Raw genomic sequence first — 144,179 nt, forward strand, 5'->3', positions numbered from 1 at the left:
AATATTTATAAAACTTAAAATCAGTTGAGCACCTACCTATTAAATGTTTCGTAGCTGATGTGTAGTTCTACCCTCTGCAAAACAGAGGAGAGCTGCTTTAAGAAGAAACCGCTCTATCCTCTGCAGGTAAGGGAGAACTGGTCCACAAAAAAAAAAAAAAGTCATTTCTTTTAACCCCATACTGATACGCGGGCAATATCACCCACATCATCCAGAGGCATACATTTTTAACCTATGGTTCAACTTTTAACTAAAGTAATTTCGGACAAGATATTTAAATTAATGTCATGGCTGAAGTTTTATAAAGTGAAAATATCAGATATATGTTTTAGTTTTAAAGTAATGCACTAATTTTTAAGGTTTTAGTGTGGATATATGCTGTGCCCAGCAGTGCATTATGGGTAGGATAGGGTAATCTCAGTACGTTCACGACATGAGATCTCGCACCGCGGCGACCTCTCTGAAGTTTTGAGGGATTTGAAACATCAATAGGGCGAATAGCCAACATTTATGTGTCAAGACAATATTGACAATATACAGTGAGGAAAATAAGTATTTGAACACCCTGCAAGTTTGCCAGTTCTCCCACTTAGAAATCATGGAGGGATCTAAAATGTTCATTTTAGGTGCATGTCCACTGTGAGAGACAATCTAAAAAAAAAAATCCGGGAGCACAATGTATGATTTTTTAAACTTTATTTGTATGTTACTGCTGCAAATAAGTATTTGAACACCTGTGAAAATCAATGTTAATATTTGGTACAGTAGCCTTTGTTTGCAGTTACAGAGGTCATACGTTTCCTGTAGTTTTTCACCAGGTTTGCACACACTGCAGCAGGGATTTTGGTCCATTCCTCCATACAGATCTTCTCTAGATCTTTCAGGTTTGGAGTTTCAGCTCCCTCCAAAGATTTTCTATTGAGTTCAGATCTGGAGACCGGCCAGACCACTCCAGGACCTTGAAATGCTTCTTATGGAGCACCTCCTTAGTTGCCCTGGCTGTGTGTTTGGGGTCATTGTCATGCTGGATGACCCAGCCGTGACCCATCTTCAATGCTCTTACTGAGGGAAGGAGGTTGTTTGCCAAAATCTGGCAATACATGACCCCATCCATCCTCCCTTCAATACAGTGCAGTCATCCTGTCCCCTTTGCAGAAGAGCACCCCCAGAGTATGATGTTTCCACCCCCATGCTTCACGGTTGGGATGGTTTTCTTGGGGTTGTTCTCATCCTCTAAATATGGTAAGTGGAGTTGATTCCAAAAAGCTCTTTTCTGGTCTCATCTGACCACAAGACTTCTCCCATGCCTCCTCTGGATCATCTAGATGGTCAGTGGTGAACTTGAAACGGGCCTGGACATGTGCTGGCTTGAGCAGGGGGACCTTGCTGCCCTGCAGGATTTTAAATCATGACAGCATCATGTGTTACTAATATAATCTTTGTGATTGTGGTCCCAGCTCTCTTCAGGTCATTGACCAGGTCCTCCTGTGTAGTTCTGAGCTTTCTCAGAATCATCCTTACCCCACAAAGTGATATCTTGCATGGAATCCTAGGCTGAGGGAGATTGACAGTCATCTTGTGTTTCTTACACTTTCTAATAAATAATCATAACAGTTGTTGTCTTCTACCAAGCTGCTTGCCTGTTGTCCTGTAGTCCATCTCAGCGGTGTGCAGGTCTACAGTTTTGTCCCTGGTGTCCTTAGACAGCTCTTTGGTCTTGGCTATGGTGGACAGGTTGGAGTGTGATTGGTCGAGTGTGTGAACAGGTGTCTTTTATACAGGTAACAAGTTCAAACAGGTGCAATTAATACAGGTAAAGAGTGCAGAATAAGAGGGCTTCTTAAAGAAAAATTAGGTCTGTGTGAGCCAGAATTCTTGCTGGTTGGTAGGGGATCAAATACTTATTTGCAGCAGTACAGAGAAATAAATTAATAAAAAAAAAATATACATTGTGAAATCCGTTTTTTTTTTTTTTTTTTTTTTTTTTTTTGATTATGTCTCTCACAGTGGACATGCACCTGAGATGAAAATTTCAGACCCCTCCATGATTTCTAAGTGGGAGAACTTGCAAAACTGCAGGGTGTTCAAATACTTATTTTCCTCACTGTAATAAAACGTGTGCACAATATAAAAACGTGCGCACAACATCATAAAACGTGTGCACAATATAATAAAATGAGCGCAAAACATTTTGTGATGACACTTCCAGGGTTCCATAAAAATGCCTGTTTTTACAAATTAAAAAATGGAATATTTTACAAAAGCACATTTATCTGTAAACACCAAGACACGACATCACATTAATGTGTGGTTTACATAATGAATGACAGCCAATCAGTGTTTAGCAGAAGAGGCACATTTTACCCAGAATCCTTTGCGATCTGTTTTTTACAAAACTTCAGAATTAGTGCATTATTCAACATTAAAAGATATATGTTAGATTTTAACTTTGTACAAATGACAGAATTGACATTAATGGAGTTATTCTATCAGTATTCATTTTATTCATACACCAAACCATAAGTCAGCATTGCTTTATTTCCAAGACCTCCGCCTGACCGGAACGTTGTGATTGGGTAGAGAGCTGGGCTTTGCGAGCTTCCTGCAGGGGCCAAGATGTTCAAAGACAGAAGTGCGGGCTCATTGTTTGGGTCTGTTGTTGCTTTTGATGCTACCAGAAGCGATCGTGGTGTTAAAAGTCAAATTCGGTTTGTTAGTAGTTGCAAATGTACCAGAGATAATACTGGAATTTATCGGTTATCTGTAACTTCCGATACATTTTTGGGTGGTTTATCATTTTATCTTTATCAAAGATAACTTTTCAGTTATCTGATTATCTGTTATCAAAGTTAATTTTTTGGTTATCTGTGCCCACCACTGCTTGACCTATGTGTTTGGAGGCTTATAGCACGTAAATGCAAATAGTCATCATTTATCCAAATGATCTGCAGGATCTGTTCATTCATTTTTGTCCATTCAAACTGACCGTGTCTGTGTGTGTGTGTGTGTGTGTGTGTGTATTATAAACACACACACAAAATTGACAACAAGCTGATGTGCACACACATCTACAAGCCAATCAATGTCAAGTATGGGAAGGCACTTTCACGGTGCATGCTCACGCTTGTGGTTCATGTTATCTTTCTTATATGGTTCCTGCTTGTGTTCTTGTTTTATTTGTTATATTCCTCTTTGTCTCCAGATTCTTCTTTCTACATTGTTCATTCCTCTCCTTTTGATTCCCCTTTGGGTTTTACCCTGACACCCTCTCTGTCTGCTTTGGCCGTCTTCACTTCTTGTTCACGTTTCCTGGGTGTATTTGTTCTTGTGACCTTCTTTGTGTCTTTGTTTTTGTGCGCTCTAGACTCATTACATACAAACTAAAGTGTTTCAACCATTTTTTTATTTTATTTTTTAATAATTATGTCTCAAAATTTTAAAATACTTCATAAGATCGACCCCCTCTCTCCCAAAAGGCTTTATAATACAGAAATGTTGAACTTCTGAAAAGTTTGTTCATAATCTCAACACTTGTTTGGGCCTCCTTTTGTATGAATTACTGCATCATGGAGCTCTTATGGGAGCCCAGGTTGCATTGATTGCATCCTTCATCTTGTCTTTTTTGTTGGTCATCTGGTGTCTCTCATCTTCTTCTTGACAATACTCCAGAGAGAATCAAAGAGGTATTGTCTATAGGGGCAGTCAAGTACAGTAACACAATAATCACTAAGCCAGTTACTCGTAGTTTTGGTGTTGTGGGCAAGTGCCAAGTCCTGCTGGAAAATAAAATCAGCATCTCCATAAAGATTTTCAGCAAATGGAAGCATGAAGTGCTCTAAAACCTTCTGGTAGACAAAATCCAGTGGACCAACACCAGCACGTCCCATCCTGCAGTACTTACAAAGGACACCAGGGGGCCGCGTACTACACACCTGGTTGTGAAAAATGTGCCTTTCCCTTTAAAGCCCAGCAGTGCTTATGTCTTGCCGGTAGAGGGCAGTGCGCAGCCTGACCCGCAGTCAGCCGTACTGTACCGGCGGGGGGGGGAGGACGGAGCTTACTAACCTAATAAATGTCGAGTTCCCCTGCAGTCCGTGGCCTTGGCCGTGTCGGACATACCGATAGTGGACTGAAAGACACTGCGTGGCGAGGTTTCGCGCCCTTTAAATGTCGAGAGAGACGGTAAGAAAGCTGCTTTCAGTGCGACGCATTTGTTCTTTTTTTCCTTCTTCTTCACGTGCCGCTTTACCGGCATCTTCTTCTTCTTTACGGGTTGTGTTCATGTGTTCGGACTTCTCGTCGGGTCTCCGTTCTGTTCGTGTTTGCTTTGAGTGTTTCGAGCGTCACTTCATTGTAGTTGCACAGCAGTGAGTTCTGGTTTCAGGGGACACGGAGGGACAAGGTGAGCGCTGTCCTCAGCTCAACCCGGCCTGCGCTCCCGAAGCGCCCCTCAGAGGGACGTCTGAAGTCCAACACGGCTGCCAACTCACAAAATACTGCTCTGTCCTCATCTGGTCTTTAACCTTACTTAAGGAGTGCCTCTGCTAAATGGAGACAATGTCCTTTTTAATCAAATCTGTCAAACTGATCAGCAGACGCTACTGTCGTGGAACTAGTGTTTTATAAACAGTTTAGGTTAGAATTAATACTTCTTTGTACACAAAAACCACAAGTTGAGAAATATGGCATAAAATGTGAGGTTTTAATTTAAGGTTTGGAAATTTGGGCGTCCTCATTCAATGAATTTTGATGTCCTTTCCAGCTGGTATGCACATTTATATCAAATTATATTGCTTGCATTTTTTTTCTGTAGAGAGATTCAAAGCTTTACTTGTCATATGCACAGTAAAGAAACATGTTTCCCTGTGCAATGAAATTCTTACTTTGCTGCCCACACTGGATGTCCAAATATATAAATAACTAAGTATAAATATCTAAATATAAGTTGGGGGGGGGGTGAAATAACATAAAATAAGCATGCTGGTAAGAACAGTAGAATATAACAAGCAATGTAATAAAAATGTAATAATGTAATAAAAAAATATACACTGTAAGAAGGGAAATAAAAATATGCTTGTGTGATGGCCTACATGATATGTACATGATAGTGCATCAGTGTGCAACATTCAGTTTTGTGCAACATTCAGCAGTAAATGGTTTTGTGCAATTTAGTGCCAATGGATTCAAGTTAACAGAGGGATGGCGTTAAGTCTATTGGTTTGATTCTTTCAGTACTTGTAGTCAATGCTTTGAAGCAGTTTGTAAAATGAAAACCATGTTCCTGAAAAGAACCCTTTATTTAAAATAATGGTAACCGGTTAATGCCATTATTTTTAGGTTTTTTGTTGTTGTTGTTTTGTTTGTGTTTTTCATTCTTGAAAAGATTTCCCTTTACAATGACCCGTAAGGATGTCACACTCCATTAATGCTCCACACCCCAACAGTTGGTGACAGGAATGCACCGTGTTGTTTGCAAACCACCAATAAACTCAACAGAAGAAGAAGACGGTTCAGTTGTTGGAGGGACAAAGCGCTGCTGTCCCATGTTTCACCTTAAAAATGCACCCTGAGCAGACAAACATCGATGTACTTCTTTAAAAACAATGCATATATTCGGGTCATTATTATGCTTCTTTTTTTGTCTTGGTGGATCAAATGGGATTTATTTTCTTCGCAAGCAGAACGCTAAAGATACGGAGGATGTCTCATTTTGAGAAAAAATGTTTTTGATTGGTTTTAGTTTGTTGTCTGTATTGCAACATATTGGAAAGAGGTGTCATTTGATTTAAAACGTCAATTCGCTTTGAAGTTAGTGATTCCAGAATGATCTATCTTTCCAACTTCAACAAAGAGCCACAGCAAATCCCACAACATACACACACAGAGCAGAGGATATTATTTATTTATTTATTTAATTTTTTTCCTTTACATGATGGACAGTAACTTCAGTTTACAAACCTGCGAACTGGGAGATATTAATGGTCCAGTCCACGCCAGAGAACCACATCGTGGGCTGCCCCACAATAAAGGCACATTAATGACGAATGAATAAAAACTGTCTGGTGTGAAACGGCGGATGATTCTCACTTCTGCCCTCGACAATAGAAGCGACTTTTAATCAGCAGGAAGATGTATTACGATGGACATCTTTAAATGGCTTTGACAGATGTTGAAGAATAAATTGTTGACTCCCTGCTTCTGAATCAGGAGCAGAGAGTCCACAATCAATGTAAAGTAATGATCATTTTCTTGCTACACACCCTCGAAAACAATAGACTAATTGCAGCGTAATGTTTTCAAGCAGCAGCGTAACGGGCCATTATGGTGTTAATGCTAGCAAGAACCCTTGTCTTTGATGAAGGTTGATGAATAAATTGTCAAATTAAAAAAAAAAACATTGTGAGGTGATGCCACAATATAACGGTGCTATGGTTGAACTACGTTCGGCAGCGACCCGTGCAGTCTATGATAGCGACCGTAGCAACATCATAGATCATGTGGGGGCTTCCCCCGACTTGTGCAAGAGGTGCTGGGAAACACGCAGCGACAGCCAGTCATGGTAGAGAGGTACGATGGTAACGTCATTTGGCTGCTCGTTCATGCAGAATAATCCATGTTGGCAGAAAATACTCAAAAGCAGCTTATTTCTGTATGAATCTAATGTTTCTCATATATTTTATAAACATTAGGGGGAAATAAAACACTTCTAAATCTAATAATGTTTTTGAAACCAGATAACACCTCTGAAGTGATTTACAAGACACCTTAAGAATGTTAGCATGCACACTCCCTGTATGCGCATCACGCAGTGTCAAAAGTAACTTCAAAACCTCATGCACACTCACATATCCTCCTGTAGGTAGCGTTAACAGCATAATAAAATATTCCTCATGGAATTCTGCCAGGTAAGTATATTCTCTTCATTAAAATGAGCTGTAATTTTGCAACAGATTTAAAAAATAAACTAAAATTATAATGCTTGGAATTCAGTAGACACTAAATTTTGTTAGTTTTGTGAAATTTGAAAGGCCGTACAACATTAATAGATGTGGATGCAACAGTCTCTGACATGAGGGCTTTTATGGATCTCTGCTTTTATTATTATTTTTTTTCCCCCTTAAAAACAAGAGGTGCACAAATTCTTACCTTTGTCTATAAATTAAACTTAATAGAGGGCCACGGTCCAAAAATATTTTCCTTGTGTGGATTAGACATAATTTCAACTAAATGTGTTGTGTTTTATAGAAAATTTACATTTTAAATCTAAAATGAAGTATCAAGCAAATTAAATAGCAGTGATTTTATTATGTTAACAGTAATTTATTAATTCCAGAGAGCTTGTCAATTGCCAAGGTGGGATAAAGTAAAGAGAAAAAAAAAATTATGTTGTGTATATAGGTTTACCAGGAATAAATTATTCAAATTTACCAACACCAGGACAAAATGTAATTTCTTTCCATTGTGAGCACAAAGTAACAACATAATTCCTCTTGCTTAATGTTTCATACTCAGTTCCCCCCACATTGTCAGGAAGCAGAGTTGAAAATTGTTTACCTCCAAGGCCAGATGCACACAAACGCAATCAGCCTTCCCCTTCCCCGTCTGCCGCTCAGTCTCACTGAGCAAGCCAATGCAAATGATCAGATAGGGGGCGTGGATTGGATGTAGCATTAGATGTAACATTGCTTGCCTGACTACAAGAACTCCACTGATATTGATTCCAGAAGGTCAATGATCAAGAACTTCAGTTATTTTTTTTAAACACAAAAGTAGCTTGACTATCAATATTTACCATAAGCTGAGCATTAATGTGTAGTTGACCTTTTTTGTTTTGTTTTGAGTCGCTCTTCAGTGTCTACAAACTTGATTATCTCTATTCATGATACGTGGTGACAGTTATTATCTTGCTGAAAAGGTGCATCATATGCCCCATTTTACTGTCAGATATGTTTGGGATTTCATGTTAAACATCCTCAGAGTCCCTCAGTTCCGTGTCTCTGTGTGCAAACTCCTTTGGTGGAAGCCTTCAGGCAAATACTTTCCCTCAAGGCTTCATTTAATTAAAACAAACATTAACATTAATTAAAACAAACATTTAAAAAGTCTCCTATTTCACACATTTAATTATTGATTCATCCATGGTATTTTAACAACTTATGAGTAATTAATGCTGCCTTCTGCCAGTGAAGTTGCCTTAATTTTCCCACTTTCAACAAAGAAGTGACTCTCCAAACAACATTATGGGCCCCTTCACATATAGTGCAAATTTGGTCGATTTGTGCATAAAGTGCGCATGAAGTAGGAATCCTGTGCAAAACCTGTAAAATCGCAGCAGCCTCGTACACCTGTTGCTACAACTATTTGTGCACACGAGCGGCTAAAAGACAGAGCGTGCGCTGTGCGAGCCCATCAGACTCTCTTGCGGCAGGTGTCTGCCAAATTCCAGGTGACACACGAACATCTAACGCTGCTCACATGGCACTTAGAAAATGTGTGGCCATTCGCACTATTAGTACACAAAGATGTCTGTGTGCATTCCACTGGCAGAAGGCAGCATGGTTATTCACAGGTTTGCCAAAATACCATGGATAGAACAATAATTAAATGTCTGAAATAGATGGGTTTTTAAAAATTATGTGGTTATTTGCTGACACATGAACACACATAGTCGTGATGGAGATCGTGTGTAACGAAGCACAAGGAGCATAGCTGCAAGCGACTGATTTAATTTCATTTGGTGCTTACGGCCATTAACACGTGCAAAATCCTTATTTACATACTGCTTCTACATCATTTGTCCCATTAGTCTTCAGAAATCATCTGTAAAATTGTGTCCACCAGAACGTGCAAAAGTTTGGATTGCGCATACAATTTAGCACTGGTTATTTGGGATCTTAGTAAATCAGGCCTTTAGACTTCTCCGAAAGCCAAAGTTCTACTCATCAATGAAATCAGGCAGTGGAGATTGCCTACAATAAAAACCTGCAGATTGTTGGTTTTTCATGACTGCCAGCTTTAGAAAAAAGCTATAGCGAGTAGGTTCTCTTGATTGCAAAAATGGGTTTCCAGAATTTTTCTGACTGCAGTGTAATATCTTATTCCAAAAACTGACCTTTCTTTGTCTATTTATGAAAGAAGTACTGAAAATATATGTTATAACACTATAAAAACCAAAAGAATATAGAAGTAAAACTAATTTAACTGCAGTGTAGAAATATGACTTAAGTCAGTCACACCTTTTTCAGCGTTTTTGCTAGTCGTACCAGTTGTTGTTTTTTGATGACTGAATCTTGATCTTTATGAAACCCTTCAGAAATATTAGTTGTTGATGGTCTTACCTAATTGTTTTAAATGCAAAAATTTTATTCAAACAGTCCAGATTTATAAGCCAATAAATCTAACATCGGACACAACAAACAAAATGGCTGATTTTCTTTTTGCCATTTCTGAGTATGTTTTATTAAGCCCAAACATTATTATAGTTGTGATATTTGGTAATATTGTATATTTTATTAAATTTCCTGTCAAAAATATCATCTCTCCAACTGTTCGTAAGGAAGTGACAGTGAAATAAATACTGAAAAGCCACAGTACGTGGAAAGATAAGTGCTGTAAATACACACAAAGGCGTAATCTCTCGACCTGCAGACTTGGCCCTGATTTTGTGTCTGTCCCCGACAACCATCTCTAACTCAGAGGTCTTGCTTCCGAGGTTGAGGATTATTGTACAGTGAGTGGTGAGGGTGAAACATACATACACACACACACACGGTAGTTGGTGCAAAAGCTCTATTAATACAATAACATGTTTTTGAGTGGTGAGGGTGAAACATACATACACACACACACACGGTAGTTGGTGCAAAAGCTCTATTAAGACAATAACATGTTTTTGGAGGGTGGTATGCATTCACGCCCAGTCGCCCAAAATGACAGATGGGCGAATATCTGTCATTTTGGGCGACTGGGCGTGAACGTCGGGCATGACAACAGCATGTTATTTGCATTATTATCACTTTTTACTGAGATACACAACATGTAACGCGTACATAAAAGTTGGCTCACTTAACTTTTGTTGTGTCGGCTGGCGCACGGTGCTGCTCTCCAAATTCGGCAGTGTGTCATCAAGCTGGCTGCTTTAGCTGCTGTCATTATCGTACTATCCATGAGAAAATCATCCGGGAATATCCATATTGGGACCAAAACACACTTCTCGCCTTTTCATCTGCGGACAGTTTTTTTCCCCCCCCCCTCTGCGGACAGTTCTTGGACTGCGCGCGCGCTAATGACGTCATTTGTTTACACACAGTGGGCGGGTATAGCCAGGTAGCGTCAACGTAAATCTACGATACTAGTCTAGCAACGCCCCGGTAAAGTGATAATATGCAACAACATAACTGTACAGTGTGGTAACATCAAACTTTGTGAGGTGGTAGTTGGGTTGATTGTGGGGGCGTTGACTGTAACAACACACCCTACTGAATTGTAACGGTAGACTTTCCAGGTGATAATTGACATGGCTGGCTATTTGTAACCCAGGTGTTGGCAAATACTCTTGTGTTAATTTGGTTAAGCTGTTTACACGAAAGCTTTGTACTGTGTGACAGAAAGGTTTATCGGGATTTGCAGCACTTTTCAAGAACTGAACAAGTCTCATAACCAAAACATTTGTTCATATTATTTTCTACAGCAACATTGGGGCTGGGAATTATAACTGGAACATGTAATGTAGTGAATATGAACAACAGACATAGCTTTGCAGAATTAAACGTTGCCTTAATTTTCCCACTTTTATCAAAGAAGTCCCTCTCCAAACAATATTAAGGTTGGAATGCGTGATACTGGACTGACTCGATGTTATCGCCTTGCACCAAAATCCTCCCTTCTTGCAAGTGACCAGCCTTCCAGACATGTCCTGGCTGAATTTATGACTCCTCCGGAAACTTCAGCAAACAGTCCCTATGGATCAAAGAAACTTGTTGAAACAGTCACCATCAGTTCAACCTGAATTTATTTCACAGTTTGATGAAATGTATCAGAGAACACCCAGACACCAACAGACACTCCGACAGATTAATATCAGTGAAAAGATGGATGTCGAGCAATTTCCTACTTTAAACTCTTATAAAACTGAAATGATGATTCTTTGTCCAGTAAGATATCAGCATCAATTTGACCAGCCTAACGCTTAGCCTAGGCTCGTGTATCATACATCACACTGACAAAGTGAGGAACCTTGGTGTAATTTTTGATCCTATGTTGTCCTTTGACCTCCACATTAGACATACGAGGTCTGTCCAAAAAGTATCGTACCTTTTTATTTTTTGCAAAAACCATATGGATTTGAATCACGTGTGATTGCATCAGCCAAGCTTGAACCTTCGTGCGCATGCGTGAGTTTTTTCACGCCTGTCGGTTGCGTCATTCACCTGTGAGCAGGCTTTGTGTGAGCAGTGGTCCACCCCTCTTGTCGGATTTTTATTGCGAATAAATGTCTGAACGATTTGGAGCTTTGCTGCATCAAATTTTTCCAGAAACTGTGAGAGACCTCCAGGTGGACAACATTCGGAAAATTTAGATGGCTTTTAGCGACGATTTTATGGGGATTACACAGATTAAGGAGTGCTCCAGCCGGTTTAAAGACCGCCCACAGCGTCTGAGAGCGCGGCGCGCTCCGAGCGCCGATCGACAGGCTTAAACCCCACTCAAACAACCAGATCATTTCCAACGTGAAGGCTTTGTTGATCCGGGACGTCGTCTAACTTTCACAAAAAAGGCAGAAGGCATGGACATCAGCACTTTTTCGGCACATTCTACTGTTCCAGGAGTTTTTTTTCATGGAAAGAGAAGCGGAGGATTGCGCCACCATGCCACCTCATAGCGCGGGACAAAACCCCCTCCGTGTTGGTCTCACAGGACGGCTTTCAGATGGCTCAGACGGCTTCCAGTTGCTTTTTCAGTCGTGTGAGTATCCGAGAAATTGTGCATGAGCTGGACATGCCCCAACATGTCCTGTGAGGGTTCATCATGGTGTTGCTTTGAGCCATGCGGCTCTGCCGCGACGCACAGAGTTCCTCCGCTCCTCTGTCCATGACAAAAACTCCTGTACAGAGGAATGTGCCGTTCATTTCTAAACTGGACGCTGTCTTGATGCGGTATGTCGTCTGACTAGCACAGGAATTGCGGAAGACGTGGACATCAGCACTTTTTCGGCACATTGAGACAGACGTGCAGAGGAACTCCGTGTGTCACGGTACATTGCTGTCATGGTTAAAATCCTGCAAGCAAGCAAGGTCCCCCTGCTCAAGTCAGCAAATGTCCAGGCCCGTTTGAAGTTCACCAGTGACCATCTGATGATCCAAAGGAGACATGGAAGAAGGTCATGTGGTCAGATGAGACCAGAATAGAGCTTTTTGGAATCAACTCCATTTACCATGCTTAGAGGATGAGAACAACCCCAAGAAAACCATCCCAACCGTGAAGCCTGGGGGTGGAAACATCATACTACAGGAACGTTTGACCTCTGTGATTGCAAACAAAGGCTACTGTACCAAATATTAACATTGATTTTCACAGGTGTTCAAATACTTATTTGCAGCAGTAACATACGAGGGCTGTCCGTAAAGTATAGGTCCTTTTATTTTTTTCAACAACTATTATGGATTTCATTCATATGTTTTTTACGTCAGACATGCTTGCACCCTCGTGCGCATGCGTGAGTTTTTCCATGCCTGTCGGTGACGTCATTCGCCTGTGAGCACTCCTTGTGGGAGGAGTCGTCCAGCCCCTCGTCAGAATTCCTTTGTCTGAGAAGTTGCTGAGAGACTGGCGCTTTGTTTGATCAAAATTTTTCTAAACCTGTGAGACACATCGAAGTGGACATGGTTCGAAAAATTAAGCTGGTTTTCAGTGAAAATTTTAACAGCTGATGAGAGATTTTGAGGTGATTCTGTCGCTTTAAGGACTTTTCACGGTGCGAGACGTCGCGCTGCGCTCTCAGGCAGCGTTATCAGCCTGTTTCAAGCTTAAAACCTCCACATTTCAGGCTCTATTGATCCAGGATGTTGTGAGAGAACAGAGACGTTTCAGAAGAAGTCGGTTTCAGCATTTTATCCGGATATTCCACTGTTAAAGGAGATTTTTTTAATGAAAGACGTGCGGACGGGTCCGCGCGTCGGAAAAACACCTCCGTGTTGATAACCATTTGTAAAATCCAGGCGGCTTTTGATGGCTTTCAGTGGAGTGAGTATATGAGAAATTGTTTATCAGCTGGAGATGTTCCAACTTGTCCTCAAGGCTTCCAACAGAGGTGTTTTTCCTGTGACGGAGCGTTGCGGCGGCTGCGAGCCGACGCTGCAATCCGCCGCACGTCTTTCATTAAAAAAATCTCCTTTAACAGTGGAATATCCGGATAAAATGCTGAAACCGACTTCTTCTGAAACTTCTCTGTTCTCTCACGATGTCCTGGATCAATAAAGCCTGAAATGTGGAGGTTTTAAGCTTGAAACAGGCTGATGACGCCGCCTGAGAGCGCTGCGCGACGTCTCGCACCGTGAAAAGTCCTTAAAGCGACAGAATCACCTCAAAATCTCTCATCAGCTGTTAAAATTTTCACTGAAGACCAGCTTAATTTTTCGAACCATGTCCACTTCAATGTGTCTCACAGGTTTAGAAAAAATTTTGATCAAACAAAGCGCCAGTCTCTCAGCAACTTCTCAGACAAAGGAATTCCGACGAGGGGCTGGACGACTCCTCCCACAAGGAGTGCTCACAGGCGAATGACGTCACCGACAGGCGTGGAAAAACTCACGCATGCGCACGAGGGTTCAAGCATGTCTGACGTAAAAACATATGAATGAAATCCATATAGTTTTAGAAAAAAGTAAAAAGGACCTATACTTTACAGACAGCCCTCGTACAAATAAATTATTAAATCATACATTGTGATTTCCGGATTTATTTTTTTTTTAGATTATGTCTCTCACAGTGGACATGCACCTAAGATGAAAATTTCACACCCCTCCATGATTTCTAAGTGGGAGAACTTGCAAAACCGCAGCATGTTCAAATACTTATTTTCCTCACTGTATGTACATACATACATGTAATCCACATGTATTCTTTCAAAGTAATCCTACCCAACCTTGTCCCTACTTAGCTGACCTAATTTAACCCTACGTACCGGCCTGGGCTCTGCGTTCTCAGGGTGCATGACTACTTTCTATTCCTAGGGTGAATAAAAAGTCTGTGGGTCATAGAGCTTTCTTTTATCGTGCCCCTGTTCTGTGGAATGATCTCCCTGCATCAATAAAACAGTCAGATTCTGTAGAGACTTTCAAGTCCAGGTGCACTTATTTTCCCTTTCTATGCTTTTTACCCTTTTAAATTTATTTTATTAGGAAACAAGTGGGCCACGGCCTCAACTTTATCTAAAGTCTGGGTCTTTTAGTGAAGCTTAGGGCTAGTGGCCGGTGATCGCCTTAGTATTTCTTCTGTTTTTCTTGTTGCTTAATGCTGATAAATAATACTGTATTTGTTGTCTTTCTGATGCCTGATTCTGTTTTTTCTCTCTGTTTGAGGTGCGGCTCCATCCAGAGATGGGAGTGGTGTCTTCTTCTGCAACCCTACTGTCCTGTGTATGGGCAAAATTTCCTGTATATTTGTTTTGTCAATTATGTCGGTAGCATGGCCCAAGCAGAGGGTCACCCCTTTGAGTCTGGTCTTCTTTAGGTTTCTTCATCAAATCATCAGAGTTTTTCCTTACCACTGTCGCCTTTTTGCTTGTTCTAGGGGTTGGTAAGGTTAGACCTTACTTGTGTGAAGCACCTTGAGGCAACTTTGTTGTGATTTTGCACTATATAAATTAATTAAATTAAATAAATTTACTTTTTCTCTGTTTGATTTGTTTGTACCAGTATCTCATATAGACTTTGGTGTACATTTGACCTCTGTTTTGTCAAAACTGCTTGTGAACAACAGGAGTTGTGAGCATGAATCTCCATGTAGAAATGAAATTGCATCTGTTGTTATTTTCAGCTGTGAGTTGCTCCGGACAGGTGTCAGCGGTGAGCCACCGCAGCAGCTGACTGCTGTGTCATAGCTACTCACAGCTGGTGAACACATATCATGCCGTGAACAACATCACCTCTCAATACGCCACTGTGATACGCATGTGTCGGCATGCTGTCCTCACATGGTAATAAATAAAAACAGATCACCTTTGCAACGCATTCAGCAGTGAGTGCCTCAGTGCTAGGGTTGGGTATCGAGAACTGGTTCCTTTCAGGTATCGTTAGAAATGATTCGATCCACCGACATCAATAACCTTTTGCTTAACGATTCCCTTATCGGTCCTTGGGGCGGGGGTGTTTGTCAGGAAAATGCTCATTTCTCTACATTGATTACGGATCTGCAGCGGGTCTGTAATCAACTTTTCTGCAGCGCGGCTTTGCTTTGAACCGTGAACCAATCGAAGCAGTGATTTGCAGATCAAAGCAGTGCTTCAGTCTACTGATTCGTGGATTCATTGTTTTATTTCTTTCGCTTTATTCTAATTTTTCCCCGCTAAAACCCTTTAGAGCATATGTCTGTGAGTAATATTTAATATTTTTATGTTAAACCAACCTGTTATGGTCTTCTCAAACAGTTGATGTATTTTATAACTTAAAAACGGGACCGACGATAGCGTGTTAGCTTGTCTATGGCGTTTTCAGTGTTAAAGTTAGCATTAAGCTGTTCGCATCTCAGCACGTTTGTGTTGATTTGTTTTCTGTATAATTAATGGCTCAGCATTCGTTGTCGTAAAAGAGTCTAATTGTAATTTTTTTTATTTTTTTTTATTCATATATTAATAATAATAGCAACAACAGTAATAGTCTACATAATAGACAATAAATGTCAATAATAATAGACTAATAATGTTACAATACAATTTTAGAGAAAGACAAAAAGAACCTAATGAAACAAAACAACAGAAAAGATAAAACCATCTAACAATGAAAATAAATAAATACATATAGAAATAAATAAGTGTTTCCTGTGAACACCTAGTGACTCTTACACCTCCACTTCATCCCTGTTTTAAGTTTAATGACAGTTTGTTTCAGTCAAACCATATTTTCAATTTGTTAATTTCTTCACCTTTCTTTCACCACTTTCATCCCTGAATATGTGAATCGTGAGTCACTCCTCCATTCTGTTCACACAGCTCCAAATGCTGTGCGGCTCTCTCTCGAGTCAAGTTAGAACGATAGAGTTCAGTCAGAATTAATAAACTGAAAGCGAAATGCCGTTTAAATCAAATGACACCTCTTTCCAAACATTGTAATACAAACAAACTGCAATCAATCAAAATGTTTTTTTCCTCCCAAAACGAGATGTCCTGCGCTGACGTGCAGCAGCCGGCTGAGCTCAGCTCAGAGGTGTGGAGAGACATTCATGCCAAAATGTCTGAAAGAAAATGCTTTTGACAAAAACTACAGATTTTATTTATTTATATTTATGTCCAGAGATCAAGGATCCAGTGACCAATTTAAAATGTTGTTGACATAGAAAACCTGTAAAGCCTACTTTTAGTACACAGAAAATTCACAAGGGGTATCGATAAGGGAATCGATAAGGAATCGGATCGATAAGCGGAATCGATAATGGCATTGATATTGATAAAATCTTATCAATAATCATCCCTACTCAGTGCGCACTGGACACCATCAGCCAGGCTGCCCCATGTGAAAATACCCATCTGATCATGTGAACGGACAGCAAGCCAAATGACATGTCCACCACACGAGTGATAGTCCACATGACGCGGTGTCCTTCGGTGCACTGCGCACTGGACACCGGCTGATATGTTCATGATATCAGCATTCATTCATGTCAGTTCTTTAATTCCTTGTTTACGTCCATGGCCATGGTTCATGAAGATGAAGGAAACAAAAGGACGATAATTCTTGTATTATCTGTTCTTTATAACAGGAATTAAATATTTTAACAGACAAAATGAAATCCATTTGTTTCATCATTTCCAACACAGACTGTCAAGTCATCAGAGATTACTTACAAGTCATTGCCTGTAATATGATTGTCTTACATTTAAACAGTACATTCATTGTTCTTATTGTTCTGTGCTTTCACTCATTATTTTGTCCTTACACATTTTATGTACATTTGTACATGTTCCCGCTGCTGTGTGAGCATGATGTGGTAACACACCTCTCACGTGCTCGCACTGTGTTCGTGCGCGCGCAGATGCCTGTGTACGAGACCGTTGCCATGGTATCGTACACGGCTGTCTGACCCTGTGTCCCTCCTGACGGTGGCTGGAATTTTTCACAGTTTGCTAAATCTTTTTTTTGTTTTGTTTTGTTTTCTGGCTTTTTCAGACGGTTTTTGCGTCATTCGCCCAACTTCGTGTTATGTGTGAAGTTGGCAATTATCAATGTAAAGCTTTGTGTCTGAACTCTTCTTTGGATCTGTTAAACCCACGTTTTTTTTCTGGTGGACAGACGGATATTGTGATAAATTCCCACTCAGCCCTGAAATCACACCGTCTTAATGGACCATCTGTAAAGTCATGATGGGTATGGTGCTCCTCTAATTTGTGTTCAGAATGTGCCCTCTCTACTCTGACAAGCTTTTTTCACCAGCAATTAATGGTTGTTCTGATAACCTGGATAAATGAATCAGTGGTTTGGTTGGAGAACATGTAACTTGAATTAACATTACTCTGATTATTTAGAGGTTATCATGAGGATGTTCTTGTTCTTAACCCAAAGATCGAGAGCACCTGGGAAGGATGCCTCAAGCATCTGCTGGTTTTGCATGTGGTCCGTTCCAATAATTTTTTGACTGGTTGTCCTCTAAACAGTCTTATGGTACCAAATCCCAGTTACTCCTGCTGAATTGTCCTTGAGCAAGACACTGACCCCATATTGCTGCATTAATTTGTATGTGGTTGTGCAGATGGTCCCCAACCAATGGAAATCTCCCAGCGGGGTCATTGGCAAGACGCCAGCAACTATAAAAAGTTTCACCCTGTTCAAAGGCCGCATGAGGGTGGAGACAGATCTGGTGCTATGGTGTTATCTGCAGGGGGAGGTGGTGACTCTCCACTGGTCATACACCCTCCTTAAGCCACCCATCCATCCATTTCCTTAAGTACAAGAGTAATTAAATACACTTATAATGCAATTCTTTAATCCTGCTTTTTTATGAAAATGTGTTAAAATGGAGATGATTGAGAAGCATTTGGTGAGAAATGACAGTAGCCTCCAACACTGGGACTATATTCCAGAACCAGAATATTTGTTTGCATTACTGGCAAAGGCTGGTCTTTTCTCTGTTGTCCCAGCCAGTTTGGCAGGCAACCAGCTGTCACAGAGGATTCTTTTGCATTCTGACAAGCATAATTGTGATAAAATACCGATAACAGCGTGTAGTATGCATCTGTCACTGTTGCTGATGGGGGAGGGAACTGTTTTTCCTTTGCATTCAGTATGATGCATATTGTAGGAAATGTATGTCTCCCCCCCACTCTTAATTCTCTTCACATGCTCTCTCATCTGTATTCTTTCACTTGCTTTCTTGAATAAGATCAATTTCCATGTATCTTTATTTACTGGTTAATTATCATCTTTGCATACATATAATTTGTATACCTGGGAGTCTCCAGTTCATTTGTTAAGGAAAAAACAAGTGCTTGTGTGAATTTGTCTGTTTGTCCCCTTTTCAGTGTAAAACCATCAATAAGTAGTGCTAAAAGGCTCAGAGTTGGCCAACACAAGGCGTTTTGTTTTCAGAACAAAAGGAAATGTGTGCATGTTGCCGTTCATATCAATACTTGGGTTTTACCCTTGGACATCTCTTTGGCTGTAATGGTTTGTTCACCACACTCTTTAAAGATAAAAATAAGTGTTGATAGTACTGGCTGCCATCATAAACACGGCAGTGGAAGGCCTGTCTGTGTTCGTATAGTAAATGGGTGTGATTATAGCCGACACATGAGCAGCTTGCACAGATGGAGGACTGTTCAGGGGGACTTTGTGTGTGTCTGCGAATGTGTAGATGTTGCACATTCAGACAGAGGATGCCAAAAAATTGATTATCCACCCAATGGCGTTTCATATTAAATCGCTTTTGTAGATGTTGGATACTGTGTGTCAGGTTGCTTCACTTGAGACCCTTTTCTTCATTGATTAATAAATTAATTGCCAATTATTTTGGCAGTTGATGAGTCATTGGTTTCTTTACTTCTGTTGATGCTGAACTGAATATTTTCTGGTTGTGGACAAAACGCGACATTTGAGCACGTATTCTTGACCTTTGCGAAAAACTGATCAATATTTTTTGCTGTTTTCTGATATTTTATGGACCAAGCAACTAATTGATTAATACAGAAAGCAATCAACCGATTAAGCATATTTTGCTTTTGTTTGTGGTTTTGTTCTGAACATCATCAGGGTGTCTTTTTATTCACTGTACTTTGGAAATTGCTCTTATGAAGGCAAAAAAATTGAAATTTTTGCCAGATTTGGGTATAAAGAATCTTAATTCATTGTTTGATTATCCTTGTAATTTTAATTTATTTGTGTGTGTGTGTGTGTGTGTGTTCATAATTTAATTAAATAGTTTTTCATTTCCTTTCTGGTATTGACATAACCACAGGTTCTGATATGGCATTAAACCATAATTTGCAACTCCTGCTGCTTCGAAGTGCAATGCAAATTTTGTTTGTATTTCAGGATTGGTTTTTCTATTATTTAGCTTTTGGCAGTAATATAGTGCTGTGCTCCAAGTCTAACCTGACTTTGTATTTTGTCTTCCCAGGTACCATCATTGAAGAAAGCATCTTGTATATGCTAAGAGGCAAAAACAAAGGATGCCTTTTTCTATATGGACAGTATCACAGGAACAGTGGAGAGCTGCCACCAGCAGCAAAGAGATGAGATAGAAAAAAACACTCATGATTGATATGAGTAATGAAGCATTTTTAACTTCTGCTGCCCTCTTCTTCTGATCCATTTGAAGAATTGTCTTCTTTCTACCTCCCAGAGAAATAGAAGAAGGGAAACATCAGTTAAGTCTGCCTTCTCCAAACAGAGGTGGCAGGCTGCGACACCGTCTTTTTCCCACCAGTAATTCTGTCCTTTCATCAATACTAAAGAAGATTGTCCTTACTTCTGTTCAAACGAAACTAAGAACAATAATTCACATCTGAACTCAAGCAACCTCTGGTGGCCAACGACTTAACCACTTCCATTACGTCACTGTGACATCATTTCCCACAGAGGACAAAACTTTGTTTTACTATTCCAACTAGAACTGATGAAGCTTTTCTGTGTTGTTTCCTTTCATTCTATTCTCCATGCAACAGTTTTTCTTTTACCTCAGGGATTTTGTCCTGCTGCCTACCTCATGTTTTCTGCCAGGACAACCAGTTCAGTGACAGGAGCACGACGTGCAAACCTTCTGTGAATCCCTTTACTGCCCCCTAAGCTCTCACTCCATCCACAATAACCAACAAGGACTTTGGACCTTGTACACCCTGCCAACATTGGCTTCTTCACCGCCTACGTTGCACTGACCTACACCTGTACCTTGGACCTATGGCTAGTTGCTAATAGGAAGAATGTGTTGTATAAAAAGAATCAGAGCTGCATAAGCTAACCTCATCTTTTTTGATAATAACCTTGCAGACAACAATATACCTCAGCAGACATAACTCCCAGACAATAAGTCTGGGACAAATAAAAGGAATGTTTTAAGCAACAGCAGTCAGCAGCCTGGAGCTACCATCTACTGAGCAGAAAACTGAATTCACCTTCTGTCTGCCTTAGACACAGCAGTTCAGCAACAATAGCCAGGAAAGCCTCCGGAGTGACAGGGAGAGAGACTCCACACTGTCTGACAGCCGTCTTGAATGTAATTCAGGCATAAATCAGCCATTACGGAAGAGGCCTGCAGAGATCACAGAAGATCAACAGAACCTCCAGTGTATTGAGCTTCTGTTCACCTTGTGAAGCCTCCAGAGATGTAAAATTACCCACAGTGCAGTAGAAGTTCTTCTCATCAGTTTTCCATGAATATCTTTGTGGTTGATGTAATGTGTAAGAGCTACAAACATTCCAGAGTAAGAAAAATTGACACAGAAAAGCCACACAACAATGAGGAGAAAAGAGGAAAAAGCCTAAAGTCTACACAGTGGTGAGTTCATGCCTCAGTTTTTCTGTTTATTAGCACATTTTCTTTTACCTCAGCTTTCTTTTCAATAAGTGCAAAGAATCTTGGTGGCTTTACAGACAGATCGCAAATAAATTGAAGTAGTGGAGCTACATAAAGCTTGCATTTTTCTCTACTTGTCAAAATTCTCATCTTTTTGCTCTTATGTTCATGAATAAAATGTAATTTCTTGGAGTTTTTATTACTTGATATCGCCAACTGACATTTAAATGGCATTTCCATCTTATTACATGGTATACAGCAGAAGAAGATACAAGATTAAGCAGCGATTAAAGGTGCAGTGTTGCAGTAAAGGTCATTACCAGAATTCCAGTGATCAAGAAGTAATTACATCTTTGAAGAAGAAGAAAAACAGCACTACATGGCTACACGCATCTAAAGTTTTCTCACCCAAACAGAATTTCCTGCAAAAAGCCATGTATCAGCAAATACTCTTCCAATACCACTGGGTACAAAAAGCTGCCTATAAAATCAATTTGCCTCTCTGTCAGGAAAGTATTGGATCTATTCTCATTTGAAATATAATGAGGTTAAACATCCAAACTGTAACGCGAAAGGTGTCATTTTATTCTGATAGAATTTTCACATGGAATATACACCAACAACCCTCGGAAAAGGCACAATTAAATGTACAAAAAAAACAAACCCTTGCCATTGTGGTCGGAAGTTCACATACACTCATCATGGGCATGAATGCTGTGGCAGTTTTGGGCTTTTAATGATGTCTTTGAACTGTTCTCTTGTCAGGGTGGAATGATTATACAGTATACATCATGAATGACTCGTTAAAAAAAAAAGAATAATTTGGATTTGAATTTGAATTGAATTTTTTTTTTTTTTTTTTTTGGATCCTCTCTAACCCACACGGGGTCCATATTATATATACAGGCTCAAATGTATGCATTATAGCTATCGTAGTGAAAATCACGACTGCTGTTCAGTGTCTGAATGCTGCAACTGCAGAGCTGTGACTCATGGGATATGCATTATAATCAAAGCTGGTGATTCTATCTGTATTTATAGATTTTGTTGTAGGTTTATATCTTACGAATCAACATGAGGTGTGACAGTTTGATCAGTCAAATGAATCATAAAAAAAAAAAAAAATCCTAACTGAACTGTAAAAGTCGCATCCAGAAATGATCACACAAAAAGGCAGTTGTCTGAAGGGATTGTTGCTATCCAGGACTCAACCATAGTTTTAGGGTGCTTTCATATATACCTTATCTGATCCAGAACATTGGACTTTGCAGTTTGGTCTGGACCAAAACAGCAGGGGTGAAAGCTGCCTCATACCATGATCCAGATCATGAACTAAAATTTGGTCTGACTAAAATCGGTGCTGATCATACTCAACCATGATCTTGTGTATTTGCAATGTCAAAACACTTCTTGGATAGTTCAGACTTTCAAACAAATAACAGGAAGTTGGCAGGGTATTGTCACCCATTTAGCAATAGCAGAATGAAAGAAATGGACAATTTATTTCCCTATGAAAACTGGCTGACTGCGTTGCTGTCTGCCTTTTCTCCTCGTTAAACACACAAAAAAAAGTGTGTGTTGCTGTGATAAGAGGTTGACCTATTGAGATCAGTGACTAGATTTGACCTCAGTGGTGGACACAGTTCCGATAATCCGATAATTATCGAAGATAATGTTTTCATTATTGGATTTTCTTTTTAGATAACTTTAAAAACCATTATCGGACTAATTATCTTGCAATAACTTTTTCTCCGATAATTTTTAGACCAATAACGTGGTAAAGTTGAACAGCTACAAATATTTATAAAACTTAAAATCAGTTGAGCACCTACCTATTAAATGTTTCGTAGCTGATGTGTAGTTCTACCCTCTGCAAAACAGAGGAGAGCTGCTTTAAGAAGAAACCGCTCTATCCTCTGCAGGTAAGGGAGAACTGGTCCACAAAAAAAAAAAAGTCATTTCTTTTAACCCCATACTGATACGCGGGCAATATCACCCACATCATCCAGAGGCATACATTTTTAACCTATGGTTCAACTTTTAACTAAAGTAATTTCGGACAAGATATTTAAATTAATGTCATGGCTGAAGTTTTATAAAGTGAAAATATCAGATATATGTTTTAGTTTTAAAGTAATGCACTAATTTTAAGGTTTTAGTGTGGATATATGCTGTGCCCAGCAGTGCATTATGGGTAGGATAGGGTAATCTCAGTACGTTCACGACATGAGATCTCGCACCGCGGCGACCTCTCTGAAGTTTTGAGGGATTTGAAACATCAATAGGGCGAATAGCCAACATTTATGTGTCAAGACAATATTGACAATATACAGTGAGGAAAATAAGTATTTGAACACCCTGCAAGTTTGCCAGTTCTCCCACTTAGAAATCATGGAGGGATCTAAAATGTTCATTTTAGGTGCATGTCCACTGTGAGAGACAATCTAAAAAAAAAAAATCCGGGAGCACAATGTATGATTTTTTAAACTTTATTTGTATGTTACTGCTGCAAATAAGTATTTGAACACCTGTGAAAATCAATGTTAATATTTGGTACAGTAGCCTTTGTTTGCAGTTACAGAGGTCATACGTTTCCTGTAGTTTTTCACCAGGTTTGCACACACTGCAGCAGGGATTTTGGTCCATTCCTCCATACAGATCTTCTCTAGATCTTTCAGGTTTGGAGTTTCAGCTCCCTCCAAAGATTTTCTATTGAGTTCAGATCTGGAGACCGGCCAGACCACTCCAGGACCTTGAAATGCTTCTTATGGAGCACCTCCTTAGTTGCCCTGGCTGTGTGTTTGGGGTCATTGTCATGCTGGATGACCCAGCCGTGACCCATCTTCAATGCTCTTACTGAGGGAAGGAGGTTGTTTGCCAAAATCTGGCAATACATGACCCCATCCATCCTCCCTTCAATACAGTGCAGTCATCCTGTCTCCTTTGCAGAAGAGCACCCCCAGAGTATGATGTTTCCACCCCCATGCTTCACGGTTGGGATGGTTTTCTTGGGGTTGTTCTCATCCTCTAAATATGGTAAGTGGAGTTGATTCCAAAAAGCTCTTTTCTGGTCTCATCTGACCACAAGACTTCTCCCATGCCTCCTCTGGATCATCTAGATGGTCAGTGGTGAACTTGAAACGGGCCTGGACATGTGCTGGCTTGAGCAGGGGGACCTTGCTGCCCTGCAGGATTTTAAATCATGACAGCATCATGTGTTACTAATATAATCTGTGTGATTGTGGTCCCAGCTCTCTTCAGGTCATTGACCAGGTCCTCCTGTGTAGTTCTGAGCTTTCTCAGAATCATCCTTACCCCACAAAGTGATATCTTGCATGGAATCCTAGGCTGAGGGAGATTGACAGTCATCTTGTGTTTCTTACACTTTCTAATAAATAATCATAACAGTTGTTGTCTTCTACCAAGCTGCTTGCCTGTTGTCCTGTAGTCCATCTCAGCGGTGTGCAGGTCTACAGTTTTGTCCCTGGTGTCCTTAGACAGCTCTTTGGTCTTGGCTATGGTGGACAGGTTGGAGTGTGATTGGTCGAGTGTGTGAACAGGTGTCTTTTATACAGGTAACAAGTTCAAACAGGTGCAATTAATACAGGTAAAGAGTGCAGAATAAGAGGGCTTCTTAAAGAAAAATTAGGTCTGTGTGAGCCAGAATTCTTGCTGGTTGGTAGGGGATCAAATACTTATTTGCAGCAGTAACAGAGAAATAAATTAATAAAAAAAAAAATATACATTGTGAAATCCGTTTTTTTTTTTTTTTTTTTTTTTTTTTTAGATTATGTCTCTCACAGTGGACATGCACCTGAGATGAAAATTTCAGACCCCTCCATGATTTCTAAGTGGGAGAACTTGCAAAACTGCAGGGTGTTCAAATACTTATTTTCCTCACTGTAATAAAACGTGTGCACAATATAATAAAACGTGCGCACAACATCATAAAACGTGTGCACAATATAATAAAATGAGCGCAAAACATTTTGTGATGACACTTCCAGGGTTCCATAAAAATGCCTGTTTTTACAAATTAAAAAATGGAATATTTTACAAAAGCACATTTATCTGTAAACACCAAGACACGACATCACATTAATGTGTTGGTTTACATAATGAATGACAGCCAATCAGTGTTTAGCAGAAGAGGCACATTTTACCCAGAATCCTTTGCGATCTGTTTTTTACAAAACTTCAGAATTAGTGCATTATTCAACATTAAAAGATATATGTTAGATTTTAACTTTGTACAAATGACAGAATTGACATTAATGGAGTTATTCTATCAGTATTCATTTTATTCATACACCAAACCATAAGTCAGCATTGCTTTATTTTCCAAGACCTCCGCCTGACCGGAACGTTGTGATTGGGTAGAGAGCTGGGCTTTGCGAGCTTCCTGCAGGGGCCAAGATGTTCAAAGACAGAAGTGCGGGCTCATTGTTTGGGTCTGTTGTTGCTTTTGATGCTACCAGAAGCGATCGTGGTGTTAAAAGTCAAATTCGGTTTGTTAGTAGTTGCAAATGTACCAGAGATAATACTGGAATTTATCGGTTATCTGTAACTTCCGATACATTTTTGGGTGGTTTATCATTTTATCTTTATCAAAGATAACTTTTCAGTTATCTGATTATCTGTTATCAAAGTTAATTTTTTGGTTATCTGTGCCCACCACTGCTTGACCTATGTGTTTGGAGGCTTATAGCACGTAAATGCAAATAGTCATCATTTATCCAAATGATCTGCAGGATCTGTTCATTCATTTTTGTCCATTCAAACTGACCGTGTCTGTGTGTGTGTGTGTGTGTGTGTGTGTATTTATAAACACACACACAAAATTGACAACAAGCTGATGTGCACACACATCTACAAGCCAATCAATGTCAAGTATGGGAAGGCACTTTCACGGTGCATGCTCACGCTTGTGGTTCATGTTATCTTTCTTATATGGTTCCTGCTTGTGTTCTTGTTTTATTTGTTATATTCCTCTTTGTCTCCAGATTCTTCTTTCTACATTGTTCATTCCTCTCCTTTTGATTCCCCTTTGGGTTTTACCCTGACACCCTCTCTGTCTGCTTTGGCCGTCTTCACTTCTTGTTCACGTTTCCTGGGTGTATTTGTTCTTGTGACCTTCTTTGTGTCTTTGTTTTTGTGCGCCTTCTGCTTCCCTTTGGCATTATGTGTATTGTCGTTCTGGGTCAGATCCAATGCCTGTTCTATATTGTTCTATTTTCTAACTATCATTTAACTGTAGATTAATTTCCAAGTGTTATTTTCAGACTATTACTTGTCTTTTGTTGGTCTGTTGCTGTCCACCTGGGGTAAATTCACTTGATTGGACATGATTTGGAAAGGCACACATCTGTCTACACACAAGGTCGACAGTGCATGTCAGAGCACAAAACAAAGCATGAAGTCAAAGGAATTGTCTGAGTCCCTCAGACAGAGAGGCAAATTCGTGCCTCTCGAGGCACAAATCTGGGGAAGGGGACAGAATCATTTCTGTTGATTTGAAGGTCCCAGTGAGCACCGTGGCCTCCATCATCCATAAATGGAAGAAATTCGGATCCACCAGGACTTTTCCTGGATGTGGCCGACCATCTAAACTGAGCGATTGAAGGAGGAGGGCCTTAGTCAGGGAGGTCACCAAGAACCCTGTGGTCACTCTGTGTGTGTGTGTGTGTGAGAGAGAGAGATTCTTCCAGAAGGACAACCATCTTTGCAGCAATCCACCAATCAAGCCTGTATGGTAGAGTGGCCAGACGGAAGCCCCTCTTTAGTAAAAGGCTCATGGCAGCCCACCTGGAGATTGCCAAAAGGCACCTGAAGGACTCTCAGACCATGAGAAATAAAATTCTCTCGTCTGATGAGACAAAGATTGAACTCTTTGGCATGAATGCCAGGCATCATGTTTGGAGGAAACAATCACCATCCCTACAGTGAAGCATGGTGGTGGCAGCATCATGCTGGGGTTTTTCAGCAGCAGGAATTAGGAGACAAGTCAGGATTGATGGAAAGATGAATGCAGCGATGTACAGAGACATTCTGGATGAAAACCTGCTCCAGAGCGCTCTTGACCTCAGACTGGGGGCGACTGTTCATCTTTCAGCAGGACAATGACCCTAAACACACAGCCAAGATATCAAAGGAGTAGCTGCAGGACAACTCTGTGAATGTCCTTGAGTGGTCCAGCCAGAGCCCAGACCTGAATTCGAATTGAACATCTTTGGAGAGATCTGAATATAGTTGTGCATAGGCGCTCCCTATCCATAGTCTAGGACCTAGCTTAGACATGTATGCACATGATTTAGGAGAGGACAACTCAACTGTTCTAGACTAATATGACCCCACTGAACTACTTGGGATATGTACCAAAATCTCTATGCGGGATGAGCAGCCGAAAATGAACACGCCCTAAACATGACCTAAATAGCGCACATACATGTCTTAGCTAGGTCCTCTACTACCAACCTGATGGAGCTTGAGAAATGTTACAGAAAGTACTTGTGATTTCTTAGTTTTTAATTTTTAATAAATTTGCAAAAGTTTGGAATAAGGCTGTAAAATAAAATGTGGAAAAAGTGAAGTGCGGTGAATACCTTCTGGATGCACTGTATAGTGCAGAAAATACCTTTCACAACAAAGCCTACTATGAAAAGCATTCAGCAAGTCAGATACAGTGTAAAGGACTGCAGCTATGGTTAAAAATATTAATGGTTTTGAATGGATTGTGGAAGAAAACAAGTGCTTGTAACAACATGGCCGGGACTTCTGTAATTGTTTTATGACTGTTGCTTTTATGGGTGTTTAATATGCAGCAGCTTTACTTGCTCATGAGCAAGTGCGCAGCAGTGCTCTTCTGCATTAGACTTATTTTGAACACGGTAACACAAAGACCATATTTGTTCGCACATATTGAATGCTTGGCAACATGCTGTTCTTTTTAAAAGAAAGATTGCAAACTGAAATAAACCAAGCATCACCTCATAAACCCTCCTTCAAAAATTCATTCCTTAGTCATTCTCTGTCACACACACACATGCTATCCATCATCACTGATAGTCACATCATGATGACTGGCTCCTACCTGCTGGTTTGTGTTGCCACAGTAACATTCATCCCACCCCCAGCTGATACAAGGATGTATAAAACGTCAAGCCGGCATTGGCCAGTGAGGACACTGGCTTATTATTTCCCATGCTTGGCAGTTGTGAGTGAATGACCAGCAAGTCGAGGCATCCAGAGGCTATAATTAATAAATTAATAGTAAATCAGGGTGGCGTTTCTTTGGGCATGTATGCCGGATGTGAAATGGTGCTCGGGAATAAAAATGGGTTTTAAAATGTGTGTTCCTTTTGGAAATGAAAAGAGGCACTCCAAATTATAAAATGCACACATTTTATGACTAATCATTTATTCTTTCCAAATGATAAAATGCATGGAACATTTTAATTACCAATTTACTGTGATGAAATGTAAAAACCACCGTAATGCCAGGCAGAAACAAAAAAGGATCTGATAATGTAAGTAAAACAAAACACATTATAAATGGAACAAGTATAGTAACATTTTAACATTTTTTTTTTTTTTTTTTTTTTTATGTAAGGCTACATTAATTTTTCTTACAACATGAGAATGCACTTAATTCTTATTTGTCAGACCCATTTTTATTGAGAGGCTAAACAAGATGGTGGGGACATGGTGGATAAAACCAGATTTTTTTTTTTCCCACATATTCTTCATAGCCTTAAGTTTCAAATTTTGATTGGAGCCACTTCCAAAAAATATAATTTGAAAACTTATTGATGCCTCAGCTTCTCATTAAATATAATAAAATAATTTATAAAAAAGGTGTATTTTATGTGCAAGGATTTCAATTATGATTAATACGAATATCAGTCAAATGACCAAAAATTGCTTTTTTCGCTGAACATCAGTATTTATGAGATTCAAGGTGCACTAACAAGTGTCTGGTGACAGTGAAACTATATTCCAAGCACGCATTTCTAAAGAGACACAAAAGACTTGAAAACTCAAATCTTAGTCATTTCACTGGTGATGCTGGTGATACTCATCAGCAATCTGCAATAATAAGCCTCAGGGCCTGTACAGGACTTGTTAATTTAATTTCACTGCAGATACTATATTGCTCCATGACTAGTAATTGAGCTAGTAGTAGTTGTCTTTTTCACTGCATATAATGTGTATGTCTTATGGTTCATTTGCTCCTTTGTGTTGTGTGGGCCGCTGAAGAGGAGGTACTACTGGCCCACCACCAGAGGGCGCCCTGCCTGAAGTGTGGGCTTCAGGCACGAGAGGGCGCTGCCGCCGCACAGGAACAGCCGGGGGTGACAGCTGTCATTCATCAACTCCTGACAGCTGTCACCTATCACCATCTCATCAACCACTCCATAAAGGCCGGACGACATCTCCACCCCGCTGTCGAGATATCACCTACCATTGGAGGTAATAATCCTCAGCCATATCTGTGCCGTATCGCACTCCAACGTATTTGTCTGTCTGTATTACAGGAGTACCTGATTACTTGTGTCAGCTGGAGGCTGAGCTGGTCGGTGACGGCAGGGTGACGGATTGCACCCTTCACGATCAGTGAGACGTGTCTGTTTCAGGTTCTGTAAAAGACTGTGTTCGTAATTGCGGAGGTGGAGGAGTAATTCCCACCTGGATTGCTGACTCTTACTGGGTGTGCACACACCCACACCTAACTGTTTCTGCTTCCTGCCAGCAGTACCAGATCCGACAGCCGGAGATGGTGGCCACCTGGGGACTCGGGACTTGGCGGCTCCAGTATCTTCCGGGTTCGGTGGCAGTGGAAATCGTGTGGGATCCGGTTCCTGTCTGGACAGACGTCTTCTATCCTCGAGCCTGCCCACACGTCATCTCTGTGGATTGACTACATATAAATTCCGTAATCGTCTGTATTTCGTTGTGCACATTCACAACAGTAAAGTGTTGTATTTTGGCTCATTCATTGTCCATTCATTTACGCCCCCTGTTGTGGGTCCGTGTTACTACACTTTCACAACAGGATATCTCGGCCAACGTCATGGATCCCGAGGGGAGTCAACCATCTGTTGGACAACCAATGGAAGAGCAGGGTGCACAGGCGTCAGCAGGAGGCGTGATTGGTGAGTTGCAGCAAATCCTCACCGCCTTTACTGCTCGGTTGGATCTAATGACCGAGCAGAATGTCATCCTCAACCGCAGGATGGAGGCTCTCACCGCGCAGGTGGAAGCGCGCGCTCGGGGCGCTGCTGCGGCTTCTCCTGCTGACCCGGTGCCAAATATAGACGTTCCAATGGTCATTCAACGACCCCCCCCACCATCCCCTGAAGCATACATAAGTCCCCCAGAGCCGTACGGAGGTTGTGTGGAGACGTGCGCTGACTTTTTAATGCAGTGTTTGCTCGTCTTTGCACAGCGTCCCGTGATGTATGCGTCAGACGCCAGTAGGGTGGCTTATGTAATTAATTTGCTTCGAGGTGAGGCACGCGCTTGGGCTACAGCGCTTTGGGAGCAGAATTCACGGCTCCTTACCACTTATACTGGGTTTGTGAGGGAGTTCAGAACGGTTTTTGATCACCCTAACAGAGGCGAGACCGCGTCAACCGTGCTGCTGTCTATGAGACAGGGGTGTCGGAGCGCAGCTGAATATGCAGTCGACTTCCGCATCGCGGCTGCAAGGTCCGGCTGGAATACGACTGCGCTCCACCTTCATAAACGGACTGTCGTCAGTCCTGAAGGAGCACCTGGTGGCCAAGGAGGAACCGCGGGATTTGGACGGAGTTATTGATCTAGTTATACATTTAGACAATCGATTAGAAGAACGCCGTTGGGAGCGAGACGAAGGACGTGGCCGGGCACGCGCCGTCCCTCTCCCTTCCGGGTCCGAAAAGGTTCCGCCCTCCCCACGCTCCACAGCCCCGGCGCTCCGTGTGGCAACAGCTCCCCCTGCTGACGATGCTATGGACACGAGCAGGGCCAAATTAAGATCATCTAACAGACAGAGGAGACTGGCCCGCGGGGAGTGCTTTTTCTGCGGCTCAAGTGAGCATCAGCAGAGAGACTGCCTCAAGCGGTTAAACACGAACGCCCGCCCTTAGAAACTGGGTTAAGGGTGGGCCAAGACATTCACGTGGGACATACACGTATTTCCACACGTCTCCCAGTTACGATTCTGAGCTGGGATTTAACCCTTCAAGCCCCAGCACTGGTGGACACGGGGTCAGAAGGGAATCTGCTGGACAGCAGATGGGCAAGGGAGGTAGGGCTCCCTCTGGTGGCGCTTCCTTCACCTTTGAAGGTTCGGGCACTAGATGGCACCCTTCTCCCATTAATCTCACACAAGACAGCCAGTAGTTCTGGTGGTGTCTGGGAATCATCGGGAGGAGATTGAGTTTTTTGTTACTCCTACCTCCCACGTGATTTTGGGCTCCCCGTGGATGGTAAAACACAATCCCCGGATTGATTGGCCGTGTGGGGTTGTGGCCAGGATCCTCGGTTCCCCCCGGTTTAATTGCTAATGAGGAGGTTAAAGTCCCCCCCAATCTGACGGCGGTGCTGGTTGAGTACCACGACCTTGCGGACATCTTCAGCAAAGATCTGGCACTCGCCCTTCCCCCGCACCGTCCGTACGATTGTGCCATTGATTTGATACCGGGCGCCGAGTACCCGTCCAGCAGGCTGTACAACCTCTCACGTCCTGAGCGCGAATCAGTGGAGACATACATCCGGGACTCATTAGCTGCCGGGCTGATCCGGAACTCCACCTCCCCGATGGGTGCTGGTTTATTTTTTCTGGGCAAGAAAGACGGCGGACTCCGTCCATGCATCGACTACAGAGCGATGAACGAGATCACGGTTCGCAACCGATACCCGTTACCTCTGTTGGATTTAGTGTTCACGCCCCTGCATGGAGCCAAAATTTTCACCAAATTAGATCTTAGGAATGCGTATCACCTGGTTCGGATCCGGAAAGGAGACGAGTGGAAGACGGCATTTAACACCCCGTTAGGTCACTTTAAGTACCTGGTCATGCCGTTCGGCCTCACTAACGCCCCCGCGACGTTCCAAGCTTTGGTAAATGACGTCTTGCGGGCCTTCCTGCACCGATTTGTCTTCGTATATCTGGACGATATACTCATCTTTTCCCCGGACCCTGAGACTCATGTCCAGCATGTACGTCAGGTCCTACAGCGGTTGTTGGAGAACCGGCTGTTTGTGAAGGGCGAGAAGTGCATAATCTCCAACTCCGTCGCCCCTGATCCGGCCAAGGTTGCGGCGGTGAGAGATTGGCCCCAACCGACAAGCTGTAGGAAGCTGCAACAGTTCCTCGGCTTTGCAAATTTCTACAGGAGGTTCATTAAGAGCTACAGTCTGGTAGTTAGCCCCCTGACAGCCCTGACCTCCCCAAAAGTCCGCTTCACCTGGTCGGATCGGTGCGAAGCCACGTTTAGGGAGCTGAAACGTAGGTTTTCGACTGCACCAGTTCTGGTGCAGCCCGATCCTTGCAGCCAGTTTGTGGTTGAAGTGGACGCCTCTGACTCAGGGATAGGAGCCGTGTTATCCCAGAGCGGGGAGTCCGACAAGGTTCTTCACCCTTGTGCCTACTTTTCTCACAGGTTGACCCCGGAAGAGCGGACCTATGATGTTGGCAATCGGGAACTTCTTGCGGTGAAGGAGGCTCTTGAGGAGTGGAGACACCTGTTGGAGGGAGCTTCGGAGCCGTTCACGGTTTTCACGGACCATCGGAACCTGGAGTATATCAGAACCGCCAAGCGGCTGAACCCCAGGCAAGCCCGCTGGTCATTGTTCTTCGGGCGTTTTGACTTCCGGATCACCTATCGTCCCGGGACCAAGAACCAAAGGTTGGATGCCCTGTCCCGGGTACATGAAGATGAAGTCAAAACAGAGCTGTCGGATCCGCCGGTATACATCATACCTGAGTCCACTATTGTGGCCACCCTCACCTGGGACGTGGAGAAGACCATCTGGGAGGCCCTGGCACGGAGCCCGGACCCAGGCACAGGCCCGAAGAACCGCCTCTACGTCCCACCAGAGGCCAGAGCTGCAGTCCTGGACTTCTGTCACGGTTCCAAGCTCTCCTGTCACCCAGGGGTGCGAAGGACCATGGCAGTGGTCCGGCAGCGCTTCTGGTGGGCGCCCATGGAAGCCGACGTCCGGGAATACGTTCAGGCCTGTACCACCTGTGCCAGGGGCAAGGCAGACCACTCCAAAACTCAAGGACTTCTGCAACCGCTCCCGGTGCCCCGTCGCCCCTGGTCCCACATTGGCCTGGACTTTGTCACGGGCCTCCCGCCGTCCCACGGCAAACGACCATCCTCACTGTAGTGGACCGTTTCTCCAAGGCAGCCCACTTCGTGGCCCTCCCGAAGCTCCCAACGGCCCAGGAGACAGCAGACCTCCTGGTCCACCACGTCGTGCTCCTGCATGGGATACCAACTGACATTGTCTCGGATCGTAGTCCTCAGTTCTCCTCACAGGTCTGGAGGAGCTTCTGCAGAGAACTGGGGGCCACCATGAGCCTCTCGTCCGGGTATCACCCGCAGACCAACGGACAGGCAGAGCGGGCCAACCAAGAACTAGAACAAGCCCTACTCTGTGTGACGTCCGCGCACCCGATGGCCTGGAGTGACCATCTGGCCTGGATCGAGTACGCACATAACAGCCAGGTGTCCTCTGCCACCGGCCTCTCCCCGTTTGAGGTGTGTTTGGGGTACCAGCCCCCATTGTTTCCTGTGGTGGAGGGAGAGGTCGGTGTGCCCTCGGTCCAGGCCCACCTGCGGAGGTGCCGTCGGGTGTGGCGTACCGCCCGTTCTGCCTTGTTGAAGGCCCGGACGAGGGCTAAGGCCCATGCAGACCGCCTGCGTTCCCCGGCCTCTGCATACCAGCCCGGGCAGGAGGTGTGGCTTTCAACTAAGGACATCCCCCTCCAAGTGGACTCCCCTAAGTTGAAGGACAGGTACATTGGACCGTTTAAAGTCCTCAAGATCCTCAGCTCTGCCGCAGTGAAGCTCCAGCCCCCGGCTTCACTGCGGATCCACCCTGTTTTTCATGTCTCCAGGGTTAAACCACACCACACCTCACCCCTCTTGCTCCCGGACCGGCGCCGCCTCCTGCCCGGATCATCGACGGGGAGCCCGCGTGGACAGTACTCCGGCTCCTGGACGTCCGTCGAAAGGGTCGGGGGTTCCAGTATCTGGTGGACTGGGAGGGGTATGGACCCGAAGTACGCTCCTGGGTGAAGAGGAGCTTCATCCTGGACCCAGCCCTCCTGGCCAACTTCTACACCCGACACCCCGACAAGCCTGGGGGCGCCCGTTGAGGGGGAGTCCTGTTGTGTGGGCCGCTGAAGAGGAGGTACTGCTGGCCCACCACCAGAGGGCGCCCTGCCTGAAGTGCGGGCTTCAGGCACGAGAGGGAGCTGCCGCCTCACAGGAACAGCCAGGGATGACAGCTGTCATTCATCAACTCCTGACAGCTGTCACCTATCACCATCTCATCAACCACTCCATAAAGGCCGGACGACATCTCCACCCCGCTGCCGAGATATCACCTACCATTGGAGGTAATAATCCTCAGCCATATCTGTGCCGTATCGCACTCCAACGTATTTGTCTGTCTGTATTACAGGAGTACCTGATTACTTGTGTCAGCTGGAGGCTGAGCTGGTCGGTGACGGCAGGGTGACGGATTGCACCCTTCACGATCAGTGAGACAAGTGTCTGTTTCAGGTTCTGTAAAAGACTGTGTTCGTACTTGCGGAGGTGGAGGAGTAATTCCCACCTGGATTGCTGACTGTTACTGGGTGTGCACACACCCACACCTAACTGTTTCTGCTTCCTGCCAGCAGTACCAGATCCGACAGCCGGAGATGGTGGCCACCTGGGGACTCGGGACTTGGCGGCTCCAGTATCTTCCGGGTTCGGTGGCAGTGGAAATCGTGTTGGATCCGGTTCCTGTCTGGACAGACGTCTTCTATCCTCGAGCCTGCCCACACGTCACCTCTGTGGATTGACTACATATAAATTCCGTAATCGTCTGTATTTCGTTGTGCACATTCACAACAGTAAAGTGTTGTATTTTGGCTCATTCATTGTCCATTCATTTACGCCCCCTGTTGTGGGTCCGTGTTACTACACTTTCACAACACTGAACCCTATTCAGGACTTCAGTGAGCACAATATGGAGAAAGCAATTGCCATGGGGTCCAGTGAACCCCCCCCAAAATAAAATTGAACTATCTTTGAATTAAAATCCGCATGAAAACATTTGACGTGATGAGTAACTTTATAATGGTGTTACTCTCATATTTCTGGGTGGAAAAATAGAGAAATGATCATCAACAAGGTTGTTTTGCATATGCAAGTAGCTTGCTTGTATAACCAAAATATAAATAAAATGATAATAGTCCTTACATTCTGTCATATGTATGTGACTTATTATCCCAATAATTTGGGATGATGCCTCATACACACACAATATATATATATATAGTGTGTGTGTGTGTGTGTGTGTATATATATATATATATATAAACTATTTTGGGAGATCCTACGACTTACAGTAGTGTTCAGAATAATAGTAGTGCTATGTGACTAAAAAGAGTAATCCAGGTTTTGAGTGTATTTCTTATTGTTACATGGGAAACAAGGTACCAGTAGATCCTCACAAATCCAACAAGACCAAGCATTCATGATATGCACACTCTTAAGGCTATGAAATTGGGCTATTAGTAAATCAAAGTAGAAAAGGGGGTGTTCACAATAATAGTAGCATCTGCTGTTGACGCTATAAACTCAAAACTGTTATGTTCAAACTGCTTTTTTAGCAATCTAAACTACAACCCCTGGCAAAAATTATGTAATCACCGGCCTCGGAGGATGTTCATTCAGTTGTTTAATTTTGTAGAAAAAAGCAGATCACAGACATGACACAAAACTAAAGTCATTTCAAACGGCAACTTTCTGGCTTTAAGAAACACTATAAGAAATCAAGAAAAAAAGATTGTGGCAGTCAGTAACGGTTACTTTTTTAGACCAAGCAGAGGAAAAAAAAAATATGGAATCACTCAATTCTGAGGAAACAATTATGGAATCACCCTGTAAATTTTCATCCCCAAAACTAACACCTGCATCATATCAGATCTGCTCGTTAGTCTGCATCTAAAAAGGAGTGAACACACCTTGGAGAGCTGTTGCACCAAGTGGACTGACATGAATCATGGCTCCAACACGAGAGATGTCAATTGAAACAAAGGAGAGGATTATCAAACTCTTAAAAGAGGGTAAATCATCACGCAGTGTTGCAAAAGATGTTGGTTGTTCACAGTCAGCTGTGTCTAAACTCTGGACCAAATACAAACAACATGGGAAGGTTGTTAAAGGCAAACATACTGGTAGACCAAGGAAGACATCAAAGCGTCAAGACAGAAAACCTAAAGCAATATGTCTCAAAAATCGAAAAATGTACAACAAAACAAATGAGGAACGAATGGGATGAAACTGGAGTCAATGTCTGTGACCGAACTGTAAGAAACCGCCTAAAGGAAATGGGATTTACATACAGAAAAGCTAAACGAAAGGCATCATTAACACCTAAACAGAAAAAAAACAAGGTTACAGTGGGCTAAGGAAAAGCAATTGTGGACTGTGGATGACTGGATGAAATGCATATTCAGTGATGAATCTCGAATCTGCATTGGGCAAGGTGATGATGCTGGAACTTTTGTTTGGTGCCTTTCCAATGAGATTTATAAAGATGACTGCCTGAAGAGAACATGTAAATTTCCACAGTCATTGATGATATGGGGCTGCATGTCAGGTAAAGGCACTGGGGAGATGGCTGCCATTACATCATCAATAAATGCACAAGTTTATGTTGATATTTTGGACAATTGAAAAGATGTTTGGGGATGATGAAATCATTTTTCAAGATGATAATGCATCTTGCCATAGAGCAAAAACTGCAAAAACATTCCTTGCAAAAAGACACATAGGGTCAATGTCATGGCATAGGGTCAGTGTCAATGAGCAGATCTGATTTGATGCAGGTGTTAATTTGGGGGATGAAAATTTACAGGGTGATTCCATAATTTTTTCCTCAGAATTGAGTGATTCCATATTTTTTTCCTCTGCTTGGTCTTAAAAAGTAACCGTTACTGACTGCCACAATCTTTTTTTTCTTTATTTCTTATAGTGTTTCTTAAAGCCAGAAAGTTGCCATTTGAAATGACTTTAGTTTTGTGTCATGTCTGTGATCTGCTTTTTTTCTACAAAATTAAACAACTGAATGAACATCCTCTGAGGCCGGTGATTCCATAATTTTTGCCAGGGGTTGTAGTATTTAGTTGTATAACCACAGTTTTTCATGATTTCTTCACATCTGCGAGGCATTAATTTTGTTGGTTTGGAACCAAGATTTTGCTGGTTTACTAGTGTGCTTGGGGTCATTGTCTTGTTAAAACACCCATTTCAAGGGCATGTCCTCTTCAAGTATTTTGACATATCCAAACTGATCCATGATACCTGGTATGCAATATATAGGCCCAACACCATCGTAGGAGAAACATGCCCATATCATGATGCTTGCACCACCATGCTTCACTGTCTTCACTGTGAACTGTGGCTTCAATTCAGAGTTTTGGGGTCGCTACTTTTTTTTTTATTAATAGTCCAATTTCATAGCCTTAAGAGTGTGCATATCATGAATGCTTGGTCTTGTTGGATTTGTGAGAATCTACTGAATCTACTGGTACCTTGTTTCCCATGTAACAATAAGAAATATACTGAAAACCTGGATTAATCATTTTAGTCACATAGCACTACTATTATTCTGAACACTACTGTATATTCTAGTGAACTCGTCTCTGCTTGTTAATGTAGTGTTTGAATTATGAATAAATAATGTTGCAAGTTTTCAAATATCTAATTATGTTGCATGTTTACCTCAACTATGATTATCTTTTCAGTGGGTAAAAAAAGCAGTTTGCTCGAGGTTATGGTTAGGAGTAGGGATGTCATGAATCACAAAATTGGATACGTCCCTCACTTTTTCCACATTTTGTCTTACAGCCTTATTCCAAAATGGAGTAATTCCCCCCTCCCCTTCAAAATTCTACTCAAAACGCCCCATAATGACAACATGAAAAAAGGTTTATTGAAATTTTATCAAATTTATTAAAAATAAAAAACTAAGAAATCACATGTACATAAGTAGTCCCACACACTGCGTAATACTTTGTTTATGCACCTTTGGCAGCAATTACAGCTTCAAGTCTTCTTGAATATGATGCCACAAGCTTGGCACACCTGTCTTTAGGCAGTTTTGCTCATTTGCAACATCTCTCAAGCTCCACCAGGTTGGATGGGGAGTGTTGGTGCACAGCCATTTTCAGATCTCTCCACAGATGTTCAATTGGATTCAGGTCTGGGCTCTGGTTGGGCCACTCAAGAACATTCACAGAGTTGTCCTGAAGCCATCCATCCATCCATCCATCCATCTTCTACCGCTTAGTCCAATTAAGGGTCGCGGGGAGCCGGAGCCTATCCCAGCAGTCATAGGGCGTGAGGCGGGGTACACCCAGGACAGGACGGCAGTCCGCCGCAGGGCATCCTGAAGCCACTCCTTTGATATCTTGGCTGTGTGCTTAGGGTCATTGTCTTACTGAAAGATGAACCCTCACCCCAGTGTGAGGTCAAGAGCGCTCTGGAGCAGGTTTTCATCCAGTATGTCTCTGTACATTGTTGTATTTATTTTTCCCTCAATCCTGACTCGTTCCTCAGATCTTGTTGCTGAAAAACAACAACCACAGCATGATGCTGCCACCACCATGCTTCACTGTAGGAATAGTGTCTGGTTTCCTCCAAACATGATGCCTGGCATTCCCGCCAAAGAGTTCAGTCTTTGTGTCATCAGATCAGAGGGTCATTCCGTGTGAAATCATCAGGTGCCTCCCAGGTCACCAAATCGGATTTTTATGATTTTTTTGCAAGTACCTACATATGTCTGATGAACACATGCAAAATATTTCTGTGTAATTCCAAGTAGTTTTTTTAGATATAATTTTTTAATAAGGGTACCCACAATCCTATTTTTCACTCGTGAATGCATTTTGAGCTTTCTTTCATTTTTAAAACGCATTATCTCAGCTAAAAATGCAAATATAAAGCTCAAATTTGGAATACACACTATATGGGCACCCCAGATACAGTAGTAAATTTCAAAAATGGGATACAGAGCTAATTTTTCATTCTGTAGCATCACAAAAATGGCAGTTTGTCCATTCTTGCAAAGAATTGCAAATTTCAAAGAGCTGTACTAAAGAAGGGATTCAATGGATAATCTTCATATTGTAGAATACACATATCTGAGTACTAGTGATATGTGTGTAAAACATTGTGGTCATAACCTGAAGGGTTTTTGAATTATTGACTGTTGAAAATCGGACATGATTGTGATTCGAACATGATTCGTGGTCAAACATGATTCGACCATTTGGGCAAATGCTCAGCACCCCAAAATAATGGATTAACTTTGAAAGACAGATTACTTATCTTATTTTTTCTTCTTCCATGGCATCATAAAGTTAGCAATTCAGTCAATGCAATTTTGTTACAAATTTTTGAAAAGCTGTACTCAGAGTAAATTGAGAGATAATTTTGATATTTCAGAATTTACTTTCTCTAAGTAAAATATATTTATGCATAAGAACTGCATACGCTGTAATTAATTACTCCAAACAAAGCAATACATGCACTCCTCACTGATACAATATATACACTGGCAAGTGAACAGGTGACTCCAATTTCTTTATGTGCAGCACCTGATTACATCATCAGCCACATTTAAAACAATGAGCAGTTACTCTTGATATCAGACCTATTTTTAAACTGCAGTGACTCATCAGCTTGTCTAAAATTGTTATAACAACAATTCCCCTGGCCTATTAATGCCTCTGATGAAAAGAACAGATTAAGAAAAATGCATATTGTCTTAGTTGTTTTAGCTACTGAACTAAGCACTATTAATATAATACTAGGCTAAGTATACACTTTACTGCACCATGCAAGATTTCACCTGCTTTGAGAGAGAAACCCCCATCCTGATATATTTTATAAAAAATATATTAAAAAAATAAAATATACAAACTCATGAGAATCCGAGTCGGTGACCCGGGAAGATTTTGGAAAATCTGATGATTTCACACGGAATAACCCCAGAGAATTTTGTTTCTCATGGTCAGAGTCCTTCAGGTGCCTTTTGGCAAACTCCAGACAAGCTGCCATGTGCCTTTTATTCAGGAGTGGCTTCTGTTTGGACACTCGACCATACAGACCTGATTGGTGGATTGCTGCAGAGATGGTTGTCCTTCTGGAAAGTTCTCCTTTCTCCACAGAGGAATGTTGGAGCTCTGACAGAGTGACCATCGGGTTCTTGGTTTCCTCCCTGGCTAAGGTCCTTCTTCCCCGATCAGTCAGTTTAGACGAGCAGCCAGATCTAGGAAGAGTCCTGGTGGCTTTGCCTCATTGAATGGGGAAAATTCCATCTGTTGCCTCATGAAATATTCTTACCTTTGCACTCAAACATTCATTATTTGTATAACATGTCATATGCATGTCATAAACATAACTGTTTAAAAACACATTAGTAATGGATGGAAATAGCATTTGCTCTCGGTTTCAAAACTTGAAGAAGGCTGTAATCTGTGAGCAGCAGAGAACTGCGTCAGGCAAGGGACCACCGTGAGAAAAAGTGTAAATGTGAACTTTTTTTTCATTAAACATTTTTTAATTTGATTAGAAATCTTGTCATTTGCATTGGATTAATTTACTGTGCAGCGCGTTGTTCAACATTTTGTCATTTATCTTTAACTGGGTGCAAATATCATAAAACGTCACTCTGTCCACATTTAAAAACACCGTAGGCAGCGACACTATGCAGTGACCATCCCATTCTTAAAATCTTAAATTAATTCATATAAAACTTTATTTCCTCCATTTTGGAGCATTATTTTGATATGCAAATAGATCCCTAAAGAATTAAGCACTGACAGTTATTATTTTGTTTCTGTACACCACTATAATGGAGTTTAAATTAAACAACTTTTCTCTTTAATTCAAGGGTTTCATTTCCAACTGTGAAATAATTAGAGATTTGTTATTTGAAAATTCTTAAAGGCCAGACCTGTAGTTGGTGCATCCATTGTGAATCACCACTATATTTAGACTTACAGTAAATTGTTGACTTTTCACTGTTCAGCTGAAGACACTAATGTATTGATTTTTTTTTCTTTTCTCTTTTTTTTGTGTTGGGCTCTTTTTTGTTCCTTTTTTTTAAATCCAGACCTTAAGCTCTTGATGCAACAGTGAAAAATAAATGCATGCACCTGCATCCACAGTTAAGTAGATCTGAGGCTTTGAATCAACAAATATTGCACACATTTCTCAATTTCCTCCTTGTATTATTGCAAAAGAAAGATGTCAATTCCATAGCTACAGCCCAGCAAAAGGATGAAACAAAATATCACTCCATTACTCTTCCCACTTTTTTTTTCCTTCTCTTATGCAGCTTCTGCTGAATGAACAAAATCAGCAGTAGATTGAAAGAGGAGAGAGGGAGTGGAGACATTCGACACGTTCACATAAACAGAGAGGGGGAGGCCAGTGGAAGGTCAGCCATGGCAGACTTACATTCTTGGCAAACCTCACACTGGCTGAGATTGATAATTAGAGGGGGACAGCAATGGGAGGATGGAGTGACCAGAGAGGAGCGGATAGAAACAAAGAACAGAGATGTGAAGAATGAAAAAGATGTGAAAACAGAGGAGTGAGATATCTCTCCATGCACCTCGTGATCTGTTTGATTTGTTTGTTTTATTGTGCAGCAGCTGAGATATTGTATTTGCTTTACAGCTTCCTGCAAAAGATGCACATTTGCTGTGGTTGACAGTATAAGCACCCAGCTACATAATGCCCATTTGGGCTTACCATGCACTCTGTGAACTCTCAGTCATTCAAATTAGCAACTACAACTACTGAGAATGACATGTTACCTGAACAGCTCTATATTACTCCCAACAACTCACATTTTGGTCTAATTTGCTCTATCGACCGATGTTCCTATACTATTTTTTTCTGCTGATTTTTACTGTTGTCTTGATTGTGATTACATGATTGTGGGATGAGAGATGCCGAAAGAGTGACTACTGAGAATGGGAGGGGAGGGAAGAAGGTTGGGTGTGAAAATAGTAAGAAACAGTGATGCTGAAAGTGACAGAGGAAAAGCAGAGAAAGAGGTGGTGAGGGAGGGAGCCGGACCGTCATCTTTGATAAAGCTGTGCCGCTCCTCGTAATCGGCTTGGATGCCACCCAAGGTCTCTGTCGCCTGCCTAATACGTGTGTGTGTGTGTGTGTGTGTGTGTTGTTGAGCTGCATAAAGACTGTATTTTTCTCTTTTTTTTTAGCATGAGTACAATGGTTAATGTACATGGAGAGAACTAAGGTGCATTGTATGTGTATGTTTGTCAATTATGCAGACTAAGTGTTTTGCTCTTGTGACTGTGAAATGGCTTAAATGGTCTGTGTGTTCAAGAGAATGTAATATACACTTTGGTCTGGTTCTGGTCCCTGTGCAGTTCATTGATTGTTACGTTGTCATTGACTTTTGGCCTCAACTGATTTGTTCACCATCTTGTTCTTGTGCATAACAGATGGGGTTTGGTTTTTAGTTTTTTCAATTACTGTTTCTCAGTGCATTGATTTTAAAAGATTTACCATTCAAAAGTTTGGAAACACGAGAGTTTCCACTTACTACTGTTGTCAGATTTTAAAATATCAGTTGCATTGACAACTTGAAAATAGTGTTCAGACAAACCCTTCACATTTAAGACCTTTGAAGACACTGCCTCAATGTTTAATATTAAAAAAATACTGTATATATTTGTTCATACTGAAATTGGAGTTGTGGAAAATTATTATATAAATAATATACTGACGTATGTTTAGTCATTTAACATACGTAGACATTACAAGAAAGCACAGAAAAATCAAAATGCATTCATTCCCCTGATTCCAGATTATTGAACAGTTAAAGTGTGACACCAAAAAATGTGCACAAATAATCACTAAAAAGGAAGGTGGTCTAGTGGTTAAGCGTTGAGCCTCAGACGAGAGGATCCTCAGTTCAAACCCTAGCCTGACCGGAAAAATCACTAACGGCCCTTGGGCAAGGTCCTTAATTCCTGAGTTGCTCCCGGTGTGTAGTGAGCGCCTTGCTTCGCAGCACCCTGACATCGGTGTGTGAGTGTGTCTGTGTGAATGGGTGAATGTAAGGCATAATTGTAAAGTGCTTTGAGTGTCTGATGCAGATGGAAAGCGCTATATAAAAATGCAGTCCATTTACTAAAAATGATGAAATGTTGATATTTAAAAAAAATCCTGACCAGTAGAAGTCAATAAGTGTGCAGGTGAAGGATAAACAGCTGTCTGAAGCCTGCGCTCCATTTCAGCCCTCAGCCACGACAGTATTGTTGCTACATCATCGGGAGAACGGGACCTGCTGATTCAAGCCCAAATCAATTGTAAACACTGCGAAGGTCGAGCTGTTTTCAGACGATTTTTTTTTTCTAGTGTGGAGCTTTTTTTTTTTTTCTTTTTTTTAAAGTTCAGTCTGAAGGTGTGTGGAGGACACACAGCCTTATGGTTTTGAGCCTTATTTAGACCACATGAGGGAGAATAAACCTTGGAGGAAAACCTTCAGTCTGACAACAGTGACGATATAGAAAGAGTTCAGAACACGGAATGGTGTTTATTAAATAAATAAATAAATAATCCAGGCGATTTCGGCATGCGGGTGGGGATGATAAACGTTTTTTGCCAGCTCTGTGGTCATAAAAAAAATAGGTTTACTATCTGCGACATCAGAAAAAAGTGACGAGGAAGTGTGGATTTTTTATTAGATTTTTTTTCTGAGAAACAGGTACATACATTTAAAATCTGAAAAAGTCACAAGAGACTGAAAATATCAGCTTTTTTGAATAAATATTGTTTTTCTTGAATACAGTTAGTGTACTGTACGTTAGTAGCATAACACGTTATTATTAAATATTAAAACCATTCACACAAGGAGTAAATAATATCGTCTTACCTGTCCGTTTCAGTGAGATCATCTTCAGTCTGATGAAAATGTCTCAAAATACAACCCCTGGCAATAATTATGGAATCACCAGCCTCGGAGGATGTTCATTCAGTTGTTTAATTTTGTAGAAAAAAGGCAGATCACAGACATGACACAAAACTAAAGTCATTTCAAATGGCAACTTTCTTTAAGAAACACTATAACAAATCAGGAAAAAAAAAAATTGTGGCAGTCAGTAACTGTTACTTTTTTAGTCCAAGCAGAGAGAAAAAATATAGACTCACTCAATTTTGAGGAATAAATTATGGAATCACCCTGTAAATTTTCATCCCCAAAACTAACACCTGCATCAAATCAGATCTGCTCGTTAGTCTGCATCTAAAAAGGAGTGATCACACCTTGGAGAGCTGTTGCACCAAGTGGACTGACATGAATCATGGCTCCAACACGAGAAATGTCAATTGAAACAAAGGAGAGGATTATCAAACTCTTAAAAGAGGGTAAATCATCACGCAATGTTGCAAAAGATGTTGGTTGTTGACAGTCAGCTGTGTCTAAACTCTGGACCAAATACAAACAACATACAACAACAGCATTGGGCAAGGTGATGATGCTGGAACTTTTGTTTGGTGCCGTTCCAATGAGATTTATAAAGATGACTGCCTGAAGAGAACATGTAAATTTCCACAGTCATTGATGATATGGGGCTGCATGTCAGGTAAAGGCACTGGGGAGATGGCTGTCATTACATCATCAATACTCGTAAATGCACAAGTTTACGTTGATATTTTGGACACTTTTCTTATCCCATCAATTGAAAGGATGTTTGGGGATGATGAAATCATTTTTCAAGATAACGCATCTTGCCATAGAGCAAAAACTGTGAAAACATTCCTTGCAAAAAGACACATAGGGTCAATGTCATGGCCTGCAAATGGTCCGGATCTTAATCCATTTGAAAATCTTTGGTGGAAGTTGAAGAAAATGGTCCATGACAAGGCTCCAACCTGCAAAGCTGATCTGGCAACAGCAAGCAGAGAAAGTTGGAGCCAGATTGATGAAGAGTACTGTTTGTCACTCATTAAGTCCATGCCTCAGAGACTGCAAGCTGTTATAAAAGCCAGAGGTGGTGCAACAAAATACTAGTGATGTGTTGGAGCGTTCTTTTGTTTTTCATGATTCCATAATTTTTTCCTCAGAATTCAGTGATTCCATATTTTTTTCCTCTGCTTGGTCTAAAAAAGTAACCGTTACTGACTGCCAGAATTTTTTTTCCTGATTTCTTATAGTGTTTCTTAAAGCCAGACAGTTGCCATTTGAAATGACTTTAGTTTTGTGTCATGTCTGTGATCTGCTTTTTTTTTCTACAAAATTAAACAACTGAATGAACATCCTCCGAGGTCGGTGATTCCATAATTTTTGCCAGGGGTTGTAATTTAATTTGTTGTGTCTCTGCTGTGAATTGATCCTGTTGTTCCCCCGTGGGCCTCATTGCACTGCAAATTAAAAGACTCGCAGTGCCTCAGTCTGCATACTATGAAATTATCCCATGATCCACAAAACAATAAAATTATGTGAAAATACTCACTTTTGCCTCCGTGTCGAGTGGAGAAGCCGCAGACACCGTGTCTGCGTGTTCGTCAATATAAGTGTTCCACTTGCCAATTAAAAGGATTCTGCCGGCGAGAATTAAATGTTTTGACATGTAGGAAGAAAACATGCATCACTGACCCAAACCACTCAGTGGAAATGGGGCTGTCAGTAGCCTGTAAAAAGCCACAAATTAATGGGACTATTCAGACACTGGTTCCGGCGCTGATATCGCTTCCTCCTTCTCCAGTGTTGGGACTTGCCAGGAAGTTTCTGGTTTTTAGTGGTGCGCAGTTCTAAATCCGAAAATGTTTATCTCTTCAGTAACTGTGCATCAGGAAAGGATAAATTTCAAACTGTTTGATTTTAGTCTTAAATACTAAAAAAAACCCACTACATATCATGTCACCTACACTTTAAAAAAGGTATATAGCCCTTTCAGGGAGAACCATTCAAAGTGCTATACGAGGTCTATTAGAAAAGTATCCAACCTTATTTTTTTCAAAAACCATATGGATTTGATTCATATGTTTTTACGTCAGCCAAGCTTGAACCTTTGTGCGCATGCGTGAGTTTTTCCACGCCTGTCGGTTGCGTCATTCGCCTGTGAGCACGCCTTGTGGGAGGAGTGGTCCAGCCCTCTCGTCGTTTCATTGCGAGGAAATGGCGGAATGATTTGGGCTTTTTTTCCATCAGAATTTTTTCAGAAACTGTTAGAGACAGGCAGCTGGAAACCATTCGAAAAATGTATCTGGCTTTCGGTGAAAATTTTATGGGCTTCACAGAGAATAAGGACTGTTACTACAGTTTTAAGGACGCCCCACAATGGCGCACGGCGTGCCGCGCTCCGAGCCGCCATCGAGAGGCAGAAAACACCACATCATTTCTAAAGGGATGGCTGTGTGGAGCTGGGACCGTCGTGAGCAATTTCTCTGGTTATTACAAGAGCTGGACAGCCATTTTCCGGCAGATTTCACTTTTAACAAGAGATTTTGTCATGGAAAGTCGCGCGGAGGCTTCACACGTCAGGACCGATTCGCTGATCGAGCGAGACAAAGGAACACCTCCGTTTCAGAGTGCCAGGGGACAAGTTGGGACATGCCCAGCTCTCCACAATTTCTCTTATACTCACTGGGCTGGTAAGCATTGAAAGCCGAGATAGGCATGTCCCAACTTGTCTCCTGACACTCCGAAATGGAGGTGTTCCTTTGTCTCGCTCCATCAGCGAATCGGTCCTGACGCGCGAAGCCTCCGCGCGGCTTTCCATGACAAAATCTCTTGTTAAAAGTGAAATCTGCCGGAAAATGGCTGATGTCCAGCTCTTGTGATAACCAGAGAAATTGCTCACGACGGTCCCAGCTCCACACAGCCATCCGTTTAGAAATGATGTGGTGTTTTCTGCCTCTCGATGGCGGCTCGGAGCGCGGCGCGCCGTGCGCCATTGTGGGGCGTCCTTAAAGCTGTAGTAACAGTCCTTATTCTCTGTAAAGCCTGTAAAATTTTCACCGAAAGCCAGATAAATTTTTCAAATGGTTTCCAGCTGCTTGTCTCTAACAGTTTCTGAAAAAATTCTGATTGGAAAAAAAGCCCAAATCATTCCGACATTTCCTGACAATGAAACAACGACGAGAGGGATGGACCACTCCTTCCACAAGGTGTGTTCACAGGCGAATGACGCAACCGACAGGCGTGGAAAAACTCACGCATGCGCACGAAGGTTCAAGCTTGGCTGACGTAAAAACATATGAATCAAATCCATATGGTTTTTGAAAAAAATAACAAGGTTGGATACTTTTCTAATAGACCTCGTATATCAAGGCATAACAGTTATAAACATAAAAAAAAAAAATTTTTAAATTGAAACACCCAAGACAAACATACAAATCAACATGTAGCTGAAATAAGGCAAAAACACAAATGAACTGTAAGCAACAGAAAACATGTTGAGCCTTAAGAGTCAATGAAAGTACTGTAGATGTTCTGACAGTCAAAACTTTCCACAAAGTAGGTGTGGTTCTACAGGCAAAGTGGTTCTGCAGCCTGCTGAGTTCTTAAGCTTTAGTACATGAATCAAGCTTGCACCCTGACTAGATTGCAGAACACAAGAAGGCATTCATTCATTCATTTTCTATACCGGCATACTCCAATCAAGGGTCACAAGGGGGACTGAAGGCTTTCCCAGCAGTCATAGGGCATGAGGCAGGGTTACCTTGGACAGGACGCCAGTCTTTTGCAGGGCTACAAGAATTCAGATAGGGTATAATACGCTGAGTATGATCAGTGGCCGCACAGCCATTCAAATGCTGATTAGTCAACATCATAACCTTAACATCTGCTCTTGCATTCACAGGAAGCAAGTGAAGGGAGGCCAGAACTGGTGTGATGTGAGCAAATCTAGTTTTACTCAAAGCTCCAGCAGCTGTCTTCTGAGTAATTTGAAAAAAAAACAAAAAAAAAACTCATAATGTGGTAAATCATAAAATGAGTAGCCAATTCTGAACATCAGAAAACATCAGTAAGATTTTTGGCATATGACATAGTAGTGCAGCAGATAACAAACAATCCTTCACTTGGTGATGCAAGCATCAAATTTGGCATGAATGTACTTCATAAATCAGTGTTTGAGAAAAAAAGTGCTGGCCACTTGAAAATCCAATATGGCGGCCAGGTAGGGGTCAATGAAGAATTACACAGGGGTCAAAATCTAAAAACGCTCCAATCATATTGAAAAGTATAACATTATTTGTCTGATCATAAATATTCCAAAAAGGTATAGTTTGGGCTATCTATGCCTGACTGTCATGGAGTTATGGGGTAAAAACAGCAAGAATGGTGACAAAGGTCAGTTTCAGTTTGTATAGGAGTTAAAAGATAAAGTTGCCCCAATTTTGGTAAAATGTGATGCAAATTATTGGTTGAGTTAATAGGGTTTTAAAAAGGAATAGTTTGCACCATGTGTCATGCTCAGTTGTCACGTTACAGGGTAACATATGTCACATGCCATAGAATCCAATGGACGTTGACATTGACATTTACTTTGCAAACCAAGCATTCAGCACAGTCAAAACTATTCCATTTATTAATCCTATTAGTTCAACCAATAATTTGCACCACGTTTTACCAAAATTGGGGCAACTTTATCTTTTGACCCCTATACAAACTGAAACTGACCTTTGTCACCATTCTTGCCGTTTTAACTCCATAACTGTCAGACATAGATAGTCCAAACTATACCTTTTTGGAATATTTATGATCAGACAAATAATGTGTTATACTTTTCAATATGATTGGAGCGTTTTTAGATTTTAACCCCTGTGTAATTCTTCATTGACCCCTACCTGGCGCCATATTGGATTTTCAAGTGGCCAGCACTTTTTTCCTCAAACACTGATTTATGAAGAACATTCATGCCAAATTTGATGCTTGCATCACCAAGTGAACAATTCTGGCCAGAAATCATACTTATCTGTTTCACTATAGATGGGACAGGTCTAATTGTTGCAATGTTGCATACATGAAAATGGTAGAGAAGCTTGAATCTTCGACTGGACTGGGTTGCTTGACGTGAGGACGTTTCGCTTCAAATCACAGAAGCTTCCTCAACTAAAATTCTTGCTCTGGTAGTCTGACAGAGCAAGAATTTTAGCTGAAGAAGCTTATGCGATTTGAAGCGAAACGTCCTCGCATCAAGCAACCCAGTCCAGTCGAAGATTCAAGATTCTCTACTATGGAAACCACCTGGATAACTGAGAGCCTTCACAGAAATAAATGAAAATGGGCAGTCTTGGTTTATCTACTGCTTTCCCACCTTTCCAATTGTTGTATTTTGTTGTGAAGACATCTCAAAGGGAGTTAAACATGGGCATCTTGTAGGTATTCCACCTGAGGATGATGGTCACATCACTGACTAACATCAGAGCAACAGTGGAAATTTTTAGATTGGTTATGTGATAAATGCTCCAGGAATGGGGCTTCATTTCATGGATGAAGCCCCATTCCTGTTGATGTTATTTGGCATATTAGAACTGTGATGAGATTCATTCAATTTCTCACACACTAGTGCCATCTACTGGTGAAGTCAAGAAATGAAACTGAATTCAGGAAGGATGTTGAGCTTTCTTCATTTCTCAAGTTAGACTTAAATCCCAGATACTAGATGTTTCCTGCAGACGTACATAAATAGCAGATGGAAGTCACTGCAGATTTTACCAATATAAAATACCAAATCATGTAAATACTACATACGGCAAGTTCAAATGCTCAGTGCACTCAGAGAAAAAAAAATACTGTTTAAGGTTTCAACAGTTCCAAAAACACACAAGTCTCCAGAAGGAAACTAACAGCCAAGGAATACAACACTGTTCATTGTTCATTGCTTAAAGATACCAGTGAGAAGAGGGTAGGTGAAGCTTGGCAAGCAGAGGTTGAACAAAGTATATGCAGTTTGATTCACAATATTAGAAGAACCAGTTCACATTGGTTTGATAGAAACAATAAGATGATGCTGTGCAAAAATTTGTTTTAACTTCCACCAAGGAGGTAATGTTTTCACTGTGTTTTTCTGTTTGTTTGTTTGTTTCTTAGCAGGGTAAATCAAAATGTGACAAACAATTTCAATTAAATTTGATGAGCAGATATATAATGCTCCTAGAAATTTTTTAATTTTTTTTTATTTTATTCATCATTCATATTTGACATAATCCGGAACATATTCTGAAACCTTTAACCTTAAACTTTTAACTAAAAAAAAAGCTGTTAGAGGATGTTGAGTGCAATAATGTATTAGGAAATAAGGGATTTTATTTAGAATTTGAACTGGAACATATTGGACACATGGATCCAATATGTGTCTGTCACGGGTATGGACTCTGAGTACCTCCTAGTAAATCAGTAATCAACAATAAACCATATAATATCTTGTTCCTTTGGAATTGTTAAAATCACTGTCTTCTGTCTTTTCTAACATGCCTCCTCATCTATTCACTGCACAGATTCATCGATAGCAGTCAACTGAACGGGCTGCTGGCGAATGCTAGGCAGGCTGGCAAAGTCGGGGCCCTCACTGTCCTGTGATTGGCTGCTGGATAGGACTGAGGCTGAATGGAGTCAGTATCCTACAAGCAGGACAGCAACTTATCAGAGGGAGATGAGAAGGGGTGAGAGAAAGGGTGTGACCTGGTGAATATGATGTGACTGTGCGTGCGTGTGTATGTGCATGTGTGTTTGTATGCATATGCATTTCTCTGTCCAGCTTTAACCATGAAATAAAAGTTTGAATGGATGAACAGATGAAAGACTGCACTGATACATCAGCAGTTTTCTGTTTTCTTTGTAGTAATTCAAATTGTTTGAGCCCTGACACAATCCCTTAATGACATAATAATACACAATAAAATTACACACATTTTGTGTATCTGGTTTAACACAAAAATGGCAACACATTATAATAAGTGCGTTAATTGACATTAATGCAAGAATAAGCATGAAGTAACAGCTCATGTGTTTAGTTGTCACTTATTAATCATGTGCACCTTAATCAGCTTTAACTAACAGTGGATGAAGAGGTAATAATAATCATTTATTAGTGGTGCTCACTATTTTTATAAATTATTAAATGAAGGCCTGAAGTAATACCTTAGCTAACATAAATCTCCTTAATAAATCATAACTAAAACACAGTTAAGTCAAATTTCATTGTTAGTTCATGTTTATTAGTGGATTAATTAATGTACCCATATTGTAAATTATCACCTCACAAACTAATGAATTATTTATCATTCAACTATGGGCGTGGCCAAAATAGAATGCATTAAATGTTCAGTTATGTTTTAAATATAAACTCTCCCACTATTCAAATCCAAACTCAAAACCCACCTGTTTAAGACTGTTACGTAACCTTGATGACAGCTTTTAGCTAGCTGGTCACTCCGCTGCGTCTAAGGCCACTTAATTTCATCCTCAGACATATGACAGCACATCCATCAGGATTGCTTTTTGTATTCAGAAAAATGCCCCCACATCAAATACGTCTAAATTTGACTGAAAAGCACAAAGTAGTAAATAAATACCTTGAGAGATGAAAACGACTGAGTTCTCCTCCTGTGTTCGCACACAACAGCTATGCAGAATCACACCTGCTACCGTTCCAAAGTCATTATCTCCTTTCAAAAAATCCAAATTATAGGAACACACAATGGTCAGTAAAGATCCCATCATTGTGTTTGTGTTGCTTCCATCTTTCATTTGTCCGTTCACAGTTATTAATCCAGAAAGCAGGTTGCGCCATTAAATGGCTGAGGGCTGGTATGCTGTGCATGGCACGTCTCTGATGTTAACATTGTTAACATTTTTGTGACTCCAGCTCCAAGTAGTTTTTGAAGCGCATTTCTCACGCTGTGTTCGGCTGCAATTTCTCCACTCTTTCAGGGAGGCATGTACTGAATACTTCCACTACTTCCTCAAAAAAGTATCCATGAAAAACTGCACAACTAAAAAACACCACAGCTGGTTATGATTGACACTCCCAAAACACAGCTGTTCACCATTTCGACGTATTCATTGTCAAAGTCCACGAAAAGACCACTGATTTCAAGCTGTAAAAATTTGTGGGTTTTCCATTTGTTTCAATGAAGTGTCTGGGTGGGTGGTCCTTCATGCAAAGTCATTAAAGTCAACTTTTTTGAGAGGCAAACTTTTCTGAGCGTTTATCAGTGACAGATGAACTCAAGCTAATTTCCCCATATTTCTATCTTAACCCTGTGTAAACACCAACACACGTTACTTTGATTCACTAGTGTAAGTTTTTATATAGAATGAATTAGTCATAGAATGAGCGGAGGCTAAATTTACCCATAATCCCTTTGGGCACCTGTGTGTTAATGTTCAAATCTTCAGAATGCGTGCATTATTTTAAAATTAACAGATATGTGTTATATATCCACTTCGTACATTTTAACCCTCTGGGGTTCAGGGGCATTTTTTGGACAGTTCACTTGCCTGGCATAAATGTTTTATTATTGCTGTTAACAGCTCTCCCTGCATCCCACAATCAAGTTTTATGTCTCTTTTTCAGGACAACCTGTACTTTCAGAATATATATGTTCTAGTGATATTTTATAAGTGTAATAAAGATTTACAATCAAATAAGGAAAAAAAAAGCGGAAAATAATTTTCACACACATTTATTCAAGACACACAGCAAACTATAATAAACAACTGTTTTGACACTTTATGAAGGTAATTTGACATCTTGTGTGAAAGACTATACAACAAAAAGGTTCCAACAATAAACAAATGCACATTTTGAACAATGTATACAAAACGGTCTATGCGTTTTGTTTGTCTTCATCTCAAAGCAATTTCTGTCTGCTATTACACAAAGGTCACATCACAAACTTAGACTTCTGACTTAGACTGTGTGTTTGTTCTCTCCTGCTCTGAAAGCAACTTTCATACTTCGAGGCCCATTTACATTCTGAGGAGCGGCCCCTCCCCCTCGCTCCATTGATATGGTAAACAGTGCTTTACGCCAGAGCGAGAGAGCTTGCCACAGGCTTATCCAATAACATTCATAGGCAAACTAGTGGAGCAATCGTGATACTCACATACTCTTTGTTTGAGCACGTGAGATTGTATGAGAGGCTCTCCGTCTGCTCCATCTGCTCACTTTTGCTGATTGCTGTGCGTAATGGCGCAGAGCGCAATGGAGCCAGCAGCCAGGGGGCTATTCAAACGGACCAAGTAGTAACACATCACTCCTAAAAACAATCTTTGGTGTATCACGTGAGGTAAATCTGCCCTATTGGACTTTGGAAAACCATGTGACGGTGAACCAATTCCAATTGGAGACTCACATTGCGCACGTCATCACACAGCTTCTATGAGGGGTACAAAGATGGTGGATGGCTGGCTCGAACGTCCACAGAGTTAACTTTTCAGCAAAAAAAAATCCACAGAGTTAACTTTTCAGCAAAAAAAAGTAAGTTTCTATCTCATATCATTAAAAAGTTATTTATAATTTAGTAAAGCTTGGTCTCAGCCGTCGGCGGCCCCAGAGGGTTAAAGGACATGCCGCACCACTATCATAATGATTTAGATTTAGGCTGTCAGTGACTATCTGATGATCCACCAGGATTACTTTGTGCACTTCTGTAACCAGTTTCAAAGTATGCAGCGTTCGCAGCAAAGAGCTACAGAGACTTCCAAAAACAAAGTACTCGTGAGTACTTGTGTGTTTCCAACAGGTGACGTAGCTATTAGAAGCATCCCAGTATGTGCTTCAATGGAATGTAGCTGTTAATGTTAAGAACTGAGGCACAGATTAATTCCAGAGTTTACATAAGTGTGATGTCATGTTACGATGACTCGTTTTAAAGTGAAAACTGTTAATTTTGATGCAGTCACCATAAAAGCAGCAGCCCTGAGAGGATTCAGCGCACCTGCGGCCATGAGTCATAAACGCAGCCTGTCAATAAGAATCTCTCCTGGAGGATCAGCTTTGTGCACGATTAATTATAAGTGTTGTTACCAATAAAATCTGCTCATTCTAAAATGTACATCACAAGCCGAAAAATGCAGAGAATCGCAGAGTTAAATGTTTCCAGAAATGCAGAGAGACTTACAATCATGAGTACTTGACCTTTTTCTAGAAAAGTACTTTTTGAAGATGAATCTTTTTAAAAAGAAATGAGATTTTAAAACTTTCAATAAAGAAACATATTTTAACAGTTTTAGTGGTCAAAACTAACAGTCACTGTTAAAATAATCTACTGAAACTGTGTAGTTGCAGAATATGGCAGAAGTGTGGCTCCTGATTTTCTTGGACTGATGAGGAATTACAACACATCACAACATGAAGTGATCACTGAGCTGATACTGTTGCTCTCTTTTAAAACCTTTCTTGATGCAGTTTAAGCAGTGAAAATAATATCTATCCATTGTTGAATTTAAAATTTCCAATTCACTTAACCTGCACAGGGTTCTAGCTAGCGCAAACTTGCGTTATGGCGTGTTACGATATAATTTTGGACCATTACGCTTATTTTGGACCATGTAAGGACCAGCCGTTTCTGCAGTGCGACTCCAGTTTGAAGCGTGAATGAAGCAATGCTTTGATTCAATGCCTCGTGGCTCTTTGACTCGCTGCTCTTCAGAAGCGGTAAGTCCGCTTCTTAACCCCTCTCAAAGCTATTAAAATATCACGAATCATTTTTGTGTGTATTAAAGTCGCTAACTGGGACTCATGTCTTGTTGCAGTCAACAAACGAGAATAGCTCCAAATGCTGCGCGGCTCTTTGCTGAGACAGAGTCCGCTCAGAATTAATAACTTCAAAACGAATTGCCGCTTTAAATAAAATGACGCCTCTTACAAACGTTGTAATACAGACAATAAACTACAGTCGACTAAAATGTTTTTTCCCTCCCAAAATGAGATGTCCTGCATTATTTATGAACCTGACATGGAGCACAGTGATCTGTAAGAGCTCAGCTCAGATGTGGAAAGACATTCATGCCAATAATAATGTCTGAAAGGAAATGCTTTTGAGAAAAACTAACAGATTTTATTTCTGTTCATGTCTAGAGATCAAGGATCCACCATGTAGAGTTGATTATGTCCAGAGTTTAAGGATCCAGTAACCAATTTCATATTTATTTACTTTAAGACTCAATAAAATGTTGTTCAATTTCAGTTTAATCAGCTTATAAAGTGCCAAATTACAACAAAGGCCATCTCAAGGTGCCTCACACAGAACAGTTCAACATAAAAAATTAAAATAAATAAATACAAATAAAAAAATTAAAATACCTAATTAAAAACAGAAGTAAAAGAATAAAACATGAAATAAAAACTACTCATAAGAAAGAGAATAAAAATAGGTTTTGAGTCTTGACTTAAAAATGTCCACGGACTTTCGTTGAGAAAAGGTGGACGAAAGAGCTTTTATCACGGAACAGTCTGCAAAGCAAGAACGCAAAAGGGACGAAAGGGAAACTTAACAAAACCGAAGCTCACGATCTCAATGCTTTAACGAAACACGCCTGGAGCCACAGCTGGAGCAGTGTGTGTCTGCATCTCTGCGTTCCAGGATTTGGCGCTGGGATCATAGCGCCTGAGTCCTGGAGAAACTGCAAACAGAATCTGTGGAGATCTGTGTGCACGTCGGTGAACCACCTGCTCTGGTTCCTCGTCCAGAACAAAAGAGGGATCATCTCCATCATCATTAGAATCTTCACTGTCTGTCGACACGCTGCACGCTCCGTCTTGCGCCAATTAAAGAAAAAGAAAAAAAAAAAGAAAAAAGTGTGGTGTGGTCACTGCTGTATCACAGTATTATGTTCTAAGCCATATATATGGCTTAGAACAGAAAACTTTCAAAATGGAGAATAAATATAAATATAAGTGTAAAGATGATTGAATATATCAGAGCAGTAAATTAATCAGTGCGTGTGAACGCACATATTGACTCACGTGCGTTTTTTTCCACCAGCTGATCACTGATCCACAACGTGAATTCTGCCTTCCAGAACAGCTCTTTATATAATAATTTTGATTCATCTACCTGTTGCTGCATGTACAGAAGGACTGGATTGTCATTCCTACACTCATATTGTTATATTTAATACAAAAGAATAAGTTCACGCAGCAGCTCCTGCTGCCGCTGATGCTGCATTCATGTACGGTAGGAAATTGCACAACTTTGTTTCAAATTCAACAGTTGCTTATGGCAAAATAATTCATTATATCCACACAAAAGATTAATTCTGGCCTATATAAGGTGCCTGAGCTCATTGAAGCTGACCCCCCACACAGATAAAAAAAATCCAAGCAAGCAGGCTGAGTTTGCCCTGTAATGTCCAACGGTACATGAAGCAGCAGCAGCCTCAGCGCTCACAAACCGGCTTCTGCACTGTGTGAAAACATTCAGCTGCTCCAGCGAAGTCAAATTAAACAACATTACAAAAACTAAACAAATGATTAAAAAAACATCAAGAACGACAGCAAAACGAGACACAGACGAATTGAGGTTTTCGTTGGCCTTCGTTCAAATTTTTCAACAGTTTAAAAATCCTGACGAAGTTACAGCTGCAGGAACGAAGCTGCGCGAAGGCTAAACGATGCCAACGACAGTCATCGAAAGTCCAGATTTCTTGTTTCGTCAGGGCTTCGTCACCCTTCGTTAAGTGTCGTGTGACTGGGCCTTAAGCCACCATGCCACTTGTCATTATAATTATTACAACCCCAATTCCAGTGAAGTTGGGATGTTATGTGAATTGTAAATAAAACAGAACGCAATGATTTGCAAATCCTCTTGAACCTATATTCAACTGAATACACCACAAAGACAAGATATTTAATGTTCAAACTGATAGACTTTTTTCTTTTTGTGCAAATATTTGCTCATTTTGAAATGGATACCTGCAACACATTTCAAAAAAGCTGGGACGGTGGCAACAAAAGACTGGGAAAGTTGATGAATGCTCCTGTTTGGAACATTCCACAGGTGAACAGGTTAATTGGAAACAGGTGAGTGTCATGATTGGGTATAAAAGGAGCATCCCCAAATGGCTCAGCCATTCATAAGCAAAGATGGGGTGAGGATCACCACTTTGTGAACAACTGGGTGAAAAAATAGTTAACAGTTTAAGAACAATGTTTCTCAGTGTTCAATTGCAGGGAATTTAGGGATTCCATCATCTACAGTCCATAATATAATCAGAAGATTCAGAGAATCTGGACAACCTTCTACAGTAGTGTTCAGAATAATAGTAGTGCTATGTGACTAAAAGATTAATCCAGGTTTTGAGTATATTTCTTATTGTTACATGGGAAACAAGGTACCAGTAGATTCAGTAGATTCTCACAAATCCAACAAGACCAAGCATTCATGATATGCACACTCTTAAGGCTATGAAATTGGGCTATTAGTAAAAAAAAGTAGAAAAGGGGGTGTTCGCAATAATAGTAGTGTGGCATTCAGTCAGTGAGTTTGTCAATTTGTGGAATAAACAGGTGTGAATCAGGTGTCCCCAAATAAGGATGAAGCCAGCACCTGTTGAACATGCTTTTCTCTTTGAAAGCCTGAGGAAAATGGGACGTTCAAGACATTGTTCAGAAGAACAGCGTAGTTTGATTAAAAAGTTGATTGGAGAGGGGAAAACATATGCAGGTGCAAAAAATTATAGGCTGTTCATCTACAGTGATCTCCAATGCTTTAAAATGGACAAAAAAACCAGAGACACATGGAAGAAAACGGAAAACAACCATCAAAATGGATAGAGGAATAACCAGAATGGCAAAGGCTCACCCATTGATCAGCTCCAAGATGATCAAAGACATTCTGGAGTTATCTGTAAGTGCTGTGACAGTTAGAAGATGCCTGTGTGAAGCAAATGTTTTTGCAAGAATCTCCCGCAAAGTCCCTCTGTTAAATAAAAGACGTGCAGAAGAGGTTACAATTTGCCAAAGAACACATCAAGTGGCCTAAAGAGAAATGGAGGAATATTTTGTGGACTGATGAGAGAAAATTGTTCTTTTTGGGTCCAAGGGCCGCAGACAGTTTGTGAGATGACCCCCAAACTCTGAATTCAAGCCACAGTTCAAAGTGAAGACATTGAAGCATGGTGGTGCAAGCATCATGATATGGGCATGTTTCTCCTACTATGGTGTTGGGCCTATATATCGCATACCAGGTATCATGGATCAGTTTGGATATGTCAAAATACTTGAAGAGCTCATGTTGCCTTATGCTGAAGAGGACATGCCCTTGAAATGGGTGTTTCAACAAGACAGTGACCCCAAGCACACTAGTAACCGAGCAAAATCTTGGTTCCAAACCAACAAAATGAATGTTTTGGAGTGGCCTGTCCAATCCCGTCAACAGCAGATGCTACTATTATTGTGAACACCCCTTTTTCTACTTTTTTTTTTTACTAATAGCCCAATTTCATAGCCTTAAGAGTGCATATTATGAATGCTTTGTCTTGTTGGATTTGTGAGAATCTACTGAATCTAGTGGTACCTTGTTTCCCATGTAACAATAAGAAATATACTCAAAACCTGGATTAATCTTTTTAATCACATAGCACTACTGTTATTCTGAACACTACTGTACACGTAAGTGGCAAGGCCGAAAACCAACATTGAATGCCCATGACCTTCACTACATTAGAAACCGACATCATTGTGTAAAGGATCTTACCGCGTGGGCTCAGGAACACTTCAGAAAACCATTGTCAGCTAATACAGTTCGTCGCTACATCTATAAGTTCAAGTTAAAACTCTACGATGCAAAGCGAAAGCCATACATCTCCAACATCCAGGAACACCACCGCCTTCTCTGGGCCTGAGCTCATTTGAAATGGACAGACGCAAAGTGGAAAAGTGTGCTGTGGTCTGATGAGTCCACATTTCAACTTGTTTTTGGAAATCATGGACGTCGTGTCCTCTGGACAAAAGAGGAAAAACACCATCCATATTGTTACCAGTGCAAAGTTGAAAAGCCAGCATCTGTGATGGTATGGGGGTGTGTTCGTGCCCATGGCATGGTCAACTTACACATCTGTGATGGCACCATCAATGCTGAAAGGTACATCCAGGTTTTGGAGCAACACATTCTGCCATCCAATCAATGTCTTTTTCAGGGACGTCCCTGCTTATTTCAGCAAGACAATGCCAAGCCATATTCTGCACGTGTTACAACAGCGTGGCTTTGTAGTAAAAGTGTTCGGGTACTAGACTGGCCTGCCTGCAGTCCAGACCTGTCGCCCATTGAAAATGTGTGGCGCATTATGAAGCGCAAAATACGACAACGGAGACCCCAGACTGTTGAACAACTGAAGTTGTACATCAAGCAAGAATGGGAAAGAATTCCACCTACAAAGCTTCAACAGTTAGTGTCCTCAGTTCCCAAATGCTTATTGAGTGTTGTTAGAAGGAAAGGTGAAGTAACACAGTGGTAAACATACCACGGTCCCAGCTTTTTTGAAATGTTTTGCAGGCATCCATTTCAAAATGAGCAAATATTTGCACAAAAACAATAAAGTTTATCAGTTTGAACATTAATTATCTTGTCTTTGTGGTGTATTCAATTGAATATATGTTGAAGAGGGTTTGCAAATCATTGTATTCTGTTTTTATTTACATTTTACACAATGTCCCATCTTCATTGGAATTGGCGTTGTATAATGCTGTGTGTCAAAATGGCAAAGCAACAGTAAAGTGGACTGAAACAGTGTTATCTTCACGTGCCTTAACTAAAGCACTCCCTCTGCTGAATCACCTCTAAATTATTTACACATTATTCACTTTGCGTGTTTTTAGGAATCCGCTAGCTTAGCGCAGCTACTAGCTCTTAGCCGGTTTAGCATGGCGGCTTCTCCTGTCTCTCCCACACTTTTCTGCTCTGGGTGTGAAATGTTTAGTTATTCCTCGGCCTCCTTTAGCAGTAATGGTACTTGTAATAAGTGTAGCTTATTCGTAGCTTTGGAGGCCAGGCTGGGCGAATTGGAGACTCGGCTCCGCACCATGGAAAATTCTACAGCTAGCCAGGCCCCTGTAGTCGGTGCGGACCAAGGTAGCTTAGCCGCCGTTAGTTTCCCTCTGGCAGATCCCGAGCAGCCGGGAAAGCAGGCCGACTGGGTGACTGAGGAGGAAGCGTAGCCCTAAACAGAAGCCCCGTGTACAACGCCAACCCGTTCACACTTCTAACCGTTTTTCCCCACTCGGCGACACACCCGCCGAGGAACAAACTCTGGTTATTGGCGACTGTTTTGAGAAATGTGAAGTTAGCGACACCAGCAACCTTAGTCAATTGTCTTCCGGGGGCCAGAGCAGGCGACGTTGAAGGAAATTTGAAACTGCTGGCTAAGGCTCAGCGTAAATTTGGTAAGATTGTAATTCACGTCGGCAGTAATGACACCTGGTTACGCCAATCAGAGGTCACTAAAATTAACATTGAATCGGTGTGTAACTTTGCAAAAACAATGTCGGACTCTGTAGTTTTCTATCTCTGATCCCCTCCACAGCATGTCTTTTTCCTGGTTCTCTCCCTCAGCCCCAACCAGTCCCAGCAGAAGACTGCCCCTCCCTGAGCCTGGTTCTGCTGGAGGTTTCTTCCTGTTAAAAGGGAGTTTTTCCTTCCCACTGTCGCCAGGTGCTTGCTCACAGGGGGTCGTTTTGACCATTGGGGTTTTTACGTAATTATTGTATGGCCTTGCCTTACAATATAAAGCGCCTTGGGGCAACTGTTTGTTGTGATTTGGCGCTATATAAATAAAATTGATTGATTGATTGATTGAAACGTGACTAAGTGAAGCGGGAAGAACTGTAAATAATTGTAAATCCTTCTGGCACCCATTCGTCTGTGGGAGATGATGGTGTAGCATCCAGGTTGTTTCTTGCTTTTTTGTTTGTTTGTTTGTTTTTACACTTTTCAAATCGATTTTAATTCATTCATATTGGTTGGTAAGGTTAGACCTTACTTGTGGTAGGTTTGTTGTGATTTGGCACTATATAAATATAAGTAATTATAAATAATGGTGAAAGTATGCATTAATTGTAAACGTTATATGCTGGTTCTTGTGGTGATCTTGTTAAAGTTGTGTGGATGAATAATTGAGTCGTTAAAATGCAGTATAAACTATAAAACAGTACAAACTATGTCTACAACCATAATATAGCACCATTCACCACTGTTTGGTGTTGCTTATTGCTGCAGATGTTTGACATGGAAAATTCCAATCTGAGGTTATAAGATGCCCCCATAATTTGAGACATGATTTTGAAGCGACAAAAGTTGTTTTATATTCAGGCCAATATGATAATACACTGATTGTGGTAACATGTATCTATCTTACATTCACGTGGGGTTGATGCAAAATGTGGTATGCTAGAATTGTTCAGCCATAGCAGCAGGAAGCCATACTAGGCTTTTCTAGTTTACTACGATCATTGAATGATAATCATTCCTCATCACCATGGTGACCCTTAACTAACATGCCATCCACACAGAACAGTGTCAACTGTGAAACTAAAGTCTTGTTTGGGAGAGGATTAGGCAGTGCTCTCTGCAGAAGTCTTTCATGTTTGGTTTGACTGTCTCACGTGATGGTAGGTGTGCGTATCCACATGTGAGCAGATGAGTTTGTATTATTGAACATGGATGAAAGTTGTGTGCGTGTGTGTGTGGTAGGGATTACTGGAGTGGAGAGAGATGGATTAGGAACGTGGAGGGCAGATGGAGCCACAGAAAGCATAGGACAGATCAGGACACTTCACTATGTGACATCAGCAGGGGATTGTTGCTTTGTGTGCGCACATGTGCACTGGTGTATTTCTCACACGGTGCCACTGAATATGCACGTGTTTCTTTGAGTGGTGCCTCATGTTCTCAACCCTCCCCTCTGTGATTTCTGAGTCACGTAGCCTGGCTGCACACAGACATGCACACATAAGCATACATGCAGTGCAGAGATGCTGCTCATAGAAGTAGATGTGCAGTTTCGGGATAGAATTCACAGAGTGAGTGTGTTGTGCAGTTGTGTTGTAAATTGAAATGCAGTGTGAAGTTTCTGAATGTCAAAGAAGGTACTTGGCTTTCACAGTTAATTGTCTAAAAGAACTAAATTCAATTTGTAAAATTGTTTTTTGTTATACAGTATACTGACTGAATGAGTCATACTGTATTCGCTGGACAATGCAGAGATGCAATATCTTAAATATAAGCTTTCTGTTATGTCACTTTTGACATTTGAATCTCGGTCAAGTGAGAGACTACAAAGACCGAAGTCTATACAGAGGGGATTAACTGTAATTAGAGAATTTAAAGAAAAAAAAAAAAACACTTTTGTACCCAGGCACCTATAAATACAATATGTTCTGAACAAAATAATTGATACCATTGAAGCATCATGTGCTCACATTGTGATTATGATTAAAAAGGCATTCGGGTTCCTAACAGAATGGTTCTACGTGCAGCTCTGAAGAAACACACTCTTCTTCATTCACTCTTCTAACCCTTGTCCTTTGGTAACCTTCTTATACTCAACAAAAATATAAACGCAACACTTTTGGTTTTGCTCCCATTTTGTATGAGATGAACTCAAAGATCTAAAACTTTTTCCACATACACAATATCACCATTTCCCTCAAATATTGTTCACAAACCAGTCTAAATCTGTGATAGTGAGCACTTCTTTGCTGAGATAATCCATCCCACCTCACAGGTGTGCCATATCAAGATGCTGATTAGACACCATGATTAGTGCACAGGCGTGCCTTAGACTGCCCACAATAAAAGGCCACTCTGAAAGGTGCAGTTTTATCACACAGCACAATGCCACAGATGTCGCAAGATTTGAGGGAGCGTGCAACTGGCATGCTGACAGCAGGAATGTCAACCAGAACTGTTGCTCGTGTATTGAATGTTCATTTCTCTACCATAAGCCGTCTCCAAAGGTGTTTCAGAGAATTTGGCAGTACATCCAACTAGCCTCACAACCGCAGACCACGTGTAACCACACCAGCCCAGGACCTCCACATCCAGCATGTTCACCTCCAAGATCGTCTGAGACCAGCCACTCGGACAGCTGCTGGAACAATCGGTTTGCATAACCAAAGAATTTCTGCACAAACTGTCAGAAACTGTCTCAGGGAAGCTCATCTGCATGCTCGTCGTCCTCATCAGGTCTCGACCTGACTCCAGTTCGGCGTCGTAACCAATTTGAGTGGGCAAATGCTCACATTCGCTGCCGTTTGGCACGTTGGAGAGGTGTTCTCTTCACGGATGATGCGAAGGAGATGTGTTGCACTGCATGAGGCAAATGGTGGTCACACCAGATACTGACTGGTATCCCCTCCAATAAAACAAAACTGCACCTTTCAGAGTGGCCTTTTATTGGGCAGTCTAAGGCACACCTGTGCACTAATCATGGTGTTTAATCAGCATCTTGATATGGCACACCTGTGAGGAGGGATGGATTATCTCAGCAAAGGAGAAGTGCTCACTATCACAGATTTCGACTGGTTTGTGCACAGTATTTGAGGGAAATGGTGATATTGTGTATGTGGAAAAAGTTTTAGATTGTTGAGTTAATCTCATACAAAATGGGAGCAAAACCAAAAGTGTTGCGTTTATATTTTTGTTGAGTATATATTGTATTGGCTTTATTTTTTTGAAACAGGAACAGTTGTGTGGTTGGAAGCCTGTTGGTGATTCAACAAAGTTGTCAAAAGTAATCTGTGATCTTTATGCTGTGGCCATCTAAACACATGGATAAAAGTGTTGGTACTATTGTGTTAAAAAAAAAGAAAAACCCACAGTGGTGACTGAAATAACTTGAAACTGACAAAAGTAATAATAAATAAAAATTTACTGAAAATTAACTAATGAAATTCAGACACTGCTTTTGAATTGTGGCTGGACAGTCATTTTTAAAAACAAACTGATGAAACTGGCCTGGACAAAAATTACAGTACCCTTGACTTAATATTTTGTTGCATAACCTTTTGAGGCAAACACTGCAATCAAGCAATTTCTGTAACTCTCAATGAGACATTGACACCTGTTAAGTATTTTGGTCCACTCATTCTGAGCAAAGAACTCCAGCCGTCTCAGGGTGCCTTCTCTAGACTACATGTTTCAGTTCCTTCCACAGATGTTCAGCAGGATTTAGATCAGGATTCATAGAAGGCCACTCCAGAATATTCCAGTGTTTTGTTCTTAGCCATTTTTTAAGTGTTTTTACTGGGTCATTATCCTGTTGGAGGACCCATGACCTGTGGCTGAGACCAAAATTCTGACAGTGGGCAGCACATTTCACTCCAGAATTCCTTAATAGGCTGGAGATTTTATTGTACCCTGCACAGTTTCAAGACACCCTATGCAAGACACAGCAAAGCAGCCCCAGAACATATCTGAGCTTTCTCCATTTTTCACAGTTGGTACAGTGTTCTTTTCTTTGTATGCTTTTTGCGTCTGTGACCACAGAGCTTATGTGACTTGCAAAAAAGATCAAGTTTTGTCTCATCTGTCCAAAGGACAGTCTCCAAGAAGCTTTGTGGCTTCCGGTACGTATTTTGAAATTTTCAGTCTCGCTTTTTTATAATTTGCTTTTAACAGTGGTGTTCTCCTTGGTCATCTTTGCAAGCGTTGATGCTTAAAACAGCACTGAACTGTAGTAATAATAATAATAATGTGTTTCAAAGACACATGCTGGTGTATCATTATTTTGTCTGTCCTTCTTGGCCCTTACAATGCAGAAAAGGCCCATTTATTCAGTGATGAGTTGGCCTTTGGCCCATTAGGCATTTTACCCAGGAACATTACTGTTATATCAAAATAATAATAATAATAAAAAAAAGACAGAAAATATTCACATTTAAAATGCTTTATCTATGGTTATGTTTTGATTCAGGGGCCTTTGTGCCTTTCCTGGAAGACACTTTGCATCTTTTGATGTTAATGCATGCTTGTGTCAAGTCTTAGTTGACAGCCAAAATGCCTTTTAGGTTCAGATTTCAACCTCTCAGACTGTTTTTTTACTTGGACAACAGCAATAAATGGAAAGTGTAATCATATTTCAGTGATGTTTTTATGATTTAACTATTGCAAACATGAACAAGGAAAGCACTGTATTAACATTATGGTATGAAAGAACAACAAACGTAACATTCAGAATGCCCTCAAAGTATGCTACCAGATTATAGTGAATACATTGCCAATGTTGCAATATATTAATGTGAAAATATTGGATGACAGTGTCCTAGTAATTCGTTACTTCATTTTGACTGGAGATGGTGAAAGTGCAACTTAGATAGATAGAGAGTATACTTTAAAAAAAAAACAGCAACCATTGTGTTAGTGAAAAGTAATCCTAGTGAAATCATAGTGCCTCAACACCTAACCACAGGACCACAATTTAACCCCCTGGTTGAATAAGATGCGACAGCACTTTCACACTGTTGTGGTTCCAGGCACTATTTCTCTCAAATGAAATTTAAGACCAAGAGCTCATTTAAATTTAGTCTGGATTTTGACATGTTTTGATGACCCATGAACTCTCTGAAGTAAACTGACAAACACCTAATAGCTTCAGGTTTTAGTTGTTGTACTTTATGATGTCCTTCATGTGCATCCAGGACTGAGGCCACTGCAGCATCACTGCAAAACCTGACAAGCACACAGCAGTTTTTCAGCTCTGCTGTTAATAGTGAGGCAGCCTGCAGGGCATATGTAAAGTAATTTGCTGCAGCGTTTTTAAGCAAATATCCCTCAACATCATTATGGCTGTGGATTACAGGAATGTGAGCATTCCTCCCCTGACATGCTGAAAGAGACTGTGGGTATGCTCACAACAGACAACCTGCCATGACATCCACACTCAGGTGACACTAGGAGCGTGAAAATGATTATTTATACTTAAAGGAGGACTGGGAAGTTTGGCTTGAGCACAGAGATGCTCAGGAGGTCCTGAGTGTATCTGCACGAGCAAGAACATCTTAATTGACTGCGTCACTGCCTCCTGCAGCAACAGCACCGTTCCACCCTTTAAATGTCATGCACGATGAGCTATATTACAAACTCTTGTGACCCCATGCATCTGGCTGATGGTGGACACTGTGTTCTTTTCCAAAGGCAGAGGGTATGACAGTATTATGTAAGACCACACTGGGCTCCCAGCCAAGTGTTATCATCGGACTAACGGTACTGAACAGAAAAACCTAATGCACTGTTGCGATCTGTATGCCTGTGTGTGCACCTCTATCGATACACATCTGTATGTCTCCTCTCAAACATCTGAACCCAAAACAAGAATGACTGTGCTCCTTTTTGCTTCTTTTCATTTTTAATATTTTAACATTTAATAACATTTAACATTTTTTTCATAATGATGCTGGATTGTACTGTTGCCAGTGGCTCTTATAATGTTCACTCTGCAATAATTAAATCTGGAATGCTGCAGTACAAATGAGTTTTAATAGTGTCTGTGTGATCAAGCTTGGGGTAGTGGGATTTGCTATGATGCAAATGAGTTTCAGTGCCACACAGTTTTGGCCCTTTTTTGCTGTCACAAACTGTACCATTTTGTGACTCTCCTAACTGGAACTCAGGGTTTAATTTAGGGTGTGGAAATTTGGAGTACCTACGATTCTAAGGGGTTACAAAAAAAAAAAAAAAAAAAAAAAAAAAAAAAATCGATATATTAATTAGAATCCTCTTGTCACTTGATGGAGTCCCCGTGCATTAACTGAATTTTGTTGATGTTCAGATGAGAGGTACAATTGAATGCATCCTATTTACCTTTTATGCATAGTATGCACATATTATTATTAATTTTTCTTCACTTCTAATTTTTATAATCTTCAATTTTCAAATTCAATTTATTTTCATTTATATAGCGCCAAACCACAACAAACTTGCCTCAGTGCGCTTCACACAAGTAATGTCTAACCTTACCAACCCCTAGAGAAAGCACACAGGCGACAGTGATAAGGGAAAAACTCCCTCTGATGATTTCAGGAAGAAACCTCAAGCAGACCAGACTCAAAGGGGTGACCCTCTGCTTGGGCCATGCTACCAACACAATTTACAAAATGAATATACAGGAAATTTTGCCGGTGCACGGGACAGGAGGGTTGCAAAAGTAGGCACCACTGTCATCTCTGGACGGAGCCACACCTCAGTGGGGGAAAAAACATAATCATGCTTCGGAAAAACAACAAATACAGTATAATTTATCAGCATTAAGCAACAAGAAAACCGACAAAATACTAAGGTGATCGCCGGCCACTATCCCTAAACTAAAAGTCCCAGACATTAGATAAAGTTGAGGTCGTGATCCGCTCTGTTTCCTAATAAAATTAATTTAAAAGGGTAAAAAGCATACAAAAGGGAAAATAAGTGCCCCTTAAGTCTGGACTTGAAAGTCTCTACAGAATCTGACTGTTTTATTGATGTAGGGAGATCATTCCACAGAACAGGGGCACGATAAGAGAAAGCTCTGTGATGTACAGACTTTTGAATTCATCCTAGGGACAAGCTTCTGCAATGTTTTACTATTTTATGATGCTATGACAGCTTTTGTCAAAAGTTGCAGTGCAAGTTGTGATGGTTTTAAGTGGAGTATTTTTTATTTTTTTTTACTTTGGTTGGTTGGTTGGTTTGTGTTTGTTTTGTTTTTTTTAACAAAATTGCTGAAATAAGTGAAAATTGCAAAAAAAAATAGCTGCAGTCATTATTATATTTTTGTATCATGCAAAGTCCCAGCTCATGTCCACAGACTCATGTTCCATACAGGAAGGCATGGTCAGCCCCTTCAGCCTGCTCTCTATGTTTGAATAAATTGGAGGAAACAGTGAACCAGCCATTTTGTTGAGCTATACCACAAACCACTGCTGTGGCAATGATGTACTTTAGGGCCCCTTCACACATAGTATGAATGTGGTCAAATTGCGCATGAAGTGCGCATGAAGCAGGAATCATATGCAATATAAAATTGTAGCTGTCTCCAACACCTCGTACACCTGTTGCTACAACTCCTTGTGCACTGAAAGACAATGTGCCCTGTGATGCTTGCTGTCCTTGCATGGAAATTCATGAAAACGTATATCGCTTTTGCGACGGGCTGGAGAGCGTTCACATTGACAGGCTGTTCCAGGTCGAATGGACCATCAGTTCATGTGGATACATAGCAGGCGATCTGAATTTCATGTCTGTCTGACAGGACATGTGTCCTGTGAGCGGTGTGCTGCAGAACCATATGACAAGCCAACACTGCGACAAATATCCCACTTTCACTCACGTATCAGCAGACTTATGCCATAACAAACACCTTTTGGTCAGTTATCCCTGCATTTTTTTTCTCTCTCTCTTTTTTAAATACATTTATCTGCTTGTTGATTTTAGCCATTTCATGCTCCTGTTATAAGACAGCGATTGTAGCCCAGTGGTAAAGTTTCCGTCTGGTATCTTCTTCACAGACTAAGGTTAATTATGGAGTTCCACAAGGTTCTGTGCTAGGACCAATTTTATTCACTTTATACATGCTTCCCTTAGGCAGTATTATTAGACAGCATTGCTTAAATTTTCATTGTTACGTAGATGATACCCAGCTTTATCTATCCATGAAGGCAGAGGACACACACCAATTGGCTAAACTGCAGGATTGTCTTACAGACATAAAGACATGGATGACCTCTAATTTCCTGCTTTTAAACTCAGATAAAACTGAAGTTATTGTACTTGGCCCCACAAATCTTAGAAACATGGTGTCTAACCAGATCCTTACTCTGGATGGCATTACCCTGACCTCTAGTAATACTGTAAGAAATCTTGGAGTCATTTGTGATCAGGATATGTCATGCAATGCGCATATTAAACAAATACATAGGACTGCTTTTTTGCATTTGCGCAATATCTCTAAAATTAGAAAGGTCTTGTCTCAGAGTGATGCTGAAAAACTAATTCATGCATTTATTTCCTCTAGGCTGGACTATTGTAATTCATTATTATCAGGTTGTCCTAAAAGTTCCCTGAAAAGCCTTCAGTTAATTCAAAATGCTGCAGCTAGAGTGCTGACAGGGACTAGAAGGAGAGAGCATATCTCACCCATATTCGCCTCTCTTCATTGGCTTCCTGTTAATTCTAGAATAGAATTTAAAATTCTTCTTATTTATAGGGTTTTGAATAATCAGGTCCCATCTTATCTTAGGGACCTCATAGTACCATATCACCCCAATAGAGCGCTTCGCTCTCAGACTGCAGGCTTACTTGTAGTTCCTAGGGTTTGTAAGAGTAGAATGGGAGGCAGAGCCTTCAGCTTTCAGGCTCCTCTCCTCTGGAACCAGCTCCCAATTCGGATCAGGGAGACAGACACCCTCTCTACTTTTAAGATTAGGCTTAAAACTTTCCTTTTTGCTAAAACTTATAGTTAGGGCTGGATCAGGTGACCCTGAACCATCCCTTAGTTATGCCGCTACCATCCCTTAGTTATGCTGCTATAGACGTAGACTGCTGGGGGGTTCCCATGATGCACTGAGTGTTTCTTTCTCTTTTTGCTCTGTATGCACCACTCTGCACTTAATCATTAGTGATTGATCTCTGCTCCCCTCCACAGCATGTCTTTTTCCTGGTTCTCTCCCTCAGCCCCAACCAGTCCCAGCAGGAGAATGCCCCTCCCTGAGCCTGGTTCTGCTGGAGGTTTCTTCCTGTTAAAAGGGAGTTTTTCCTTCCCACTGTCGCCAAGTGCTTGCTCACAGGGGGTCGTTTTGACCGTTGGGGTTTTTCCGTAATTATTGTATGGCTTTGCCTTACAATATAAAGTGCCTTGGGGCAACTGTTTGTTGTGATTTGGTGCTATATAAATAAAACTGATTTGATTTGGTAATCAGAGCTTATAGGTTCAAATCCTGTGAGTGGCATTTATTTTTTATCTAACCAGGGTTATTTAACCACAGGGTTCTGTATTGCATCCCCTTTTATGTATTATTTATATCAACCCAGTGATATTCACTAATTATACAGCTGGTTTGGTGAAACACATCTCAGCTGCTCTCATTGTGTTCCTGCTCACATGACACTGTCACGTGCACGATACTGTTGCAGCAGGATCGTGCATGCCTGCCTGTTGGCTCAATGTTTTTGTTGCTTGCTCATTCGAGCTGTTCCGCTGTGACTCGCCCTGATTTGTACTTATTTGTACTATGTGTGAAGGGGCCCTTACCTTTGTACTGCTCAAAGCTCATAAAATCAAGTTAAAATGGAGGGTAGTATAAAAACTTCAGTAAGGGTGTGAGCTATCTCAAAAAACTATTTTCATGTTGTCATTGTGGGGTGTTGTGAGTGGAAATTTGAAGGGAAAAAATAATCTACTCCATTTTGGAATAAGGCTGTAAGATAACAAAATGTAGAAAAAAATGAAGTGCTGTGAATACTTTCTGGAGGCACTATATGTGAGGATTTTGACAGAAAATCTCAAGCAGTCAGCAGCAAAACTGGGTCTGGGTTATCACTTTGTTTTCTAACATGACAATGACCCAAAACATACCTCACTGCTGGTGAAGAACTACCTTCAGAAGACCAAAGTGAACATTATTGAATGGCATGCACAAAACCCTGACCTGAATGCCATTGACAATCTATGGGGTGAACTTAAAACCCAAGTCCACGCCAGAAGACCATGAAATCTAGAGGACCTTGAGAGAGTCACCAAAGAAGAATAGGCTGGGATTCCTTAGAAGACACGTCTGAGACGTACTGAAAACTACAACAAATGGCTGCAGCCTATTATCCAGAAAAAAGGATACACAATTGACTATAATAATTTTGACACTGGTAGTTTTAGGTTCTTGTGAAATAATATTGTTTTTTTGCCTTCTTGCTCTCGGTCGGGACAGTCGCATTTTTCTTTCCTCCTCCCTCCCCGTCTTTCCTGCTACTGTAGCGTGTTTGTCTGTGAGGCTGCCAGCCCTGCTCCTCTGGAAACAGCAAAATGGATCTAATCAAGTGGTCTCTGAACGCAATTGACACTATTTTTTCTACAAGACACTCAGGAGCAGAGGACCCGACCTGTCCTGCCGGGACACATGTGGCGGGTTACGTGATGGACAGCTGGCGGAGGTGGCAAGTCATGTGCCTGTACACGTTGTCTGTGGAGGACGTTGAAGATGTTTACTTATTTGGAGCTGTGGTGACCGGGTTTCTGCTGTGTGGAGAGGCCATAGCACTGGTTTACCAGAAAATTAAGAAGGTGGAGGTGGTATTAATTGGCCCGTCCAGGCTGCCCCACATGATCGATTCGATTGGAAGGGCAGTGTCAGCTCAGTCGGCAGGTGTTAACCGCACATTGGAATTCTTCTCAGGAAGAATGGCTGCACTGGAAAACTGCTTTGATCGTCAGTAATGACCACATCTGTTCTCCTCTATTCAGATGTATTTGGGAGCCACTCTGAAGTTTCAGACAGTGGAATCTTTCAGGCGTCTGTTAATCTGGATATCTATTTGGTTTCCAAACACCAGCTGCCCTTCAAGGCCGCTGCGATAAAATCCTCCCCCCGAAGAACACTCCTGATGCCTCGCTCCTCGTCTTACCCCACCTCTCTTGTCTTTCCCTCTCCCAGTCCTGTGATGTTGACTGTGGGACCTTGGACTCTGGTGGACTGATTCAGGACTGGGATTCCCCCCAGGATGGACAGATAAGGCCTGTGTTGATGGCACCAAGGGCGGCCTCCAGGCTGTCTGTCTGAACACTGGACACATTCAAGTTTCGGCTGTCGTCTGCTGTGATTGTTTACTGTTTTTCTGTGACTGTTTTCTGTGCTTATGGTTTTTTTTTTTTTTTTTTTTTTTTTTTTTTTTTTTTTGCTTCAGTGGTGCTGTGTGTGTTCAACACAGCAGCAATGGAGTTTTTTTCTTTCCCAAACTTTCCTTGTGTGTGCTTTTATGTGTGTTTATGTATCGGGCCGGCTTATGAGTGTTGTTGTTTAAGTGTGTCATGAAGCCGGTCAGGGTTTGCTCAGCCCTGCTCGTGACTCAGGGCAGGGACATACATCTAGAGCTGGGTCCCCAGGCGCCGTAAAGGTGACCTCTGCTCCTAACTGGCAATTAGGATGGGTTAAATGCAGTAAACACATTTCATTGTGCAGGGAACATGTTCCTATGTGCATATGACAATAAACTCCTTTGAATCTTGAATCTTATGTGTACAAAGTAAAATAATGTTAGCATCCAAAATATAACTAGGATATATAAGTATAAATTTTTAAATGTTGTAGAATCTGGCTAATACATATGTCGAAAAATGTCTAAAATGTCTTCAAAAGTGGATCTTTAAAGGGTTTTTTTGAGGGGGGGAACCCCCCCCTCAAAAAACCCCTCCTGTGGCTCTTTAGATAAAGTTGAGGTTTCGGCCCACTCCGTTTCCTAATAAAATACATTTTTAAAGGGTAAAAAGCATAGTAACATACTATGCCAGTATGCTATCCATACAAAAGGGAAAATAAGTGCGTTTTAAGTCTGGACTTGAAAGTCTCCACAGAATCTGACTGTTATATTGATGCAGGGAGATCATTCCACAGAACAGGAGCACGATAAGAGAAAGCTCTATGACCTGCAGACTTTTTATTCACCCTAAGGACACAAAGTAGTCCTGCACCCTGAGAACGCAGAGCCCAAGCCAGTACATAGGGTTTAATTACGGTAGGTCAACTAAGTAGGGAGATGCCAGTCCATGAATAATTTTATAGGTTAGTAGCAGAACCTTAAAATCTGATCTCACGGGGACAAGCCAGTGAAAAGATGCCCAAATTCGTGTAATGCGGTCAAAAGTTTTGCTTCGTGTCAAAAGTCTGGCAGCAGCATTTTGAACCAGTTGGAGAGCCCTAACGCTGGACTGTGGTAAACCAGAAAATAAAACTTTGCAGTAGTCCAGTCTACAACCCCTGGCAATAATTATGGAATCACCGGCCTTGGAGGATGTTCATTCAGTTGTTTAATTTTGTAGAAAAACAGCAGATCACAGACATGACACAAAACTAAAGTAATTTCAAATGGCAACTTTCTGGCTTTAAGAAACACTATAAGAAATCAGGAAAAATAATTGTGGCAGTCAGTAACGGTTACTTTTTTAGACCAAGCAGAGGGAAAAAAATATGGACTCAATTCTGAGGAATAAATTATGGAATCACCCTGTAAATTTTCATCCCCAAAACTAACACCTGCATCAAATCAGATCTGCTCGTTACTCTGCATCTAAAAAGGAGTGATCACACCTTGGAGAGGTGTTGCACCAAGTGGACTGACATGAATCATGGCTCCAACACGACAGATGTCAATTGAAACAAAGGAGAGGATTATCAAACTCTTAAAAGAGGGTAAATCATCACGCAATGTTGCAAAAGATGTTGGTTGTTCACAGTCAGCTGTGTCTAAACTCTGGACCAAATACAAACAACATGGGAAGGTTGTTAAAGGCAAACATACTGGTAGACCAAGGAAGACATCAAAGCGTCAAGACAGAAAACTTAAAGCAATATGTCTCAAAAATCGAAAATGCGCAACAAAACAAATGAGGAACGAATGGGAGGAAACTGGAGTCAACGTTTGTGACCGAACTGTAAGAAACCGCCTAAAGGAAATGGGATTTACATACAGAAAAGCTAAATGAAAGCCATCATTAACACCTAAACAGAAAAAAACAAGGTTACAATGGGCTAAGGAAAAGCAATCATGGACTGTGGATGACTGGATGAAAGTCATATTCAGTGATGAATCTCGAATCTGCATTGGGCATGGTGATGAGGCTGGAACTTTTGTTTGGTGCCGTTCCAATGAGATTTATAAAGATGACTGCCTGAAGAGAACATGTAAATTTCCACAGTCATTGATGATATGGGGCTGCATGTCAGGTAAAGGCACTGGGGAGATGGCTGTCATTACATCATCAATAAATGCACAAGTTTACGTTGATATTTTGGACACTTTTCTTATCCCATCAATTGAAAGGATGTTTGGGGATGATGAAATCACTTTTCAAGATGATAATACATCTTGCCATAGAGCAAAAACTGAAAACATTCCTTGCAAAAAGACACATAGGGTCAAATGTCATGGCCTGCAAATAGTCCAGATCTTAATCCAATTGAAAATCTTTGGTGGAAGTTGAAGAAAATGGTCCATGACAAGAGCGTTCTTTTGTTTTTCATGATTCCATATTTTTTTCCTCAGAATTGAGTGAGTCCATATTTTTTTCCCTTTGCTTGGTCTAAAAAGTAACCGTTACTAACTGCCACAATTTTTTTTCCTGATTTCTTAGTGTTTCTTAAAGCCAGAAAGTTGCCATTTGAAATGACTTTAGTTTTGTGTCATGTCTGTGATCTGCTTTTTTTCAACAAAATTAAACAACTGAATGAACATCCTCCGAGGCCGGTGATTCCATCATTTTTGCCAGGGGTTGTAGAAGAGACAAATGCATGAATCAGGGTCTCAGCATCAGCCATAGACAGGATGGGACGAAAATCTTTGCTATATTTCTCAGGTGGAAGAAAGCAGTCCTCGTCATATCTCTAATGTGGAGGTCAAAGGACAATGTAGGATCAAAAATTACCCCAAGGTTCCTCACTTTGTCAGTGTGATGTATGACACATGAGCCTTGGCTAAGCATTAGCTGGTCAAATTGATGCCGATGCTAATTGTTGTTGTCAATTCAGCTGCTCCCATTTTTGTTCAGGGTTGCCACAGCGGATACAGCCATATTCGCATTGGTAATTGGCACAAGTTTTATGCCCGATTCCCTTCCTGATGCAGTTCCAGTTTCATATGGAGAAACACACACAGCCGCTGGTGTTCCAAAGAGGTCTCCCATCCAAGTACTAACCAGATGCTGCACTGCTTAGCTTCTGAGATCTGACGGGATCAGCTGACGCAGAGCAGACCGGCTGCGTAATGGGCAAATTAATTACAGTGCAGAATTGTACAGTCTGTTGGTAGCGTTCCATCCTGCAGCAGGGAAATACCTGCTGCTGCTGCTGCGACTTGGACCCAGATAAGTGGCGGAAAATGATTGAATGAATCAGTGTGTTTTCATAAGCTTACAAATGAGCCCTTTATATCTACATGGAAGCAGGCCCCATGACGGAGGCTACCATGTCGGACCACCACGTTGACACAGCAGCCCAAAAGAGGCATATTGTACGTGTCTGCCTTTCATTTCCACAGTGCATTTGGAATACTGAAGAAAGAGGAATTAGTGGCTGCTCCCCTATACAATGTCTACTGGTTGCTGGTGCAGACTAACAAGTTTGAGAAATCTCATCTACACCAGGGGTTTTCAAAGTGTGGGAGCCCCCCCCGAGAGAACAAATGAATAGCTCCCCCCCACGACACACATACGCACAATTTCAACATCTTGGAACTCCAGTTTCTTTTTATTGTTTTACACATTTTAAATATATTTGTGTTACAGCCTATGTAAACATGTTTTTAAAAAAAACGTTTAAAATGTCCTCATTTTCTTATATTTCTTTTCGCCTTTGACTTTCTGTTATGAGTTTGGTTGTTTGTATACGAGTGAATTTCTGTTATGCATGGGTGTCTAAGAAATTCAGTTCAAATTCAATTAAAAAAAACTTTCTATTCTTTCACACATTTTACACACTTTTCAAACATTTTAAATGTGTTTTTAAAAACTTCATAATTTTCTATTTTTACCTTTTGTCATATTTTAACCATTGTTTTTTAACAATTAAACATCTCCGTTTTTAAACATCTTTGACATAACTAACACATTTGACCATAAATAACACTGATTACATTTTTAAACATTTAGTTTCTCATCTAGTCTCACCTCTTGTTTAGTGCGAGCATTGAGTCTGGGTCTTGGACACACACAGGCAGCTATGCGGGGATGCACTGTGGAGAGGAGCAAACAAAGATTGTCCTCTACTTTCTTATTTTTTGGTTGTCCCAAACTCTCTTCTCACTGGTACATTTACACACTAAAATTTTATCCATTTTGCTCATGGCATGTTGGCTAACAATGTTTTCTTTTTACTTTTCCCCTTCTTTTGTTGTTTAACGGTGTTTACAGTTTTGTTATGTTTTTTGCACACCCACTGAAGGAGGGCACGCTCCACAGTTTGAAAAGCATTGCCCTACACTGAAGTTTTAATGATTCATAACCCTTTATATGGCGAGGGGAAGTGAAATTTTATGATGACTGAGAAATTGCTTTATGAAGTTAATGCTCATCAGACAGTCACATGTGAACGGCTGCTCATCTTTTTATTCATTTATTTATTTATTGTAGCCAACAATGCTAAAGTGTCTACCTTCTTATCCAAAGATTCAAAGCAAGGTTTGAAACCTTTGAACACTATAGTAAATTACTGTGTGCTTACGTGCCACTAAGAAAAAAAAAATCTTGCTTTGTGGGACTTAATCTCATTGCTGGTGCTTGTTGTCCCGTTGCCACAGCTGGAACTCCAGTTCTTACTGTTGCATTGCAGCTGAACTGATTAGAAATTATTAATAGACTATCCTGCCCTCCTACCCTTTCCACTAATAATGTTTCAAGGAGCAGAAATTATATTTCAAGTACTTAGCGGGGGTATTTTGTTATTAATCAATCCTCCCATCCATTTTGTAGACCTGCTTATTCCAGGGTGTACACTTTGGACAGGCCACCAGTCTGTCGCAGGGCTGACACACATATACACAAACGAAGCTATTCACACCTACACTCAGTTTAGAGTCACCGCTTCAACAACCCTGCATGTTTTTGGAAGTGGGAGGAAGCCTGACCATCTTGATCGCCACCCCCACCCCCTTTCAGTTTTATGTGTGGAAATCTCATTGCACCAATTTTTAATATTCAGTGCACTTCCACGCGGGGTCAATGTCTGCAGAAGCTTCTCTGAACTAGTCCCTTGTTCTTCAAGACCTCCTGTTTAACCTTCTCCTTTCTTTAGCTGTATTTCCATTTTCATTCTTTTCCTAACATATTTTTCACTTCTTATGTTGTCATATCAACATAATGTCCTGTAACTTCTTAGATGCTTCTCTTGTTTTTGATTTATCTCCGATTCTCTGTTCTTATTCTGTGTAGCTTTGTAATGCCACATATCAATTTTGGCAGCCTCACCTCTGCCACATCCAAACTCTTGTCCTGGATTCCCCTCAGTGTCCATGTGTAAGCATGATATGTCACTATAGGCCTCACTACAGTCTTGTAAACCTCACCTCTTTCTACATATAAAACAGATTTTGGTTATTTTCTATTTTAGTTCATTATGTTGATATATTTATGTACGGTAATTTAGTTCATTATGTTAAGTCCATTGTGTAACCCAGCCACTGGAGGGTGCATAAGGTTGTCTGCTCTAAGTGTTGGTCCCATACACATGATGATGGTTGCATCAGGAAGAGCGTAAAACGTGGGCAAAATCAAATATGCAGGTCACAATTTGGATTTCCACAACAGACTGGTTGAAGCCCGATTAGCCAATAACTGACTCCAGTACTGTTGGTCTGCAGGATATCTCTAAAACCTATAATACAGGACTAAGCAGGAGAAGGAGAGAAGAAGGGCTGGATGTTGTGGAAAATGAACAAGGTAGAAGTGAGGAGATGAGAGAATTCTAACATGATGACTGGTAAAGGGAGAGAGCTGGCTGATATGATGGAGGCCAGAAAGATAGACATACTGTGTATCCAAGGGACCAGGTGGAAGGTCAGGAGCATCAGAGGTGGGTTTATACAGTTCTGCCATGGGGTGGCCGGGAAGTGAAAGGGTGTAGGGGTAATCCTGAAGGAATTACTCTATATCAACGCATCAATCGAAAAATCTGACACAACAGAATCTTTTATTTTCTGTGGGCCTTCACACCCCCTGACTGCCTTCATTAGAAAGCAGCATTAATTCTAACACCTTAAGGAGTAATTTTCCTTATAATAACTAAATTAACCAGGTTCAATTTTCTTCAAAAGTTAGAATTCATTTATTAAACATGTCAATTGATATTTTTTAGTTAAACACACACACACAAAGAATAAAAAGGCAACAAACTAGAACGGTGGTTGACAACACTATCTCATGGTTTTCAGGAGTGCAGGGCACAGTAGGAGCCAGGAGGCACAATGCAAACTCACAGACAGGTGGTTGGAGAGGGTCTGGTACATAAAAAGGCAGTCGGTGAGGCGTGGGTACAGGCAGGTGTAATACAAAGGTGTCATCAAAAATACAGGCTGAGGTCAGAGCACGGCATTCAAAGTTTCAAGGGCAAGACAAAAGGCGAGGTCAAGGAAAAAAACAGGCACAGTCGGCAACAAGGAGCTATGGCTCGGAACAAAGAACAATAGTACGTGAGCTGGAACGGGGATAGGAACATCAACGAACAACCAAGAAACATTAAAAGTAGCAGGGCTTAAATGCACAGTGGTTTAATTAGGAAGTGATTTGGAGCAGGTGTGCTGAGCAGGCAGGAGGAGGGTGTGGACAGACAAAGATGAGACACTGTGAGGCAAGAGAGTGCAGTGACAAGATGGCAGACAAAATGGGGTGTGGCCAAGAGATGAGGAAGTGCAGGACAAGAGAGTGCAGGGATCAGAGGGAGACAGTGATACAAATGAAACTAAGCATGATTATATGTGAACAGAGATGGGGAGTGTAGACAAGGGAGTGCAGAGACAACATGGACATAACTAATAACCATAAACTAATAATACAGATGTAACAAAACCGGGAAAGAACTAATGGACAAAGGATATATGGACTCTTTACAAGAAAATATTAATACTTGACCATGAAAAGAAAAGCAGACATCAAGAAATTCAAAGGCCCAAAACTAGAACAGAACTGACATGACTAATACAAATGAAGACTAATGTGGTAAACCTGACAAATCAAACTAGTGACAAAAGCAATCATGAAACAAACAAAAATAGTGGATCAAAACTAAACAAGAACAGAACTCAACATCTGGCTGGAGTGTGATGAACAGAAAACAACAAGCTGCGACAAAAGCAATAATGAACAAAAATCAAAGACAGTGGATCAAAGGCTAAACTAAACCAGAATGAAACTCAATATGTGGTTGAAGTGTGATGAACTGAAAACCAGCAGCTGTGACAAAGCAAAATAAACAGATGATCAAAAAAGCAGACAAAAGAACTCAAAGACAAACTGACAGACAATTATAATGATCACGGACAGAGCAGGGGCAAATCATGACAGACTAGTGGCCAACCCCGGTTTGCTTACACACATACCCGCCAAGACACACACACACTAGCTTAAAACCTATCCCCTGCTGTTCTGCTCCTCCAAGTGCGCAACAAACTCCAAACACGCCGCAGCGCTCTGATTCTTCCGCCTTTTCCTCCCACTTTGGCCAGTTCCGGATCCACCTGAATCCACTCATTAAATGCGCTCCCGTGATCTCACAGGGGCTCACATCAAATTTATTAAAGTGTCAGCACCAAATTTGACAGGAAACAGTCTACACAACCAGCTTCAAATCAAAACATATTGTGTCAACAGCTGTTCTCTTAACCCCCATTTTTACCTGGTTGTATATATATTAATAGTATATTTGAGGTAAAGAGAGTTTATGATATTATGATTGTGAAGGTGGATGTTAAAGGGTTATGATCAATGTCATCAGTGCACATGCCAGTGTAAGTGAGGTGATGAAAACAATGATTTCTGGACTGAATTAAATGAGGTGGTGGAGACTGGGCTCTAGAAGAAAAAGTAGTGCAGTGTTCACCCTAAGCAATGGAATCGTGATGCAGCGACATCATGCAGATTTTCAAGTTTAGAGTGCTCATGCCATTTTTCCTGGTAATTTTGCTTAAATTTATTGAAATTCATTGGTTTGCAGTGATGCAGAGCGATTTCTTTTGTCTCCATTGCTTTCCTGTGTAATCTTGTAAAGCAAGCATGTCACGATGATTCAGCATGCAAGACCCGCATGTCATTGGTCTGGTTAACTGTCACACAAAAAATTAAGAGCTGTTATTGGTGGAGTATCTGAGGTCACGCAAAGGTTTAACAGCACATTTCCAGGGGAAAGTTCACAAACCCCATTCAGCTGACTCTGTTCGTGTGAATCATGACGAAGTGCAAGCGATCAGAAGACTAGTATGTCATTTTTTTCTGCTATCTCTGGTGGTACCCACTGTCCGTGAAATGAGGATTGTCGGAACCTCCAGGGAGCTGCAGTCAACAAATGCAGTGGTAAGGGGGACGCCAAACAGACAGAAGAAAAGCTCACTGTGAATAAAGATATTTTTGTCAAGAAAACGGCTCAAAATTAATTTATTAATGTGTAAAAAAAATGCACAAAAGTACATTAAAAAAAGCACACAGCATACAAATATAGCAATAAATAAAGAAGCTTGATAATTGCATGTAAGTTTATTTTATTGATTTGTTTATTTATTTATTTATTTATTTTAATTTGTGGGCAACCAAGCAGAATCTCTGTTTATGTTTATAGTCTGCGTATGAGGTTGTGGGAAATTGATTCTATCTGTATTATAATAGTCAAGTGGCCTCTGTGTATGAATATGCATGCATGTGTATGGCTTCGATCACTGAGAAAATGGGGAGAGCTGGCATTTGACATTTGGTATGCTCATGTATTTGTGGGTCAAGGATGAATGCTGTGAAAATGGAGTTGATAGGACTAATATTTTTGGAGAAATTAGCAAGCTAACAACACTGAACAGTGGACGTTGTACTGTAATGCACCGTGGAAGTTCTGGGTTTGGGGGTTTTAAATGTTATTATTGTGGTTCATGTTCGTTTCGCAGTGTTGTTAGTGTTATTGATTTATTGTGGCTTTGTAGTTCAATTGGTTTAGTCAGTTTAGTTAAGTGTCATGTTTCCGTTACCAGAAGTGAGAAGTGTAGTGTTTTTGATGTCTTCCACCACCATCTTTGTTTGTATAAAAATAAAAGCACCTGCTAGCAATAGAATGCAAAAATAACAAAAAAGCCATGCGTGCATGTGTAGACGTTCCATTACGGTAACCTGGGGTGTATTTTGGGTCAAGGATGAACGCCACCAAAACGGAACATTGATAGGGCTAATATTGTTGAAGAAACCATGGACATTAGCTAACAACAATGAAAATGGACATTGATTATTACATTGTGGACTTGCACGCCATTCCAGCAAGGGGCAGTAAATCATCTGATGAGTTCAATGTAAGTACATAATATAGTTGCGAATATGTTAAAAAAAATACATGGATGACAAAAGAAAGTGAAAAAGATTTCCATTTGTGGTCCATTTAAAAATCAAATGACAAAATAGAAGTAATAATAATATTGATAATAATGATAGTGTGTGTATATGATAACAAGAACATAAACAGTTTATAAGTACACTATCTGGGGTACCCGGCACTGCCCGGGTTAACCTGTTTTAGACATAAGCCAAATGCCAATCATTTTAATCAAAACAATTGCCCAACATTTGTTTTTGTAATGCTGATGTCTTAGAAATATAATAGTTAATGGGCTAAAGTTTGTCCAGCAGAACTATATGAGGTGGACTTCCCAAACTAAGTGGAAATACTTGGTTAAAAGACAAACACATTTGTCCTTCATGCAGACTTTGTTTTGCAATCAAATTTATAACAAAATTACACACAAAACATAGGTAACAGTAAATGTAAATATCAGTGAATCAAAATTGAGGTAGTGGTGTATTTCACCGTTTTTACATTGCAATTTTACGAACATAAAATGAAGGTATTCAGACAGGAAGGCAAACTGGGTTGTACAGGACAGTCAGGTGCTTAACAGTTGAGAACATAAAGTAGCTGAAGAAAGGGATTAAATAAACAGAGATGGCCAACACAAGTACAGGGCTGGAAATTTGAATCTGCCTGGTCATACCCACAGCCTCAGCCTAAGCATGTTGTTGTTTTGTTGAGTGTACTGTGGCTGTGCTGAGTGTGCTGTAGAAAGGGATTAAATAAACAGAGATGGCCAACACATATACAGGGCTGGAAATTTGAATCTGCCTGGTCATACCCACAGTCAGCTATTTTGGGGGTAATTTTCAGTTCAACTTTTTAAAAAAATGGTACCAGTTTGTTCCCCATGTCATGAGGATTCAGAATATACGTATGTAGGCTTTAGGGCTACATATTATAGTTTGGGAGTTTATCCCGGACAGACAGAAAGACAGACAGAAGTGGCAGCATGAAAAGCACATGGTACAACACTGTATGGTAGGGCTGCAACAAACGATTATTTGGATCATCGATGAATCTGATGGGGTTTCGACACGATTAATCGGATTAGCGGGGAAATTTTTTTTAAATGTGCCAGGGAAACAATTTTTCTCTCCTTCCATCACTTTATTTAACAACAGAACATTATTTGAAAACTTAAAATACTTGAAAATCAAAAAATCGTCAAATGTCCCTTGGCTGTTGAAATATAAAATAATAAAGAATAAAACAGTTTATAATAAAGAACAAAAATAATTATTTCAAATGGCATTGCTTTATCAAAGTGCTGAGTTGCCATAAAACAACATTGAAACATATGTTATAAAATATATGGTGAAAAAAGAGGTATTTCTGTTGCTGCAAATGAGCAGTTAGCATAACCAGTTAACCATAACCTAAATCAAAAACTGTAGCTTGACTCATATGTGCAACATTCTCTGAATATCTTGTAAACTATGTGGTCATTTCACAGTGACACATGTGACTCATGTCTCTTTCTCTAAAATTGTATTGTAGCATTATTAGTTATTATTACTATTATTGTTGCTATTATTAATATATAAATACAAATAAATTTAAAAAATTACCATTTGTAATACATTTTACTCTTTTACGACAACAAGCACTGAGTCATTAATTATTATACAGAAAACAAATGCACAAACATGCTGAAATGCCAGCAGCTTAATGCTAACTTTAACATTGAAAACGCCATAGACATGCTAACGCGTTAGCATTGACGTTAGCATAAAATACATTTATCAACTGTTTCAGAAGACCATAACAGCTCAGTTTAACATAAAAAAGGTAAATATTCCTCACAGACATATGCTCTTTAGGGTTTTAGTGGGGAAAAATTAAGATAAAGTGAAATAAAACAAATTAAACCAACGAAGCAGCAGCTCGAAGCACTCCATTGGTTCAAGATTCAAAGCAAAGCTTGGTTGATTATATGGAAGAAACTAAACATTTGCAGTAAAACAAAGTTATTTAGCAACTAATCGATGACTAAATTAGTTGGCAACTATTTTAATAATCGATTTTAATCGATTAACTCAATTAGTTGTTTCAGCTCTACTGTATGGTCTTACATAAATGGCTATTTTGTGGGTAATTTTCAGTTCAACTTTAAAAAAAATGGTACCAGTTTGTTCCCCATGTCATGGGGATTCAGAATATATGTAGGCTTTAGGGCTACATATTATAGTTTGGGAGTTTATCCCGGACAGACAAACATAGCCCTTTATGTATATAGATTAATGCGGTAAATTAACATTAAAACATTACATAATTAACAGGAAATAAAAGAGTTGAGTTCTTCTAAAAGCTGCTGAGGTTCTAAAAACATTCTGAACTCACACACCATTCCAACTCATTATAGAAACTTTGCATAATTTATTACTACCCTTGAAAAATGTCAACTACCTATTTTATAAACACTATCTAATCTAGAGCCTGTGGATCCCCAAAGGCAACGCGCTAGTTGGTATTTTAAACAGGCAAGGTGTTAGAGCTTCTCCTCTCCTCCTCTTGATTAAAAAATAAATAAAAAAAATCTGGTGACCCCACACCCAAGCACCACTATGCTCTAAAATTTCTGCAGAGATCCCTGTGGTGATTGGCTTCAGTGGGCAGGAGGAGAAGAGGAAGACCAAGTTTATGGATGTGGTGAAGCCAGAAAAACAGGCTGGTGTGACAGAAAAATATGTAGAGAAGAGGGTGAGACGGAATTTGGTCATTTTCTGTGGTGACCCTTAATGCTAGCAGCTGAAAGCGGCAGATGTTAAGTACTTTATGCTAATGTGATAATCATGATACCACATGGTATACTTGATAAGCCATAGAAATAGAAACAGAAGTAGATATCTTGAGCCATTTGTGTTTTTGTGCTTCCTTGTCATTGTAGAATACATTTGCCAGTTGTTGGCTGTTCGAGTGTGTTTGTGTTCCACTATTACAGGTGAACCTCATTAATTCACACGTTGGGGTCCACAAAATCGAACCATGAGTTATCTGAAAACACAAGTTAATGAGATTGACCAAAAACATATAGTAGTCATTATAAAGTAGTCAAAATGTTGGGGGTCCACAAATTGACCGCATATAAAGCCAAAACATGAGTTAGGCATACGTGTGTTAATGGGGTTCACCTGTATTATGTGTTTCAAATGAGAATTTTGCTCATCTGAGTCTGTATATCCCCAGTTTTAGTTTTGTCTCTAGCCAAGACTGCAGTCTTGTGGATAAGTGGTTATGATTTAATACATAGGGGAAAAAATTAATCTCAGCGCAGTCTAATTAAAGTGATGACTTGAAAAGCATCTCACTGTTCTCTTAAGACTTGACTCATCTGTAGCAGGGAGACTGCATCAACCTGCTCTTATGTAATTGAGTACGCATTAAAGCTTAAGTGAGCTCAGTTTGTGGATCTCCCTTCTGCTAAACAATGGGAAAGAGAAATGTGAAACAAAGTTTAGATTTTAGAAGGGTAGATTAGAAAATGTGATGAGTTAATTATAAAATATTGGGTTTATAATATCAATGATCGATTTATTAATATCAGAGATAGTGGGATAAATACAACAAATATAACAAGTAGGGATGGGGCCGATCTGATACAATATCGGTATCTGGTTCAGATACCAACATAATTCATGGATCCTAAATTTCCGATACAATCTGTGGAGTTTTCCGATCCAGGAGCCACCTGTGTGAGCTGAAATGTCTCCACAAGAGCTGTGAGCTGCTCTGCTGGCTGCAGAGTGTGGGGAGGTTTCTGGACAGAGGCATGTCTCAATGAGATCTGGAGTAATGAGACACGCCTCTGTTCAGGAAATGCCTTCTGCAGTTTGCAGCCAGCTAGCAGACGAGCATTGAGGAGTACTGTCGCTGACATGTCCGCTGAAACACCACAAGACAAGACAGCAATGTGCAATGGTGCCATTGTATAGAGAGGCAGAACCTCAGTCACGACCTACAATACAGTGAAGCTGAACATTTGAAAACGCACCATGTTGAAGAGCACAAAGATTTTTTAGCGGAGGCAAAAAGACTAAAGGAGCCAGAACTCCAAATATGAGTAAATTATGCACTTTTTTTTTTCTTTTGGTGGTTATGGCATTTTGGAAATGCACTGTCCTCAAAACGGTATATGTACTCTGGGCAGCTTTGCCATCTAGTGTTCAAGAGGTGAAACTTCAGCCACTGACCCAAGAATAAATAAAAGTACTTAATTCTTTTACCAAAACAACAAATATAGGCTTGCATCTTAGATGTACCTTCTGGCAAATTGTAGCTGTACTTTCAGGTCTTCTTTTTAAGAAAATCCTCCTCTGTACCACTTTATCATGAAGGTTTATAACTGGGGATGCAAAATACCCTCGTATAAAAGCAACAGTAATGATAATAATAATATTAAAGCAAGCAGAGTTCTGTTATCGGAATTGTATCGGTATCAGCAGATATCCAGAGTCAGGTATTGATCAGATCGGAAGTGAAAATATGTGGATCGGTGCATCAACGTGCATCAACAAGGCTTCACAAGTAACTTTTCTGTCTTTATTTTGTTATGGTCATTGTGCATGTTAAAAATGCCAACGTGCCTCAAAATAGGAAGTTCATTGGTCCTCACCTGCATCTGTCAGAACCCAAACTTTCAGCGCTCAATATGTAGCCATTTTACGGGGTTATTTACGAACATTATACAGACCCCCTGACTGCCTGCCTGACTCCATTAATCCTGTGTTTGCACTGCTAATCTCAGGGCACAAGATGAGGAGATAAAGAGAGGAAATAAGGAGGATGAAGTGACAGCAGGGGAGGTAACAATGAACATTAATATTCAGACAGTGAAAGAACTACGCACAGTTACACAGACAGACGGGTACACGGTTAGACAGCGTGGTGGGGGAGGCAGGAGGAGAAAGGAGAGAGAGAGGGAAATAAAGAGCATAGTCCTTCCTGCCAACAGTCAGTAGGAGAGAACAACTGTTGGCCTCAGATATCTCAGCTGAAACCAAGAGCTTCAGGCTCTCCTCGACACTACTGTACTTCGCCGCACAGCAGTCTGACTAAACCGCACCAGGGTTCACGAGGACTCACACTCATACTGTTGGACTTACAGACCAGAAAAGGCAGCAGATTGCAGCACTCATTTATTTACGTTTTTATGGAATATTGAGCAACTGGAACAGCAGCAGCCTGTGCTTCCATGTAAAGCAGGTTCACAAGGACAGGTGCACTGATTTACCTAAGACAGAACACGCATCTACTCTGCTTGTTTTGCTGCAAAGGGTAACGACATGCATATCTTGCAGCCGTACTGCATTAACAGGTTAGTATATTTATGTGTTTCCAAAGAGGACGTGTGCCACTTCTGGAATGTACTCTGCTTCTTGTTTGCAACATGTAGAGCTCACATGCTGTTAAATTTAAATATGTGCACAGTGCATGTATAGCAGCCGTTTATCATCATCATTGTTGTGCTTTACATCTTTGAGTTCACATAAATCAGTTTGAGTTCAAACTAACTGCTGTCTGCAGTTTGCATTTCCAAGTGTATGTAAAAGTTTGAGCACTCCTGATGATTTCCATGATTTTCCTTTATAAATCATTGGTTGTTTGGATCAGCAATTTCAGTTAAATATATCATATAGCAGACAAACACAGTGATATTTGAGAATTGAAATTAAGTTTATGGAATTTACAGAAAGTTTGCAATAATTAAATAATTATTTAAACATTTATTTAAACAAAATTAGGCAGGTGCATAAATTTGGGCACCCCAGCAGAAAAAATACATCAGTATTTAGTAGATCCTGCTTTTGCAGAAATAACAGCCTCTGAACACTTCCTAGAACTTCCAGTGAGAGTCTGGATTCTGGTTGAAGGTATTTTGGACCATTCTTCTTTACAAAAATCTCAGGTTTGTTGGTTTCCGAGCATGGACAGCCCCCTTAGAATCACACCACAAAGTTTCAATAATATCCAGGTCTGGGGATTGAGATGGACATTCCAGAACATTGTACTTGTTCCTCTGCATGAATGCCTTAGTAGATTTTGAGCAGTATTTAGGGTCGTTGTCTTGTTGAAAGATCAGCCCCAGCGTAACTTCAACTTTGTCACTGATTCATGAACATTGTTCTCAAGAATCTGCTGATATTGACTGGAATCTATGTGACCCTCAACTTTAACAAGATTCCCAGTACCTACACTGGCAACACAGCATAATGGAATCATCTCCAAATTTTGCTGTAGGTAGCAAACTTTTTTCTTGGAATACTGTGTTCTTTTTCAGCCATGCATACCACCCCTTGTTATGTCCAAATAACTCAAATTTAGTTTCATCAGTCCACAGCACCTTGTTTCAAAATGAAGCATTTTTTATTATTTGGTTTATGGACATTTCCAATCAAAATTTTGTGACGGGATTCGGAATAAAAATAATTTTAAATTTCTCACAATAGGAGAAAAGTGTCTTCAACAACAACAGAGGTCAAAGCTGCAGAAGAGACCTTCATCTGGTCCCGAGAATCCAGCATAACATCACCTGCTTCTAAATAAAAGGCTCTTTAAACAGCAACTATTTTATTTAAAAAAAAAAAAGCTGTTTCATTTTATATTTTAACAGTAAATGAATGGATCGTTAAATATGTCCATGAAATCAAAGTCAAAAGACATTTGCACAGGTAGAAGCTCTCCACTTATTGTGCATAATTTTAAAACATTCACAATCACTAGTCAAATTCATATTTTAGAAATTATTCTGTTCTGATCACAACATTAAAGGCAATCACAAATTTTGATGAAATTACAAGTTGAAATGACTCAATTAAAAAATCATTATGAGGTTTATGTCACAGAAATCCTACTTTACAATCACACTGCAGTCATTCTTAAATGATCTCCTGTTGCATTTATAATAAACATTTGTTTTTCTGGTTGAAATGAGATATGAATAATTTACCAAACTTAAAAAATGTACAAATTTCCATGTTATTTTATTTGTCTAAAATAAATATCCAAATATCTTCAGAAAACTGTTCTATAAATGAGCAGTCCTGTGACACATTTCTGTTTTGTATAGATCAGTGGTTTCTGCATTGATCTGTTTTGTAGAGATCAGTGATTTCTGCCACTAGTCTTCCGTGTTTTGGCCCAACGCATCGTTCCTATTGGACATCGCAAAGCTACGTCACAGCTCAGAGCGGCGAAAGTTGGATTGGGTTAAACTTTGACCGTGTCAGCCTGTCGACAAGGGGCAATGCACGCTCCCGTTAGAAGCGTCGCTTTAGCTCAGCTTTTGATCCGACGCTTCTGACGCCTCTAAAAAGCAACGCATCTCATTGAAAATAATGCTTTCCATCCGGTGTGAAAAGCCCTAAAGTGCGAAATGGCAAACGGAATTAATTTTTCATTTATCACTGGCCATGACGGCCAGCATTTAGTGTCGGAGGAAATAAAAAAAACCTAAAATCGGTATTTAAATTTATTTTAAAATGCCAAAAATTGTGTCGGCAGGTCCGTAACCCATAAAATTAAAAAAAAAAGTCTGGCCTTAGCATACCTCAAGCGACTGTTTGTGGCGTGTACGCAGAAAAGGCTTCCTCTGCATTACAGCATCATACAGTGTCTCGTTGTGCAAAGTGCGCTGTATAGTTGAACGATGCACAGAGACACTATCTGCAGCAAGATCATGGTGTAGGTCTTTGGAGCAGGTCTGTGGGTTGACTATGACTGTTCTCACCATCCTGCGCTTCAGCTTATCTGAGATTTTTTTTTTTTTTTTGTCCTGCTACTTCGGGCCTTACTGTGCCTGCTGTCTTCCATTTCCTCACTATGTTCCTCACAATGGAAACTGACAGCTGAAATCTCTGAGATAACTTTTTGTATCCTTCCCCTAAACCATGATGTTGAACAATCTTTGTTTTCAGGTCATTTGAGAGTTGTTTAGAGGCTCTCATGTTGCCACTCATTCAGTGAGATGCAAAGAGGGGAAACATTTGCAAATGGCCACCTTAAATACCCTTTCTCATGATTGGATTCACCTGTGTAAGGAGGTCAAGGGTCAATGAGCTTACCAAACCAATTTTGTGTTCCAATAATTAGTACTAAATGTATTCAAATCAATGAAATGACAAGGGTGCCCAAATTTATGCACCTGCTCAATTTTGTTTAAAGAATTATTGCATACTTTCTGTAAATACCAGAAACTTCATTTCACTTCTCAGATGTCAGTGTGTTCATCTGCTATATGATATATTTAAGTGAAATTTCTGATCCAGACAACCAATGATTTATAAAGGAAAATCATGAAAATTATCAGAGGTGCCCAAACTTTTGCATACAACTGTATCTGTAGTAATGGCTAATGCCTCACCATGAATATTTTTTCTGAACACATTTTATTTTCTTAAAATACTCTCTGAAGAAACATCAGGCCACATCATGGTGGTCTATGATGCATAGTCTAAAGAGAATCGTCCAAGTGCAATTATGGCATGCCCACCTTCATGATGCTATTTACACTGTGGTAATCTGAGCACAAAGTAAAGCAGAGCACAAAAATCTTGTATTTAGTCACTTAATTATCATGGCTGTGTGTCTCATCTGTGTGCTAATGCGCACATAGGTGAGTGAAAATAGCTTCAGCAGTTCTAAAGGAGTGCCTTTTAACTCACCCATTTATCCATTTATTGAATATGTGGTTGAGGAGAAAAAACAATTTTCAGTCCCAAGTAAAAAGTAACACATCATAAGTGAATATGGCTGGGGGTTTTTGTTGTTTGTTTGTTTTTTGTTGTTGTTAAAGGGAAAATTAAAGGAGACTTGGCTTTCTTGGTGCATTTTTTTAGTTGGCACAAGCTATCTGATCATTTTCTGCCTATGAGGTTTTTTTTTTTGTTTGTTAGCATAGAAATGCTTCCAGCAGATGATTCTTTGGGCTGAATTTGCTTATTAGCAACAAATTTGGTTTTGGCTATTGCAGTTTTCCAGCAGTTTATCCTGGCACATACTAGAGTTGTGGTGTGATTAAGCAAATATTATACACTGATGTTAAATGTGTGTGTAGTGAGTACCTCGTATAGCAGCACCCTCACATCGGGGTGAATGTGAGGCATTATTTGTAAAGCGCTTTGAGCGTCTAATGCAGATGGAAAAGCGCTATATAAATGCAGTCCATTTATTTATTTTTAAATTAGATTTGCACTAATTTTTTGCATAATCGCATATTTTCTGGGGTATAAGTTGCACCTGTCAAAAAAAATGCCTCTTGAAGAGGAAATAAACCATACAGAAGTCTTACTGGAGTACAGGTTGCACCGAACTATAAGCATAGGTATCAAACATGATTCCAGAAAGGGCCAAGAGGGTGCAGGTTTTCTTTGTAACCACCAACTAACTCCACCAGGTGATTTCATTGATGAACTCATCCCATCTGCTCAAAGTGATGTTAATTAGTGAAATCACTTGGTGGCGTTGGCAGTTAAAAAAAAAAAACAAAAACCTGCACCCTCTTGGTCCTGTCTGGAATCAGTTTTGACACCTATGTATAAGTTGCACATTTTTTCTGTTATGAGCTCTTTCATTTGGGATTTTTGTGTATTGTTGTGGTGTATTTTTTATTAATGGCATTCATTCATTTATTATTGGAGTTTGTTTTGTTTAGTGCTTTCATTCTTGGGAAAGTTCAACATACAACATTCACTAGTCATTATAATTAAAATTATTAATGATGAACTTGTGAATTTTCAGTATATGTCGCACTGGAGTATAAGTCACAAGGCCTCCCAAACTAGTAAAAAAAAACGCTTGTACTCAGAAAAATATGGTGAATGCTTCTATATATGTGATTATGCTGAATCTTTAACGCAGTTGATTGCAAGAAGAAATATAACACAATGCTAAAATATAGAGGTGCACCGATCAGGATTTTTTAGGCCGATCATCGATCACTGAAATTTTGATCGGCCATACCGATCAAGGCCGATACCGATCAAGTACATATTTGGATCATGCCCAAAATAAGAATATTGGTGTAATGTATAGGACTGTTTTTGCATTAAGACTTAATGATGAAAACAAAAAACATGCATTCAAATAAAGACACTAGAATAAACTGCCAACTTTTCTTTTATTACACTGACTTTGTTCTACCAGCAAGCTTTTTTTTTCCATGTTTCATGTTGCTCAGGTTACAGCCTACAGAACGTTGAGTATGTAAAATACAGCCCTCATTCTATGGGGTTAAAATTATCTCATTAATATTTGTAAATGCACACAGGGTGATCTACAAATAATCATTGATTTGCAAATGTGTTCAGATATCCACAAATGCAAATTTCATATTTGTAACTTGTAAATTGGTCTTTGCAAATAATGTTGTATTTGCAGATATAAAACTTAATTTGTAAAAAAAATAAAAATAAAAATAAATTACATTTGTAAAACTGGAAATTGTGAATTGAGTTTCAGCATTTGTGGATCACCAATTACATGCATTCATCGCTTTCCTCTGTGACGTAATTTTGAGACATTCTTTTCGCGAAATCCACAGATCCACAAACAAATGCCTACTGATTCACAAATACACACTCACGCACACTGGATATCCACTAGATGGCAGTGTGGTTCCATTCATTACACAGCAGTCTATTTAGATCTCTCAGAGCCATTTGACTCATTTTGACTTCTGATATGAGCTGGACGGATATGGACTACATTAGATGATGGCGACTGCTCTCCTTGTCCGTCCAGCTCATATCAGAAGTCAGAATGAGTTTACGTCACAGAGGAAAACAAAAACAAAAATAAACAAAACAGTGTTTCACTTTGAAGTTATTAATTCAGACTGGACTCTATCGTTATAACTTGACTCGTCAGAGAGCCGCGCAGCGTTTGGAGCTGTGTGAACAGAACGGAGGACGATTCTCGTTTCATTCTCGCAACAAGAGGAGTCCCAGTTAGTAACTTTAATCCGCACAAACATGACTCACGATTGACATATTCAGGGATGAAAGTGGTGACAAACAAAAAAGCTGAAACCCAAAATTACCCCCCAACACCACCTGCACGAAAATGTTTTAATTCTAGAAGCTCTGAAATGCAATCTGGGACTATTCCAGACAATAAACTGGAGTGAGTGCAGCATCCATTTAGGTGAGAAAAAACAAACCAACTTTCCTTATTTAAATTCATTCCAGTAGTATTCTGCTATTACTAGGATGCAGCAGTTTTCTAGCTTGGCAGATAGTTCTGGAGGAAATCACTGAAGAAATTAACACACTGAAAATATGGTTTGACCGAAACAAACAGTCATTAAACTTAAATAAGACAGGGATGAAATGGAGGTGTAAGAGTCACTAGGTGTTCACAGGAAACACTTATTTATTTCTGTATGTATGTATTTATTTATTTATGTATGTTCATTGTTAGTTGCGTTTATATTTTCTGTTGTGTTTCTATTCAGGTTCTTTTTGTCTCTTTCTCTAAAATTGTATATAATAATCATTAGATTATTAATATATAAACAAAAATAAATTTAAGAAATATTACAATTTGAAAACAAATGCACCCGAACGTGATGACAGCTGCAAATGCGTAATGCTAACTTTTAACATGCCATAGACATGCTAATGCGTTAGCATCGCTCCTGTTTTTAAGTTATACAACCCCTGGCAAAAATTATGGAATCACCGGCCTCGGAGGATGTTCATTCAGTTGTTTAATTTTGTAGAAAAAAAGCAGATCACAGACATGACACAAAACTAAAGTCATTTCAAATGGCAACTTTCTGGCTTTAAGAAACACTATAAGAAATCAAGAAAAAAAATTGTGGCAGTCAGTAACGGTTACTTTTTTTAGACCAAGCAGAGGGAAAAAAATATGGAATCACTCAATTCTGAGGAATAAATTATGGAATCACCCTGTAAATTTTGATCCCCAAAACTAACACCTGCATCAAATCAGATCTGCTCGTTAGTCTGCTTCTAAAAGGAGTGATCACACCTTGGAGAGCTGTTGCACCAAGTGGACTGACATGAATCATGGCTCCAACACGAGAGATGTCAGTTGAAACAAAGGAGAGGATTATCAAACTCTTAAAAGAGGGTAAAGCATCACGCAATGTTGCAAAAGATGTTGGTTGTTCACAGTCAGCTGTGTCTAAACTCTGGACCAAATACAAACAACATGGGAAGGTTGTTAAAGGCAAACATACTGGTAGACCAAGGAAGACATCAAAGCGTCAAGACAGAAAACTTAAAGCAATATGTCTCAAAAATCGAAAATGCACAACAAAACAAATGAGGAACGAATGGGAGGAAACTAGAGTCAACGTCTGTGACCGAACTGTAAGAAACCGCCTAAAGGAAATGGGATTTACATACAGAAAAGCTAACCGAAAGCCATCATTAACACCTAAACAGAAATAACAAGGTTACAATGGGCTAAGGAAAAGCAATCGTGGACGGTGGATGACTGGATGAAAGTCATATTCAGTGATGAATCTCGAATCTGCATTGGGCAAGGTGATGATGCTGGAACTTTTGTTTGGTGCCTTTCCAATGAGATTTATAAAGATGACTGCCTGAAGAGGACATGTAAATTTCCACAGTCATTGATGATATGGGGCTGCATGTCAGGTAAAGGCACTGGGTAGATGGCTGTCATTAAATCATCAATAAATGCACAGGTTTACGTTGATATTTTGGATACTTTTCTTATCCCATCAATTGAAAGGATGTTTGGGGATGATGAAATCATTTTTCAAGATGATAATGCATCTTGCCATAGAGCAAAAACTGTGAAAACATTCCTTGCAAAAAGACACATAGGGTAAATGTCATGGCCTGCAAATAGTCCTGATCTTAATCCAATTGAAAATCTTTGGTGGAAGTTGAAGAAAATGGTCCATGACAAGGCTCCAACCTGAAAGCTGATCTGGCAACAGCAATCAGAGAAAGTTGGAGCCAGATTGATGAAGAGTACTGTTTGTCACTCATCAAGTCCATGCCTCAGAGACTGCAAGCTGTTATAAAAGTCAGCGGTGGTGCAACAAAATACTAGTGATGTGTTGGAGCGTTCTTTTGTTTTTCATGATTCCATAATTTTTTCCTCAGAATTGAGTGATTCCATATTTTTTTCCCTCTGCTTGGTCTAAAAAAGTAACCGTTACTGACTGCCGCAATTTTTTTCCTGATTTCTTATAGTGTTTCTTAAAGCCAGAAAGTTGCCATTTGAAATGACTTTAGTTTTGTGTCATGTCTGTGATCTACTTTTTTTCTACAAAATTAAACAACTGAATGAACATACTCCGAGGCCGGTGATTCCATAATTTTTGCCAGGGGTTGTAAAATACATCTGTCGACTGTTTCAGAAGACCATAACAGGTCGGTTTAACATAGAAAAGGTAAATAATACTCACAGACGTATGCTCTTTAGGGTTTTAGCGGGGGAAAATTAAGCGAAAGAAAGAAAGTATAAACGAAGCAACAGGCTCGAAGCATTGCTTCAGTCTGCGAACCACTGGTTCGATTGGTTCAACATTCAGAGCAAAGCCACGCTGCAGAAAAGTTGATCACAGACCCGCTGCAGGGTCTGTAATCAATGTAGAGAAATTATCATTTTCCTGACAAACACACCAAGTGCTCCCTGCGCCACTGCCTGCACTGTTGTGATCGGTCCTTTTGATCGGCGCATTTTGCAGATCACCGATCAAACCGATCAAGGCATGATTGGCCGATAATGATCGGTGGCCGATCAATCGGTGCGCCTCTACTAAAATACTCTTTTCCATATGAGCATGTAATCAATGAAAGGGTGTGTAGAAAGAATATGACCTTTTGACCACTTAGAATAGGTCAAGGTTAGCTGTCTTTGAAGTTGTCCAAGGTCTGTGTTCTAAGAATGCCCCCTGTGAATTTGAAGACCCTGGCAGTGACTGACTTGACCTACGCTGAGGACAGACAGACGGATGGACGGACGCAAAGTCTTTGCAATACCTGATGGCCATAGTTTGGCCTCAGGTAAAAATGACAGAAAACCTTTCTTATCATGAAAAGTGTATATTTGGTTTTTATTTTGCACTGCTCACATTTCAGAAACCAGTATTGGCAATGAATATATGATGAGTTTGTCGTGTGTGTTACATTTTTTACTTTGTTTCTTGCCCTCCCAGTTGGCCAGATGTGCCGAAGAGAAAGAGGAAGAACAGTCACTGTCCGGTGAAGAGTATGTCTGGTAAGAGTTCATAACATGCCAGGTGATCACAGTTCAAACAGGCTTCTTTCATGACTGATGTGTTTTAGCCCTACGTAGTGCAGAACATCACTTTAGAAATGACTCCACTCGACTTTGTACAGAACTGTAGGTGTCATTAATGCGACAGTGTCACAATATTTTGTGTTTTCTTTCAGAAGCTTGATTGAATAAAGATTAGCTCACCTAGGTGACTAATTTTAGTATGCGTATTGGTCTGTTGGGATCCTAATGCACCAGATCTCCGTTGTCCCTGTGATAACGCTAAGCCCACTGCTTGCCATACACGTCTCCTTTTTCCTCCTACATTTTTAATGTAATTGCGGCTTTCCACCTCTTTACTGCCCCCAAGTGACCCCACCCGTCTCACCTTCCGTTTGCATGAAATGTGCTTTACCTTATCACCCTCATTGTCCACCGTCATCATTCTTTGGTGCATTCAGTCTTATCTTCCTTTTCAACCTACTCTTCCTCTCCTATAGCTCTTAGCGCCTCTGTTCCAGGCTACATCCCCAGCTACCTGGAGAAGGACGAGCCATGTGTGGTGTGTGGCGACAAGGCGACTGGCTACCACTACCGCTGCATCACGTGCGAGGGTTGCAAGGTACAGCAGAACATCCCTGCTTCATTAATGCAGTCTCTTCCACAAGAGGGTTGCACGAACCCTGAAATAAAATCAGCAGCATTAATGTGAAATCAGACACAAAGTGAAATCTTTTCCTTAAATAGACACCCAGCAAAACGACCCAGCCTGTACTGTTCTGTCTGTGTGTCACCTCGAGGTGCGTAGACAGATAAACAGTCAGTTAACTCCTCTTTGTCACATTTGCTTTTATTGACTCCAAATCAGCAAAATAAGCAGACTAAATTGGTGTAAAACTACAAAGGAAAACATCATTCAGTTTAAACAGTAAAGATGTATAACACAGCCACCGTCGTCTCTGGGATCCATCGGTAATAAACTTTAGATGTAAATCTTGCAGTTGGGGAACATTACACCATTCAGAAAATCTGGTCCCAACTTCTGGTTCTTCAAAATAAAAGCATTTTATGAATGAACATTCAGAACAACACACAAAATTGAGAACAGCACACAGCCAAATGTTATTTTGTTTATTTGTCATTTCAAAACAAAAACAATTTTTTAGGACCTAAAACTAGGATTTGTGGTTGTTCTGAGTTTCCCTTGGGGATGAGCAAGTACACCACTATCTGTATCTGTATCTCTTATATAAGTTGAAGAGGATTTGCAATTAATTGTGTTCTGTTTTTATTTACATTTCACACAACGTCCCAACTTCACGGGAATTGGGGTTGTAATAAAATGCTCAAAAGAATGGACAGAATCCTCTGTGGCTATCAGCCATGTCAAGCGGCATAATTTTATGGCTCAAAACATCTTAAACTAGTAAGAAGTTTATTAAGAAAGTTACATTCAAACAGGTAACTAATATTCTTTGTGTTCCCTTTTGCTTCTTAATCTTTTTGCTTTTGTTTTCTTTTCCTACTCTGTTCAGGGTTTTTTCCGCCGGACCATCCAAAAGAATCTTCATCCATCTTATTCCTGTAAATATGAGGGCTGCTGCATTATTGACAAGATCACCCGTAACCAGTGCCAGCTGTGCCGCTTTAAGAAGTGTGTCTCTGCGGGCATGGCCACGGACTGTGAGTTGTTGCTGTTATTAACAAACTACTACATGTTGTTATGGGAGTACATTTACTTTCTCAATCTCTGATAGCTCTGCAATCACATGTACACCCTGTATAAAATTTAACCCTGTTCTCATGCTCATTTTAAGAGTTTGCAGTTGTTTGTCAATGTGTTTTGTTCATGATGTAAACAAGTCTTCCTTTCTCGGCCACTCCTCCTCAACCCCCCACGTTGAGTAGAATGATTGGCAGTTGCAGTCTTTTAAGCGGTGTATCAGCTCTGTGTCGGAAAGTTCAGACTTGTATGGGTTCTAGTGTGAACACATTCTAGGTCAGAGGCATTTTTAACCTATAAATGTGACTTTTTGACATATTTATGGAAAGTAGTTGCTGAGATGCATAGTCAGTACTGCTGTCTCTTTACAAACAGGGGCAATAGCCTCACAGGGCATGACGCACATGCACTAAATGTGCATATGTGGAAATCTCAAACACTAAATGTACTTCCGCATCCAGCTTCTGTATGTAAACGGGACAAAAAAGCTCAGAACACATATTCTTTGCACAAGATGCCACTAAGGGCCCCTTCACACATAACACGATTGAGGCAGAATGGCGCAGGAGGATTGGAATGGCACTCGTGGGAAATCGGAACAGCACTCAAACGCCTCGTATAGCCACATCCATTCGGGCACGGCACGTGCACGCCATATTCCTGTGCCTCTCACACCGGAAATGCATTCAAACGACGGGCAACATGAGGTCACACTGCCATCTGATCGTGTTTGCAACATTCGCACGGCACGCCGTACGCAGGTCAGACATATCGTGCCGTGGCCGAGGAGCTGCATGAAATCAGCAAAGCGCACACAGCTGGATGGCTGTCATGTCTATAAGCTGACAGCTGTGGAACACCGTGGCATATCGCAAACCCACACCACCACAACAGAGATGCAAATCAGAACCCAGCCCGGTTGCGTGTCACAGCGGCAACCGACCGGACAGGCACGTCGTGTGACACGCGATCGCAGTGTCCGTGGTACGAAACCGTCGCCGCGGGATTTCTCATGCCTATCCGACCGTGTGTCCCTCCTGACAGCAGGTGGAACATTCCGCGGTTCGCCAATTCAGTTTTTTCGCTCTTTTTCGGCCGGTTTCTGTGTCTTCCACCAAACTTTGTGTTATGTGTGAAGGGGCCATAAGTCATGAAATATTTACTCAGAAAAATCATTGATGCCTCTTGTATTGTTTGAAATGCTATTCATAGCAACTTTAATGTTAAACATGTCCACAGTCTAATAATAGGTTTATATTTTAAAACATATTTTGAATAACCATTGTATTACCTGACACATCCTGTAAATGGGTTCATGTGGCACAAACTCCGCTACATAGACTTTTCTAAACGCTGTCTCTACATGTAACCTTCTACCCATTAGTGGTGTTGGATGACACAAAGCGTGTGGCCAAGCGCCGTCTGATTGAGGAAAATCGAGAGAGAAGGAAGAAAGAGGAGTTGATGAAGACGCTTCAGATGAGGCCAGAGCCCGATAGTGCAGAGTGGGAGCTGATCAGACTGGCAACCGAGGCCCACCGGCACACCAACGCCCAGGGCTCCAGCTGGAAACAGAAGCGCAAGTTTCTGGTAAAATATTTTTTTTTAACTAGTTTGTTTTTTGTTCATTTTTTCCTTGTACACATTAATTATTTAAGGTCAGTTTGACTCACAAATGCATTACATATATTCACAGCAGTTGCACAATGGGCTTGTATTCTGATTTAAACAAAGTCCTCTGAAAAGTCAGTGCCAATATGCACAGTAATACACTGAACATGGAAAATTCCTGAGCAACAAGAGCCAGGAGAAAAGTGATAGACATAAGACAAAATAAAGTTCTTGAAATGAATAACAAAATCTTAAAAGCTTTGCTTGTAATTTTACAAAAATGTTTACCGCAGGCAAGTTAATATACATTTAAAATCATCGAAATTTGAAGAATCTGTTTTGCTTAAGTGATGCCTGCAGGTTACGGATTAACCCGTGGGTCAGGTGCTGAGGAAATACTGTGGGTGCAAATGAGGCAGGTCAAAAAGTGACAAAGCAGAGTTCTCACTGAGTAATTAACACTTTTCAGATATATTACACACTGTCTAAACAGCATATGACAAGCTGTGTGATAACTTCAGTCTGATCCCTTTTCTCTTCTCTCTCATGTGCACACAGTGCACACTCATAGACTGTGTCAGGATTTGGGTCTTGCCAGCTTTTAATTCTTGGCTCTGTGTTCTTCAGTTACTTTTGTTTATTCTGTTGTGATGTTTTTGTTCTGTTTGGGTCTGTCTTTCCTGTCTGTCTCTGCTGGCTCTTGGTGGTGGGTGTTTCCCTCTGTCTGGCCATGCCCTCCTTCTGGTGTGTTCCACGCACACCTGTTCTCTATCGGCACCTCATCACCTGGGTGTATTTAAGCTCTCCATTGTGCCTTACTCCCTCGCCAGATTGTAGTGCCTTGTGCCTCTTTCCAGCTCTATTCATGTATTTCCTTGCCTTGCTTCGTTTGCGTCATCGTGTTTTTTGACTACCTGCCTGTGTACCTCGACCACGCCTAGCCAGATGTATTTGTTACTGTTGCTCTTTTTGGACTGCCTATCTGTGTACCGACCCCAGCCTGTTTACAGAGTAAACATCTCCACTGAGCTGTGTACCTGCGTCCTGCATTTGTGTCCAGCCCGTCAAACCTGATAGACTGCTTGATGTGCTGCGTTCATGTTGTCATAGCAGAATTTCTGTCATCTGCAGTGGCAGGCTGTAGGTAGAAACTTGAGGCACGGTCTTTTTTCTGATGACAGACAATAATGTAGTTCATTTACAAATACAGCATTTTGCGCAGCATTATCTTAAAAAACAAACGGCACACTTTGATACGTTGTTTATAAGTACCATAACCTACATCTCACAAATTTTTCTGCACGTAATAATAATTGTGAAATATAAATTATAATACATTTACAGGCTGGCAGTAATCAGTTTTGCCAGTGGGGTGAAAAAAAACCTGTGGCCTTTTTTAGGGGTGTGTGTGTGTGTGTGTGTGGTGTGTGTGTGTGTGTGTGTGTGTGTGTGTGTGTGTGTGTGTGTGTGTGTGTGTGTGTGTGTGTGTGTGTGTGTGTTCAGGTCCGTTTTTTTTGTTGTTCTTGTGAGTTGAGTTTGGGTTGTAATCATTGCATATTTTTGTGGGTGAGCATTTGGGTTGTGCAAAAACCCTGACCTGTGCATCATCTGCAAAATATAGACAATCTGTTCACATAGAAAATCAGTGCACAAGAAATCAAAGCAGTGGCACACTGAGAATTCAGTTTGAGGAGCTGTTTTGTGGTATTTTCCCCAAACCTGTAATGGTTACACAACAAGAAAATCATTTTAAAAATTGCATTTCATCCTCACATTTCAATTGTGTAATATTCTTTGAAAAGATTGTTTCTTCTAAAATGTCTTTTTGATATCAGTTGAAATAACAAGATTACCATTAAAATAATGTTTTCTGTTATGTTTTAATAATGTTAAATTGAACCCAAATATGCAGGCAGTAATTAACCACGAGGTGAGGTGAAAAAAAGAGGTGATTTATTATTCCAACACCCTGTAAATCCAAATGAGCAAATAAAGTGAGTGTAATGTGGGTAACAAGAGTCCAGGATAAACACCAAATGAATCCAACTATAAGGGTAACAGCAAAATGATTTGGACAACAAAAGTAACACGGATACAACATGTGAAGACAGAGACTCTCAAAATACTTTCAACCAACAAGGAGGAACCAATGGAAGGAACTGGCAAACAAACAGGGAAAAGGTATGGCTTGAATACACAAACGAACAAATGAGGGTACGTGTGTGAAATTGGGGAGGCAGGGTCGAAACACACGTGACAGACTAAACAACCAAAAGGTGATTCAAAACTAACCAGACATCCAGGGGTGAGTAGAACCAAAATATAACCATAACAAAACACAGCCTAAGAAGAGAAATTACAAAACCAAAATACACATACAAGAATCTAAAGGCAAAATCAAACATGGAATACAAAGGTGAATAAAGTATCAACAAGGAAACAAATAAAGAGAACATAAATGACAAGAAATGATCAAACTACCAGGGGAACCCTAACCAAAACCGAAAACTAAACCAAAGAAACACAAGGAGAAAACTAACATGAAACTCAAAAGGGAACTCAGCGCAAACCAGGTTAAACAGACCATAAGAATGACAAAGACAGAGGAAGAGAACACAACAATAATTAAAAACAGGATATGGACAGAAGGCAATGACAGTAAACACCTAAACAAAGACAAAAGACTAACCACAGAGACAGACAAGGGACAGGACACTGAGGACACTAACAACAGGACACAGACAGTAAGCACACCATAACAGTTTTTAGTATTTGTAAAATGTGTTGTTTTATTTACATCAGTAATGTTTGTAAAACCATCTGAACCATCTGTGGATGTACGAGGTCTATTAGATAAGAAACCGACACTTTTATTTTTTTTAATATATGGATTTGAATGACGTGCGATTACACCAATCATGCTTGAACCCTCGTGCGCATGCGTGAGTTTTTTCACGCGTGTCGGTGACGTCATTTCCCTGTGGGCAGGCCTTGAGTGAGATGTGGTCCAGCCCTCTCGGCTGAATTCCTTTGTTTCACACGCTGCTCGAGACGGTGCGCGTTGCTTTATCAAAATTTTTTCTGGACCTGTGAGGAATATCCGAGTGGACCCTATTCGAGAAATTAAGCTGGTTTTCGGTGAAAAGTTTAACGGCTGATGAGAGATTATGGGGTGTTTCTGTCGCTGTAAGGACTTCCCACGGAGTGGGACGTCGCGCAGCGCTTCCGGGCGCTGTCGTCGGCCTGTTTCAACCTGAAAACATCCTAATTTAAGGCTTAATTCACCCAGGACGTTGTGAGAGAACAGAGAAGATTCAGAAGAGGCCGGCATGAGGACTTTATGCGGACATTCCACTGTTTAAGGACATTTTTTAATGAAAGACGTGCGCACAAATTCGCCGAGTTGTTTCCATGACAACTCGGTGAATCTGTGTGCGCCGCGACAGGAAAAACACCTCCGTGTTGAAAACCATTTGTAAAATTCAGGCGGCCTTTAATGGCTTTCAGCAAGTGAGTAACTGAGAAATTGTTTAACAGCTTGGGCATGTTCCAACTTGCCTGTTAAGGTTTCCTATCGCGAACCCCCGCGGTCGGGTGCGGCCCGACATGCAACTCTGCCCGCACGTTCTTTCATTACAAAATGTCCGTTAACAATGGAATGTCTGAATAAACTCCTCATGCCGACTTCTTCTGAAAGTTCTCTGTTCTCTGACGACTTACTGGGTCAACAGAGCCTGAAATGTGGAAGTTTTCAACTTGAAACGGCGAGACGCTGCCGCCTCGAAGTGCAGATCGCCGTCAGGCGCCGTGGGCCGTCCTTAAAGCGACACTACCAGACCAAAATCTCTCATCAGCCGTTAAAATTTTTACCGAAAACCAGCTGAATTTATCGAATGGTGTCCACTCAGTTGTGCCTTATAGTTTTGAAAAAATTTTGATCAAACAAAGCAGCAGTCTCTGAGCCATTCCTAAACAATGAAAAAATCGACGAGCGGGTGGGCCACTCCTCACTCAAAGACTGCCCACAGGCGAATGACGTAACCGACAGGTGTGGAAAAACTCTCGCATGCCCACGAGGGTTCAAGCATGTCTGATGTAATCACACGTGATTCAAATCCATATGGTTTTTGAAAAAAATATAAGGTCGGATACTTCTCTAACAGACCTCGTATGTGTCACCTCTCTGGTGTTTTGTTTCTAGCCAGATGACATCGGCCAGGGTCCACAGGTTCCCACTTCTGACCGAGATAAGATAGACCTGGAGGCCTTCAGTGAGTTCACCAAGATCATGACCCCTGCCATCACACGAGTCGTTGACTTTGCCAAGAAACTGCCCATGTTCTCAGAGGTGTGTTAAATTGCAAGTGTGTGTGTGTGTGTGTGTGTGTGTGTGTGTGTGTGTGTGTGTGTGTGTGTGTGTGTGTGTGTGTGTGTGTGTGTGTGTGTGTGTGTGTGTGGTCTTCTTCATAAATAGGTAAAGGATGCTAGGAGGCCTTAAATTGGACATGGCATCTTTTTCTGTCGTTGATTGCATTTAGGCAGGTACCTGAAATCTCTAAAGAAAAACCTAGGGTAGGTAATGTTGAGAAACATTTTTTGTTATATTGAAGAAGGAAAAAAAAAACAAAACGTCTGTAGCAGCTGTAGGATTGATAAAACTCTGACCAATATAAGGCCTGTGGTCCGCTCTCAAAGAACCAATCAGGTGCCTTCATGTCTAGTTCTTCCTGCTTACATCACCAGGCTTAACGCGCCCTTCTGTTCCTTCCTCCTCTGCGTGTGCACACGCATCTCCTTTCACTGAAGAAGTTCACTTCGGTACAATGGCAAAGGGAATACAGCCAAAACTACCACTTCCACTGGATTGTGCCATGTTGGATTAAGCATTTTCTCTGCAAATTGTCCGTTGAAAACAGCTCTAATCACTTCCTGAATCACACAGGACCGCTCCAGCTTCAGCCGTTCATGCGCACGTGCCCAAGTGCGCGTCTAACAAGCGGCAGAAGGCATTTTGAGCCGTCTAAAAAGGTAATTATTTGTCATGTTTACATTGTCATGGCTTGGTAAAACAGTTGTGTGTTCTTTCCTTCTTGTGTGCAGCTGTTAAAGTATGTTTATAACAGATTTAACTTCTTGTTATAATGTTCAGACGAGCTGCGCTCTGATGCGAACCGCTGACATCACCACTTGCTCTGTTCACTTCTTTACTCCACTTGATGAGCTGAAATGTTCAAAAAAATCTTTCACGCATAAATGTCATGCTATGTGGTGCAATTTAATCGCCAACACAATGTACAGCTCGTCAAGTGGAGTAAAGAAGTGAACAGAGCGAGTGGTGATGTCAGCAGTTTGCATCAGAGCGCAGCTCGTCTCAACATTATAACATGAAGTTAAATCTGTTATAAACATATTTAACAGCTGCACACAAGAAGAAAAGAGCACACAACTGTTTTACCAAGCCATGACAATGTAAACATGACAAATAATTACCTTTTTAGACGGCTCAAAATGCCTTCTGCCGCTTGTTAGGCATGTGTGAATGGTTGAAGCTGGAGCGGTCCTGTGTGATTCAGAAAGTGATTACAGCCATTTTCAATGGCTAATTTGCAGAGAAAATGATTAATCCGACACAAAATTATTTTATATACACAGCGTCCAGCACAGAGCACGTGGCAGGCGGTAGAACAAAGAATGGCGTCCAGCTGGGATCACAGCATGTGGGATCATCACGACGACGTGCGTGTTTCTGCATGTCAGGGGGCCTTTAGTCGGCTCTCCTCTGCCCCGCTGAGTCGCACAGTCAGATGCGCATTCAAGTTTGTGGCAACATGGCATTGGACGGAGCACTGAAGGGGAAGGGGGTGGAACCTAGAGGAAGTGCTACTTTCAAAACTTCCTAGCTCTCTTGCTACCTCTCCACTAGAGCATGACACAGGAGTGGATTTTCACTCCCGTCCCATCCCGCTCCCAGAAAAAAAAATCCAATCCTGTCCCAATCCTGGACTGGAGTAAAAAAAATGAATCCCATCCCGTCCCACTCCTGTAAAGATGACTCCCAATCCCATCCCGCTCCCACTCAAAATCAGTCCCACTCCCATCCCACTCCCGTATGTCTCGCGCCGTGATGATCAATCAGGGACTGAATATGTAGTGACATGGAGATGTCTGGAGTTTCACTGAAGATGTGAACATATCCTGTCTCTGGTAGCAGCCTGTGAGCAGGACTTATGTCTCTTTTGTCCTTTATTTCACAATTATGACAGAGTTTTTGGAGCGAGCAGCAGCACCACAGCAAGCAGCGGAGTTTCTTTCTCTTTTTATTGTACGTGCGCACGCGAGCGAATCGTCTTTGGAGACTATTTTATTAATTAACTACACAGATGTATAATAAAGCAAATGGTGACTGGTTTCTAAACACAATTATGACAGAGTTTTTTTTGGGAAAGAGCGAGGAGCAGCCCTGCAGCAAGCAATGGAGATTCTTTCTTTATTTTTTTTTTACATGCGCACGCGAGCGAATTGTCTGTGGAGAATATTTTATTAATTAACTACACAGATGTATAATAAAACAAATAGTGACTGGTTTCTAAACACAATTATGACAGTTTTTTTGGGAAAGAGCGAGCTGCAGCAAGCAGCAGAGTTTCTTTTTTTTTTTTTTTTTTTATTGTTTACATGTGCGCGCGTGAACGGGACAGTTGGTCCTCAAGTTGGGTCCTGCAGAGGCGGAAGGACCGCTGAAAGCAGCCGTCATTCAGACTCAGCTACTACAGCAAATAATGATACTCCCTGTATTGGGAGCTTTCCACAACAACTTGCTCCGTGTGATCAAGGTCCATCATGTTAACTTGACTGACAACCGGAGCCGGTGAGCAGCATGGAAGCTCCTCCTATTTGATGATGCACCGGGGCGAATTTTCGCAGCAAAAGCAGAGCGACACACCGGGCGAAGGAGGCGCGTCCGTCGCCACGCGACCCCCACGAATTTGTAGCGTCTGATCACGCCCGGTGTAAACGTGTTTTGGTTGTTTTAAATAGATGAAAATCATCATCTATTTTTGGCATTCCCGCTCCTGCCCGCTCCCGTTCATTTTTATTCCCGTCCCATCCCAATCACGGGATTGATAAAATTTTGACTCCCATCCCGCGGGAATCCCGCAGGAATCACGTGACCCACGGGAATTCCCGAAAAATGTCATCCTCTACTCTCCACCTCAGATCTGCTGTTGTGACCTCTTGTGAAAAAACAAGGGAGCAGCCACAGGAACTTAATTTTACCTCTAACTAACATTGTGTGCCTTTGTTGAAGAGGAAAGGTTTACTGGCCTTGATTTTGCGGATGATGCTGTGGTTTTTGAGGGATCAGTGGATATCCTGATTGAGACTTGAGAAGCTGACTAAGGAATCAGAGTGCCTGTGCTTGAGATTGTCCTGGATCAAGACGAAGACCAGGCTTACATAGACTTCCTTGTCTCAGCTACCAGATGTGTATCGAAGTGGTAAACGTGTTAAAGATGTTAAAGATTCATGTTTCTCAGCAGTGACTTTAATGTATCTGAGACCTTAGTTTTTGAGATTGAAAGACACTTGAGTACATCTTATGGAGTCATGAGGATCCTGCATCTTTGTAGGAGATCAAAGGCCCACGTCGTTAGTGTCTTGACCAGTGAATCCTGTCTTATTGTGTGTTGTGAGACTTGGACACTAACAATTGACCTAAAGTCATGACTGGATGGTTTGGTATTCGGTCTGTTTAGGTACTGCTGGAATAACAGTTACTTATGCTGCGTTTACACATAACGATGACAAGTCACAAATGCCACGAAGTGTACATGTGATGATTCAGGGCAGAGGTGTCGGGTGTCCTCTGGAACTGCTGAAACCTGTTACCACATATTATGACTAATGGCACGTGTTGCTGGAGAATTATCAGGAACCGTTACGCACAGTCAAGAATAATATTGCACGTAACAGCGCATCGTTACGTTCTGTCACATTGTGAATGAGGCGAATTGTCTCCACACAACCCCATATTCATCCTACTGTCAGTTGCTGAACAATTCAGATTGCTCCAGTTTGCTCCTCAAAATCCACACCAGAAGAACTTTGTGACTGCATGCTTAGTTGGGCTCTGTGCCATGGAGTGGCGCAGAAAGGAGGAGCAGATGGAGAGAGCCAGATGTCTGGCTCAACGCAGCTCTCGTCTCGCTTGTTTTCCCAAACATCAGGCACATGCAACAGGTGGAACACCTGCAGGAGTGTGCTGAGGAGCATTGGAACGAGGCGTTTCACCGACTTGGCATCACTGTCCTTCTTTGGCATACTGCAGCAATGAAACTGAATGCAGTGCAGCAGGGTTTAATTGTGCGCACGTCAGAGAAGAACGCTGTCATGCTCTGTTAAGGATCACCACTAATCAAGACGGATCAACACGCTCAGTTCTAACCTCCATGACATGAGGCGAAATGAGGGTGGTGTGTGACATTCATGGAAAATTTTTTGACAGCCAAAAACATGCTCCACGAAAATCATGAATGTCATGCACCAACACACACTGTTAAGAAACCTGTTCGGATGCATTGTCACGTTGAGAATGTCAGGAATGTGCCAAGAATGACGCAAATATGACATTCGTAACACATCTTGCCTATGTGTAAACACAGCATTAGGGACTCTGAGATGAAGTGTTGTGAGGGAAAATCACCTACAACATTGTGACCATGTTGCACGTTTGTCTGGGTGTGATCCAGCACACAGGTGCCTCAGTGTTGAGGATTCCAGCAATTGAAAAACACAAAGGGAGACACCCATGTTTCATCTGGATGTGCCAGATAAATGGTTACTTTCAAGTGTTGTGGATGGACAGGTTGTCTGTTTGGGGGGTTTCAATCCTTGGCCTAAGGTGGTTCTGTAGTGTGATGGATGATGTGACATGGCATCAACCCATGCTCCCAGACCTGATCTGACCTGACCTGGCCTGTTATTGTGTGTGACAGCTTGGCTTTAGTGTAGAAGAAGGTTGAAAATTTGTGCTGGTAAACTAGGCTTTTAATTTGTTTTAACTTAACTGTTTGTAAGCTTGTTCACATGGTATTTTAAAAATTTAGAGGCTTTCATCCAGAGTGAGTTACTGTATCATTACGATGTACATTTTTGGAATGGGTGGGTCTTTTGGGGACAGAATCCAAACCTGTGCTGTAATCTGTAAAAGCTTCTTTTAGATTTACAGAACGTTCTGTGGTGTTTCTTGTTGTCACATTGTGTGCCATGTTGTCCTGTTTCTTTTTCCTCTGAGGGTTTTTGAGCGGGACCTTTGAGTGACTTTTTCACCATCAACTTTTCCAGCAGTTATCAGGGTTTACATCTGTTGTCGTTAATGTCATATTTACAGCTGTTGTTTATTTTCAGCTGATGCAACATCATCGTAATCACTTTGGTGTGCAGTTTCTCTCTCTCTCTCTCTCTCTCTCTCTCTGTCTCTCTCTCGCTCTCTCGCTTGGTTGCGTCAGAGCTTGCCTTGTTGTTATTCAAGGCTTGTCTTCCAAACACATACCATTTAAGATGTTTTGGTTTTTTTTGGTCATTCACCTTCTTCCACCATTTCTCTCTTTTTGAATGAGGTTATGACTCACCACCACTCACTGAGTTCTCTCCCTGCTGTCTGTGCGCAGTGCACTTGTCATGAATATTGTAGCGATTTCCCAGTTACATAAACTGTGGCAGGGGATTGGTTGCCATTTGAAAATGATGCCTTGCAAGGAAGCCCTTTTGGATAACAGCTTTAAAGCCATGATGACTTCAGATTTGCTGAAATATTACGAACATGTTGTATTTCGTTACAGTGATCTATCGTGTTGTCTGTCAATATTTCTCAAATGTTTTAACCTGTAATAAATTCACTGATTACCTGTTGTGTGTTAACATTGCATTGGACAGCTGCCTTGTGAAGACCAGATCATCTTGCTGAAGGGATGCTGCATGGAGATCATGTCACTGCGAGCTGCTGTGCGCTATGATCCAGACAGTGAGACGCTTACACTAAATGGGGAGATGGCTGTGAAACGAGAGCAGCTGAAGAACGGCGGGTTGGGAGTGGTGTCGGATGCCATCTTTGATTTGGGCAAAAGTCTCTCTCAGTTCAATTTGGATGACTCAGAGGTGGCACTGATGCAGGCTGTGCTGCTCATGAGCTCAGGTGAGGGAACCACATAAAAATGTGCAGCATTTGAAATAATGTCCATAAAGAGCAAGAAGCAAATGAAAATATCACAGACATTGATGCTTCATTTCTGTATTTTCCAGAGTGTTTTCTTATTAGTTTGACTTAAATAAAATCACACGTTTGTTATGAATAATAATTAAAGTGCTGATTAAAAATAAATAAGTAAATGGGCTCAATTTTTTTTGTACTGTTTCCAACACTGTGGGCCAGCAATCCATGTACATTGGATGATTTTTTTTTTTTTTTTGTCAAAACTGCATCAAATTACATCCAATATGTTCCATCCAATGCACCCTTATTTATTTGTCTTGCTTGTTTTTGTAATTTAAAAGTCCGTCTGTTATGTAACAGCACAGGCTGTGGTGTGCACAAGTGCAGGAGTTCCTGTCCGTTGTTCAAATCTCTCCCAGGGAAAGACTGTTAAGTGATTTCCACATACAGAAAAAAGGAGTGACTTAAACTCTGGAAAATACCTATTATGTGCTGTAATTTGAGTTAAAGCTGGTGAAAATTTCCTAAATCTGTCTTCTCACAGACCGTTCGGGGTTGACCAGTGTGGAGAAAATTGAGCAGTGCCAAGAGGCCTACCTGCTGGCGTTTGAACACTACATCAACTATCGCAAGCACAACATTCCCCACTTCTGGCCAAAGCTGCTCATGAAGGTGACCGACCTGCGTATGATTGGGGCGTGCCATGCTAGCCGCTTCCTGCACATGAAGGTGGAGTGTCCCAATGAACTGTTTCCCCCACTCTTCCTGGAGGTCTTCGAAGACCAGGCAGTGTAATGGAAACACAATCAAACCCAAACGCAGAGGTGACCAGTAAAAGAGAGGAATTAAGGTGGTTTTAAGGGGGAAAAGTAAAAAAAAAAAAAAAAAGTGGGAATGTGATCTGGAAACCTTTTAGCAAACACACACACAAAGTCACCAGCACAGACTGACGTCCATAGCCGGAGACAAGCGCAGACGATCAGGCTTTACTTCTCGTCAGAGTGAAAACTGTTCAGTTATGCAGAGGGGCAAACGCTGAGCATGAATAGAGATTCACAGATTTATATTTCATACACAACATGCCTGTGTATATATGCAAGCAGGAACACAAAGATCATTAAAAAAAACCAGTTTGCACGTTCAAGGCCCTGCTACCGAGGTGGACAAACCACTGTTACACTCTTTGAAAGCTGTGACTGTGACTCTTAATTCCTCAATACATTTCTTTTACTTACCTTGCCATTAGCTACTCAGACAGACTCCACCTCCACACCTTTGGCATGAGTCTTCAATGTAGTAGAGTCGTCCATAAGCGCATGCAACCTAACGTTCAGTCCATCATGCCTCCTACCTCCCTCACACACTGACCTCTTTCTCACTCATATACTCACAGGAACACACACAACTGACACATTTACCTCATACCTTGTAAAATACCATTTGTTGTGTGATGAATTATTTTAATGCAAAATATGGAGCGTCGTCGTCCAACTCGCCTCTTAATCCTCAGCTAGCCATGGACCAGTTAGTCCATATTGAAAATGTTTGATTCATACATGCCTATATACTAGTGGTACATATTAGAATTTATGCATAAGGCATCCTATATATAGCGCACCAAATATATGTGTGTCTGTCCTTCTGTGTGGGTGTCCCCACAAGCCATATATGGGTAAAGAGGTGCAGTATGGGTGACACCATGCATGACCTGGACAGGATATATGAAGCCCAAACACGGACAAGCTTAGCTAAAAGGCTAACTTCTGTTGGGTATTTATTACATAATATTCTGGGGGGGCTAAGTGGCGGTTCTCATCACAGTTTTACTTTGGTGTAGCCATTAAAAATATGACCATTTATTTCCATCTGCCAAAATCATTAAAGCTGCTTGGAATTACTTTGGGCCTATCTACCACCTGGCACTAAGCAGTGCTTGTGTCCAACTGACTCAGTTATTTTCATAAGTGTTTTGGTCTAAAAAAAGGCGGGGGGGGGGCAGTGCTGCCTTCCTATCATGAGTCAACAGAAATCGATTGCACCATATACCAATAAAAACGTGGTCAAACGTCATGTGCAGTTTTTCTGGTATTTGTAGGCTGCAATATTCAGCAATGCCTTACACAGGCAGGTCCACAATGGTGTGGAATGTTGCGTATTCACATATGCCAGTTATGGACTATAGCTACACAATAATTAAGCTACGATACATAGTTATTGATTGATAATGTTAGATATCAAGGTAACATGAGGTAATCCACTGTGTTAGCAGACATGTGCTTAAACCTCTGCTGCTAAGTGGTGCCTGTCCGGCACTGTGCTGATTTGCCATTATGCCAGGACTCAAATGATTGTGCTAACTACAGGAAAAAGGTCTGTGAGAATCAGGAGCAACAATGCACAGGGCTGTCCAAGTTTGTCAAAGAGTGAGTTCTAAAGCATTTCCATGTTTCATCTACTTTAGACATAAGGATGTTGGAAAAAAATGATTTATGTCAGAATCATGATTCTTATACTTAACAATTCACAATCGATTCAAAACTCAAAAATAGATTTTTAAAATGCCTCCGACTCTCCTCACTGCCATGAATGCAGATATCATGTCACCCATCCCTCTCGGCTTCCATACAGCAGTTTGCTTTGCGCCTTGTTAGCAAGTTAGCTCCGCTCATTGGCATGGAGCAGTAACTAATTCAACCCATTTGGTCAACATTAAAAGCAAGCATTGGGCGCACTTTGGATTCTACAATACCCCACGTAAAAAGGAGTTTCATACATGCAATTCAAATTTGCAAACTGTGGAAAATGAAGGTCAAGCATTTCAGGAACAAAACAAATGCTCGAGGAAATTTACCGCATCTTCACCCCAAATTGAAAGAAGTGAGACAGTTGCACACCAGCAGCCAACCAGTGCACACTGCATCACTTTAACAACTTCCAGCCAATTCTGAATGTGCAGAGAATAACTAGATCCTTTCCCTGTTTCATTCCAAAAGACCTGTGCCTCAACAGCGTTGTGGAAAATAAATACCTTTATTCATAGATTTGCTGCTGTTAAGCAAATATAAACCTACTACATTATCTTAGGCCTCACTCACAACCTGTCACACGTGCTCCTACGGGCAGTCTGGCAGGGAAAAAATGACAAAACTGTGTGAGACGTGCACGTCACCTGCGTGATCAGTGCCGTAGAAGGTTGGACACTGCTTGTGGCAACTTTAGGTCCTGTACATGCAAAATCCATGGGTCTAGCGACAATTTTTTTAAATTTCATTTATATGAGGTCTGTTAGAAAAGTATCGGACCTTTTTATTTTTTCCAAAAACCTGATGGATTTGAATCACGTGTGCTTGCATGAGCCAACCTTGAACCTTCGTGCGCATGCGTGAATTTTTTCACGCCTGTCTATTGCGTCATTTGCTTGTAAGCAGCCTTTGTGTGAGGATGGGTGTAGTCTCTCGGCGTTTTTTTCATTCTGAGGTAAAAGACAGAACGACTGGAGCAGCACCGCATCAAATTTTGCCAGAAACTGGGCGACAGCCAGGTGGAAACCATTCAGATTATTCAAATGGCTTTCAGTGACGATGCTATGGACGTCACACAGATTAAGGAGCGGTACAACCGGTTTAAAGACGTCCGCACAGTGGTGGAGAGCGAGTCTAACCTTTCTTGTGTGACCGACTGATTTTTATTCTTCTGGTAAGGTTAAACCTTACCTGTGTGAAGCCCTTTGAGGCAACTCTGTTGTGATTTGGCACTATATAAATGAAAATAAATTGAAAATTGAAAAATTTAAAAAACCTTACTAACCCCCAGAGCAGCAATGGTAAGGAAAAACTCCCTCTGAGGAAGAAACCTTAAGCAGACCAGACTCAAAGGGGTGACCCTCTGCTTGGGCCATGCTACATACATAAATTACAGAAACAATTCACAAAACGAAAATACAGGAAATGCTGTTGGTGCACAGGACAGGAGGGTCTCCAGCACAAATACCACACCCATCTCTGGATGGAGCTGCACCTTAAACAGAGAGAAAAAAAACAGAATCGCTCGCTTTCCACTCCAATGTGTGTCATGCACACAGCGCACGTGACACAAATGGCAAGACTCCAGGCATATATACTGGGGAGATTGTGTAGCATTGTTCAAGGGAAGAAGAGGGTGCTGCTAACATTATATTCTCGAGTACGCATGAGACGCCCACCCCCAACACAACCTATGTAGGCAGCAGGGCACACGTTGCGTCTTGGTGCTATAGGGTGCTGCAACATTTTTCCACCCTGGTAAATCCCTATTTCCAAAACACATTATGTGACACTTTAAACAAATAAAATTTATTGCAGCAAAAGATTTTGGGTAGACAGAAAAGGCAATCAGTTGTGCAGAGGTAATAAACAAATGAATGCAAGAGCAAACATTTAATCCAACAAATCAGTCGCTATTGCAAAAAGTAAACAGCGGATAGGCAGTGGCACACGTTTGTTTTTTAAAGACAGGAGACATGATCAGATGTGACCTCCATGGTGATGAATTCGAGAGTGCTGCGCTATAATGCAGCACAGACCCACAGTGGCTGTTTTTACTCTTTCAGCATCTTGGACAGTGGCGCAGCCTTGAGACCCGTATTAAAATGATGCATCACATCCATACAAGCTGTTTTTATTGTTGTAATATTGATTGGTTTGCATAAATAAAGCTGTGAAAAAAATGTACGCACATTGCGTACAGGATTAGGACTGACGGAGCAGTATTCCCCACGCCTCGTGCAAGTCAGGTGTACAGCCTGTACTTGACAAGTACTATGCCCGTACTCTTTCCCAAACTTTCTCCTGGATTTCTGCAGCACATGCATGTCCAACACGTGCAGCGGGTTGTGAGTGAGGCCTTAGAGAAACACTTTGCTTTCATGGCATCATTTGTCACACCTCCTTTCTTAGGACACTGCAGCACACTTGAGTAGATGCTGAAATTAGCACCTCTATGTACTAAATTGATTTTTCAATCAAAAATCAATTTGAATCAAATCTTGACCCCCATAAATCAGAATCGAATTGTGAGCTACTGAAAGACTCACACCCTTAATTAGAGTTAATAACACACTGATCAGGCAAATCTCCTCAGAGGCACAACTGCCCCATTTATTTCAAGGGCAGCCTGTATTTATTTAATGCTTTTAACAATCACACCATGACTGTTAAATACGAGGGCTGTCCGTAAAGTATAGGTCCTTTTTATTTTTTTCAAAAACTATATGGATTTCATTCATATGTTTTTACGTCAGACATGCTTGAACCCTCGTGCGCATGCGTGAGTTTTTCCATGCCTGTCGGTGACGTCATTCGCCTGTGAGCACTCCTTGTGGGAGGAGTCGTCCAGCCCCTCGTCGGAATTCCTTTGTCTGAGAAGTTGCTGAGAGACTGGCGCTTTGTTTGATCAAAATTTTTTCTAAACCTGTGAGACACATCGAAGTGGACATGGTTCGAAAAATTAAGCTGGTTTTCAGTGAAAATTTTAACAGCTGATGAGAGCTTTTGAGGTGATTCTGTCGCTTTAAGGACTTTTCACGGTGCGAGACGTCGTGCAGCGCTCTCAGGCAGCGTCATCAGCCTGTTTCAAGCTTAAAACCTCCACATTTCAGGCTCTATTGATCCAGGACGTTGTGAGAGAACAGAGACGTTTCAGAAGAAGTCGGTTTCAGCATTTTATCCGGATATTCCACTGTTAAAGGAGATTTTTTTAATGAAAGACGTGCGGACGGGTCCGCGCGTCGGGACGCAGCCGACGCGGCGCGGCAGCACAGGAAAAACACCTCCGTGTTGATAACCATTTGTTAAAATCCAGTTGGCTTTTGATGGCTTTCAGTGGAGTGAGTATATGAGAAATTGTTTATCAGCTGGAGATGTTCCAACTTGTCCTCAAGGCTTCCAACAGAGGTGTTTTTCCTGTGACGGAGCGTCGCGGCGGCTGCGAGCTGACGCTGCAATCCGCCCGCACGTCTTCATTAAAAAAATCTCCTTTAACAGTGGAATATCCGGATAAAATGCTGAAACTGACTTCTTCTGAAACTTCTCTGTTCTCTCACGACGTCCTGGATCAACAGAGCCTGAAATGTGGAGGTTTTAAGCTTGAAACAGGCTGATGACACTGCCTGAGAGCGCTGCGCGATGTCTCGCACCGTGAAAAGTCCTTAAAGTGACAGAATCACCTCAAAATCTCTCATCAGCTGTTAAAATTTTCACTGAAGACCAGCTTAATTTTCGAACCATGTCCACTTCGATGTGTCTCACAGGTTTAGAAAAAATTTTGATCAAACAAAGCGCCAGTCTCTCAGCAACTTCTCAGACAAAGGAATTCCGACGAGGGGCTGGACGACTCCTCCCACAAGGAGTGCTCACAGGCGAATGACGTCACCGACAGGCGTGGAAAAACTCACGCATGCGCACGAGGGTTCAAGCATGTCTGATGTAAAAACATATGAATGACATCCATATAGTTTTTGAAAAAAATAAAAAGGACCTATACTTTACAGACAGACCTCGTACATTGGTTGATTATTAAACTCACCCAACAGGCGAAGTTAATAGCGTGAGCAAGAGAGCGAGAGAGAGAGCGTGTGAAGTAGCAAGCATAGGCTGATCCCAGTGGAACGCAGGGGGCCTGGCCCCCCTTCAGCACACAGGACAGCAGACAGCTGCATCCCAGTAGCTGCTCAACCCTCTAACAGATGAGTACAATGATGACCAGCATAAATGTGTTTTATACAAAGAATGTGTTTTATTACAAGAATTTCCATATTCTAATCAACACATTATGTTAATATTTTAAACTATGCAGGATTTTGTAGCCAACAAATTATGCTATTGCAAAGCTGGATATTTGATCTGTGTTCTTAATTATTATATTCAGTGTAGTGTTAGACCCATAAGGAATAACAATGTCTGCTTTAGGTTAATTGAAAATCAACTTCATTTTATTTGTTGTTCTCCAAATGTGCAAAAATAGTACCACCAGTGTTTCTATTCTAATACTACATATTAGATGGATGTGTTTCTCAGATATTAATTTATATGATTAGGTATGGGTTTCGAGAACCGGTTCCTTTCGGGTATCGTTAAGAAATGATTCGATCCACGGACATCAATAAGCTTTTTGCTTAACGATTCTGTTATCGGTCCTTCAGAGTGGCCGTTGTTTGTGGGGGTGTTTGTCAGGAAAATGATAATTTCTCTACATTGATTACAGACCCTGCAGCGGGTCCGTAATCAACTTTTCTGCAGCGTGGCTTTGCTTTGAACCTTGAACCAGTTGAAGCCCTAAAGCCCTAAAGAGCATACGTCTGTGAGTATTATTTACCTTTTTTATGTTAAACCGACCTGTTATGGTCTTCTGAAACAGTTGATAGATGTATTTTATAACTTAAGAACGGGAGCAATGCTAACGCATTAGCATGTCTGTGGCATTTTCAATGTTAAAGTTAGCATTAAGCAGTTGCAGCTGTCATCACATTCGGGTGCATTTGTTTTCTGTATAATAAGCATTTGTTGTCATAAAAGAGTCAAATGTATTACAAATCATAATATTTTTTTAATTTATTTTTGTTTATATATTAATAATCTAATGATTATGTTGTGTGGGCCGCCAGAAGAGGAGGTACTGCTGGCCCACCACCAGAGGACGCCCTGCCTGAAGTGTGGGCTTCAGGCACGAGAGGGCGTTGCCGCCACGGACACAGCCGGGGGTGACAGCTGTCACTCATTATCTCTTGACAGCTGTCACCCATCCATGCTTCATCATCTCACTCCATAAAACCCGGACGTCATCTCCACCTCATTGCCGAGATATCGTCGAACCGTTCAGGTATCGTTCTCAGCCTTGATCTTTGTCATATTAACTTTGTTTAGTGAACTCGTTTTTGCAGCTGTTTTCCTGCAGAGTATTATCTGGGGATTGGCGTGAACGGCGACAGCTTCGCTTTACTTCCCCACCAGATAAGTACTGAGACAGGAGCTGTACGAGTGTGTGTTGAGGTGGAGGTGGACTCTCCATCGTTGTTGTTACTGGGTGTGCACACACCCATATCTTATTGTCTCTGCTCCCTGCCAGCAGTACCAGATCCGACCTTCGAAGACGGTGGCCACCTGGGGACTCGGGACTTGGCGGCTCCAGTATTCTCCGGGTTCGGTGGCGGAGGAAATTGTGTGGTTCCGGTTCATCTCAGGACAGACGTCTTCTATCCTCGAGCCTGCCCACACGTCACCCTTGTAATTGACTGTCTGCAAAATTTCACATTCCTCTGTGTTGTGGTTGTGCTCATTCACAACAGTAAAGTGTTCATATTCGACTCTTTCATTGTCCGTTCATTTACGCCCCCTGTTGTGGGTCCATGTCACTACACTATCACAAAAGGATATCTCGGCCAGCGTCATGGATCCCGAGGGGCGTCACCCATCTTTTGGACAGCCAATGGAAGAGCAGGGTGCACAGGCGTCTGCAGGAGGCGTGCTCGGTGAGTTGCAGCAAATCCTCACCGCCTTTACCGCTCGGCTGGATTTGATGACCGAGCAAAACGTCATCCTTAATCGCAGGATGGAGGCTCTCACCGCACAGGTGGAAGCGCGCGATCAGAGCGCTGCTGCGGCTCCTCCTCCTGCCGACCCGATGCCGGATGTAAACGTTCCACTGGTTGTTCAACGAATCCCCCCACCATCCCCTGAAGCATACATAAGGCCCCCAGAGCCGTACGGGGGTTGTGTGGAGACGTGCGCGGACTTTCTGATGCAGTGTTCGCTCGTCTTTGCACAACGACCCGTGATGTACGCGTCTGACGCCAGCAGGGTGGCTTATGTAATTAACTTGCTTCGTGGCGAGGCACGCGCTTGGGCTACAGCGCTTTGGGAGCAAAACTCACGGCTCCTTACCTCTTATACTGGGTTTGTGAGGGAGTTCAGAACAGTGTTTGATCACCCTAACAGAGGAGAGACTGCTTCAACAGTGCTGCTGTCAATGCGACAGGGGCGCCGGAGCGCAGCCGAATATGCAGTTGACTTCCGCATCGCGGCTGCGAGGTCCGGCTGGAATAACGTTGCGCTCTGCGCCGCCTTCATAAACGGACTGTCGTCGCTCCTGAAGGAGCACCTGGTAGCTAAGGAAGAACCGCGGGATTTAGATGGGCTTATCGATCTCGTTATACGGTTAGACAGTCGGTTGGAGGAACGCCGTCGGGAGCGAGACAAAGGACGTGGCCGGGCACGCGCCGTCCCTCTCCCTTCCGGGTTCGAAAAGGTTCCGCCCTCCCCACGCTCCACAGCCTCAACGCTCCGTGTGGCTACAGCTCCCCCTGCTGACGAAGCTATGGACACGAGCAGGGCCACATTTAGACCTCCTATCAGACAGCGGAGGCTGGCCCGCGGGGAGTGTTTTATTTGCGGTTCAAATGAGCACATGCAGAGAGACTGCCCCAAGCGGTTAAACACCAACGCCCGCCCCTAGAAACTGGGCTAAGGGTGGGCCAAGACATTCATGTGGGACATACACATATTTCCACACGACTCCCAGTTACAATCCTAAGCGGGGATTTAACCCTTCAAGCCCCAGCACTGGTGGACACGGGGTCAGAAGGGAATCTGCTGGACAGCAGATGGGCAAGGGAGGTAGGGCTCCCTCTGGTGGCGCTCCCTTTGCCATTGCAGGTGCGGGCACTAGATGGCACCCTTCTCCCTTTAATCACACACAAGACACAACTAGTAACTCTGGTGGTGTCTGGAAATCATCGGGAGGAGATCGAGTTTTTTGTGACTCCTTCTACCTCCCGCGTGATTTTGGGCTTCCCGTGGATGTTGAAACACAATCCCCGGATTGATTGGCCGTCTGGGGTGGTGGTTCAGTGGAGCGAAACCTGCCATTGGGTGTGTTTAGGATCCTCGGTTCCTCCCGGTTTACATGCTAAGGAGGAGGTCAAAGTCCCTCCCAATCTGACGGCGGTGCCGGTGGAGTACCACGATCTTGCTGACGTCTTCAGCAAGGATCTGGCACTCACCCTTCCCCCGCACTGTCCGTACGATTGTGCCATTGATTTGATTCCAGGCGTTGAGTTCCCATCCAGCAGGCTGTACAACCTCTCATGACCTGAGCGCGAATCAATGGAGACCTACATCCGGGACTCATTAGCTGCCGGGCTGATCCAGAACTCCACCTCCCCGATGGGTGCAGGTTTCTTTTTTGTGGGCAAGAAAGATGGCGGACTCCGTCCATGCATTGATTACAGGGGGCTGAACGAGATTACGGTTCGCAACCGATACCCGTTGCCGTTGTTAGATTCCGTGTTCACCCCCCTGCATGGAGCCAAAATCTTTACTAAGCTGGATCTTAGGAATACGTATCACCTGGTTCCGATCCGGAAGGGAGACGAGTGGAAGACGGCATTTAACACCCCGTTATGTCACTTTGAGTACCTGGTCATGCCGTTCGGCCTCACCAACGCCCCCGCGACGTTCCAAGCCTTGGTTAACGACGTCTTGCGGGACTTCCTGCACCGATTCGTCTTCGTATATCTGGACGATATTCTCATCTTTTCTCCGGATCCTGAGACTCATGTCCAGCATTTACGTCAGGTCCTGCAGCAGTTGTTGGAGAACCGGTTGTTTATGAAGGGCAAGAAGTGCGAGTTTCACCGCACTTCTTTGTCCTTCCTGGGGTTTATCATCTCCTCTAACTCCGTCGCCCCTGATCCGGCCAAGGTTGCGGCGGTGAGAGATTGGCCCCAACCAACAAGCCGTAGGAAGCTGCAACAGTTCCTCGGCTTCGCTAATTTCTGTAGGAGGTTCATTAAGGGCTACAGTCAGGTAGTTAGCCCCCTGACAGCCCTGACCTCTCCAAAAGTCCCCTTCACCTGGTCGGATCGGTGCGAAGCCGCGTTCAAGGAGTTGAAACGACGGTTCTCTACTGCGCCAGTTTTGGTGCAGCCCGACCCTAGCCGCCAGTTTGTGGTTGAAGTGGATGCCTCTGACTCAGGGATAGGAGCCGTGCTATCCCAGAGCGGAGAGACCGATAAGGTACTTCACCCGTGTGCCTACTTTTCTCGCAGGTTGACCCCGGCTGAACGGAACTATGACGTCGGCAATCGAGAACTCCTTGCGGTGAAAGAGGCTCTGGAGGAGTGGAGACACCTGTTGGAGGGAGCGTCTGTGCCGTTCACGGTTTTCACTGACCATCGGAACCTGGAGTATATCAGGACCGCCAGGCGGCTGAACCCCAGGCAAGCCCGCTGGTCACTGTTCTTCGGGCGTTTTGACTTCCGGATCACCTATCGCCCCGGGACCAAGAACCAGAGATCGGCTGCCTTGTCCCGGGTACACGAAGAGGAGGTCAAAACTGCGCTGTCGGATCCACCGGAGCCCATCCTTCCTGAGTCCACTATCGTGGCCACCCTCACCTGGGACGTGGAGAAGACCATCCGGGAGGCCCTGGCACAAAGCCCGGACCCGGGAACTGGACCAAAGGACAGACTATACGTCCCACCAGAGGCCAGGGCTGCGGTCCTAGACTTCTGTCACGGTTCCAAGCTCTCCTGTCATCCGGGGGTGCGAAGGACCGTGGCAGTTGTCCGGCAGCGCTTCTCGTGGGCGTCTATGGAGGCCGACGTCCGGGAGTACATCCAGGCCTGCACCACCTGCGCCAGGGGCAAGGCTGACCACACGAAGTCCCAAGGACTGCTCCAACCGCTTCCTGTGCCTCATCGCCCCTGGTCCCACATCGGCCTGGATTTTGTCACGGGCCTCCCACCGTCCCAGGGCAACACCACCATCCTCACGAAAGTGGACCGATTCTCCAAGGCAGCCCACTTCGTGGCCCTCCCGAAGCTCCCTACGGCCCACCACGTCGTCCGTCTGCATGGGATACCTACTGACGTTGTCTCGGATCGTGGTCCCCAGTTTTCCTCTCAAGTCTGGAGGAGTTTCTGCAGGGAACTGGGGGCCACCGTGAGCCTCTCGTCCGGGTACCACCCACAGACGAACGGACAGGCACAACGGGCCAACCAGGAGTTGGAACAGACCCTCCGCTGTGTGACATCCGTGCACCCGACGGCCTGGAGCAACCACCTGGCCTGGATCGAGTATGCACATAACAGCCAGGTGTCTTCCACCACCGGCCTCTCCCCGTTTGAGGTGTGTTTGGGGTACCAGCCCCCATTATTTCCCGTGGTTGAGGGAGAGGTCCGTGTGCCCTCGGTCCGGGCCCACCTTCGGAGGTGCCGTCAGGTGTGGCGCACCGCCCGTTCTGCCTTGTTGAAGGCCCGGACAAGGGCCAAGACCCATGCAGACCGCCGGCGGCCCCCGGCCCCTGCATACCAGCCCGGGCAGGAGGTGTGGCTATTGACAAAGGACATCCCGCTTCAGGTGGAATCACCGAAACTGATGGACAGGTTCATCGGACCCTTCAGAATCCTCAAGGTCCTCAGCCCTGCCGCAGTGAAGCTCCAACTCCCAGCTTCACTGCGGATCCACCCGGTATTCCACATCTCCAGGCTCAAACCACACCACACCTCACCCCTCTGTGCTCCCGGACCGGCGCCGCCTCCTGCCCGGATCATTGACGGGGAGCCGGCCAGGACAGTGCGCCGGCTCCTGGACGTCCGTCGAATGGGCCGGGGGTTCCAATATCTGGTGGACTGGGAGGGGTATGGACCCGAAGAACACTCCTTTGGTGAAGAGGCGCTTCATCCTGGATCCGGCCCTCCTGGCCGATTTCTACCGTCGACACCCTGATAAACCTGGTCGGGCGCCAGGAGGCGCCCGTTGAGGGGGGGGTGCTGTTGTGTGGGCCGCCAGAAGAGGAGGTACTGCTGGCCCACCACCAGAGGGCGCCCTTCCTGAAGTGCGGGCTTCAGGCACGAGAGGGCGCTGCCGCCACGGACACAGCCGGGGGTGACAGCTGTCACTCATTATCTCTTGACAGCTGTCACCCATCCATGCTTCATCATCTCACTCCATAAAACCCGGACGTCATCTCCACCTCATTGCCGAGATATCGTCGAACCGTTCAGGTATCGTTCTCAGCCTTGATCTTTGTCATATTAACTTTGTTTAGTGAACTCGTTTTTGCAGCTGTTTTCCTGCGGAGTATTATCTGGGGATTAGCGTGACCGGCGACAGCTTCGCTTTACTTCCCCACCAGATAAGTACTGAGACAGGAGCTGTATGAGTGTGTGTTGAGGTGGAGGTGGACTCTCCATCGTTGTTGTTACTGGGTGTGCACACACCCATATCTTATTGTCTCTGCTCCCTGCCAGCAGTACCAGATCCGACCTTCGAAGACGGTGGCCACCTGGGGACTTGGGACTTGGCGGCTCCAGTATTCTCCGGGTTCGGTGGCGGAGGAAATCGTGTGGTTCCGGTTCATCTCAGGACAGACGTCTTCTATCCTCGAGCCTGCCCACACATCACCCTTGTAATTGACTGTCTGCAAAATTTCACATTCCTCTGTGTTGTGGTTGTGCTCATTCACAACAGTAAAGTGTTCATATTCGACTCTTTCATTGTCCGTTCATTTACGCCCCCTGTTGTGGGTCCGTGTCACTACACTATCACAACAGATTAGTTATTATATACAATTTTAGAGAAACAGACAAAAAGAACCTGAATAGAAACACAACAGAAAATATAAAACCAACTAACAATGAACATACATAAATAAATAAATACATACATACAGAAATAAATAAGTGTTTCCTGTGAACACCTAGTGACTCTTACACCTCCATTTCATCCCTGTCTTATTTAAGTTTAATGACAGTTGTTTCGGTCAAACCATATTTTCAATGTGTTAATTTCTTCAGTGATTTCCTCCAGAACTATCTGCCAAGCTAGAAAACTGCTGCATCCTTGTAAGAGCAGAATACTACTGGAATGAATTTGAATAAGTAAAGTTGTTTTTTTTCTCACCAAAATGGATGCTGCACTCACTGCAGTTTATCGTCTGAAATAGTCCCAGATTACATTTCAGAGCTTCTAGAATTCAAACATTTTCGTGCAGGTGGTGTTGGGGGGTAATTTTGGGTTACAGCTTTTTTTGTTTTTCACCACTTTCATCCCTGAATATGTCAATCGTGAGTCACTTTTGTGCAGATTAAAATTACTAACTGGGACTCCTGTCTTGTTGTGAGAAAGAAACGAGAATCGTCCTCCGTTCTGTTCACAGAGCTCCAAACGCTGCGCGGCTCTCTGCCGAGTCAAGTTAGAATGATAGAGTCCAGTCGGAATTGATAACTTCAAAGTGAAACACCGTTTTGTTTTTTTTTATTTATGTCCAGAGATCAAGGACACAGTGACCAATTTCATATATATTTACTTTAAGACTCAATGAAATACATAGAAAACCTGTAAAGCCTACTTTTAGTACAAAATTCACAAGAGGTATCGATAAGGGAATCGATAAGCAGAATCGATAATGGCATCGATATTGATAAAATCTTATCAATACCCATCCCTATATATGATGCATAAATCAGATATGAATTTATACTGATACAGGTGGGAAAAACAAGTAGTTAGACCTTAATAGGAAAAAATATGAAAGTTCACCTTACTGCTTCACCTCAGGGAGCTTTGTTGGCTGCTCTCCACTTACGTGCTTTGATGTGTTGCCACAGATTCCTTAGCTCAAAAGAAAACCTCTGTCTTGCGTCAGCTGCCTGAACAGCAGTGCACCTTCACTTGTTGCTGGTGCACCCTGGCTCTTAAAGGAAATGACATAGGACAATCTGATTGGTTTAAATCATGTTACATCCATGATTAATTGAGTAAATACAGCCACACTGGCCCTGTGCCTTACATTGCACTGAGATTGTGTCCTCTAAATAGCAAAGTGGAGGTGGACACACTCAGAATACAACTGCGCTGTGTGCTTTAAACTGTGCACTATACATTGTCACGATAGGGCCCTTAATGTTTCACATCACAAGTTGGCGCTCAGGAGGGCGTGTTCATTGGTGTTTTGGTAATATATAAAGAGATGCATAAATAAAATGGAGTTCCATTATAATATAATGATCATTCTTCAGCCTTTTTAGACAAACCAGATTTTATTTGAAGAGCAGGTAGCTCAGTGGATAAGGAACTGGCCTTCCATTATATTGACATGGGTTTGAATCCCGCTCATACTGCCTGTCTGTGTCCTTTGACTAGACACTTAAATTGCATTGCCTCAGTTCACCCAGCTGTAACTAGGTACCAGCCTTAGTTGGGGAGGTAAATGTAAGACATCATTGTAAAGAGCTTTGTGCATCTGCTAGATGTAAAGGTGAGAGAGAAATGCAGTCCTCCTTCTTCAGAAGCTAATTACCCTCAGTGTAAAACAATAGACATCTAAACAGATGCATTATATGTATTATGTTATATTACAATAGAGAATATAATATGTTTCCTGCAACCTGATCCCAGATAAGCGGTTGAAGATGAGTGAATGTGATATGATATATGTTCTAAGAAATACAGTATATACAGTGTATGCTACGTAGTGTCTCAGCTCATTATGAAACATGAGTATTTCTAACGTCAAAGAGAATATGTCATCACAATACAAAGTTATTTTATTTAGAAAAAATTTAGAACTATAACACATAGAGGTATGATTTAACTTGAAAACTGATACTCCGATCTCTGTTTATTCATACTGACAACTAATCTGACTCCTCTTGCTTTTTTGGATTTTACTGGCAGAGTGCTCAGACGATATACACTAAGATACCTCTGCTTCAACACGTACCTCCTGTTTACCTCACGCTCAACATTTACTCACATGAATAGCTTTTTTTTTGCCAGTGTTCATATCACAGCATCTCTTCTAGCCCAAAGATTGTAATCTTTGGGCTAGAACTCATTTTCCACTGGAGCCCTGCCCACACTGTAGCTCCGCCTCCTCTCATCCTCTCCCCGCCGTCTTGTGATAGCTGGTGATGACGGTGGCGGTTTTATCCATCCGCTTCAAGTTTTATCAACAACCAACAGATTCTACCTCAACTCTCATCTCAGTGCAGCTGCCCCTTGGTCCACACACACACACGCACATACACACACACGAGTATGGACCTGATGTGCGTGTTGACCCACTGTCAGTGTACAGCAGTTTTGTTTGTTTTTTAAAAAGGGACACAGAACAAAGTTTGAAGGGGAAAAAACAAGCCAGACTTTGTTTTCACTCCTCTTTTGACAAGTCGTTAACACGTGGGATCAAAAGTCGCTTTGGATTCTCTTTTTCACTTGGAAAGCTAAAGTGACAGCCAGCGCAGGGATGACTTTGTGAGTGCCAATGACCTTAAAGAACACTATCAGAAGACATAACGGCTGAAAGCAGGGACGCGAGTTAAGCCATTTTGGCCCAAGGGATCAGGCCAAAGTAACTGGGACGCTCATAGAATGCACGTGAGTCATTGGTGTTCACCTGGTGGATGGATACAGTTGCATCACGACTAAACGGCGCCTAATCTACAAGCCAATGGAAAACCACCACATGTGAATCCTTCCCATGATGCCACAGTAGAAATGGACACCACACCAGTTAAGACTTTGCAACTGGTAAAAAACATTAACGACAAAACAGACTGCTGCTCTCACCAGCCGTATCCTACACAAAAGCGTTTTTTTCCTGTTGCACTAAAACCATAATGTCTGTATCCTTTAGTGCCCTCAACTCTCTGTTTACCCCACATCTCTACTGTTCCTTCAAAAGCATCTCAGTTCATCCCTGCAACTGCACGCGTGCGCACACATACACTCACACAATCTCTTGGGAACATGTTTAACACAACAAGTGACTGTGACACGGCCTCTGTGCCAACTCTCTGTTCGATCTACGCTGCAGGGTATTTAAGTAGAACCGTAAGCACTGACTAGCACGTAGCCCTGATGGGATACGTTGACGTGCACACAGCGGTAGTACGAGTGCAGCGTGCACTCGGATGACACCTGTGCAACAGAGTCACGGCTCCAGCGGCAACAAGCTGTGAGTCTAACATGTTAATGTTCCTCACTAAGGTTGATGATACAAATGCACATAAAACAGTACGGAAAAACACACGTCAGATTTGAAATTAATAAATATGTCACTGCACTGTTAGTGTGACATAATCAAATCAGATCCATTCATCGAAATGCTATGGCACACAACCTATTTTAGGCACTTATTTAATTTTTTTGGCTGCCTTTCTCGTTGCATATAGCAGAAGGAACACCTAAATGTCACTCGAAAGGCTAGAAATTAGTTTTCTACTCAGTCTGCAGTTGAGCTCTACAGTTTAGTAAAAAGAGATTTAGGTTTGAACTGGCTGCAGTCACTCGCTCTTTTCCCACATCCTATTTGCAGCAAACTCCACACCAGCAGCACAGCGCACACTGCCTTCAGCTATGATCGTTTGCACCAGCAGAGTCGACCAATGCCGCTGACCGCCCGCCTCACCAAAAATGAAAAAAGCCATTCTACCCCAATGTTGATGGTAGTTGATTTACATGGCTGGCAAATCCAGTTTGTTTGGGAATTACTTGTTTTTTGTTTGTATTTTTTTTTCCCACCGGTAGCCTGAGAGGCTGCAGCAAATTAATGAAATTTCACAAATATGTGTTTGCCAATATCTGATTGTTGCTTGGGTTGGGTTGGATTAAACAAAACGTACAGAAAGGACGTTCACAAAAGCTGGTGAGAAGGCTGAGTATAGCATGGAAAGATTAAATCTGTGAATATGAGAGCAAAAAAGTGTCAGCCAATAAACATCATGTGTTTCAACAGAGCACTGCAGTCTTGTTTGAACCCTGCGTAATATTACGGGATTTGACCACTTATGGGGACAGCCGTCCCATTGCGAAATATTTACACAGCATAACTTCATACGGACAAATGGTGTACTGTTTTGTTTTCGGCTGCAGTCACCGAAGCAGTCGCAAAAAGTGTTTTTTTTTTGTCCAGTTCCCAGTGGAGAAGGGAAGACAAAGTGAGTGGGAGACGTTGTGTCGGGAAGTGCTAGCCTACACAGCTAACCAGAGTAGCTACGTTCTCTCACCTGTTAAACCGCCTTGAGCTGTTTGTGCTCCGGGTCGTAAAGAAACCACAACACATGTCCACATGTCCACTTTCCAGCGCATGATCACTTTTTCTTTGCATTTTCACTTTGTTTGCATGTAATTTGCCCAATAAACACAGAGAAAATGGCGTGTTTTTCCCCATAAGTAGAGAAGTTACGTCATATGCATCATATTTTACCCTTTTAGTGTCTGCCCTCAAACGAGACTGCGGTGCTCAATTACAATGTACAGTCTTGTTAATGCACAATATTTTCCAGACTATAAGTTGCAGGACCTTTCAGACTAGTTAAAAAAGAAAAAAATGTGACTTATACACTGGAAAATATGGTTATCAGTTTTAATGATCCTTTGTGCTGGAATAGATGCCATTAGAGTTTATGGTGGAATGCATTAATGGGGCAGAGCCAGGAGATTTTGTTGTTCAATAAGATATTTAAGGACTTTTTTGCCCTTATTTGGAGAGCACAGAGACTGACAGGAAACATGAGAGTGTGTGTCAGGGGAAAAACACGTGACAGTGGTTTAGCTTGAGGGTCACCAGCCCGCCTCCTGGAGATCACCTGCAGGGTCTACCTGCTGATTAGTCAAGTTTGGTGTTTCCTGCCTCTTGATTGGCTGAGTACACCTGTTTTTGTTAATTAACAGTGGGTGGAACACAGAGAGTTGGAAAACATCCAACATCTGGGCCAGATGATCTCCAGGAGCAAATGTTAGTAACCTCTGGTTTACCGGAAGAGAACTTCAGCCTGCAGTATGGGGTCATTGCCCAAACCCTTTGCCCTCCTGAAGCAGCATGATTTTAAATAATTTATTAACTATTAAAGGTAACATTTGTGGCTGGTGGATTTGCATAAAGATAGACAGGAGGGAATATTTTACTAATAAGCATATTTTCACAAAACTAGGCCAAAAGGTTGGCTCTAACCTGAACTAAAAACCCTTAACCTTGTAAGGGTAGATCTGTAAAAATGGGCAGAGGTGGAAGAGAGGAAAAAGTCCTGCCATGTGTCGTTTCTACTTGTGCACCTAAAACAGGTGATTTCACTGATTAGGTCATCGACCTGCCTGAAGAGTTGAACTCATTAGAATCAGCTAGTTTAGTGGGTGGATGCAACAGTTATGTGGTTGGACTTTTACTCACTGAAGCCAGGGTTTTCCACCTGTGAAAATAGGCAATGCATAATTTATATTTTGCATTGCGATATCTGAGAGTGTGCACGCTGAGTGCTCTCATAGTTCAGATCTTTATGAAATCAATACATTGAGATGAAAAGAGACACTTGAGCATGCCCTTTTTTAATGTTCAGATTGTATAAGGGGTTAGCTCAGTAAATATCAGATGTGTGAAAATGCAAATGGTTGTTTGAACATGGCCCAGGTGGAGATGTTTAAAGCTGTTTTGTTTAAAAACGTGCACACAGGGTACAAAATCTGCTCACGTTTCCTTCATGAGAAAAGCAGAAATACTGCTGCCCATTGCATAAATAAATAAATAAATTACATCAAAATGTGAAACAAATGACACTAAAACAACCCTTCATGCAACTAGTGTTGCTTATCCAAGGAGCACATCTTTCTCCCACCTTCCCCATCCGTCCTCCTCTTTCTCATCTGGAATGTCTGCACGACAGCTTCCTAATTTGGCCTTCTACCTTATTTCCACCCCCATCTGCACCCTCATTCTTTCCCAATCCAACTTCCCTTCCTCGTAGCCCAGCTCGTACTCGCACTTGTTGGTGGAGAAAGATGACAATCCCTGCAGAAATATGTCCACATGTGGAATGTAAAATATTGCTCTTGTAGTCTGGTGTCACAAACCGAATGGTCCCCCCTAAAAATTGGTCCGCCATGCCTTCACTGCGCATGTGTCATTTGGGACCACAGCAGCTCGTCTGAGACTGACTCTCTTCACCCAAAGCGATCAAAGGGAATAATGTGATTATTAACCATCAGAAGACAAAGTAAAACCTCTTAAATCATTATAAAGTCAGTTTTAAGCAGAAACTAGGCCATTTTGAGCAGAAACAAGGCGATAATCGGTGAGTCGCTACTGACGCTTTGAAATGAGAGAGGCGCAGTGAATGCAGCAGCAGCTTGTGTGGTTGCGGCGCTCTGATCGCTTCCTCCGTCTTATTATGAAATAATGCTGAATTTATGTGGAAACGATTGTTGCACAAAAGCTTCAGATATCTGTTGCTGAGGCAGATAATGACTGGAGTGCAGTTTGAAGCAGAAACAAGGTGATAATCTGTGAACTTCGGCTGACACAGAAATGACACATGCACAGTGAAGACGGCAAAACGATTTTTAGGGGGCACAGTTCGGTCGGCGACACCGGCACTCACGTTGTTTTTGATGTTGTTGATGTTGCTTTTGTTGTGGTCCAGGTGCTTGTTGTTCTGTTGACTTTGGGTGGATGTGTTGATGGATGGGTTTAAAACCCAGACTGGTTAACACAGGCTGCTATTGAAATGTCAATTTAAAAAAAGTTTATAAAAGACATTTATTGTGCAGATTGAAAGTTCTGTTTGATTTAAAACAGGACATAAAATGAGTTATAAAACTTTTTTATAATTATTTGTATGTACTGTAAATTTGCATTTGTTTTTTTTGTTTTGTTTTGTTTTTTTGCTATGTGAATGTGCTTTATTTGTGCTTTACTGTGAGAAAATGTGTGCGCTTTGAGAGTATTGATACCAGTTATCTGGATTCAGCTCACCTTAGTTCAGCCCATTGAAATTATGGAGTCTGTATAATTCAAGAACTGAGAAATCAAGGGTTTGTATTCAGATGTGCAACTTTGAATTCTTACTTACAAAACCGCTTCATCTTTTTATTTCTCACATCACAATGAAAAAGGCTGGCCTATGACCAGCGGCGTAGCCAGGAATTACCTTTGCGGGGGTTGGTGTCCACTTGATGTCACCACTGTAATGTTTTGAAGGTTATGTAAAAACTGTGAATTGTTTGTTCTGGTGCAATTGTTTCATTTATTGTTTTAGTTTTACAATAATGGATATTTTCTGAAGCAGTTGCTAATTTGTCTTGGAACATTTTAGAACAGTGACACACTACCCAAACAGTTGATTTATTTTGCATCTCAAAACACTAAATTTTCTGAAGCATTCATTTATTGTTTCAAGTGATTATAGAAAATCAGTATTTTATGAAGCATTTGTTTCATTTAGTATATTGAACATTTTGGGACTGTGAATCACAGTTTGAAGCAATTGTTTTGTTTAATGTGTCAGAATTGGTTAATTTTATAAAGCAATAGGTTAATGTATTATTTAAAAAACATTTAGCCTTTCTGGGTGGTGTATCACTGTCGAAAGCAAGTGTTTCATTTTGTTTCAAAACAGTGAATCATTTTCTGAAGCTCTTCTTTCATTCATTGTGGTGGGTGTTTCAAAAAAAATGAATATTTCTGAACAATGTTTCATTAAGGTTTTTGTGCCTTTTGGAACAGTGTATCACTGCCAGGAAATGCTTTGGTGTTTCAAAACAGTGAATCATTTTCTGAAGCAATTTTATGCTTTTTATGTTGAATTTTAAAAACTATATTTTCTGAAGCAGTTGTTTAAATGGTTTGAGCTTTTTGGGACACTGAATTGTTGTCTGAAGAATTCATTTTGTGAATAATTTTCTAAAGCACTTGGTCATTTGGTTCATACATACAAAACATCTCATTTCAGCTATCACTGTGGATCCCATCTTCCACCTGCCGCAAAGTAATTCACAAAGCAAGCGTCATTGCTGGTTTCCAACTGGTTCTCACTTTCAATCTGACCCCCAAATCATTATTGTGACATTCAAAAAGTAATTACCAGTGTTGTATAGTAACGAAGTAAAAATACTTAACTACTGTACTTAAGTACGTTTTGGGAGACTTTGTACTTTACTTGAGTTTTTTTAATTCAGCTTACTTTCACTTTTACTTCACAACATTTCCGACCTTAATTGCATACTTCTACTCCGATACATTTTCTATGCGCCATGCCGTTACTCGTTACAAAAGAAAAAAAAAAACGCACACACGAAAAAAGTCCTGTTTTCACCCAGAGACACTACTGATTACTAGTGACTGCAACAAAGTCAGGCCGATTTGTCATGAGGCATGTCCGGTAGGCTTTTTTTGCAGTTGCGCACTTGGGGGGGTGTTTGTCAGGAAAATGATCATTTCTCTACATTGATTACAGACCTGCAGTGGGTCTGTAATCAACTTTTCTGCAGCGCGGCTTTACTTTGAACCTTGAACCAACCGAAGCAGTGCTTCGATCTACGATTCGTGGATTTTATTTTGCTTTATCCTAATTTTTTCCTGCTAAAACCCTGAAGAGCATATGTCTATGAGTAATATTTAATATTTTTATGTTAAACCGACCAGTTATGGTCTTCTGAAACAGTTGATAGATGTATTTTATAACTTAAAAATGGGACCGATGCTAACGCGTTAGCATGTCTATGGCATTTTCAGTGTTAAAGTTAGCATTAAGTTGTTTGCATCAGCACGTTTGTGTTGATTTGTTTTCTGTATAATTAATGGCTCAGCGTTCGTTGTCATAAGAGTCAAATTATAATTTTTTTAAATTAATTTTTATTCATATATTGATAATAATAATAGCAAAAACAATAATAGTTTACATAATAGACAATAATAGTCAATAATAATAGACTAATAATGTTACAATACAATTTTAGAGAAAGAGACAAAAAGAACCTAATGAAACAAAACACAACAGAAAAGATAAAACCATGTAACAATGAAAATAAATAAATACATAAAGAAATAAATAACTGTTTCCTGTGAACACCTAGTGAGTAGCCTACTCTCGTTTAGGTTTTGAAACCTTGTTTCTGAAGTGTTTTTGTGTGATGTGCACAATTTTCAGTATTTTGTCTAATACTACCAGTCATTTACAAGCCTAGATAAACTTTCTAGATAAACTAAAAAAAAAATCAGTTCGTTTTTGATTATTAACATTTACTTTGTACTTTTACTTTCAATACTTGAGTACATTTAGTTGTACATTACTTGTCATACTTAAGTACAATAAATACTTTAAGACTTTTACTTGAGTAGCATTTCAATCGGTGACTTGAACTTCTACCAAAGTCATTTTTTAATGGGTATCTGTACTTTTACTTAAGTTTGATTTTCCGGTACTTTATACAACACTGGTAATTACACATGTGCTCATCTGTGCACCGTGGGTGTGTTGGTCTTGAGGTGTGGTCTGGCACAGTGCTGGTGCATTGCTAGAGTAAAACGTACCACAAGACCATTAACCTGGTCTAAACTCGAGCACAGAGTTTGCAGGGTCGCTTACTAATGCTTCATCTTACAGAGCTGTAGTGGATGAGTGGTCCCACGTGTGCACTTTGATGCTTTGTGTGCAGAAATCTTTAGTGTCTGCAAAATCTCACACTTGTGATTTTGCCATCTCAATAGCAATGCAACAGTTGGTGGCGCACCACTCTTAAAGGCAAGGACTGGTTTACGCCATGCCCAAAACACACCTCTGACTAATTAACTAAATACAATTCCTTTGTGTGCTGAGCCCTTTCTTGCACTCAGAATATGTGCCATGTAAATAGTAAAGTGGCTTGGGAGACAGCCCAAATGTACTTGTGAAATGCGGTTTTGACTGTGCAGAGCAGATCACTGTGATGAGGTCATATGTATGAAATTTTTCAGGTGGGATATAAACCTGAATTGTACCCCATTAGCTATGCCTCTGTGTAATGATAAACTACATTGATGGCCAAATGAAGCCTCTTGAAGCATTTGCAGTTTTTTTTTTTTTTTTTGTTTTTTTCCTGACCTCATGAGATGCTTTTTTTTTTTTTTAGGGATCAAAGTATACTAAAGTGCAGTGTGTTTGGACCCTTTTTAAAAAGAGACCAACATCTAATGGGCTCAGAAAAATAGCAAATGATTCATGAGGCCTGATGTGACCATCACTAATAAAACAAATAGTCGTGCATAAAACCCTCAGGGTTTAGCTAAACTGATGGTGTTAAAGTGAATCCTGGTTTAATTTGAATAATTTGTATTTCATTGGGAAATTGTCAGTTCACATGAAAATGAAACAAAACTGCTTCATACAACAGCTTATACCTCATTTTGCTGCTTCATGCCAGCAGTGATCAGTCTCATGCACAGATACAATGACAAACTCTAAATATTCCAGGATGAATTATTAATCTTTGTTGTGCTCGTATGATATTTGTGATTGCTACACTGACTGTACATTGTTTGTATGGAAATGACAACGTGATGCTTTGAGTATTCCTTCTGTGTGCGCGGTCTTCCCTGACAAAAAAGGACCGAAGCTTTGTCCACATACGGACAGAATTTAGCAGTTTGCCTAAATTTAACTTTATGAAATGCTAAATTACAGCTTTACATCCAGCAGTCTAGTGTGGCAAAGAAAGCTTAGAATAATGAGCAGTTTGTTTTACTGCTATACCACCCCTAAAATAAAATAAAAAATAAACCCAACTTTGAAGACTTCCTCTTCAAGCAAATGTGCAATTACACACTTCAGTTCGTCTGTAAATCCAGACCGATTAAAATGCCCTGAATCACAATGAAAACATCCTCTTTTTGTTTGGTTCCCTCCAGCCCTGCACACTCTCCTCCTAGTTACCCACAATGCATTGGATGGGACAGTGTAGGAGCCACAGTACCAGTTTAATTGAGCATAGTTTGGGCACAGTGTTGAATGTAAAGCTGAATGAGATGTACAGTGTGCAGCCTGGATGAGAGGGATGACGAGGTGTTTGATCATGCTGGTCATGGATTTGTAAACGGGCACTCATTATTTATTTATTTTGTCTCATTTATTGTGAAAAATCATTCTTAGCACAATCACAGAATGGCATCTCAGCTCAAAGCTGTTTGTGTTTTGTGGCTATTATGACTTTTATTTTCAAGATTAAAAAAAATTTGATACGAGTTTGCCAACTTTGCATTTTCTGTGAAGCCACGGTGCGTAAATGAGAATATGACGTGTTGAGCTGCAATGAGATTTGATATAGTAATAATAATCGTAATATTAATCATGTTAAGCCATTTTTAAAAAGAAAAACATCCAAATTCTTTGATTTCAGCTTCTTGAATCCTCTGAGTATTTTCTTGTTTATTTTACTAGCTGCTTCACTTATCTGGCAGCAAACTGAGTATCTGGGCAGTGGACAAAACAAGACATTTGAAGGTGTCATCTTGGGGTATGGACCTAATAACTAATCAAGATGATGATCAATGAATACATTATGAAAATTCAATTTTATTTATATAGTGCCAAATTACAAGTAAGGTCTAACCTTACCAATCCCCTAGAGCAGTGGTGTCCAAAGTATTCCAGAAGGGGCTGAGAGGGTGCAGGTTTTCCTTGTAGCCACTGACTCCAGCAGGTGATTTCACTGATTCCCATCACTTTAAGCAGATGGCATGAATTTGTCAGTGAAATCACCTGCTGACAGGAAGCCAGTGAAGAGACGCCAAAATGTGTGTGATGTGGTCAAACTTTCTGCTTCTTTTCAAAATGTCTGGCGCAACATTTTGAACCAGTTGGAGAGCCCTAATGCTGGACTGCAGTAAACCAGAGAATAGAACACTGCGGTAGTTCAGTTTCATAGAGACAAAGTCATGGATCAGAGTCTATGCCTCAGCCATTAACGAGATGGGACAAATCTTTATGTTTTGAAGTGTGGAAGAAAGCAGTCGTCATGATTTTTTTTTCGATTGTGTAGGTCAAAGGACAGAGTGAGATCAAAAATCACACCATGGTTCCTCACTTTCAGTGTGATGTATGACACACAAGCCTAGGTTAAGCGTTAGCTGGTCAAAGTGATGCCAGTGTCTCACTGGACTAAGGGCAATCATTTCGGTCTTGTCAGAGAAATTGCTGGATATCTAGCTTTTCACTGACACAAGGCAATCCTCTAAAGATTTTATGTGTATGAGATGAACAGCAGTTATCAGCATGTACAACTGACTGTTCTCAGCATAGCAATGAAAAGTAATCCCATAATGCCACAGTATGTGCCCAAGGAGTGCTATGTAAAGGGAGAAAAGCAGGGAGCTTAAGACAGAGCCCTGTGGAACCCTGTATTTCATGTTAACAATGTTGTTGTATAGAACACAGTGAGAGTGTGGTATGATGTGAACAATGTAGGGACATTCATTCCCAGTAATCCCAAAATGATTCTCCAGCCTATCAAGTAGAATACAGTGATCCACCATATCAAACACAGTACTAAGATCTAACCGTAACAGAAGCGTAGTGGTGTCTAAATCCATCACAAGCCGATGATCATTTACCACTTAGATGAGAGCTGTCTCCATGGAATGATATGCTCTAAATGCAGACTGTAGTTGCTCAGAGATTATTCTCAGTTAAACGGTCCATGAGCTGCTGTGAAACAACTTATTTAAGAATTTTAGAACAAAATAATAGCCATGATGATATCTGCCTATACTTTTTCATGAGACTGAGGTCAAAGTTAGGTTTCTTATTAATGGGTTAGTCACTGCAGATTTGAAACATTTAGGAACACATCCCAAGGCTAGTGACAGATTAATCATTTCCAGCACAGTAGGCCACAATTCCTTAAACAGTTTTGTTGGAATGGGATCAAACAGACAGGTTGTGCTTTTGGCAGAAGTTGCACGTTTCGTCAGCACACTCAATAAAATATCAAATTCTGTAAATCTAGGTGATGGCACCCACTTCAATAGCAGGATGTAGTGGCCATATTTTTAAACTAATGCAAGTGTGGATTGGCCATTGGGAGTACCGGGATTTTTCCCAGTGGACTGATCAATAATGGGCTGATGGCTGCTCATGTTTTGGCTGTGCCTTGCCATGGTAACTCTCCCAGCCCAGGGAGAATGACATACGCCGGCCCACAAAGCTCAGCTGCAGCCTGCAGACACAGGATAGGCTCAGTGGCTTGTCTGTCAGAAAAATTCTTGACCCAATTGTGGCCCTACTGATAAGCTTGAGAGGCCCAGGAGTCCCATCTACACATGTTCTAGACCAGGGGTGGGCAGTGAGGGCCGAGACTGCAGGTTTTCCTTGCAACCAATCACCTCAGCAGGTGGGTTGCTGATGAGCTTCTCCTCTGAGCACAAACACCTGATCATCAATGAAATCTCCTGCTGAGACATCTGATCATTAATGAAATCACCTGCTGAGGTGATTGGTAGTAAGGAAAACCTGCATTGTTTCGGCCCTTCATGGCACATGATTGCTCACCCCTGTAGACCCCTCTCATCCAATCACCTTTAATGATGAGCAATCATGATGAGAGGGAGAAAGAGAAACAACACAGCAGAACAGGAAACTCAAAGTGAGTCACAAAATGGAGAAAAGTTTCTCCACACATGCTGTCTCTTGGTTTGCAGATTACTTGGCAAGTAGGATGCAGTGCATTCAGATGGCTGTAGTTCCACATTCCTTGAGGTCACAAAAGGTGTTCCTCAAGGTTCAGTTTGAGGACCTATTTTGTTCACAATTTATATTACTGATCTGTGTGCGAACCTATCAAATGCCTTCTATCATCTTTATGCAGATGCCACTGTATTGTTGTTCAAACTCAATTACACAGATATTTGAATTATTGCAGTCTGCCTTTGATGTAGTGCAGTGTAATCTATCAAAATTCAAACTGGTCTGAAATGCGGAAAAATACAAAATAATGTTTAAACTGCCTGAGGTAAAACTCTTGAGCTAATCACCAGTTACAAGTATCTGGGACTAATTATTGATACGGAGCTTTCTTTTAAAGTTCATCTTAAACACTCCAAATGCGTCAGAGCTTGAAAGCTCCTGATAACTACCAGTACTACTTGTTTGCCTGAACTGGATTACAGTGATGTTGGATGGTGGATTATGGTGTGCTTCAACCACTTCTCTACGGTGCCTGTTTTTAAATTTTAAACTTATTTTTTAACTTATGTGTTGATACCGAGACAGAAATTATTGTTTTATTTGTTAATTGCTTGTATTTTATATATTTTAAATCATTACCGTGATGATGTTTGTTTTATTTTGTCTACTATGATGTGTGCTGCTGCCTTTTTTGGCCAGGTTGCCCTTGAAAAAACAGTCTTGATCTCAGTGGGTTTAATAAAGGTTTAATACTAAAAATGAAGTGCAAACTGGCATTCAGTGAATAGACTAAGTTTGATACACATCTGATCCATACTGTGGATTTAGCATATATTTTAGATTAACATTGAAAAGCCCTTTTGATCTATACGTATTTCCTGTTATATTTAGCTTACATAAACCCACTTCTAACAAGACTTTGACCTTAAATTTTTTCCAAGATAAAATTTGTGGAATTGGAAACTAGTGTTGGCGGAGGTTTCCGCTCTATGTGCATGGTGCTTTAGTTGTACAGTGTTATTGTTAAAATGACCTTTCCAAGAAAGATGTTTAAAGTTATTTATGATATTACCAATCAGCATCTGCTTATTGGGTGGTAACATGATGACATGAATCAGCTAGCTAGCCAAAGATGATTAATGTGCATCATTAAATCTGTAAGTGGGACACATGACTTACAAAGTTCTTAATAAATTGGCCAAGGAATTTTATTGCTTTTGGCCAGCAATAAAAATAACAGTGACAAGTCAAATTCACAAGTAAAGGTAAACGTCAAGCACAATATGTTAAATCTGTACAGGAGACAAGTGAGGGAAGCCACCAAAGCACATGAAAATTTTACAGTGGTTACATACTTTAATGGCTGTGATTGGAGCGATTACGCACACACAACTTTTGTCTGTTGCTTCACCAGTCTGATAGAGAGAAGGCACGTAGGACACGTCAAAAGAAGAGTCAAACCCCCAACCGCACCTCAACCATAAAAAATGGACATGGAGGTCTTCAGTGAAGATGACAACAGGTTGGGCTTTGATCTTGAAAAATTTGAAAGCTCGTCAGAGCTGCTGCTGATGATGATGCAACAGTAAGCAAGTCTTTGCTCTACCAATCAAAACTTCCCAAACCCTGCAAAAAAAAAAAAGGGTCATAGCGGGTAGAGTGTTCAGAGTGGTATGACTGAGAGGTGTTAAAGATTTTTCCCTTTTAAAAGGAAATGTGCTTCCAGCAAGGCTCTGAAATCATGGTAATGGTAAATGAAGTGCGCTGATATAGCACTATTCCATCTGCATCAAAAGCTCAAAGCGCTTTACAATGATGCCTTGCATTCACACAAACCAATGTCAGGGTGCTGCCATGTAAGTGCCTCACTACACACTGGGAGCAACTAGGGGATTAAGGACCTTGTCCAAGGCCCCGTAGTAATTTTCCAGTCTGACTGAGTTTTGAACAGAGGATCCTCTGGTCTGAAGCCCAACGTTTAACCACTAGACCACCACCTCCCTGATGTAACAGATTTACAGTGTGATCTGTTATGTTGCAGGAAATGCACAAACTCAGTGTTCATGCTGTGATGCTAATGTTTTTCATGGTGCATTCATTGCTCAGTAGCTACATGTGCACACGGCTGCCCCGCCCCCACCAACTCATTCATGCAGACTGATGTTACGTAAGAGCTGGCCTCCTCTGCTCGCAGACATGTCCTCGTGTCAACTCCATTTGTCAAATCAGGACTGCGAGACAAAAACACATCAGGGAGGACGAAGCGCATGCTAAAATATAACAAAGAATGCACAAGAGGCCACTTTTGAATAGAGTAGATGTTTATTGCCATTGCATTTCTGCAATGAAATTCTGGTGGCACTTTCCAAACAGCGCTACACACACACACACACACACACACACAAAAAAACCAACACAACAGCAGCTTTCAAAACAATGAACAGCTTCACAGGATGGCAAGACCTTAAAATACAAAAAAAAAAAAAAAAAAAGAAACTTTCTTAAAGCTAGAATGCCGGCAATCTTCAATAGATAAAATGTAGTCTGAAGTTTAATATATATATATATATAAACTACATATTTAGAACCCATTAAAATTTGGGGGGAATTTTTAATTTGTGGGAACATACATAATTTGAGGGAAATCCATAGTGTATTTCGCCCCAGCGAACATCAAAACCTGCAGACGAATTCAAGCTGCGCTTGCTCAGATGCACTTAATAACTCAGATAATAACAGACTCAGATAATAACCATAACTACACCGTCAGACACCAGTCACCAGGCAACTCACCTGTCCAAAAGCAGTACTGCAAAATCCTCGTGAGCTTGATCACCAGTCTTCTGTCGCTTCATCTAGGGGTGAAACGCCCCCACGTGACCTGTGACGTCACCCCGATGGCGTCCTGGCTTTCGAATTTTTGGCACGTGCCAATAATTCAGAATTTGTTTCGATACGGATGAATTTTAATCATGTTCAGACTAATATTTTGGGAATCCTTTATATTCACACAAACAAAATTACTTTGGGCCCCATCAAAATTCTAACAATCATCTCAATTTCAATATGCTTCCTGGCACTTTAGCTTTAATAAATTAAGTTGAATAATGCTTAGTGAGATAGGATAGTTTTAGATTTGTAAACAAGCTGTATTATTTATTGCACATGTTGATATTCCTTACTGAATGTCTGTGTTTGTTGGAGAGGGACAGGGTGGGTTGATGAGGCAACAGCTCTGGGGAAAAAGCTGTTCCTTAGCCTATTAGTCTTAGTGCAGTTTTCCTTGACAGCAGAGGAGCAAACAGGGAATGTCCCGGGTTTGCTCCTCTGCCGTTGGAAAAGAGGTACGGCACTATAAGGACACAGAGTAATAGGCTAAGGAACAGCTTTTTCCTCAGAGCTGTTACCTCCATCACTCAACCCCGCCCCCTCCCACAAACAGAGACATTCAGTAACTGATATCAACATGTGCAATAAATAATTAGAGAGGGGAATTCTGATATTGACACCCATGCATAAGTTGCACACATCATGGTATCATTTTCAGTCCATGTTTAAAATAAATAATTTGGAGATAACTTGGTGTAATGACTGAAGATCAGCGAAGGACATGTCTTTGGGGGGTGGGGGGGCAAACAGTAAGTCAAGGTCACAGCCCAAAATCAAATCTTGGCACAATTCTTACAGTATTGTAAGAATATTATAAGGATATTTTGAATGGCTTAGTTTGAGTAAATTGTGAAAGCTACACTTGCTTACCATTACACAATAATACAAAGTCATATCACCTTTCTATTGGTCAGCTTAAAGTTGTTACACTTTAAACTGTCTGCAGCCACTTTAGATGAAACATGGTGGAAGGACTGGGTGTTAGCTAAGAATAAAACAGTTTATTTCACACAGAACTGACCAAATGTCAGCCCCACACAGAACCAAACATTACGGAGCCGCAGAATCACAGGCATGAATTTGTATAGGCAGGTGTTGAACTCTGAGCTCCCCTACTGGTTACAGTTTACCCTGAAATTGGCTGATAATGTTTTACTTCCTTTGCAAGGGCAAATAAAGCAAATCAGACTTTTTATTGTAAAGTAGCCCACCAGACAAACATGGTTTAATGTAATATACTGAGAAAATCCCTTATTCTTTCTTCTTTGAGCTAAACTTGGGGAATACGAGTGTTGACATGTGAATTGAAAAACAGGAAGACACGGAAAAATATTTATTTTTTTGAACGCCAGGAATTATTTGTCCATGAAAATGTACAATACTGAACACATTCAAATGCGTAAATGATAAAATCATTTATTCTGGAATACCAAAATAAATGAACACATTACCACAAAGGACAGAACGATGTCTCCCTCTAGCGGCGAAAAGCTGACCAAGTTCAATTAAATATTTTCTGATTATTTTTTTCTTCAACTGATCAAACTTTATATTACATAACAGTGCAAATAAGTTAACATACATTTTAACAATCTAAAAGAGTACCTAAAAATGCTGCACAGGACACACAATTCACTGACAATTTACAACTATATAAATGTTTGTCTGCTGAGATAAGCAAGTCAAACAACCACACATAAGGGCTGTGCAATATAAATATATAAGTACACACATACACAATATGTATTATTTTTGCCACCACAATATAATTTAGTTTCTCACCCTTCATACTTATACATTAAACAGAAGTCAAGTGTTTCTTAAATTTCTCAAATCCTTGTGATCACTGTCATGGGTGAATAATTTAAGAACAGCACCTTGGAACATCAACATGCAGCTTGTTAAAGCTGTAGAACAAAACAAATTGTCCAATTAGGCGCACTTTTCATCTCAGACAATTTCTTGCCTCACAGCGTGGGTGCATTTCTGCCTTATTGGCGAGCCAGCCTCTGGTTTAGCTGACAAAGCTGCACAAGGAAGCCATCATTGGGGCCGATATTTCTCTTCTGCTGCACTATGGACACGGCGGTATGGATGTCCATGTTGTGGCGGAGCATGAGGTAGGCGATGACCAGGGTGGGGGCGCGACTGTAGCCTTCCTTGCAGTGAACATATACTCTGCCTGCAGGAGATGTGACAAAGATCAAATTAATCTGAGTAAAGGCACACGATTAAATGGGAAATTGGATTTGATTGGCTGACAAAGTCTGTTACTACTCCATGATGTGAGCGGTTCCGTATCAAAAGAAGCAGGATGAAGAGGAGTGGGATGCCAAGACTTATTGAATTTGATACTATTCCACTGGATATGCTGACCAAACTTGTAATTTCCCCTAAAAATACAACCTCTTTTTAACCAAATATTGACTGAATTGTTTAATGATCTGTGGGCTACACTTGGACCGACTGTGTTGGAAATGATCAACCTGTCATTAAACCTTGGGATCTGTTCCCAAATGTTTTAAATCCACAGTGATTAAATAATTTCTTAAGAAACCTAACCTCAATTCCTGTTTGTTGAAAAACTATAGACCAGTATCAAACTTATCATTTTGCTCTAAAATTCTTAAATGTAGTTTCACAGCAGCTCATGGATCACATGACTGACAATGACCTCTGAGCCACTGCAGTCTGAATTTAGAATGCATCATTCCAAAGAGATGGCTCTAACAAAAGTGGTAAACAGCCTTCTGCTTGCAATAGACTCAGACACCACTGTGGTTTTGCTGTTGTTAGATCTCAGTGCTGTGTTTGACATGGTGGCTCATGTTATATTACTGGACAGGCTTACTGAAAATGTCCTCATGTGGTCGACATCCAACTTAACTAGCCGTTCTCGGTGTGTCTTGTACAACAGCATAGTGCAAGATCTTCTCCCTATGAAATATGGGGTCCAGCAAAGGTCCGTGCTAGTCCACCTGGTTTTCTCCCTCTATATAACACCACTCGGGCAGATACTGCAACGCTATGGATTTACTTTTCATTGTTACGCTGATGACACTCAGTTGTACATGCCAATAACTGCGGGTAATCTCATGCACATTAAGACTTTAGAGGACTGCCTTGCTTCGGTGAAAAGCTGGACGTCTAGTAACCTTTTACTTTTAAATTCAGACAAGACTGAAATTATGTTCCTGCAAGACAGACATGAGTTTGAACAGCTAACACTAAACCTTGATTCGTGTGTAGTGATAAAATGAGGAACCTTGGGGTGATTTTGGATCCCGCACTGTCTTTTGACTTATACATTAGAGGAATCACCAGGACTGCTGTTTTCCATCTTCGTAATCCAATTCAATGTATTTTGCATCAAATCACAACAATGCTGCGATAAAATATTAACACTTTTCTTTGACAGTTCTGTCATTTCAGAAATGCAACATAAACAACCACAAATCAGAAAAAGCTGGAGCGGTATGTAAAATGCAAATTAAACAATAATAATAAAAGAAAAGAAAATATAAGGATAATTATGGGTCCCCGCCAGGGTTCTATCTTAGGACCATTTTAGTGCCGGGGTAAATTATGTGATAGCGGCTCATAGCCCGAAGCTATAGGGGTATTATACCACTAAAACATTATTGGCAAGCCCTATTTTAACTAATTTTGGGTGGTTTTGGATGCACTGAAAGCCAGAACAACAAACAAAAAATTATACTTATGTTGTGATATTTGTAAGATCAAAGTTCCAAGAGCTGAACCTGCACTGATTTGTCAAACCTGCTCTTTTAAATGAAAAACTATGTGAATCAGTTTTTCACCTCTTTCACTGACGCTGTGCCCCTCCTCCACGCTCTCTCTGTTTCTCTCCCTCCCCCTAGTCACTTGATTGAGAGAGTAACGACGTGACAAGTCGGGAAAAAAAAAATGGTCACGTGACTCGTGGTGCCATCTTAGGTTCAAAATAGCATTTGCTGTTAATCTATCTGCATGTAAATCCAGCTATTTTATTTATTTGCTGAAAATGCCGAGTTGTTGGGCATTTGGATGCGCAAATTCCCTTCAGTCAGCTGTGTGGGATGGAAGCTGACGTCATCGTCAAAGTTTTGAGAGGTAAATTTATTTTTCCGTATATTTGTTTTCCGTATATATCAGACTTTGTATAGCAGATTTTCACTCTCATCAGATAAAATGTCCCATCCAGTTGCAATGTATTTCCATTAAAAACCCTGAGCAGTCTGGACGTGCACAGTAACAAGGTACAAATTAACGTTCAGCGCTCTGACACTCGCCAAATGGAGGA

The 144,179-nt window shown here is 41.3% G+C and overlaps 2 protein-coding genes and 1 long non-coding RNA gene across 4 annotated transcripts in view; 2 read left to right on the top strand and 1 right to left on the bottom strand.

The window, feature by feature from the left end:
• The first annotated feature begins 4,035 nt into the window (after positions 1-4,035).
• LOC117527490 lies at positions 4,036-20,088 on the top strand. Its single transcript, XR_004565543.1, has 2 exons — positions 4,036-4,182; positions 19,825-20,088. It is a non-coding gene; the product is annotated as an uncharacterized LOC117527490 (long non-coding RNA).
• A 226-nt stretch (positions 20,089-20,314) lies between these two features.
• Positions 20,315-110,357, top strand: LOC117527491 (thyroid hormone receptor alpha). 2 transcript variants are annotated; one of them, XM_034189862.1, is made up of 9 exons: positions 20,315-21,201; positions 50,982-51,146; positions 95,910-95,971; positions 96,472-96,593; positions 97,507-97,654; positions 99,079-99,284; positions 103,507-103,653; positions 109,242-109,500; positions 110,063-110,357. In XM_034189862.1, the coding sequence occupies exons 2-9, from the start codon at positions 51,091-51,093 to the stop codon at positions 110,311-110,313; spliced, it is 1,251 nt and encodes a 416-aa protein (XP_034045753.1). In that variant the 5' UTR covers positions 20,315-21,201; positions 50,982-51,090; the 3' UTR covers positions 110,314-110,357. The 2 variants fall into 2 exon arrangements, with proteins under 2 accessions (XP_034045753.1, XP_034045754.1); XM_034189863.1 differs by lacking the exons at positions 20,315-21,201; positions 50,982-51,146 and adding an exon at positions 86,511-87,065.
• Positions 110,358-141,195: 30,838 nt separating this feature from the next.
• The window catches only part of dusp3b (dual specificity phosphatase 3b), a 7,776-nt gene continuing 4,792 nt past the window's right edge, over positions 141,196-144,179 (bottom strand). The window contains exon 3 of the mRNA XM_034191235.1: positions 141,196-142,058. Within this exon, the coding sequence (XP_034047126.1) occupies positions 141,868-142,058 (191 nt within the window). The 3' untranslated portion in view covers positions 141,196-141,867. The remainder of the gene's footprint in view (positions 142,059-144,179) is intronic.

The sequence above is a fragment of the Thalassophryne amazonica genome, chromosome 16 (assembly GCF_902500255.1).
Source record: "Thalassophryne amazonica chromosome 16, fThaAma1.1, whole genome shotgun sequence".
NCBI lineage: Eukaryota > Metazoa > Chordata > Actinopteri > Batrachoidiformes > Batrachoididae > Thalassophryne > Thalassophryne amazonica.

Bases quoted from the DNA above. Each gene is read 5' to 3' on its own strand.
- LOC117527491 (XM_034189862.1), top strand. From the start codon at position 51,091: ATGGAGTCAGTATCCTACAAGCAGGACAGCAACTTATCAGAGGGAGAT. The intron at 103,654-109,241 runs GTGTGTTAAATT...TGCATTGGACAG, and splicing joins AACTGCCCATGTTCTCAGAG to CTGCCTTGTGAAGACCAGAT. The intron at 109,501-110,062 runs GTGAGGGAACCA...GTCTTCTCACAG, and splicing joins TGTGCTGCTCATGAGCTCAG to ACCGTTCGGGGTTGACCAGT.